Source organism: Dama dama, chromosome 7 (assembly GCF_033118175.1).
Source record: "Dama dama isolate Ldn47 chromosome 7, ASM3311817v1, whole genome shotgun sequence".
NCBI lineage: Eukaryota > Metazoa > Chordata > Mammalia > Artiodactyla > Cervidae > Dama > Dama dama.
In genome coordinates, this window is record NC_083687.1 from 19550539 (window position 1) to 19692319 (window position 141781).

At 51.5% G+C, this 141781-nt stretch overlaps 2 protein-coding genes across 2 annotated transcripts; both read left to right on the forward strand.

Annotated features, from left to right (window-relative positions):
* Window positions 1–2368: 2368 nt before the first annotated feature.
* Window positions 2369–70053, forward strand: VEGFA (vascular endothelial growth factor A). Its single transcript, XM_061146241.1, has 12 exons — window positions 2369–2381; window positions 3470–3735; window positions 3944–4087; window positions 53847–53997; window positions 54301–54983; window positions 57978–58026; window positions 61201–61397; window positions 62216–62292; window positions 62647–62676; window positions 64559–64630; window positions 65738–65869; window positions 68081–70053. The coding sequence occupies exons 1-12, from the start codon at window positions 2369–2371 to the stop codon at window positions 68100–68102; spliced, it is 1836 nt and encodes a 611-aa protein (XP_061002224.1). The 3' UTR covers window positions 68103–70053.
* Window positions 70054–132351: 62298 nt separating this feature from the next.
* On the forward strand, window positions 132352–132888 carry LOC133059055 (ribosomal protein eL22-like). The gene has a single exon (XM_061146090.1). It carries the CDS (start codon window positions 132358–132360, stop codon window positions 132724–132726), a length of 369 nt encoding a protein of 122 aa, XP_061002073.1. The 5' UTR covers window positions 132352–132357; the 3' UTR covers window positions 132727–132888.
* Window positions 132889–141781: the final 8893 nt, after the last annotated feature.

Consider the following 141781-nt stretch of genomic DNA (forward strand, 5'->3'; position numbering starts at 1 on the left):
ACTCAACCCCAACTAACCCCGAGGGCAGGCAGACTGTCTGCACGATTGAGGGAGGAGGAGACCAACTCTTCTGGGTGACGCACACGCACCCTTTGCAGCCTGCCCACCTCCCTCCCTCCCCACCCACACGGTGGGGAGGACCCCCTCCCCCACCGCCCCCTCTGCAGGCATCCACGGCTGAGGGGTCTTTCCCAGAATTAGCCACCAAGAACAGCTGGAGCAGGGAGGGGGAGGGGGGAGAAGGGATGGAGGCTAACAGCTTCCAGATGTGCCAGGGCACGAGAGAGCCGAAGGAGCCTTCAGTTCAGTGGTCTCCTGCAGCGACTGGGAGGCTGGGAGGAGCTGGCCTCTGTGTCCCAGACTTCAGGACTGCCAAGGCAGCTGGGCAGATCCCTACTCAAGAGCTTCATGCAAATCCATGTGAGCAGGGCAAGGAAGACTTCTGTACTGCACCTGCAGGGAAAACCCCTGTGGCCAGGCTGCTTACTATACCTTTAAACATTTTGTAAAATTACCCAACTGTTACTTTGTTTTGTTTTCAGGCTGCACCATGTGGCACTAAGGATCTTAGTTCTCTGACCAGGATCGAACCCATGGCTCCTGCATTGTGAGCTCGGAGGCTTAACCACTGAGCCACCAGGGAAGTCCCTGATTATTATTTTATGTATATCACTAAGCTTAAATGACATGGAAGAGACAAATGAGCGGTTCTATCCTATTTCGGGAAAAGTTTCCAATCAACGCAGGTTATGTGGTGACAGGTAACTAGGAATGGTGACATCTTTGGGTCAAGACTGACCATGAAGCATGGGCTCTGGTGCTATGGTTCATCTCCAGCAAGACTCTGGAGATGACGACCAACGCCAGCCACACTGACATGGAGCCTCTAGGGCTGGTCCCAAATTTGCATCTCTTCCCAACAGCTAACAAACCCATAAAATAACTGAGGCTTTAAAAAAAGTTTTTAAAATGAAGCCCAAATAAGATTAAAACTATACTCTTGATACACTTTCCCTTCCAAAATTTACATAAGCACACTTTTTCTCTAATAATATTAATCCTGATACCATCGACCTTGGCTACACTGCCAGTGGTGGAGGCAGAGATTAGGGGCTGAATTCCAAGCACCTGGAATTGAATCCCAATCCAGCCACTTACCAGCTAGGGAACCCAAGGCACACTGCTCAGCTCTCTTGGCCATGCAATGCTTTCTGTTTCATGAAGCTATTATTAGAGTTGTATAAGTTAGCCTATGCAAAACACTTAACATGGTGCCTGGCATGTAGTACATTTTTACCATTCAGAAAATACCTACCTTGTTTCAGAAGCTGTGCCATTTTACCCTTGCAACCTAGAAATTAACTATGAGTACCCCCAATTTTATGAGCAGAAATTGAGGATCAGAGAGGCTGAATGACTTGTCCAGGGTCACATGGGTCAACGTGAACCTAGACCTATTTGACCCTAAAATCCAGGCTCATTATACTGGGCCCCTCCCTGGTTTTGTTGTTGTTGTTACTATTTTTCAATTAGTAGTGAAAGGGTCCAACTGTTAGGGGCTGGGGTGCATTCATTTTCAATCCGGCTCACCTAAAGAGAGGACCGTGTCAGAAAAATGGGCAACAGCTCAGGGGTTCAGAGGGGCCCTGGGAGGAGAAGCCAAGGGCCCTAGAGGGGCACTAAGAACGGGAGATTTCAGGGACGTGGGAGGAAAGGGTTGGGAAGGGGGCTGGGAGGCTGGGGACAGGGGATCCAGAGGTTGGAAGGAGTCCAGGGTGTCCTGAGGTGCCCTCAGAGTGCCCCCAGCCCCCTGAGCAAAGCCCCTGGGCCTGCTGACCGCTCTTTCTCCCGTTGTGTATGTTTCTTGCTTTGCCAGTGCTGCTCTGCTTCTGCACGTCTTCTCTTCGGCCGGGGCGGGGTGGTGGAGGGTCTCCAGAATTCCCCTTTGTGGGATGGAGGGGACAGGAGGAGGAGGACCAAGAGCGAGGGGGCTGGAGCCGTCCAGCAAGGAGGCCCGCCATTGGCCCGGCTCCCAGGGCCTGGGCCCGAAGAGGGAGCTGCCTGCCCCTCGCTATTCCCTCCCCCTGCCCCCCAGGGCTCCTTGGCTGCTGAGCCTGCCAGCTGGGCCCCCGCCAAGCCAAACAGCTGCCAGGGGGAGAGGAAGAAGCATTTCCGAGCAGAGAGGCCCCTGTGGGCTCCAACTCAAGCCTAGAATCCCCCTTTCTCACCGCCAACTGAAAAGGAGAGTCTGGGCACATGCACACAGGCATGCACGCATGGTACCAGGGAGCCCAGCCCAGGGCTGAGGGCTTGGCAGGCCACGGGATGGGGCGGGCGCTGGCCTGGGAGGTATAGGGGGACCGGGGCCATGATCCTGCCAAGTGGGAGGGGGGTTGGGGAGTTAGGTTTGGCAGAGGTTGGGGAGGGGTGCAGTGGTTTAATACCCCCCACGCCCCCAAATCTATATCTACCTGAGGCCTCACTGTGTAATCTTATTTGGAAATAGGGTCTTTGCAGATGTCATTAAGGTAAAGATTGAGATGAGATCACGCTGGATTAGGCTGGGCCCTAAATCCAATAAGAGTGTTCTTAGAAGCAGAAATGAACAAACAGAAACCCCTGTGAGGTTTGTATGCGAAGATGTGAGAGAGAAGGGAGAAGGCCATGAAAGGATGCATGTGAAGCCAGAAGCAGAGATGGGAGCCTGGAGCCAGGGAACGCCTTAAACCACTGGAACCTGGAGGAGACAAGCGAGGACTCCCTGCTAGAGCCTTCAGAGGGAGCCTGACCCTGCTGACACCTTGCCTTCAGACGTCTGGCCTCCAGACTTCTGGCCTCCAGAATGGCAATGTAACACATATCTGTTGTGTTAAGCCACCAAGTTTGTGGTAATTTGTGATGTCAGTTCTAGAAAACGGATAAAAGGAGGCATATGGCAAAGGGGTTGGTGGGGCCAGGGGTTGATAAGAAAGCTGTGTAAATTAGCGGAATGAAAAATGAAAAAGATCTGTTATTCATCATACTACTCTCCTGTGCCAGGCGCATTTAAAGATAGTTATCTCATTCTTCACAAGGACCCTGCCGGGAAGAATTGATTCCCATTCTATAGAGAGATTCAGACCTAAGTTTGTTCCATGAAGTTGGGATTCCAGCATCGGATCCTCCATCTCTGAAGCCTGGCCTCTTCCCACCTTCTCTCAAGGGAAGCTCAGCAGTTTCTGGGCCAGAGGATACGTGCTTCAAGTCAGAGGGAAGGCCTCCCAGGGACCGGGAGGGGAACACACCAGGCCTCACCGGGGAATTGGGCGAGGGGTCATTACCTCATTGCTCTGGGGCCCTCTCTGACTAAATGTCCTGGATAGTCTTCACTCACCACTGTCCCTGGAGTCCTCGGGGACACATCTGAGGGTCTAGTTGCATCCCCAGCGTTAGGGAGGGAAGGGAGACACCCCTATTCACCTCTTGCCAGCTGCTTCAGCCACCATTGCTACCTTCACTATCGCCACCTCCCAGCAACGCCACCACTTCTGCTGTCACTGCCAGCCCTCCATCACCACCACCATCACCTCTGCCTCCATGAGCACCATCACCATGACCACCATCAACACCAGCTCCATCACCACCACCACCACTGAGACTGCTAGGACGACTGCAACAGCCACGTCCACATCCTCACCTCCATCACCTCCCCTCTACCCCTTCCGCCATCACCACCACGATGGCCGTCACTGTTACGTAACGGAGAGGTCAGGGGCAGGGAGGGGACTCAGGGGAGACGTTCTGTGCCGGGACAGCTGAGCCGAACCTAGCAGGGGAGGACTTGGGTACACTTGGTATGTATCTGGCTGACAGATGGGATCGGTAGTGGAGGGCGCCCAAAATTCAACCTTGTAGGGAGGGGAGGTGAGCCTGCCTGGCGGCTGTAAATCCTGGAGTGGGACAGGCTGCCTTCACGGGCGTGGGTTCAGGCGGGTGGAGGTTATTTGAGCGACACGTCCTGGCCCTGCCTGGCTCGGGCTCGTCTCGAGGGGATGCGGATTTTGGCGGGTCCCTGGCTCCCGGCCACCTGCCTGGCCTGGCCGTGACAGTGAGGTCATGAGAGTGGCGGTACCCAGAGCCCTGGGGGGTGGGGTGGGAAGGAGGGCCCGCCCTGGCTGGGAGAGAAAGGCCTCTCTCCTCAGGCTGACCCTACCAGAAATGATGAGGTAAGCCCTCTTTCTAATTTTTTAAACATAGATTTAAAAAAAAATTTTTTAATAAAAAAAATTATTTTTAATTGTTGTTTGATTTTTGGCCGTGCTGTTTCTTCGGTGTTGCAGGTAGGCTTTCTCTAGTTGTGGCGACCGGAGACTACTCTCTAGTTGCATGGCGTGGGCTTCTCATTACAGTGGCTTCACTTGTTGTGGCTCCCAGACTCTAGAGCTCGGGTTCAGTATTGTGGTATGTAGGCTTAGTTGCCTCACAGCGTGTGGAGTCTTCCCAGACCAAGGATTGAACCTGCATCCCCCACACTGGCAGGTGGACTCTTAACCACTGGACCACCAGGGGAGTCTGATGTAAGCAGTCTTGACACTTCCTTCCTCCAGACTCCCCTCCCCTCTGCCTGCCCCTCAGAGGCTCTGGGTGCTGTGGGTGCTCTCTGCCATGGGCTCAGAGTTTCTCTGCCCCAGGAGACACCTGGCTAGTCACCTGGTTCAGTCACCTGGGGAGATAGAGGGACCAGAAGGCTCTGTTCTGGGGGCAAGGAGAGAACCGACTATTGGAGAGAGTTATCTCATTTTCCCACTCCTGCCATCTTAGGCTAAATGTGTATGGGCTGTTGGGGAGGACAGCAGAATGTTCCAGAAGTTCAGGTCACAGCTGCTCCCCTAATCTCTGGTCTGCAGGCCCAGCCAACCTCAACTGCCTTTAAGGTTGGGGCTGGCCAGTTCTGGGAACAGCCTCTCAATCCTTCCAAGCCCCTAAACTGCCCAAATGCCTGGCTAATCCCACCATCTAGGATCACACTTGAGAGCTTCTGGAAGTGGGAAACAATACTATCGCGGGATGTGTTTATCTCTGCATCAGGCGTGAGAGCCGGGCAGACAGGCTGGCGACTGGAGAGGCTGAGGGGCCACTGAATCCCAGAGACCGAGGAGTGGAGGGCGGGGTGGGTGAGAGCATCGGGAAAGGCCCAGGCTCTCCCCACACCCTGGGAAGTGGGTGTGATTGGAGCTGCCTGTGGCTTGCTCCTGCAAATCACTCCTCAGGGGAAGGCCTTTTGCTGGGTTGGGAAAGACTGGCAAGACAAGGAGACCTTTTGATGATGATTCAGTAGCGATAGCCAGTGTTCACTGAGCGCCTGCTACGTATCCTTTCCAAACAGGCCCTTTCCAAACACCTGATATGTGTCCTGATTGAGCTCCCCCACATCATCATAAGATGAGTACAATCACTGCTATATTCATATTTTACAGATAGCATCCTCTGTGACTGGGGACAAACCCTTGCTCTCTGGCCTCAGTTTCCTCATCTGCTCTCTGCAGGCGTCTGACTCAGCCTGCTGCTCCCTGAAGGTTTTTCCAGATGACATTTGGAGTCAAGCTACCTGTCTGGAATGTCTCCTGTTTCTGGAACCTCCCTGGGATCAGCCTGGTCCCTGGCAGTGGCTAAGGGTGGAGAGAAGACACTGGCCTGGAAGGCCCCTGTGTGGCTCTTATGTGGCCCTGTGGCAGTGGCCCTTTGATTGTGCTCTGTCAAGAGTACAGGGGCATCACAGATCAGAGACAACAGCCGAATGTGCTTGTTCACTCACAGACCCCATCTGGCTATGGGTGTAGGGGTGAGGAGGGTCTGCTGGGATCCAGTTCCCACCAACCCTGGATTCCCCCTGGCCTCCCCTGACTGTGTCCCCTTCCCTGTCAAAAGCAGTGGTGGGGACCAGGCAGACCCTTAGCTGTCATTCCCTTCCCATCTCATGCTCTCCCCCAACCCTCAGAGGACCCAGTGGGCAGCATCTCAAATTATCCTCACCCCACCCCACCACACACCCCAGATCCTTTCCATTTATCCTGTAGATGCTTACTAACTGCCCACTCTGTGCCAGGTACCCTTCCAGGTGTAGCAGGAAAGGGACAGATAAAGCTTGATCCTTGCCCTAAGGAGGTCACAGCCTAGCGGGGTTTAATGCCAAACCAGTCCCCCATCCCTTATCCTCCACACTTCACCTCTGGGGACACATCCTCATGTCTTTGGGAGATCACCGAAGGTGGAGGACAGAGGTGGACAGGGGGATTCTCTGGAGTCTGGAGGTCAGAGAAAACCTGGGACACCTGAGCAAGAACCAAGAACTGGAGACGGTAGACCCTGGTGGGGCACGCCTGGCCTGTGGAGCCCTTTTTTCTCATGGCCACCTGGGCTAATACCTGATGGGAAGATGCTGGGGAGTGCCATCTTTCTCCTTGCTGGAGGAGATTCCCAGCTAGATATGAGCCTGTTTGCTGAGCTGGAATTCTGAGACCCATTGAGGCTGACTTAGCAAGGTTGAGGAATCTTGTCTTTATGCTAGATGGCCATGGCCTTAGCAACAGATCAGCAGTTCTACTATTAATACTAAACAAGAAGAGATGGATAGAAGTCTATGACACAAGGTCTTAGCTGGGTGAGAGACGGGGGCAATGAAGACTGGGAAGAGTGCCAGAGAGAGGGACTGGCGTGTGTGGAGGCCCTCAGGCAGACAGGGCATTGAGAATGACTCAGTGACTCCCAGTTTCTAGTCTGATCAGCTGAGTGACTGATGCATTTGCTGAGCTGAGGGACCCTGAAGAAGGAGTAGGTTTTTTTTTTCCTTCCAAACATTTACCTTAAAACATTTATTTATTTATGGCTGCACTGGATCTTGGCTGCTGCTCACGGACTTTTTCTAGTTGTGGAGAGTGAGGGCTACTCTCTAGTTGTAGCATGCAGGCTTCTCGTTGTGTGGCGTCTCTTGTTGCAGAGCTCAGTAGTTGTGACGCATGGGCCTAGCTACCCCATGGCATGTGGGATTTTAGTTCCTTGACCAGGGATGGAACCCACATCCCCTGTGCTGGAAGGCAGATTGTTAACCACTGGACTTCCAGGGAAGTCCGGAGGAGCAGGTGTGGGGATCAGCACAAGTTCAGTGTTGGATCAGTTGAGCTAAAGGGCCTGTGAACCATCTACTTAGTGAGGTTCCTGGAGATACAGATCTGGCCTCAGGAGACGGGCCTGGGTTGTAGGTCTATATTGGAAATCGTAGGCTTGTCAGTTGGGGGCTTCCCAGGTGGCACTCATGGTAAAGAACCTGCCTGACGATGCAGGAGACACAAGAGACATGGGTTCGATCCCTGGGTTGGTCCCCTGGAGTAGGAAATGGCAACCCATTCCATATTCTTGTCTGGAAAATTCCATGGACAGAGGAAGCTGGTGGGCCACAGTCCATGGGGCTGCAGAAAGTGTCAGACATGAGTGAGCACACACACATACACAGGTATGTTACTGGCAACTGCAGCCATCATGGGAGGGAATGAGAAAGGCCAGGGAGCAGTTAAAAGTGAGAAGAGAAAACACCAAAGGCTCAACCCTGAGAACCCTGGGAAGACGTTCACCCTCATTTTGTGGCCTCCTGGTCCTTATTTTCCTTTGGGGATGGTCTCTCTACCATCTTGTAGGCTGATATATCAGATAATCTCCTCTCATTCTAGAGTTTTAGAAGGTTTCCTAGAGATCTGTCCTAGTGAGTAGCCCTCACTCTCCACAACTAGATCTGTCAGACCCTCCCTTGCACTTGCATGCGACAGCCTAGCGGTGGCCTTGTGAGCTGGGCTCAGCTGACCAGACTCTACCTTGGGATTGGGGGTATCTTGAGTGTCCTAACACTAGCATGAAAGAGGCCTTTGGAATCCAGCCAAGTAATTTATGTTTCATTTCCAGTCTCCCTGTCCAACCCTTGAGCTACTTCCTCAATATTTTTCTAATACACGCTATTGGCGGTGGAGGGGGGTGGGGAACCTTATAAATGCCAGAGTTGGTTTCTGTTACTCACAAATAAAGAGGAGCCAGCAAATGAAGATGATCTGGACGGGACTTCAGAGAGGCCAGAGGAAAACTAGGGGAGTGGAGTTTCATAAAAAATAAGCAAAAGAGTATATATATCTTGAAGGAAGGAGTAGCCAGTGGTGTCAATTTTTATTTAAAAAAATGTCCAGCATGTTTAAATAAGCATAGGAGGAACAGGCAAGAAGGAGACACAGCTGTTAACAATGATTAACAATAGGGGGGAGGTTCAGATGGATCTCTGTTTTAAAGGAAGGAACCTAACTCATACTTGCTCATGACAAGAACAACAAAGAAGTCACTTATTGGCTTATGGACACTGAAGAGTTCAAAGGTGGACCTGTCTTTGGCACAGCAGGAATAATGTCATCAGGACTGGTCTCTGCTCCCCTGCATTGGCTTCCTTCTCCGGCAGCTTCTGACAGATGCACATCCAGTTAGCAACTCCAGAGCAGACAACTATTAATATTCGCCTTCCCATGGGCTTCAGTAAAATCCCAGCATTGGCTTTATTGGCCTAGTTTGGTTCATATGTGACTTCCTGAACCAATTAGGACATGTTGGCACTTGAGTGGCCAAGCCAGAATCACATGTCTCCCCCTGGAGATGGGGGCGGAGGTGAGTCATCTCCATGTAAGTCATTTCTATCAAGGGCCTGGGTATTGCCCAGAAGAAATTTAGACACGATGATCAGAAGAAGGAGTGCGTCCTGGGAAGGGAAATCGAAATCTGTAGCCCAATTTATCAGGAGGAAGGGTATAAGAACTGGTTAGATTTGGGTTCCCTGGGCCATCCCTGGAGGCACATTTCCCTAAAGCAATGGGTACTGGGCAGACCTGGAACATGAAGGTGGTCCTGGTGGTGGGGAGACGTGAGAATAATAAAATAGCTTAATGGATAAGTGAAGTCAGAGACCTGGATTTGAATCCAGGCTCTGCAGTTTGCTACCCTTTTACTTGTCAGTTTCATTTCTGAAAACTGGGTTAATGCCAGAGGTAGAAATGGTGCCTACTTCTTAGGATTCTTATGAGACTCAAAGGGAATAATCTACATAAAGGTTTAGCTGTGTTCCAGGAAGATGGTGAGTGCTCAGTGAGTGTCTGCCATTATTACAGTGTTCTTAGGGGTGTCCTATGCCCCCGAGAGGGAGGCAGGCAGTCTTTGAGACCCCCTTCCTTGTGCCATCAGAGTCTCCCCAGTTCAGGCCCCAGAATACACTCCCCTACTCTATCACAGCCCAGCCAGAACCCAGCCCCAGGGATGGGGAAACGAGTGGAGTCCTGGTGGCAGGATGCAGTCAGAGTACACCCCGACAGGGCTGGGTGGAGCACTGGGGGAGATGCTGGAGGGTCAGAGACTGGGGAGGAGAAGGTGGGTGAGGAGGGTGAGGCAGACCAGGAAGGCGAGGAATAAGGGGAGGGGTGATTTTGGGCAGAACCAGCAGGGGTCACTGCAGATCTAAGTAACCTCAGGGAGGTGGCCGGGCCACCCAAGGGCCCTCTCACATTACTACCTGCCTTCATAACCATCATCGCCGGGATGCGGTGCTCTGGCCAGCTCTGGGCAGAGGGGTTGGGGTTTGACTCAAGCAGTTGCGTCCACCCTCGTCCCCTCCAGGGCCTGCCATCTCTCCTTCCGTGGCAGCCCTTCATGGTTGGGTGTGTGCCTGGCTTTCCACCTCGCTGGACCCTGAGTTCCCACAGTACCTAGAAAGTGGCTCTGGAGATGCTTCCCTATAGAGAGCTCTGCATCCAAATGTGTTTCCTCATCTCTCTCCTCCTCCCAGAAGGTCTCGGCCCATACTAGCACGTTAGAGGCTCAGAGAGGTCCCGCGGGCAGGAAAACGTGTCAGACTTTGTTCAGCCCAGGTTTCCGATGCTGATTCCAGCCCTTTCACCCCGTGGCACGCTTAGGGAAACACTGGTTTCAGGCACAGTTCTGCCAGGGAAGGTTAAGCCCGTCCCCCTTTTATAGCAAAGTATTAATAATATGCAACTGTATGTTTGTTATAGAGAAAGGAAAAAAAAAGTGCAAGGAAGAAAATAACCTCCCTCATCTTCTGATCCTAGAGTCACTTCAAAAAGCTTTGGCCACTGCCCTCCCTCTTCCCAGGGAGGATGTGACCATGGGGTTCCCCTCAAGGTACACCCACTTCTATTGAGGGGGAAGCCCTATCCGGAGAAGGGCCCTTTTAGCGGTCATCGCACCCAACCCTCTGTCTCCACCCTGCATAATTTTTGCCTCCCTTTCTCAGAGACCTTACTAGGGGGAAGGAGGATGGTGGTGGGGTTGCAGAGGGTGAGAGTGGCGTCGAGGGGAGGGAGTCTCAGGATCGTGAGGGTGGAAGGAGATCTTCCTTTCTAGGTGGGGAGACGGGCTCTGAGGGGACGTGGCTTACAGGGGTTTCGCCGTGAGCCGGCGGTGGTGCCCGCAGAGCCCTGGCTCCCGGCCGGGTGTCCTCCCCACCGCTCCCCCAACTGCTCTCCACGCCAGAGCTTGTAGAGGGGCCCGTGCCCTCCCTGCATAGCTGCGGTTTCCTCTGTGGAGCTGTCCGGCCACCCGGGGTGTGTGGGTGCCGGGGGCGCGCACCACGGTTGTGTAACAGGCTCTGCGCTGTGTGCACGCGCTCAGTAACCTGATGCAACAGGGAAGTTGCGGTCCCGTGAGCTGGGGTGTGGGCGCTTGGCTCCCGGCCCAAACCACAAGGAGTATTTGGCTTGCGGCTGCGGAGGCCGGGCTTGGGGGGTCGCAGACTTGTCTACGTCAGGGCTTGTCCGTCCCTGGGGTGCCCACATCCTGGTCCCTGTGGGCACAAGGCTTGAAATGGGGCTGCCGGGTCAGCTGATGCTACGGGTGTAGGGGTGGGGGGGGGGCGGTTGGTGCGGAGAGGAGGGTCTTGCTCCATCCTCATCCTGTTTGCCAGGATGCCTATTGTGGTGGGGGTGGGGCAGGTGGGGCTTTCTCCTGTGGTTCCATCCCTTCCTGGTTGTAATTACGCCCCCCACCTCCCCCAAATCCTGGAGCCCTCACCTCAGTTCGTGTCTCACTCCCTCCGCCCTCCTGAGTCTCCCAGCTCTACTGGCCACCCCCCCCCCAACCCCCCGCCCCCCATAGTCTTGTCTAAAGACTCCTCGATCCCTTTGAGAAGCAGAATGGCAGAGGATAAAAAGAACAGTCGCTTGCTGGGCAGGCCAGGTTTTAACAGCCACTGCCATTTCTGAACTGAGTGACCAAGAATGATCTGTATTCTCCCTCCACCCTTGTGTGCTCATCTGAAAGATGGGATGCTGGAAGGGAGCCTAGGATCTAGGGAGGGACTCCAGGGATGGAGCTTGACCTTTCATTCACTCTCCAGTGGATTGAGCATCTGGGTGGGTACCCTCGCCCCCTGCATCTCAATCAGCAGATGAAGCAATGGGCACTTTGGAGAGCCAAGGGCCTTGGAAGGGCTCTGGCCTTGAAAGCAGGCACTATGCCCCCTCCCCTGTGCCTCAGTGGACACCTGTGAGCCCTGCCTCCTCTCTTTTCTGAGGGGGCAGGCAGGCATGTGTGATTCTTCTGTCCCACCCCATCCATTCTAGCTCCTTAGAGAAGCAGCATCCTTAGGGGTGGCCTGTGGGCTGCAGGACTCAGGTGGGGGTGGGAGAGGAGGAAGAAGAGCTTCTGTGTTCAGTGTTCTCACCTCTGTCCCTGTCTGGGTCACACCTGGCCCCCTGGGGCTCCTCCCCTCCCCAGTGCTCTCAGAATGCATTACCTCTATATCACTCTTTCCTACACTGGCTGCCAGTGTTTTGGTAACCCATTTATGCATCTGTTTTTAAAAAATAGATAGCTTGCAGTGCTTATTGTGTGCTAGGCCTCACGTATGTTAATTCATTTCCTCCTCACAGCAGAGGTAGGTATAATTGTTATCTCAGAGAAGGCAAGTGCCCTGCTGAGATTCACATAGCTCGTGCTGTTCACCCTCAGTCACTACCATATCAATCTGTTTTACTTTCTTTAAACTTTGATCATGAGTCATTGCCTATCTATGTGTTGGTTGCCCATTGTCTGTCTCTCTGTCTAGTTGGTAAGCTCCATGAGGGCAGGGACTTCATCTTTCTTGTCCACAGTCCCAAAGTCTTAACTGGTGCTTGATGCATGGAAGATGTTCACTAAATATTCCTGTAAAGAAGGAGCCTCTGAGCGACTCAGTGGAGTTGCCTTGAGGGTGTATTCTTTGGTTATTAATTTCGGTTTTCTGTACTGATCAGTACAGGGCCTGGCCCAGACATGATGCTCAGTAAGCAGTTTGCTAAATAAATAAATGAATGAATGGATGAATGAATGAAAGGAAGAAAGTCCAAAGGATCCAGTTGTTGCTTCTCTCCCCTCCAGACTCCAAGAACTAGTGGAAGATCTTCAGCCACAGGAAATATGGGAGAAGAGTGTATTCTTCCTGGATTTCTGGTTTGGTTTCTTTCTGTGATTTTGTGTGTGGGCACAATCTGGGTACACAGAAGAAAAGTATGAGAAAAAGACTGGAAACCAAACAACCTCTGGGAAAAGACTCCTGGAATAATTGCTTTGTGTCCAGAGACAGGAGGAGATATAAACACAGTGTATGTGTGTGGCCCAGAGGATGCTCTTAGTAAGTGATGAATAAATGAGGGTGTGCGTGAGTGAGGGAGTGGGTAAGTTGAATCGACTACACGGTGAACTTCTTGAAGGCAGGCCCAGGCTGTAATTTTCTTTGTAGCCCTAGCCCTCAGTGTGGGCCCAGAGTTTGGTGCATGTTTGTTGAATGAATAAATAAATGTTAGCACCAAGAAGCATGGAAAGGAACAGAAATGGTGGGTGCTGCAAAGAGGCCCAGAGCCTCAGTGAAAGAGACCACAGATGCAGATTCCAACCTCTGGGTCTTTTTCATAGGAGTCAGGGTTTGAGAAGTAAGGAAGGGGCCTGGTGGATGCTAGGAGTCTGGCTCCACTCCCTCTCCCCCTCCATTCATTCTTTTTAGGTGATCTGCCTGGGATACTATGTAGATACTAGTGATAATTAGAAAAAGTAATCAGAGCACCTATTTACTGAGCATTCACTATGTGCCAGGCTCTAGGTTCTTTAAGTAATTGAATTCTTTCAGCAACCGTATGAGGAAGTGTGCTATTTCCCCCATTCTATAGATCAGGAGACTGAGGCATAGTAAATGTAATATTCGTACAAGTAGAAAGTGAACACACAGTCATTGCTCAGGCTCTGCTGGGGGATAGCAGAGCTTCCCTCTCTGTGGCTATAAATGAATGAATGAATAAATGTTAGCACCAAGGAGTATGGGTCTTGATCTGGTTGCATTACCTCTCTAGGCCTCAGTTTCTTCATCTGTAGAATGGGAATAACATTGTGATGTGTTAGGAGATGGAAGTCAGAGGACTTTCCCAGCTGTAAAGGGGCTACAGTGCTCCTTTAATGGGAATTTTCCTCCTTCTCCCTGTGAATCAGCATTATTTTCATTATGATTATGTTAGTGATTATGACTGTGATCATGATCACCCCTGGACCTGGCCTCTTGCCATTAATTAACATACCAGGCTAGGCTACAGCACTGGAGACCCTGGTGAAACAGACAAATCCACTTCCCATTTATGGGTAATTGTTGTCTGATTTGGCCTCCACTTATCTTGTATTTCCATTTTTATTCTCTACCCTCCAAGCTATGACTCACTTTCAGTCCCACCTTCTTTTTCCTTAATTACTGCAACACCTTCCCCAGTGGCCTTCCAGCCTCTGGGCTCTTCCCCATCTACATTAACTAATTTGCTTAACTTGTAAAATCAAAACCTGTTATCTCCTGTCCCCCAAGGCAAGAACTAACGCTGTATTCTTTTTTTAAAGATGTGAGAGGCCCTTGATAATGTGGCCACATTTCCCAGCCACCTACAGTGCCCGACAGTGATGCCTTATGGCTGGCAGTTCCTGGAATAGAGGATGATTTAATGACTGGTCGCTTCTTCTTTGCTGTTCTTCTGCCTTGCTAGGACCAAAGTCCTTCCCCACTTTGTCTCCACAGTGAATGCCTACTTATTCTTTTTACCCTTCAAAACAAAAAAGGCATCATTGCTTTTCCTGGTTGTAAAAATGATGCATTCTCACTATAAATAATTAAAACAATATAGAATGCACTAGAAAAAAAAAGAAAATGTTTACTCTTCCCATAGTTCCAACAATTGGAGAAAACCACCCTCAAAAATGGATAAAACAATTAGACAAAAGATCAATAAAGAAATAGGGTACCTGAACAATGGCATCACCAACTCGACAGACATGAGTTTGAGCAAGCTCCAGGAGTTAGTGATGGACAGGGAGGCCTGGTGTGCTGCATTCCATGGGGTCGCAAAGAGTCAGACACAACTGAACAACTGAAGTGACTGACTGAACAACACCATGAACCAATTAGACATAACAGATATATACAAAACACACTATCTAATAATAGCAGACTACACTTTCTTCTTAAGTGCACAGGGACCTTTCTCTAGGACAGACTGTATCTTAGCCACAAAATGTCTTAATAAATTTAAAAATACTGAAATCATACAAAGGGTCTTCTCTGATTACAGTGAGATTAAACTAGAAATCAATAACAGAAGGAAAACTGAAAAATTCACAAATATGTAGAAATCAAACAATATACTTGTAACCATTGAATCAAAGAAGAAATCATAAGGAAAATTAAAAAATACATTGAGATGAGTGAAAATGAAAACCCAACATGCCAAAACTTGTGGGGTGCAGAGAAAACAGTCCTCAGAGAGAAATTTGTAGCTGTAAGTCCCTACATTAAAAAGGAAAGATATCAAATCAATAACCTAAGTGTATACCTTAAAGAACTAGAAAAAGAAGGGCAAAGTAACCTCAAATCTAACAGAAGAAGGCAAGTCTAATAAATATGAGTATAGATAAATGAAGTAGATAATAGAAAAGCAATACAGGAAATAAACAAAACCAAAAATTCTTTGTGACGATCCACAAAATTGACAATCTTTAGCTAGACTGACTGAAAAAAAAAAAGATAAAGCTCAAATTACTAAAATCAGAAATAAAAGAGGGTACATTACTACCAATCTTACAGAAATAAAAAAAAGATCATACGTGAATACTACAACAAATAATATGCCAACAAATTGGATGGCTTACATAAAATGAATCAATGCTTAGAAACATCCAAAATTCTAAAACTGACTTAAATAGAAATAGAAAATCTGAACAGATCTATAACAATGGAAAAGGTTGAATCAGTAATGAAACTCCTACAGAAGGGAATTTTGTCAACATGACAGAGATGGCTTCACTGATGAATTCTACCAGAGATGTAAAGAATTAATATCAGTCCTTCTCAAAACCTTCTGAACACTGAAAAGGAGGGAATATTTCTGACTCATTCTATGAGTCCAACATTACCCTGATATCAAAACCAAACAAAAGCACTATAAGAAAAGAAAATTACAGGCTAATATCCTTTAAATGCATAAGTGCAAAAAATCCTCGACAAAATACTAGCAAACCAAATTAAACAGTATTTAAAAAGAATTATACACCATGACCAACTGGGACTTACCTCTGAATGCAAGAATGGTTCAATATATGAAAATTAGTCAATGTAATATACCACATTAAAAGAGTGAAGTAAAAAAAGACATATAATCATCACAATTGATGTGGAAAAAGCATTTGACAAAATACAAAAACTTTCATAATAAAAACTCTCAAGCTAGGCATAGAGGGGACCTTCCTCAATGTGACAAAGTCCTATATGAAAAGTACACAGCTAACATCATATTTAATGGTGAAAGACAGAAAGATTTCCCTCTACAATCAGAAACAAGATTCCACACAGTAATGGAAATCCTAGCTGGAACAAGTAGGCAAGAAAAAGAAATAAAAGACATCCAACGAGAATGGAAGAGCTAAAACTATCTGTTTGCAGATTTCATAATGTTACCCTACCTTGCACTACATATTAAAGTTACCACGAAATGGATTAGTGATCTAAATTTAAGAGCCGAAACTTTAAAACTCTTAGAAGAAAACAAGAAGAAATCTTCAAGACTTTGGATTTGGCAATGATTTCTTTAAAAGAAGAGATTAATTGAACTTCATCAAAGTTAAAAACTTCCACTGGAAAAAAACTGTTTGCTTCAGATGGTTAAAATGGTAAATTTCATATTATGTGTATTTTACCATAATAAAAAAACCTAAAAGGCAAAAAAAGAAACAACTCCCCCCCAAAAAAAACCTAAAGTAGAAAAAACCCCTTAAATTTCAATTAATATGTTTATTGTATGGTTCTCCCTCTTCCCCCCTACCCCCACCCACAGTGCCCTTCATTGTACCTTGTACACCTTTATTTGCCACTTATAAGGTCATTATTTATTTACAAATTGGTTACAATCTGGCAGGGTCTCCACCGTGAATTCCCTGCAGGCAGTAGTACAGTGTTTAGGACCTCAGTCCCTGGAGACTAAGTTCACGTAAGTCTGCCTCTGACCACTGTGTGACCACTGGCAAGTTCTTAAACTCTCTGGGCTTCTACATCCTTTCTGTAAGGGTGATGATAGCATCTGCCTCATAGGGCTGTGGTGAGGAGTCAATGAGCTCATAGCCCGTAAGGTCTTAAAAAGATGCCCTGCACACAGGAGGACGTGCTCAATAAACATTAGCTCTCATCATCTGGGCCCGGCGAAAGGCAGATGGCTAGATAGTTTGTAAAACGAGTGTTCAGCAACAATCCCTGCTCTCCTCCCTGCCATCCCTGCAGGCTACAGAGATAAAATCTATTTCTGTGTGTATATATTTGAATGATCAAACATGTGTGTGTTCACCCCAGGATGCGGAGAGGAGGCAGAACCCCCTTGCTCCTCTTCCCTTGCCTGTCCTCTTGGGCTGGGGCAGGAAGATTAGACAAGCTTCCCTCTCGCGTTTCTTGGAGTACTGTCCCCGGTGGCGGCCCTTATCCCTGGCTTTCGCCTATCCTTAAAGCGGGGCCCTGGGTGTGCCCAGGTTGAGGACGGGAAGGGCTCAGATTTGGGGGTTAGAGTCAGTCACTGCTGCCATATCAGTCAGGGCCCTTTCATCAGCCGGAAACAGCGGCACCCAGCCGCCCCAACAAGTCCGGACCGGGGTTCCCTGCCCCTCCCCAGCCTGCCCCTCTCGCCCCCTCCTTCCCCAGCTGACAGTCACTCTCACTCTCCCCCGGATGCAGGGGACAGGCTGGGGCAAGCCAGGGACATACTCAGTTTCCCATCCCTGCTGCCCCTCCCTGGGGTGATACCCTCCTCCTCCCCTCCCTCCAGCCCGTCTGCCCTAAGTCTCCAGGACCCAGCTGGGGTAGGGGCTAGAGGGGTAGACAGGAGAGGTGTCCACAGGAGGCTGACTGTGGTCAGACCTGAACTCCTTGGGCAAGATGCTTTAACTAGAACCCTGGAACAGCAAAGGTGGAGGGGACCCCAGAGCACAGGGTGGGGAGGGCACTAGCCCAGGGTCATACAGTGGCTAAGCCAGTACTAGAACCCAGAGTTTTGTTTTTTCTTTTTAAAAAAATTTTTGGCCCCACCGCAGGGCACGTGGGCTCTTAGTTCCCTGACCAGGGTTGGAACCCATGTCCCCTGCAGTGTAAGCACAGAGTGTTAACCACTGGACCGCCAGCATAGTCCCTTAGAACACAGAGCTTTGGAAGCCCATTTTTCTCTCCCTTATCCTGCAGCCTCAGTTTCCCTGTCTGTGTATTGAGGGACCACCTAGAGGTCTCCTGATTCAACATTGTGGGCCTCTCAGGATCTTTCCTCTTTCCCCCCCGCCCCCCTTGTTTCTCCATGTTGAGGGTCCTCAGGTTTGCTGGTGGAGGTGGCTGGGGTGGGGTGAGGGAAGGGGGCCCTTCTTGAAGATTCAGCCTCTGTTTTTGACAAAACCCTCTCTACTGGCTACGAGACCAGAGGCTGTTGTGTGGGAAGTGTCTGGTTTGGGTGGTGGGCAGATCGCTTCTGCTGGGTTCATGGCTCTGCGTTCTGCCTGTTGCGCTCTTTAGTCTGGGGACTGACCGAGGCCTGATGGCTGATTACTGCCAGGATGTGATTGTCCAAGGCAAGCCCCAGAGGTGGGGAGGGTGTGCATGAATATGGAGGTAACAACCTGGGCAGGACCTGTGGGGTTCGGGAGTCAGGATCCTAGAGGAGGTGGGAGGGAAAGACTGAGCCAGTTCAGAACCATGCATCTGAGGATCCAGTTCTTCTGAGGGTCAGGACCTCAGCTGGACTGTGCAGGGGTCCCACAGGTCAGAGAAATACTTCTCTTCTCCCTCTGACTTCTGCTTCCTCTGCCTGAAGGAGTGAGAGGGCCTCACTAGGATGACAGCCAGTGTCTTCCCTTTTGGCCAACATCGCCAGACAAAGTTGCGGGTGGGTGGAAGCAGGGAGGTGGTGGGTGCCCTGTAGTGTCCTCTGGGACCCCCAGGCTCTTCTCCCAGCTCCACCCTTCTTCCTCGGGCTGCATGACTTTAGGTGAGTCACTGGGACTTGGCCTCTCCATGTGGACAAAGCGTCCCTGCCCTGCTCTCTCTCTACTGCAGGTGGGCGTGGGAGTCTCCAGGAAAAAGATGGTGTGTCTGTGGGACAAGATGGTCCTTCAGCAGCTACCCATCCCTCACCCCATGGCCTGAGGCAGCTGCAGCCAAAAAAAAAAAAACAAAAAAACAAAAAAACAACTGTATTGTCAACTCATCCTGAGTCAAAACACTCCATCTCCAGAGTACATCTGACACAGCTTGGGGGCCCTGCCCTCAGGGAACTTACTGTCAGAGCCAGTCAGCCCAACAGGCCCGGGCAGAAGCCCAATTTAAACCTGAGGAGGAGGGGGAAGGGAGGAGGACCCTTCACAGCCGCAATCTAGATGCAGTGGCTGCTCAAGTTCATCTGCCTTATGAAACTTACAAGTCCTTCCTGATGTCCCCAAAGGTAGCCAGATCCTCTGTCCTTCTCTCCTCTCTCTCTGCCCCTCCCTCACTGCCTGGTGAATGTCCTCCGTCTTCCAGCAAGCTGAGAGCAGCTCGAGGCCCTTGGCCACCGCTGTCCTGAGGCCTAGCACAGTGTCTGCACATAGGAGGTGCTTATTCCAGGCAGGCAGGGAGTCTGGTGAAATCCAACCCCGCCCCCCTGCATCCTCCCCCCCCCCCCCGCCCCCACCTCCCCCACTGCTCTGTTCCCTGGACAAAGCCCCCTGGCCTGGGCCTGAATACTGCAGTGACGGGAACTATAACAAGGTCATGGGCAAATGTGTTTGGGGAAGGGTGTGGGGTCCAGAAGAAGAGAGGGAACGAGCAAGACTGTTTCAACCAGACCCTGGGTGCAGGGGAGAAACTCAGAGGAGAGAGAGGCCCCCTGGAGTAGCTGACCTCTCTTCCCCACAGTCCTCCTAGCTTGAAGCTGAATGCCGCAGAGGTGAAAAGTCCTCAGACATAGTCATGCTGGAAAACTACCCCCTACATCCTTGCCAGCTCCCTGTCTGGCATGGGGGTTGAGGTCCCAGGACTCTCTGGGAAAAAAAAGGCCTGATGCCTGGGGACTTAGAAGATCTGAGAGAGGCCTTGTGGCCGAAAGGGGAGCAGTGAGTTACGGTGGGGGGCTAAGGGGGTCTTAGCAGGGGCACGTGATGAGGGGGGCGGGGCAGAGAAGATCTTGCGCCTGAGTGGTGGGGGTGCCTTGGGTATTCTCTGTCCTCACCCCTGCCTTTCACCAGGTAAAATTCAGGATTCCCGGTTAAATTTGAATTTCAGAGTGCTTGGCTCCAGGATTCCCTTTGGCACAAAGAAGAGAGAAGAAATAACAAATAATTTTTTAGTATATTGCACGGGACAGTGAATATCCAGTCTTTCTATTTGCTAAACCTGCGAGTCTACCCCCCACAACCACCATGGGGACACCCATCTCCCCCGAGGCTGCCCGGAAGTGGGCTTGGCTCAAGTTCCGGTGGACTGGTCACCCTGCTCCCAGCCAGGCTGGGAAGCCTTGGGATGTGCTGGCTCTGTGTCTGTGGCCGCAGGTACAGACAGCGACTGTGGTGAGCAGCAAGGCTGGGTGTGTGTGTGGAATGGAGGAGGGGAACTGAGCCATGGCCGAGCCAGAGACAAGAGAAATTTTTTCTGTGGGTTCCTGTCTCGTCCCCTCCCCAGACTCACCACCACCCAGGGCCTGAGTCACTGGGGGAAGGGGCCGGGACAGACCAAACTTTTCCACTCAGCCCCCAGCCCTGTAACACAGCTCACCTGATCAGCCCCGCCCACCCAGAGGGAAATTCCAGTTCTAAATCCTGTCCGGAATTCTCACTCTGGCCAGCCAACTCTGCACTGGGGGTTGGGGAGCTTCTGGGGTTAGGAGACACCTCTGGGACACCCTTCTGCATAAAGAAACTTGCTGAGGGCACAGCTGGGACAACTTTGGAGCTGGCCATGCGACAGGAGTTCCCTGTCTGAGACTGAGGCCAGGACAACATGTGTAAAGATTTCTCTTGGGGTTTCCCAAATACAGTGAGCATCAGTTTAGACTGTCCCCAGCCTCCGTGTGTGTGTGTGTGTGTGTGTGTGTGTGTGTGTGTGTATGTGTGCATGCTCTTCTCACCCAACTGCTGGTGGCGGAGGGGCTGTAACTACACAGCTTTTGCCGACATAAAGCCCGTATTCTTCAGCCCAGGGTTCAAGGCCCTTTGTGTCTAGACCTCAAGGTATCTTTCCATGGTTATCCTCTGCTGCTCTCTTTGGTGCCCTGGGCTCTCATCCAGGTCCTCAAACTCAAGTGCCTACAGGGGCCAGACAGGTAACTGGGGACAAGGGAAGTGGACTGGACTGCGGGGGGAGGTGTGCTACTCAGCTTCTCAATGGTTGTTGCATTTCTGGAATTTAAGACTACAAAGCCCGCCTTCCTCCACCCCCAATTTCATTGTTTACCTTCTGGCTCTGGCGATGGACTGCACCTTTTTCAAGGACGCTGTGGAGGCCAGTGCAGGTGGGCCAGACAGAACATGTTTGAGGTTCAGATGTGGCCCACGGGTGCCAGTTTGCAATCTATCTGGTCGAATTGCACCGTTCGCCGTTTCTTGTATGGGTCCCTCCCACCCCTGCCTTAACACCTTTGCTTAAGCTGTTCCTCTGGCCTAAAATGCCCCCTGCCATCTCTGGGTGTCCAAATTCTATCCATCCCTTAGAGTCCAGCCCACAGGCCCCCTCCCCCATGAAGCTTCTGTCACCCTTGCCTTGCACTTTCTCCATCCTCTGTATGTCTTTTATGAACCAAATCACTTCCTGTTTTATGTTAAGTTTATTTATAGTCCTGCTGAATCACCTGTAGAAGTCAGTTCTGTGGTCACTTAGCCTCTGACTGTCTGGTACAGAGCAGTAGTTCAATAAATAATTGTTGAATGAATGTCAAATGGACGAAGAGAGAAACCCAAACATCCTTTTGAGTCAGAATTGGGCTCAAACTGTGGTTCTGCTCATTTATAAGAACTGTGTGCCTTAATGGCATGTTACTTTGTGTGAGCCTCGGTTTCATCATCTGTGAAATGAATATATTAATAGTATCTATATCTGATGGTAGTATGAAGAATAAATACAGTAATGTGTAACAAGCACTGACAAGTGTGCTGAACAAATCCAATAAGTCTAAGCCATTATCATCTTTACTATTATTGTTCTTATTATGTAGCTCAAATGCCACCTCCTCCATGAAGTCTTCCCTAGTCTTGCAGTTGGAATTAACCTTTCCCTCCATTGAGTTTCTACGGTATTTTGTTTGCCTATGTTATAATTAGTAGCCTGCATAACTGATTCCTCCATCAGGTTGTCACATCTTGGGGGGCAGGTCCACGCCTCATTGATCTCTGTATTTCTCAGCCTTTCATACAACAGTTACTGAGTATTTTCAAAAGCCAACACTATGCTAGGGGGTTGGAGATATTTCTAGTGAAAGATGTGTCCCATATAGCACCTGGCACCGTGCTTAGGTTAATGTTCATGTTCTCAGAGTCCGCCCTTCACACTATGGTAGGGGGCTGGAGATATTTCTGGTGAAAGATGTGTCCCGTATAGCACCTGGCACCGTGCTTAGGTTAATGTTCATGTTCTCAGAGTCCCCCCTTCTTTTCGATACTCAGTATCTCCCAGCATCACTGCAGGGTGAGCTGGAGTTGGGTGAGGGGTGGGGGTCCAGCAGAACCCAGGCTCAGCTGACCACAGAGGGGCAGCTCTCCCCACCGTGTGCTGGGAGGGCAGGGCTGAGCTGCCACTAAACAGTGAGCAGGTAGGCATGGGGGTGCCTGGTCTCCCTTCCTGCCTGGCGCCCTCCTCTGTGGACAGGGCAGGGACCAGCTCTATGCCCCAGCCAAGTAGAGATCCCCTACCTTTTGGGTCAGACCCCAGTTCCTACACCCCTGTGTCCCCCGAGATATTCCCGTTTAACCACTCAGTGACCTAAAGACAGACGCCTGGTGTGACTTTGAGCAATTTGGCTTCTCTGAGTCTCAGTTTCTTCATAAGAGGAATTAGGTGACTTAATACCTTTCTAGGTCTCAGTATTAACGTGGGTTGGTTGCACTAGGCTGGTGGGTGTGAGTACTGGGCACCAGGTTGATTCCTGGCTCATCCCTAATTTCTGTGGGACCCTGGACCAGCCTTTGGCCCTTTCTGGGTCTGAGGCTCCCAGGTTGTAAGAAAAGATGATCTTACTGGTCTCCAAGTTCCTCCCATCCTTAAGAGTCTTTGAGATTCTTTCCCAGGAGACCAGTCCCTGTAAGTGGGCCTTGCCTTCTCCATTCCTGGAGCGTGGGGTAATCTGTCCCCGAAAAATGGGGTCCTGATGCACTCAGGTCCCAGAGATCCCAGCCCCAGTTCCCCAGGCTTCGGTCTTGGTACCCAGGTACTCAGCCCCTGCCCCAAACCCTCCTTGCTCCCCTTTCACCATCTCCCCTTGCACACGTGGCTGAGGCAGTGGTCATAGTTGGGTCCCTGTGTCTGTGCACCTAACACCCCCACTCTTTCGCCAGAGGTCATTTACTGTGTCCACAGCCCACAGCCAGGAGGCACAGAGAGAGGGAAGGAGCCTCTGAAATCCACCTGCAAGGGTGCGTGGTAGAAGACAGGCAGGAGGCATGCATGGGCTTTGTCCTTAAGCCCCAGCTGTGAGTGGGGATTCTGGGCGTGTATGGCTCTGGCTGTAGAGTCCTGGTGGGCCGTGGACAGGAGGGGTGGCCATGATTTGGCCTCCCCCGGCACCCCAGCAGGGTCCATCACTGAGCCTCCAAGGGCAGGGGTGCGGGGAGGAGGTGCTGAAAGAGGGGGCTTGGGAAGCCCAGCACAGAACCCTGGGCTCCCCTCCCCCACCTAGGCCAGGATGAAAGCCCCCCCACCCCCCCAACCCCGGCAGTCCCTCGTCCTCATTAAAGACTCTAATCCTCCAGCCCTGCTGCAGATTCAGAGGCCTCCATCCCCAGGTCTGGAGGGAAGGGAACAAGTAGTGGTTTCTCTTCCCTCCACCCTCCCCCACCAACCAGGCTGGGCTTGGGCACCTGACCCAGCAGTCAGTGGGCATCTGAGGGCCACCAGCATCCCGGGGATGGAGCTTCTGGGAAGTGGAGGACGGAGAAGATGGGCCTCTGAGGGGAGGAGTCCTGGGAAGAGAGGGATAGGGGAGGAGGTGGTGGCACTGCTCTGACAATGTGGGAGAGTCCCTGGCAAGAGACACTTCTCCCTTCCCCTCTCCCCTCGCCTCCCGGAGATCCCCCACTGAGGAGAGTCTGGAGGGCGGGCATGGGCACCCCGTCGGCACCTTTGCTGGTGTAGAGCCAGGTTGGGGTCCCCGGGGCCTCGGTTTCCTCGGCTCTCCAACGGGGCTGGTCCCTTCCTCTTTTGCTTTTCCTCTGATCCGGCCTCAGGGCAGAGGGGAAGGCCAAGGAACACACTTTGGCAGGTAAGCAGACCAAGGCCTGGAGGAGGCCGGGGCCAGCCTTGGCAATTGGCTCCTGGTTTGGATGGCCTAGTGCCGGCCTGCGTGGTTTCCAATGGCCCAGAGCTTCCTGGAGATGTGTGGGGCAATCTTGTTCCTTCCCTTTCACCTCCATTCCTTCAGGGATCTGCTGAGATCAGCTTCCCGGGGCTCTTCTTTCTATGCTGCCTAAAAAGGGCTTGGTTGGAAAGTCCAGGATGTGCCCACTCATCACGTTCTCCCCCGCCATGTCTGAGGGGCCTCCACAGCTAGGGGTGCCCACTATCACGCTCTGCCCTGCCATGTCTGAGGGGCCTCCCCAGCTGGGGGTGCTGGGCCGAGGGCTGCTGGGAGATCTGGGGAGAGAAGTCAGCCTGTTCTCAGGCAGCCCCCAGGCTGATGAGTCGAGACGAAACCCCAGAAAGTAGACCTGGAAACCGAGAAACAGGCACTGACTCTCATTCGCTATTGACTGCAAAGGGCAGGTGGTCAGTTATGTAGACCATGGACGTAATTAACTATATTTCATCAAAAGCAAGACAAACAAATTACGCACCGCTAAGAAGAAAAGAACACTGCTAATTAAACTCTGACACAGTGCCTTCTTGTTATTGATTGCAGGGCACATCCTGATTTCAGAGATGTTAAAATGTGAAAAATGTGTGTCAGAGAACCAAAAGAAATTTAAAAACATTTCTCTTGGACGCACATTTTTTCCTGCATTTAGTTGTGTTTACTTGCGAGGGTTGTTCCGAGGTTTACGAGGTCAGACACATAAAGCAACTGGCATGCAGTAAATGATCACTAAATGTTAATTATTATTGCTGTTATATGTACTCAAATTTTATGTGTACATGGAAATCCTTTTTGCTAATTTTGTATTGTTGTAGAGGCTGATGTCTCTGAGTAGAGGAGCCAGGAGAGTTGAGGAGGCCGCCTGGAGGAGGCAGTAACCCATGGGTGGAATTTGTAGTGTATTTATATAATCTCCACTGAGGCATTAGAAGGGGGCACTTGCCAGTCTCCCAGAAAAGCGCCACCCCTGACTCATTACCCCTATCAGTCAATCAGTGAATCAGTCAGTGAATCAATGCCTTCATTAAGACGTTTGTTGAGCACCTGCGCAATGACAGTCACGCTGCTAAGTCCCCCTCCTCCAGCAGCCCACAGGAGGCCGGCCTGGCCCCTGCCTCTTAGAAGCATCCAGGCCTCAGTTATTCGAGCTGGCACATCAAAGGCAGATTGGCCCTGATCCTTCATCAGGGGCTTTTTTTCCATGGATCAGCCCAGCTCCGCCCCCTCTCCCACCCGAAGCGGGTGGGGTGGGGGAATCTTCATTTCCCAGGCACTTCTGGGCCTTTGTAAAGGCTCTTCTCTCTGCCAGGACAGCCTCAGCCCTATTCTATGTAAAGCCTCACTCTCCTTTGTCACAAAGAGGTTTGTTTCAAGCCTCTTCTCCGGGAAGCCTTCTCTGAGAATGCTTGCCCCCTGGCTCAGCTTCCTCGCCCTGTTTCTTACTAGACTCAGGACAGAGTCTGCACCCTGCGAATCGAACCCTCCTGGGGTCCCGGCTTCTCTTTTGCTTCGATTTCCCAGCTCATGTGGTTTGATACCAGCTGTGCAAGGGCAGGGCACCTACTGCCCAAGTCCTCATCTCCCAAAGCCCTGCGGAGTGCTCACTGGTCCGTTCAGCCCACTGGGCTATGACAGCCTCCCTGGCCACCCTCTACGTGTTGCCCACATCCTCAGTTCCAGCCTCTTTCCTTGCCCCGCATCTGATTGGAGTATCCCCCTTGAGCAGGAACGGCTGTGTGATGAGCTCTTGCGGGGGGACCCTTGTCTTCCCCCAGCCACAGAACACTGGCTAAGCTCTGTCCCCACCCACCCTCCTACCCAAGCTGGCCCTCGGTTGTTTATCATGCAAGTGCGGACCCCAGGGGCTGAGGCCTTTCCCACACCCAGGAGTGAGCTGTCCCGTCCCCAGCTTTCCAAGAACAGACTCTGTAGAGCGCACACATTGTGAAATGATCCTGCTGGGCCCTCCGAGGGATGAGGCCATTTATGGGCTGAGTGGGCTGCTGCTGGCTGCCAAGGGTCAGGCCTGGGACCTGCATGTGCCGGGAGCCAGGACTCAGGCCGTGCAGCCTTGGGGTGGGGGGGCGGGGGGCCACCTCCTCCCTGCCTGCAGCCTTTAGGAGCTGAGAAGCAAGCCTCCAGGCGGCCATGCTAGGCTTCTCTCCCCGACCGGGGCTTCACCAGAGGAGAAGACGGAGGCAAGGAAACAGACCTTCCAGGCTGAGGGGCAAGACCGGAAATATAATCTGTGGATCCAGTGAAAAGGAAAACACAGGTCCTTTGTTAGACATCAGAGCGCTGAGCTGAGCAGGAGGGCCCGACACACATCCTGCTGGAGGTGGGCCGAGCCCCACCTCGTGCTGAGGAGGTGTCGGGGGCCCGAGAGGGGCAGAGCCTTGGCCGCTGCCCCCTGGTACGGAGCCCGTTCTCAGGACCTCGGAAAGTCTTCTCTCTGTGTCCTGGGCCCTCCCGCTCCTCTTGTCATCCTTGCTCGTTTCTGAGCCTCCGGAAATATTTTCTGTCCCCTAGAATCTCTTCCTCCAGGAAGTCTTCCTTTCCTATCTAGACCAGTTTTTACCTGCTGATCTTTTCCGTGCTTCTTACCCTTCCCAGGCTCACTCACAGAGCTTTGCCCTTGAACTTCCAAGTCTTTATTTGTATGTTGGTATATGTTAGTGAGAGCACAGCCTCCTCCCTAGAGTCTTTGCGGGGAGTCTCCCTCATTAAACTCTGGGCTTCCTGAGGACAAGCATGGCCTCCCTTCAGACTGGGGGGCTCCCCGGAGTTGGAAGACTCTCTTGCGGCTTCCCTCAGGCTTGCTTCTGCACACCAGAGGCTTTCCAGACATTGCTCTCAAGAGGGGACCGTTCCCCTCTAGATGCCCTGTTGTGATGCCTTGCGGGGGTCTTCCTCTCATCCTCCACCACCTTCGCTGTCCTTCCCTGACCAGGGGCAGCAGATTCTGTGAGTGGGGCCGGGTCGGGGAGATGGAGTCGGGGTGAAGGAGGGACTCCTTCCCCCTCCACCCTCCTCCTAGCAGGGCCCCGGAGGACAGTAGGCAGTACAACGTCCTTCCTGTGGCCTCCCGCTTGGGTGTGCGGGAGGAGAGCTGGTCTTGAGTTGGGGTCAGTGTCGGGAGCAGCCGCTCAGCTGAGGCCGGTCGCTTGGAGGCAGGGTTTGTGGCACTCGGCCTCAGCAGAAGGGAGGGAATGTGAGGAATATCCTGACTCAGCACTCGCCCCCTTTGTCCGCCTCCCCCCACCCGGCCCCCCCAGCCCGGGATAGGCGTTGGGGGAGGACTGATTTGATTGCTGAGAACATGCAGATGGTGGAGGCCTATCTTCCCCTCCCACCCTCATTCCCATTCTGAGTCCCCCTGAGCTGTGTTTGGAGAGGTGGCTGGGGACACAGTAAAGTCAGGAACACTGCCGCCCCCCCCCCCCCCCCCCAGATACTGGGGAGGTGAGGAGGGCAGCTGAGGGAGGGGGACGTGGAGAGGGGTGCCTTTTGACATTGTCATTGCTGTGAATATCAGTGACATGCCAAGGAATGTCCCATACGTGGAGAGGTTTACTCCTCTGTGGGGACAAGCTGGGGGACAGGATGAGGGGAGGGCTTGGCTAGGGAATAATGTGGGGGAGGGGTATTAAGAGTGAGCAGACAGTGGCCAGAGCCCAGGGGGCCAGCCAAGTGGGAGATGGAAGCCGCTTTAGTGGATTCTAGATCTTTCCATAACTTGATTATAGTCTTCATTAAGGCAGGGACCATCTCATAACATCTCTTAATCATCTGACAACCCCTCCGCAGGGCTGGACGCATAGTAGGCGTTCTGCCCAAGCTTCATCTTGAGCATGCGTACATGATTTTTAAAGTGGTCTCGTAATATCGGGTCCCCCAACTTAAACTCACACCCATAATCCTGGCTATTTACATTTCTCCCCGTGCCTTCCAGTGTCTTTATAAGTAAAAACTTACGTAAGGCTGACTTATGTAAACTTAGCCTGAGTCAAGCTTTTCCAGCAGCCTTGGCAAGAGAGCGCTGGCTGATGGGGTGTAAATGCATGTGTCACGCTCTCTGCTCTTTCGTTCTGAAATAACCCTGTTCACAGGCAAGGGGAGCTGTGACACCCTCACTGGGCAGGTTTCCGTCCTCCCCTGTGTTTACATTGCTGCCAGGCAGATACCTGCTTCGTTTATCTCCTGACTTGACGGGATTCTGACTTATATAAAAACGGACTTATGTAAGATTTGCCAGAATACTAATGTGATGGAATACTAATGTGATTGGGGAGTGCATGTGTTGGTTGACTTTGTGTGCAGATCCCCAGCCATCTTGAGCTGGGAAACCCAAATTTAACACCAAAAAATCCAAAACACCCCAGCACTCTCAAGGACAGTTGTTGTAAGATGGGTATCCGTTATTTGAGGAAATCTGTGAAGGCAACAATCTATGATGAAGTTAGGAACCATTTGAAATGAAGTCGCCTATCATTAATCTCCACAGTGGGCTTCCCTGGTGGCTCAGAAGTAAAGAATCTGTCTGCCAATGCAGGAGATGTGGGTTCGATCCCTGGGTCAGGAAGATCCCTTGGAGCAGGAAATGGCAACCCACTCCAGTATTCTTGCCTGGGAAATCCCATGGACAGAGAAGCCTAGCAGGCTACAATCCATGGGGTCGCGAGAGTCAGACACAACTTCGCCACTAAACCACCACTGCCATCTCCGTAGTATCTACACGAGTTGGAAAGAACAATAGCAAATGTATTCAGGAATCGTATTCACTTGACCAAGTGAGCGGAGATGTTCATTGCAGTGTTACTTTTTAAAGTGAAAGAACTAGGATCCACTGGGGGGCATTGTCTATAATCTGGGTAGACGATGCCACTATTTAACTGCACTGTGCAGAACAGTGGGGGCAGTGTGGGTGAAAAATGGGAAGGGAAGACATTAGAACATTAGAATATTCGCTTGTGAAAATCCAGTGGTCCTTGACAGGAAGAGGGGGAAGGGTGGGTGGCAGGAAGGAGCCACACTGATGGTCTCGTATCTAGGTGCTGGAATTCCATTCTGAGAGCAAATAAGTTAGTGTCTGGCCTTGAGATCTGCGTGGGGATGGTGGGGAGAGGAGGCAGGCAGCAGGCAGAGCAGGCAGACTCCCATGGGTGATGCTAAGCAGAGGCTTCTTATTCTTAGAGAGAAGAATGCTTCTCTGGGTGAGATGTGAGGTTCTTCCCTTGTGCTAGTTGAAATCCTTCTTGCAGTGGTTTCTGACCCATCCTTTCTCTCCAGTTTAATTGTTCACTGAGCCCAGGGCAGCTGAGCCTAGATCTTCAAACTGCAGTTCCAGGGACCCTAATTCCCAACCCTCAAATCTGGACCTGAGGTCTGACAAGTCCCAGAAGAGCTGTGGGGATTATGAAGCAGGAGATACAATAATCAGGACCTCCAGGAAACCAGAGCCTGAGTGGAGAAGCTGGGGGCCCACTCTCACCTCCCTTCCTCACTCTGCCCTCCTGCCTCCCCCGCCTCGGGGAGCAGAGAGCCATCAGTCCAAGGCGTCCCTGGGTCTTCGTAGCATCCTCCAGCCGGGTGCTTCTCCCAGAGCAACATGCTGAGAAAGCACTTGTGAGGATGGGGGCAGGGGTGGGGGCAGAGGTCAGGGTGCTTTTTAATTTCTCGTTAGCAGTGACAGCTGTAGAACTCAAGCAATTAAGGAGGAAGACTCCTCCAGGATGCCAGAGGCCACCCCACCCCCCAAGCTGCGCACATCTTCCTCCCTTCCTCCTTTTCCATTACACCCCTCATACTCCCCGGTCCCTCATCCTTCTGGGTCACCCTCACCCACCCCCACCCCCACCCTGCACATGCGCACATACATAGAGGCTTCCCCGCTCTAGGTCCAGGAAGCTGTGGACTGCAGCTATGGGAAGGCAAGGATTGCACAGGGAACCATTTCTCTGGGCTTTAGTAATGGGAACAGGACAGATGGAGCGGGGAGATTCTGATGGGTCAGAAAATGGCTTCTCCATCACTCACTCCTGGGGTGCGTTGGACTTAAACTGTCTTTGGAGTTGGTAATGAGGTTGGGGGCATGAAAATGACCAAGGTCATAACAGCCTTCCCTGCACCTCTTGACTGAGTGACCACCCCTCCAACCCAGTGTGACAGTTGGGGGTGTTGGAGAAGGGTCTCAGGTGGAGAGGATGGGAGGAGCTTTTCTTTTATTCGGTTAAGATCTCTGGACACTTGACATCTTACAGATTTCTTCTCCATCTTCTCACTGGGAATTTCTCCCAGCAGCCTGCTCTGGATCCTGCTCATTTCCTAGACTCTTGTTCTGTTCCCAGCTGTGGGGGGAGGGTATGCGTGTTCAATACTATTCTTTTATTAACATCAGTCCTGCTGCAAGGGTGAGGCTATGTTTTTGGATGTGGTAGCAAAGCTCTATATCCCAGTCCAAACATCTCACTCCACCCACCAGCTGATAGTTGAACCCCCACCATTAACAGTTGCTTCCTTTAAGGCTATCTCTACGTCAAATTGCATACTTCCTTGGGAAGGGAACCCCTTTATTGTGAACAAAAAATCTGACAGCAGATAATAGATAAAGGAACAACTAGGGTGGGAGTTGCATGCTAGCCAGGATTCCAAGGCTCAGGGAGGGGTTGGGGACAATAGGTTTATAGAGAAGATAGACACACTTCATAGCTTTCCTCTGCTTCTGATTAAGTCTTTAGACCATGGGAGAATGATAACCCAAAATGATCTTCTCTGATCTAGAAGAAAAGGAAGCTTCCAAATTCTCATGGTCATGACCATTATCATCAATAGCCTCATACAGACATGGCCTATCAATGATGCTACAAAGAAACTTGACACATGGCTCTTGCCCTTAAGATGCTCACAGCCTGGTGTGGGGCACCCAGCTTACCCGAGTGACTAACGAAGAGCCTCTGAAAGTCTTATAGAAAGGGCTTACACGGCCAAGTGTTATCTTAGGGGTATTAGCCAGGTGGCTGACCAAGGAGGATTTGAGGCAGGGAAGAGGGAATGGTTAAGATCTTAGGGAGCCCTCACCCTTATGCAGTTGAGAGCAGGAGAGGCCTCAGTTATGCAGACAGTGGTGAGAACATGAAGTCTGGGACTTACAGAGGGGCATTTTGGAAAATGACTCTCCAGGACTCAGCTATGGGGTGGATGGGAGTCGCAGGAATTGAGTGTGAGTCCAAGGTTCAGAGCCTGGGTACCTGGGTGATAGTGGTATTACTGGCGGTGGAAGGGAAGGTCTGGAGGAGCTGTGTTTGGACGGAAGGTGAGTTCTGTTTTAGCATGTTGCATTTGAGGACACCATTTCCCACAGGGGAGGACAAAACATACATATATAAAGTGCAACTTCTTCTTAAAGACCTTGCACATATATCAGTCCTTCACCGTGGTAAATACAAGAAGCTAGACATTTTTCCCCAAAACTTGCCTTTGATCAAAATGTTTTAGCTATTTGTGGAATAGTTCCTGGGTGTCCACATAGCACCTGGCCCAGTCTTGTGAAGGGGCATTGGGTTTATGTAGACTGTTGGGTTTATGCCTTCGGGGAGCTTACTATCTAATTCTGGTGACATAAAACTCATAAAAAGACTACCTGTACCTAAGGCTTCTCCTCATACTGAGTGTATGAGTTGTCTATTGCTCTCTAACAAGCAATCACTGATTTAGTGTTAATACCTTAAAGCAACATCCAATTATTAGCTCATAGCTCTGTAAGTCAAGAGTCTGGCATGGCTGGCTGGGTTCTTTGCTTAGGGTACTGCAAGGTTGAAATCAAGGTGTTGGCTGGACTGAGATTTTATCTGGAGGCTCTGGGGGAAAATCTACATTCAGTCTCATTCTTATTGTTGGCAGAATTTGGTTCTTTGTCACTGTAGGACTGTGATGCCATTTCCTTGTTGGCAGTCAGCCAGGGATGGTGTTTTGAGCTCCTAAAGGCTGCCTGTATTCCTTGCCATGTGGGCCCCTCCATATTGAAGCCAGCAATGGAACATTAATGCCTCATGCCTTAAATCTCTGACTTCTTTGACCAGCCAAAGAAAGCTCTGCTTTTTCCCCCCACTTTTTTTTTTTATTGTGGTAGATTACACATAAAATTTACCATGTTAAGCATGTATAATTGTACAGTTCAGCTGTATTAAATACATTCACAATGTTGTGTAAACATCCTCACTGTATGCTTCCAGAATTCTTTCATCTTGTTAAACTGAAACTGTATCCCCATTAAACAATAATTCTTCATCCTCCCCTCCCCCTGGCCCTTGGCCACTACCATTCTACTTTTTGGTTTTATGATTTAAAAATTCGCCATACCCCATGGCGTGTGGGACCTTAGTTCCCCAACCAGGGATCGAACCTGCACCCCCTGCATTGGAAGGCAGAGTCTTAACCCCTGGGCCCTCAGGGAAGTCCCTTGCCTGTATGATTTTGACTACTCTAAGTACTACATATACGTGGAGTCATATAGTACTTGCCTTTTTGTGACTGGCTTATTTTACTAAGCATAATGTCCTCAAGGTTCATCCATGTTGTAGCATATTAAAGGATTTTGATATCCTGAAGGATAGTGCATTATATGTTTATACCACATTTTGCTTATCCATTCATCTACTGATGGACACATTGGTTACTTCCATGTTTTTTAGCTATTGTGAATAATGCTGCTATAAACACAGTATACAAATATTTCTTTGAGACCCTGCTTTCAATTCTTTTGGGTATATGCCCAGACATAGAATTTCTGGATCATATAATAATTCTGTTTTTAATCTCTTGAGGAATCTCCATACTGTGTTCCACAGTGGCTGTTATCGTTTTACATTCCCCCCAACTGTGCATAAGGTTCCAATTTCTCTATGTCCTCATGAGCACTTATTATTTTCTGTTTTTTAAAAAAATTTATTTATTTTTTTAATTGAAGGATAATCGCTTTACAGAATTGTGTTCGTTTCTGCCAAACATCAACATGAATCGGCTGTAGATATACAAATGTCCCTTCCCTCTTGAACCTCCTTCCCACCTTTTTATGAAATAGCCATCCTGATGGATGTATAGTGGTATCTCACTGTAGTTTTGATTTACATTTCCCTAATGAATAGTGATGTTGAACACCTTTTCATATGCTCCTAGGCCATTTGTGTATCTTTGGAGAAATGTCTCTTCAAGTTTTTGCCCATTTTTGAATTGGGCTCTTGGTTTTTCATTGTTGAGAAAACTACTTTTAAAAGGTTCGTGTTCAAATTGAGTGAAGTAAGTCAAAGACAAATATCATATGATAGCACTTATACATGGAATCTTAAAAAAAATAGGTGCAAATGAACCTATTTACAAGTCAGAAACAGGGTCACAGATGTAGAAAAAATACTTATGGTTACCAAGGGGTGGGGGAGGGAGACATGAATTGGGAGATTGGGACTGACATATAACGTATGTGTGTGCTAAGTTGCTGCAGCTGTGTCTGACTCTTTGCAACATTATGGAGCTCACCAGCCTCCTCTGTCCACGGGATTCTCCAGGCAAGAATACAGGAGTGGGTTGCCGTACCCTCCTCCAGGAGGATCCTGACCCAGGGATCGAATCCATATCTCTTATGTCTCCTGCATTGACAGATGGGTTCTTTACCACTAATGCCACTTGGGGAAGCCTGACTTACATACACTGTGTGTGCATGCTTATTTGCTCAGTCATGTCCTACTCTTTGCGACCCCATGGACTGTACTCCACCAGGCTCCTCTGTCTATGGGATTCTCCAGGCAAGAATACTGGAGTTGGTCGCCATGTCTTCCTCTAGGCATATACACGCTATGGATATATAAAATAGATAACTAATAAGAACCTACTGTATAGCACATGGAACTCTACTCAATACTTTGTAATGACCTGTGTGGGAAAGGATCTAAAAAATGAGTAGATATATGTATATGTATACCTGATTCACTTTGCTGTAGAGCAGAAACTAACAACATTGTAAATCAACCATACTCCAATAAAAATAAAATTTAGAAAAAGATTCATGTGACTAGGTCCAGCTCACTGGGACAGCCTCTCATTTCAAGAGTCAACCATGCCATGTAATAGCATCTAATGGAGTGAGAGCTGTCCGGGGATTGCTGTGTGCACAGCAGCTGAGGAACCCTGGGAGGCCATCCCAGAGTTCTCCCTACCACACTCGGAATTAAATACTAAGTTTTTACAGCACCAGTTAGACTTCACATGCTCCGACCCCCTAGCTTCCTCTCTTGCCAGCCATTTAGGCATTCTCACTTTCCCTCAAAAAGAAGCAAGTTCCAACTTCAGGTACTTCAGGCTTGCTGCTCTCTCAGACATTTTGTGGCTTCCCATATTTCTTCCATGCCTCTGTTCAAAGCTGGCTGTCTGCTGAGCCCGTTTGAAATAGAAATTGTCCCATTCAGCCTGTTCAGTTTCTGTCCCCTCATCTTATTATATTTTTCTGCTTAACGTTTGTTACTACCTGACATCTGATACATGTATCTGCCTACTTATGCATCGCCTTGTGTCTTTCAATTAGAAGTCTGCTCACTGAGGGCGTTAACTTTGTTTTATTTGCTGTTCTATCTCCAGCGCCTAGAATAGTGTTCAACACTTTCAGGGACTCAATATTTGCTGTATGAATGATTGGATGTGTTTTTGTACCTCTTGAGAGCTTTTGAAATGGAAATTTTATTCCAGAGCACAAAACAGATGAAAATTTGTTCTTGTATTATTTTTGTTTTAAATTTTTAAAAACTTAATTAGTTAGTTAATTTGGCAGTGCTGGCTCCTACTTGCAGGACATGGGCACTTGCATCTACATTGCAGCATGTGGGACCTTTCAGTTGCAGCATGCAAACTCTTAGTTGCGGTGTGTGAGATCTAGTTTCCTGAACAGGGAATCCAACCTGGGCTCCATGCGTTGGGAATGTGGAGGCTTAGCCACTGGATTACCAAAGAAGTCCTTGTTTTACAGTTTAAAAATTTTAATGACTTTAAAAACTTTTATTTTACTTTTTTTCTGCACGTGCTTCACAGTTTCAGGATCTTAGTTCCCTGATCAGGGACTGAACTTTGGGTGACAGCAGTGAAAGCATTAAGTCTAACCCTCTGGACGACCAGGGAATTCCCGAACTTAAAAAATTTTAACTAGAGCAAATTAAGCACAAAGTAGCAGAAGAAAGGAAATAATAAAGATCAGAGAAAAATTAATGAAGCAGAAAACATATAGAAGATTGGAGATCAATGAAACCAAAAACCATTTTTTAAGATCAAATGAAATGAATAAACATCTAGTCAGATTGAGCAGAAAAAAAGAGAAAAGACACAGATTACCAGTATTAAGAATTAAAGGGGTGACTTCACTATAGATTTTACAGACACTTAAAAGATAATAAGAAAATATTATAAATAGTTTTCCTCTGATAATTTCCATAATTTAGGTAAAGTAAACAAATTCCTTGAAGACACAAACTATAGAAGTTTACTCAAGAAGAAACAGATAATCTGAATAGACCTACATCAATTTTTTAAAAAATTGGATTTGTTGTTGAAACCTCTCCCACAAAAAAAACTCCAGGCCCAGATGACTTTACTGATGAAGTTTGCCAAACATTTAAGGAAGAAAAAAATATCAATTCTACACAGGTTTTCTAGAAAAGTATAAAGGAGGGAAATCTCAACTCATTCTATGAGGTCAACACTACTCTGATATCAAAACCAGACAAAGATATTACAAGAATGCAGTTATAGACCAGTACCCCTCATGAGTGTTGATGCAGAAATTATTAACAAAACCTTTGTAAATCGAATTTAACTCTATCTTTATAGATACGATAACACATCATGGCCAAGTGAGATTTATCCTAGGAATGAAGCTTGGTAACATTTTTAAAAAATCAATGTAATTCATTGTACTACCTAGTTAAAAAAGAAAAAAAAAATGACCATCTTAATATATGTAGAAGAAGCATTTGACAAGATTCAATAACCATTACTGATAAAAGAATTTCAACAAACCAGGAATAGAAAAGAACTTCCACAACCTGATAAAGAGCCTGTACAAAAAAAACCTATGATGGTAAAAGATTGAATGTTTTTTTCCTCTAAGATCAGGAATAAGACAAGTATGTCTACTCTTACTGCTTCTATTCCACATTGTACCAGAGGTTCTAACAGTACAATAAGCCAATAAAAATAGATACAAGGCATTCAGATGGGAAAGGAAGAAGTAAAATTGTCATTATTTGCTGACAACATGATTATCCATGTAGAAACTCTGATGGAATATACAAAGAAGCTGCTAGAACTAATAAATGGATTTAGTAAGGTTGCAAGATACAAGCTAGATATACAAAAATCACTTGTATTTCTATATATTAGTAATGAACAATTGGAAATTGAAATTTAAAATAATACTTAAAAAATGATTATGCATTGCACTGGAATCTCAGAAGTTCTTCAGTTCTTTTTTAGAGTATGTCATTGATGATGTCTTTCCTTTAGTTTCTCTGTTTCTCCAACTATTTGGATGTTCTCTTGTTATTTGGTTAATATTGCCTGATCTGGTCCCCCAATTTTATTGCACAGTCATTCAAAATTTTCCATCCTTTTGTTATAGTCCCTCCACTTTATAGACATTTTCTTAGCTTTGTTTTCTAAACTTCTACTGAGTTTGTTTTTTATTTCTGCTATGACATGTTTGATTTTTAAGATCTCATGTTCTCTTTTTAGAAAACACTATTCTATTTTTGTTTCATTTTTGCAAGATGTTTTCTTTATCATGCTCAGGATATAACGATAATGTTATTTTTAAGCATTCTTCTTGCTACATAGGCTCAGCTTCCTCCAAGTCATAGCTTTCCTCAGATGTGCCGTAAGCCTTGCTTGTCTGCTTATTGTTAAATATAAGGGTCTGAAAAGCTGGTTGGAAGTTCTTCTGTGTGTATGTGTGCGTGGCCTGTTGTCTGTGAGCCTCACACTAGGGTGATCTGGTTGGAATATTTCATTTTGAAGCCTCTGATGTTAATATCCTTGGTCTTTTCTTCCTTTCAGGTTGTTCAGATTTCCCAGAGGTACACCCTCCAGCTTCCATCCTGGAGGACAATGGCCAGTGTTCTGGGAATTCCAGTGGATAAGAGGACCCAGGTCTCAGCATCCACTACATGAACATTTTCAGTGAGATACTTCTTCCTTCAGTGTTTCCTGGAATTTCCTTGTCAGAGACCTGTTTTCCCCTCACCAGGGAACCGCTTCAATCCTTTGGCTATATTCGGTAGGGGAAGAATCTGAGGATCTGATTGCTTTTAATTAATTAATTAATTATTTCATTTATTATTTAAAAAAATATTTATTTGACTGTCCTGGGTCAGGTCTTAATTGTGGCATGTAAATTCCTTAGTTGTGGCATTCTGGGTGCAGTTCCTACCAGGGATCAAACCTAGGTCCTCCGCATTGGGAGCTTGGAGTCTTAACCACTAGAGCACCAGGGAAGTCCCTCTGACTGCTTTTAAAAAACACATTCCCAGTCCTCTTTATTTATTCAATCTACTTCATGCTCACTTCCCCAGGGAAGTGGTGTCAGCACTTCCTGAGCGCTTGGGGGATTCCGGGGTATAGGTTAGGTGGTAATGGTTTTCATCACCACCTGTTTCATATGCTTTACTCTTCTTCCACCTGCTTTATAGCTTCCAAAATTTTGTTGGTGTTCTCTCCCATTCTTCCTGTCCTTGTGGGTATATGCCTTAAGAAGCAAAATCATGAAAGAAAAGTTTAGAAAGCCTTTCACTTTGATTTAGTAGGGTTTCAGGAAAGAGCAAAAGTGGATGCAGGTGTTCAGGCTGGCATCTTTTCCTAGAAGTTCCTTTAATCCATTATTAGAGGGTTTTATTATTACCAGTTCCACATAATCATAGGCCATGTATGTTCTGCTCAGGAGTTAACTTGTACATTCCAAGAAGACAGAAATTGTGTCAGTCTGTTTTACCATAGTATTTCATCCAGGGGTTGGTATGTAAGAAAGTATCAAGAAATATTTACTAAATTTATGAATCAGCAAATGAACAAATGAAGTGCCTTCAGAACCTTTATTCCATTCAAAATTTTCCTCAGTGATATCAGGATTTCATCCTTGGGAACTGAGTAGTATGTGGAAATAGCCAAAAGTTATTTAATGCCAAGATGTGTGACCCAGAAGAGTGAACAAACTGAACAGGTAATAACAACACCTTTTTTTTTTTTTTTTTGGCTCAAGACAAGGTGTGGCACCAAATTATGAGATTGGTTTCCTTGTTTGGTGTACAATGAAGTCTGAGGTCAATTCACAAAAAGAAATAGAGTCCACAGGGTTTTGAGCAAACTTGATTTTGTTGGCCAAGGTGTGTAAAGCTCCATTTTGAGGATATATAGGATTTTGCAGGTCGTCTGGAAGCAAACGGTATATGATTTGGGGCAAGCTGTGTATGTGGCAGAAGGTTTTGCCTTCCAAGTCAGAAAAAACAAAGTTGGACAGAAAGAAAAGGTCTTATTACCTCTTGGCCGTGCAGTTCAAAGATGATTCTAAGTCTTTGGGGGCCTGAGGTGTGATCGGCCAGGCAAGAGAGTGCAGAAGGCAGCTTTCCGGGAACACACATCCTAGTAGACAGGAGGGAAGGGGCGCTGGGAGAAGCTGCTTCCCTGTGGCCAGAGTGGGGTCAGCAACCGAGAACCTCTACCCTGCTCAAAATGACACCACCATGGCCTGACATGTTTATAAGCACTCACTCCATGCCAACCCCTGTGCTTTATTTTTAAAAATATTTCTTTATTTATTTGGCTGTATCAGGGCTTAGTTGTGGTGTGCAGGCTCAGTAGTTGTGGAGCGAGGGCACAGTTGCTCCGTGGCATGTGCGATCTTAGTCTCCTGCATTGACAGGTGGATTCTTAACCACTGGACCACCAGGCAAGTCCCCCCTGTGCTTTATGTATACACGTCACCTCATTAGGTTCTTGCCATAGTTCTGTGGTAGTGTTATTAGCTCCATTTTCTTGTTTAAAATAGTTTCTTTCTTTCTTTTTTTTTATTTTTGGCTGTGCTGGGTCTTCGTTGCTGCGAGGGCTTTTCTCTAGTTTTGGAGAGCAGGGGCTACTTGCTAGTTGCTAGTCTTGGGCTTCTCTTGCTGCCCAGCACAGGCTCCAGGGTGCACAGGCTTCAGTAGTTGCAGCTCTCAGGCCCTAGAACACAGGCTCAGTAATTGTGGCACATGAGCATGGGCCCAGCTCCTCCGTGGCTTGTGGAATCTCCCTTAACCAGGGACTGAACGCATGTCTCCCACATTGCCAGGCAGACTCTCCACCACTCTGCCGCCAGGAAAGCCCTATCCCCATTTTCTAGGTAAGAAAGCAGAGTCAGAAGGAGAGGAATGTAGTGTAGACATTCCAAGGTGATCCAGTCCTGGAACGACAAAAGGAAGATGGCAAAAGAGAACAGAGCCACATGACCAAATTTTACTGTAACAGCTGGGGATCCATGGGGATATGTGTGAAAACCAGTCAGTGAAAGGTTTTCTGGTGATTACTCCATGTGTAATGGAGTAATTTGCTGACTGGCCAATGTTGCCCATTTAATTATCAAAAAGTTGCTAAATTGATGATCAACAAAGGGAAAGTTAAGTTTCTCCTACAGACAAAATAGAACTAGGATCAACTTGAACATTCTGGTGATCAAGGTCAGTGATTTTTCTGGGATGAATATTTTTTCAACTTCATTTGCTATTTTTTTTCCTAGAACCATAGTGAGTAAGGCAACACCTGAGATCTTTGGCCTCACTCTGAACGGTGTGGGATCAGGAGCCCCCACTGGACTCTGGTTTGAAACCCTGAAAGCATTTGACTGAAGTTCTGATATCATTGTCAGTTCAGTTCAGTTCAGTCGCTCAGTCGTGTCCGACTCTTTGCGACCACATGAACCGCAGCATGCCAGGCCTCCCTGTCCATCACCAACTCCCGGAGTTCACCCAAACCCATGTCCATCAAGTCGGTGATGCCATCCTACCATCTCATCCTCTGTTGTCCCCTTCTCCTCCTGCCCTCAATCTTTCCCAGCATCAGGGTCTTTTCAAATGAGTCAGCTCTTCGCATCAGGCGGCCAAAGTATTGGAGTTTCAGCTTCAACATCAGTCCTTCCAATGAACACCCAGGACTGATCTCCTTTAGGATGGACTGGCTGGATCTCCTTGCAGTCCAAGGGACTCTCAAGAATCTTCTCCAACACCACAGTTCAAAAGCATCAGTTCTCCGGCGCTCAGCTATCTTTATCATTTTGCTTTCCTGTTATTTCCTTCTTAGAGTATGAAAAGGAAATTCTGGTTTTCAGTTCATTCTTTTATTCAAACCATAGTGGTTTGCACTCTTAAGAGTGCAGGTTTTGGGGCCAGACAGTTTAAATCCCAGCCCTGTTGTTTATTTGCGGTTTGACCTTGGGCAAGTTACTTAAACTCTCCAAACTGTAGTTTTACAGTGATAATTTACAGGGATTAATTAGCTCATGTAAGGCACGCAGTAGGAATGCCATCAAAGGCCGTATTTACCATTATCATCGTCTTCATTCACAAAGAGCCTACGCGTGGCTCCCTACACCTACAGGCTTGTATTAGTCCTTGGGCTGGGGTCGGGGAGATACAGACCACTGAAAAGTGCAGCCGCTCCTGTATAAGTGTGCTTGGAGAGAGTTCATCCTTACACACACACCCCAGAGAGTTAAATGCATTCAACAGCACACTGAGGCTGGCGTGAGAGGTATAGACAGTTTATGCTGTAAGGGCTTTGGGGAGACCACTGAACAAAAGTGGTTCTGAAAGTCTTGTTTTAAGAGATGCATTTTCATGACCGATGGAGCAGAGACCAGGAGGAAGAAACAAGCAATGTGCGTGTTTGGGGCTATCAGAAGACTTGTTTGGCTGGAATGGGACCTATACATAGGGCAACAGTCGGAAATAAGGCTGCAACATAAGCTGAAGCCACATACATAATAATATTATTGACAATGGGAATAGCAATCAACATTCATTTAGTTTCTACTGTGTGCAGGCCAGGTGCTTATGCTTCATCCTTTGCATATATTTTCTCATTCAATTCTTGCTATAACCCTGGGGTATGGGTATTATTATTACAAGTTTTCAAGGAAACAGAACTTTAGAGAGGTTGGGTAACTTGCCCAAGGACTCACAGCTAAAAATCAGCAGACCCACAATCTGGATGCACAAATATACATGCAGACAGTGATATAGACAGACAGACACAGGGACCTACACTCAGTTAACAAACAGCTGTGTCCATCCTCATCCCCGCCCCTCTCGCTGAGTTGGGGGTTAGCTCTTTCCTTTGAGGGATCCAGTGTGAAAAAGGGACCCTTCTGCTTCCCCACCCCACTTCTGCCTCCCATATGCCTGTGGCTTTAGTCCCCAGGACAGGCAGCCCAGAGGGCAGGGCTGGGACTAAGATGAGGGGAACGAGGGTGCAGAATTTACGGAGGCACTCACGCTCAGGGCCAGCCCTGCACTTGACAATGAGCCCCTCCTTAAACTGTGCCCTTGTTGCCTCACCCTATTTCTGATCCTGGGGAGGGTCGGGGGAGCTTTGCAGCTTTGCTCTGTGGGCCAAGAAGCCCCTTGTTATTCCCAGATCAGGGAATAACCAGAAATTTCCAGGGCTCAGGGCACAGCTCTCCTTTCTGTTACCAGAGGAATAGCAGAATAATCTCGGATTGGTCCCAGATAATCTTTCCTCTGATTATACTCATCCTTCTTCAGCATCCCCCACAGCCTGCTTGTGCCTGCCTCCTCCGAGCAGCGCCCCTCCCAGACCTGGCCCACACTCTCCTGCCCCTAGATGGTGAGTTTGGCTGCCCAGCCTTCAGCGTGGGCCCCTTTCCCCCAGGGGCAGGGGAGTGGGGACGGCTGGTTGGTCCCAGGGGCCTGTGCGGAGGGCCACCGGGGTATGCCCCAAGGGCGGCAAGTCCAGCACTGCTCTCCCTCGCCCTCTAGAGGCTCAGGGTGGGTGAGGCACGCAGGAGGGGTCCTGGTTGAGGAGGGGGTCCTGGGTTTCCAAGGATGTCCGGAAGGTGTCCGCAATCAGACCACAGCTTCATCTGAAGCCTGCTGCTGGAAGTGCCCAGTGGGGTTGCACTGTCGGCTCAGGCAGAAGGGGGTTCAGGGCCCCCCACCTCTGTCTGGGTCAGAGACAGCCAGAGATGGGGCTCCCTCGTCAGCACCCAGCCAGCTCATCGGGATAACCCTGCTTCTCACCTTCCCCGTGGGCAGCTTCTAGGAGGCTGGAGGCTGCCTCTGCCAGCCCTGGGCTGCATGGCTGCATGGGGGACACCTGTGTCCCTGTCCTCTGACAACCAGGAATCCCCAGAAGAGCCTTAGGCCAGGAGCGGAGGTGGGGTGAGGGGTGTGTCCCCAGGTAATTTTGTAGGGAGAGACCTGGGAAGGTGGTGGTGGTGGGGGGAAAATCTTCAATTCCTCCTGCTTTGGTAGAAGAGACAGAGAAGAAGGAGGATGGTGATGTGGAGAAGGCCTGGGAGGGTAGGGGTGGGCTGGACAGAGGTATGGAGTTACTTTAATAAATCTTTCTAGGCCGGAAGATTGGCTGCTGGGGACCTGGGCCTCCAGAGGGGGCTGGATGACTGACCAGCCTCCTTGAAACACACATGCACCACATCTGTGCTCATCGGCTCACCTGGACGCCATCCACATACCCCGGCCTCACCTCAGATTGTTCATTGTTTGGCTGAGGTATTTGCAGGGCCCGGCCGCACAGTCTTGCTCAGACTTCTCCTTACCCGGTCCTCACTGCAGCAAAAAAAGATGGATAGAGGTAAAAAAGGGACTTCATGGGTGGTTTTTCAGCCTCCATCCCTTCAGGAGACCAGAGATGCCAGGTTTGGGACACAGGTGGAGGGGCTTTGGAATGAGTCTCAAAATTTCCCCACCTGCCCGAGGGCCGGGCCAGGAGGAGAGTGAGGGCAGACCTTCTCCTAGAGTCTGGCCAGCTGCCCCCAGGGGAGGGGTGGGCATGACACCCAGAGGAAAGGCAGAGCTGGCCTGAAGTCCTGCAGTCTCGGGGGAAGGAAGGGCCACTTGTGCTCAATCTGCCCTGTGGACACCCCCAGCCTTCCCCTCCCTAGTACCTGGGCCCGGGCTGGGCAGGCGTCACTCTACTTCTCAAACAGTGGCTCTGGGCTCCCCTGCCCAAGCCGCAGTCACAGCGGAGGGGCAGGCTCTGCCCCAGTGAGGTTCTGTTGAGCCTGGAATAAGGCTGGGGTGCCTGGGCAGGGAGCCCTGGGCTGAGGCTCCCTCTCACCCCCTCCCACCAGAGAAGGGTCTTTCTCTCTGTTTCCCACAAACACTTGCTTCGCCACTTGACAGCTTTGTCATTCCATTCCCTGCTGCCCTGCGCTCGGCTCTACCACACCCCTGACAAATTCCTTCCTCCACTTCAGCTCCAAGATTGGACGGCACGGGCACCCCACCTAGCTCCTCTCCTAAAAGGTTGGAGGTGGGGATGGGAGCTAACACCTTGTCTTCCTCTCCTCTTGTCTCTCCTCTTCTCTCCTACTCCCTGGCATTTCACCCAGGCTACCAATCAGCGGGAAGTCTCAAGATAAACCTCCCGTGGCTCTCATCCTGTAATTCCCTCTGGAGAAGATGAGTTTGGTGGGCCCCGGCATGTCTAACTCAGATCCTCTTGCTGCAGTCCCAGCTGTTCTGGTCAATGGCAACAGGAAAACCCAGGCTGTTGTTTAGATCGCAGACTACAGAGCTGGTCCTTCACTGTCTCCCACACTTTATGCTCTTGTGATCTTCATGCATGCGTGCATGCTTGGTTGTGTCCGACTCTTTGTGACCCCAGGGACTGTAGCCCACCAGGATCCTCTGTCCATGGGATTTCTCAGGCAGGAATACTGGAGCAGGTTGCCATTTCCTATTCCAGGGGATCTTCCTGACCCAGGAATTGAACCTGCGTCTCTTGAGTCTCCTTCATTGGCAGGCGGGTTTCTTTCCCACTGCGCCACCTGGGAAGCCCTCCTGTGACCTCTAAGAGGTGGTGCCGGAGTGCAGCTCCCTGGTTCTCCCTGCTTCTCCTCCAGTCTGCCAGGCCATAGGCCTGAGTATCCACAGCTCTCACCATGACCCCTTCCTCTGCCTCCCCTACACCCCTGGACTGGGAGCCCTAACAGGGCATCAGAAACCAGTCTGTGCCTTCACTCCACAGAGAAGACGTTGAGGTCAGAGGTCATACAGCCTGGCTGTGACAGTTTCTGGTTGTGAACTCAGGGGTCCAGACCCCCAGTCGCGGCCCCACACAGGCGTCTCTGAGGAGCTCTGCTGAGAATGCAGCAGTGCTAATGGTAGGGCCTCAGAGACACTCTGTGTGAGGGACTTTCAAGGTAACTCCTGCGGCGGCGGTACTGAGGGGCCGCTCGGGGGACGCCCGGCCTCCCCGCAGCCCCTGTGGGAAGGGCGCCGTGACCCAGATCGGCTTGGCTCTGGAGCAGCTGCATTTCTGGGAACACTCCTCTCTTCTCTGTGGGGCCTTGTCATGGGCGGTGGTGGCAGCGGTGGGGTGTGTGTGTGTGTGTGTGTGCGCGCGTGTGTGTTGGAGTGCAAACGTGGTTTTTTAGTCCCTGCAGCCTTCAGTCTGGAGATCTGAGGAGCAATGGAGAGGAAGAGACTGGCAGGACGCGCAGTGGGGAGAGGGTCACGGAGTGGGGGGTGGGTCAGCTCCCCCAGGGCAATGGTGTGGGGCTGGGGCAGGGCAGACTCACAGTGCCTACCTCTGTCCTCTCTGAAGGCACAGGTCACACGGGCGCCTGGCGGAGGGGGTTTGGCCACCCTCTCTGCGTTCGTTCCTCTCTCTAAGGTTGCCAGCCCAACACCCCTGCTGCCTGGTGGACAAGGGCATGTCCCATCTCCTCCGAGCTGTCCCTTCTATAGGTTGTCCCCTAGCCCCTGGAGGGCAGGGGGGGCTGGGGACATGTGAAGACCATCTTTTCCCCCTAGCTAGTCCCCTACTGCCCTGCCTGACCCCCACCCCCAGCAGTGAGTGGGAAGTGGGGAGTGGTCACTTCCCGGGGTGGGGTCTCAGGGAAGCTGAGGTTTCTGACAGGCTGGACGAGCACTCGGCCAACAGGACTGGTCAGGAGGTCCCCTGGGATGATGGGAGCCGGTGGAAAGGGGTGGGAGAGAAAGAGATGAGGAGGGATGAGATAGTCAAGGGAAGAGAGACCAGAAGGGAAGGAAAATGCTGACTACTCGTAACCGTAGTTACATGTTCTGGGCACTTGGGAATCCTGACTGGGGTACCTGCCCATTTTTCAACCATCGCTGGAACCCGTGAGCGGTGGGGTCTCTGCTACGTGGACTACACTTGTGGATGGAGCGTGTGGGGAGTCATGCCCTGGTGTTCCCAGGAGCGGAGGAGATATGGAGGCATTCTGACCAGGGCCCCAGACAGGCCTCCTTCTCGGCTGGGAACTACACATTCCAGCCTAGGGTTGAGAGGGGACTGGGGCAGGGCAGACGCTCAGCTGGTACAGGCCGGCACGGCCACCTGATTGGTAAACAGCTGCTGTTCCAGCCCCTGAGTTCCCCGTATGCCTCTCTGGCCACCCCAGTCCCTTCCTCGGTCCTCTGGACCTCCCCACCATCCAGAAGCTGAGGGATTTACACTTGGCTCAGCACCTGCCCCCAGCTCCATGTAAGCTGTGTCTGGGCTGTTATGGGTGTTAACTACTTTGGCTGTAACCCTCAGCGGGGGCGGGGGAGCAGGGGGTGGGGGGCTGGTGCCCCAAAGCTGGAGCTGACCAGGGCCAGGTCTTGGGACTCGGGGAAGCTGCAGCGGGCACAGCAGCCTGCAGTGTGCCGTACGTCACTTTTCCTGATGCTTCCAGCTGTGTTCTGGAAGGAGCTGAGTCTGAACGAGGGGGCTGGCAGATGGGGACATGTGCAAAGAGCCATCTCTCCAGGGGACCCCAGTGGGGCATGGTTTACACGAGCAGCGCCCTCTAGAGGGCAGTACCTGGAATGAGGGCGTGCTCAGCCCCTCTCTGTGGGAAGGGGGAGCCGGCAATGAGCCCTGGGCCCAGAAGCTGAGCTGCTCCAGATGCACAAGGCACCTAGGGCCAGCACCCTTCCCAGGCATTGCCTGGCTCTCCAGAGGGCAGGAATCTCATGTACCCCAAAGGTGCCTGGCTCAGTGCTGGGTCCTGATTAAGTGTTCAAGTGGCCTGTGGAGAGGCGGCTGGGAGGCTGCTCTGTGAGTCAAGACATGTGGATGACTTCAGATGGCCCTGGGCCTCTTTTGGGTCCTCTGGCCAGTGGAGGGATTTTCATATTCTTTAGCAGTGGAGCCTTTTTCAAAGGGAATCCCAAGTGAAATTCCAATCAACGGGGCAGATGAAACTGAGTGCGCTGTGTCTGCCCACTCCCACACCCGCCCCCAGCCCCCCCACCCCCACCCCAGGCTTCCAGGAATCGGTCCCATGTCCTCCTGACACAGATACCCCTTGACTAATTGGCTGCTTCACTAATTATCTCGAGGATGTTAGGCCAGGCTGCTCCTGGAAGCTGAGGGGAAGTCTCCTCCACTCCCCATGGCCCGCCCTGCACTTCTGGGTCTGGGAAGGCAGGCAGGATGGTGGGGCGACTCCTCTCAGGGGGCCAATCATTCACTGGCTTTATCTTTGTGAACCGTCCTGGGGGGCCTGGGTCATGGGCCAGACTTCCGGTCCAGGACCAGGGGATTACTGGACGAGGAGAGAAGGGACCCTTCTTGCTAAGAGGTGGGGGGCACTTGCTTCTTCTTCTTTTTTCCCCCCCTAGGATTTCCCTGAAGGAAACACCATTACTGCCAACTCAGTGAGTACCTGGTGACACAGTTGCTCCAAAGAGGCTAAAGCAGGAACTAAGCCCTAGTCATCCTTGGCAGGCGTTATGTGATTTCTTCCTTTTCTTTCTTTCTTTCTTTCTTTCCTTTCTTTGCCCCCTCCCCCAACAGAAGGATGGGATAAATCCATTTCCCTATTCCTTTCTGTTTGACTTTAGCCAAAACATAGTATGTTTGCATTCTCTGAGGGTTTGCTCACACATGGCAGTAGGGACAGGAGAAAGGGCAGAGAAGCAACATTACATGAGACCTACTCTAGGCCGAGAGCTCTGCTCACATTCGCTGTCTCCGTACATCTCCCCATAACCCTGGAAGGTAAGCACGAGGACTCCCATTTTACAGATGAGGAAACTGCGGCTCAGACCGATGCAGTTGCGTGTCCTAAGTCTCATGGCTTGGACGTGGAGAATGAAGACTGAGCCCAGCCTCTCTGGCTTTTTCCACTGCATGTTACACGCGAGGAGGGTGTGGTTAGGGAGCCAGGGCCGGGGTGTTTCACAGTGAGGGTTCTCCAAGCTGGTGTGTTGTTTCAAAAAGGACAGAGGTCTTGGCCTGCCAGGTAAGAGCAGAAGCAGTTCTCTATCTGCTGGGATTCGAGGGGTTTCTTGGAATCACATCTGCCCTCTACCACTCAGTGCTGTGCTCCAGATGTCATCATTCGTGTCAAATTTCTTGGAGTTAAGCCTTGCCCTCCCCAGGAACCTTTAGAAACACACAGATCCCTGGAATATGTGACGTTTTGGTATTTTTTTTTTGGCTGCGCTGGGTCTTCATTGCTGCATGCAGGCTTTTCTCTAGTTGCGGCGAATGGGGACTACTCTCTAGGTGCAGCACCTAGACCACCCTCTCATCGCAGTGGCTTCTCTTGTTGCAGAGCACAGGCTCTACGGCACAGGCTCAGTAGCTGTGGGGCATGGACTTAGTTGCTCCGCAGCAGGTGGAATCTTCCTGGAGGGACTGAACCCAGGTCCCCTGCACTGACAGGCGGATTCTTAACCCCTGCACCACCGGGGAAGTCCAAGATATGACGTTTTATATCAGTGATCTCAGTTGGAGTGTTTGATGGAGCTGTTACAGAGCCTCAGGGAGAGGCTTTCACCTAGAAGAAGCCTGAGGTCCAGAAGAGGGGCCTGACTTGGTGGAGGTCACACACCATGCGGCCTATTCGAGTTTTCTGCCCAGTGCTGTTTCCAGTCTCCACATGTCTGTGCCAGGCAGATGGGAAGGCTCTAGGCACCAGGTGGGGATAGGAAGGGGGGCAGAACTGGAGGAAAGGTCTTTGTGCTTTTGAGCTCCACGCCAGCTGAGTGACCCTGTGCTTGTCACAGGCTGGTGTCCTCTGCCCGCCTCCCGTTGCCCCTGGGCAAACGATGGCAGTGCTCGATGTGCAGGCTGGACCTACCTCTAGTGTCTGCTTATTTGGTTAAACACTGTGGCAGAGACATACTGTCTCAGAGGGCTGGGGGAAACCAGTGTGGGGCTCACTTCCCCACCCCTCCAGGGAGTGACACTGTCCCCACGGGCTTTGGTTGGAAATGTTTCTGAAGAAGCCCTAATCCCCTGCTCTGCAAAGTCTCTGTCACCCAGGGGAGAGCTGGGAGAGCTGAGGGAGCTGGCAGCGTCTTCCAGATGTCACTTTCCTGCCTGCTCCCTATCCCCACTCCGCTCAACTGGCTAGACTCCTGTTCTTCGGGCAAGACTCTAGTGTCACCTCTTCCAGGAAGCCTTCCCCCACTCCCAGAGTGCCCCTTTGGAGAGTTTCTATTTTTGGTGTACTCTGGTTCTCCTCCACACAGGAAGCCTCTTCTACATTGTTGTAGCCCCTGGGTCGGGACCGAAACAGGGCTCACGGACTGAATTTAATATTTGAAAGTGAAAGTGTTAGTTTGTTCAGTCTTTGTGATCACCAGGCTCTGTCCATAGCATTTTCTAAGCAAGAATACTGCAGTGGGTTGCCATGTCCTCCTATAGGGGATCTTCCCAACCCAGGGATCGAACCCAGGTCTCCTGCATTGCAGGTAGATTCTTTACCATCTGGGTCACCAGGGAAGCCCCAATAATTCTTGTGGAATAAACGTTCTGAGCTTCTTCCTGCCCAAAGCCCTTTTTGATGCCCATTTTGGCCCTTCTGACCACGCTGCTTCAGCACCTTTCTAACTCTCTGTGCCTCTCTCAGGCTCTCTTTCCCATCCTACCTTCTTGGGTAGCTGTGGGCAGCTGTCGGCGTGCAGCAACTCCCCAAAGCAGGTGTTTTACTCTTGTTTTACAGATGAGGATCAGAGAGGTTGAGTAACTTGCCTGAGGAAAAACAGTTAAAGAGTGGCAGTGTCACTTGGCTGCATCTGGATCCAGAGACCCTGCGCTTTCCACTGCCCTACTTAGGTGGCCCTGTGTCTCCTATAATATCAGCACAGCCTGGTGCCCCCCAGGCTTTGGGAAGGTCCTGCAGACTGGAACCCAGCTCGGCTCCCAGGCAACCCCCAGGTCGGGAGGGAGAATACAGCTTTAGAATCTTAGCCGTCACCTCTGCCACCACCTTCTTCCCAGCAGGGGGACTCCCTCCAAGACTGGGTGAGGGTGTGAAAAGGGGCAGCAGTGGGCAGGATGGGGGTCAGATCCCGAGGGGTGGCAAAGATTGGAGTATCAGGTAGCGAACATGCCTGGGACTGTTGGGGAGCAGCGATCCAGGGAGAGAGCCTGGTGTTTGGGGATTAGACTGAGGCCTGTGAAGGAGAGGCAGATGCGGCCTGGGGCTATGTGGGTGGACCCCAGAGTGTGACCCTAACCTGTCCCTTCTGCTCCCTCTCCATCTTTTAAAAATTTTATTTTTATTATTACTAGTTTTGGTTGTGCTGGGTCTCTGCTGTGGCACAGGGGCTCTTGGTTGCTGTGTGCAGGTTTTCCCTAGTTAAGGCGAGAGGCTCTTTGTGGTGGTGCATGGGCTTCTCACTGCGGTGGTTTCTCTTGTCGTGAAGCACAGGATCTAGGGTGCAGGGGCTCAGTAGCTGGGGCACAGGGGTTTGGTTGCCCTGCAGCACGTGGGATCTTAGTTCCCAGAGCAGGGATCGAATCCGTGCCCCCTGCATCACAAGGCAGATTCTTAACCACGGGACCCCCAGAGAAGTCCCAGCTGCCTCTGCCTCTTGCCTCCCCTTTTCCTCACTGGCTCCTCTTCTTGGGCTTTCTCTGCTCTAATCTTTTTTCCTAAGTGGCATCATTACCCCAAGTCAGACCTCCAGATCCAGATGAGAATATGACATTGGCACTGGGAAAAGAGTGCTCTCGTCCTTGCTTTTATCATAAAGACAGAGAAAGAGAGAGGAGAGACAGACAGTCAGGGAATTGAGGCAGAGCAATCCAGTTCTCTCTCCTTTAGTTCAACATATTCTGTTCCTGCCCTTGCGTTGGATCAGCTCTGTGTCCTGCTAGGCTCCTGGGGCTTGGGGGTTGGAGCGAGGGAGAAACCTTTCTTCCATCACAGAGGAACCACACTGAGAAATGTTTAGACAACAGCAAGGCTTAGCGACTCTCTCCCCCACCTCCCTTTGGAGGGGCTTCGGAGGGGCTCTACCTCTTCATCCCTGCAGGGAAGCGCCCCCACCCACACAGGGAGAATGACCCTGAACCTCAGAGGTGTCAGGATCAGCAGGACAAAGTACAACCATTGTGCCCTGGGCCTGATCACTACTGCCTTTGTCTGGGGCTACTGCTGGCTCCTGGCCACCTTTCACACTCTTCTCCACCCACCCCTGCTTTTCTTTCCCTCTCCCCTGGAACACCTTCCCTTTCCACTTTGGCTTCTTCTGAACTGCTTCCCAGCAGAGGCTGTCCTGGCCATGAGGTGGGGTCCTCCTAGTGGGGCTGAGGTTGCCCCTCGAGAGGGTCAGCCCTCTGTCTGGGCTGCTCTTTGCTCCACGCAGCCCCCTCCCCACCCTCCTCCTTGCCATGTTTCTGGGTGACCTTGGGTCCCTCTGGGGCCACAGTCTGCCCTGATATTCCTGGGATTGAAGCGGCCTGCCGAGGGAGGATAAGTGGAATCAAGGTTGTTGGAGGGAGTTAGGTCCATGGGAGGAGAAGAGGCGATGTGGTAGAGATGCGATGTGGTCTTATGGTTGTTGACTTGTGTTCTTGTTCTGTGTGTTTCTGGTCCCTGTTCTTGAAGATCCAGGTACATAGGACTCTCAGTTTGATGATAACCCATGGGGTTGAGTCCATGGCAGTGTATTATTGTGAAAGCTGGTGACACCACACTGGGGGTGGTGTCAATCCCCCTCCCCTGAGTCACCTCCAGGCTGTGGCTCTGAAATGAAGGATGGAAACAGGAAATCCCTCTTCACCCCAGTGAAGGGTGCTCAGAACCCTTCAGGCAAGGCTGCAGTTCTGCTGCCTCATTCCTCTGGTTTCCTGGGCAGAGCCCACAGAGGTTGCTGTAACACACTTTGCTGAATGGGGAATGGTTGACTCAGGTAGGGGAGAGGCCTGTGGCTATTAAATGATAACTGATGGCCCTCCCTCCTCGGAACCCCGCCATCTTCCTCCCAACTTCAGGGTCCTTTATTAAGCCCTCTTTAGGCCTCTCCAGGGGCCAAGGGAAGCTGGGATGAGAAGAAATGCAGAGGAGGGGGCCAGGGTCATCCCTGGTGGTAAAGCTGGGAGCCACTGTCCTGGGCTCTGCTGGCCCCAGGGCAAGAATAAGGCCGGAGATCCTTGGTAAGGTGTCCGCATCTTTTGCTCTAGGGTTGCTAGACATGGACCAGGTTGGGCAAGGAGGAAGTTTAGTGACTTCGCTTCCATGACCCACGTGGCTTCTTGGAGCGTGGAGCTTTGGTGAGGAGGCCTGCCTGGGAGGGGCCTGAGCCAGCAAATAAACATTTGCTAACTGTAAAAAGACCTTGTCCCTGCTGCTGGGGAGCCTGCCAGGTGGTGGAGACGGGACTGGAGGCATGAATGATGGAGAGGGTAGGATGGGGTAGAGGCTGAGCCAACCCTTCTGCCCATAAGGGCCTCAGGACACCACTCTGGGGAACTGCGGCTCTAAGTGGTAACCTGGCACCCCCACCAAAGCACAGCACCATGTACTGAGACCAGGGGCTGGTGAGGAACCTCCTTGTATCGTTTGGGTCAACTTGAGGGAAATTGTGCGTTCTAGTCTCAGCCTAGTTCCCATTCTCAGCCCAGGCCTTCACAGAGGCTGCATCAGCCCCAGGCAGGCCCTGGCCAGATCTAGATGAATAATGAGACTGGTTATTCCCTGTCTTCTCACAGGTATCACCCCCACACAACCCCCTCCTCCCTGGGGGAGACTGGGAGCTGCTGGGTCCAAGCCCAACCAGGACTTTTTCCAGGCTGGTTCCTATATGCAAGGGTGGGGTGGGGGGTCTTGGGGGGCACTTAGGGAAGACATGGGGAGTTGGGGAAGAGGCAGGCTTTGAAGAAACAGAGGGGACTTGGGGGAAAGGGAGGAGAGGCTGCTAGCTGCAAGAAGTAGGCAGTGGGTCCTGAAGGTCTGGGGGCTGCTGAGGAGAATGCCCCAGTTCTGTTCAGAAGATGAGCTGTGAGCCTGGACTGGGACTGATAGAAGCCTTGGCCTCCGGCCTGGTGGGGAGCTCTGGGCAGCAGGCCTGCAGACGTTCCTTAGTGCTGGTGAGTAGGTTTGAATCATCACTTAGGCCCTGGCCTCCATCCGCCCCCACCAGCCCCCTGGCCTCAGTTCCCTGGCAACATCTGGGGGAGGGGGGGTGGAGAAGCAGAAACAAGGGCCTCTGTCTGCCCAGCTGCCTCTCCCTTTGGGCTCTGCCAGACTCCACAGTGCATACGTGGGCTCCAACAGGTCCTCTTCTCTCTGGGCCACTGACTAACCCCAGAACCACCCGGCTTCTTGTTCTCGGCCCCACAAACATGGTGCCAAATACTTCTCCCCAGGGAGCCTCCCTGAACACTTCCCAAAGGACCCCAGTCACCCCGGCCTGTTGGCTGCAGTTAACTCTGATGTCAGCGGGCCAGATGAGGCCCGGAGATGAGCACAGAGTCCAGATGGACACATCATGCCCTCTGTGCCCAGCACTGGGCTTTGTGCACGTGGGACCATTCGAGTCCCAGACGTGCCACTGTTTGAGAGGTCAGAAACGGGGGGCGGGGCGGAGGGGGTTTCAGGGGTAATCTCCCTCAACCCTCTTCTTGAGGCCTCTTGAACCTGAGATGGGGTGTGCATGCGATAGTCACTAGGGGGCGCTCAGCCACCACAGGGAAGCTGGGTGAACTTGGGATGCAGCGTCTGCGCGAGAGTGAGCCTGTGACTGTGTGTTGGGGGGGCGGGTAGTTGAGAGTGTTTGGGGTGGGGGTGGAGAAGGCAGGGGTCACCCCAGGATTCCAACGGATCTGTGTGTCTCTATTTCTTCCCGTCCCTGTCCGACTCCCTCAAACCCCTGCCCCCTCCAATATTCCCAGCATAGAGGAGGGAATAGCTCTAGAGCCCTGACCGCACATAACCTCACTTTCCTGTACCCTCCCCGCAAATACCGCGCGGGCGTGTGTGTTTCCCGGCAAAGGGGGGCCGATAGGTAATGTTCAGGCTGTGCGCCTTGGTGGGGGTCGAGCATTCCCTTCGCTGGGGTGGGTGGGGGCCCGGGCTTAGGTCGGTGTCCCCAGGGGAAGGCAGTGGCCAGAGGCGCGGAGGGGACGGACCCAGGAGCTGAGGCTGGGCCTGGCCCCGCCCCCTGGGCGTGTCGGGGCGGGGCCAGGGCTTCTTTTTAGTCGGCTCGTAGCGGAGAGGAGCGCAGAGGCTTGGGGCAGCCGGGCTGCGACGAGGCCGCGGCGTTGGGGGGCGAGTGGAGCCGGCGGCAGCGGCGCTCGGTCGGCAGACGCATCGAAGAGGCGGACGGACCGGCGGGGTCACCGGCCAGGGGTCTCCGCACTGGAAATTGATATTCATTTATCCAGGGTTTACCCTCCTTTTTTCTGAAACATTTTTTTTTTTAAACCGTATTCTTTCCCGTTTTAATTTATTTTTGCTTCCCATTCCCCGCTAAATCGGGCCGACCGTTGGGGAGACTGCTCTTTTACTCTCCCCCAAAATCACTTCGGATTCTGGAAACGAGCAGAGAAGAAAGAGGGTAGCAAGAGCTCCAAAGAGAAGTGAAGGAAGAGAGACCGGGTCAGAGAGCGCGCGCTGGCGAGCGAGACACGAGAGGGACAGGGGCAAAGTGAGTGACCTGTTTTTTGGGGGTGACCGCCAGAGCGCAGCGTGAGCCCTCCCCCTCAGGATCCCGCGTCGGACCAGCAGCGCTGACGGACAGACAGACAGACACCGCCCCCTGCCCCAGCGCCCACCTCCTCCCCGGCCGGCGGCCGACGGTGGACGCGGCGGCGAGCCGCGGGCAGGAGCCGGAGCCCGCGCCCGGAGGCGGGGTGGAGGGGGTCGGGGCTCGCGACGTTGCCCTGAAACTTTTCGTCCAACTTCTGGGCTGTTCTCGTTCCGGAGGAGCCGTGGTCCGCGCCGGGGCAGCCGAGCCGAGCGGCACCGGGAGAAGTGCTCGCTCGGGCCGGGAGGAGCCGCAGTCGGAGGAGGGGGAGGAGGAAGAAGAGAAGGAAGAGGAGAAGGGGCCGCGGTGGCGACTCGGCTCTCGGAAGCCGGGCTCATGGACGGGTGAGGCGGCTGTGTGCACAGACAGTGCTCCAGACGCGCGCGCGCCCCAGGCCCCGGCCCGGGCCTCGGCTCCAGGAGGAAGAGGAGCCCGCCTGGGCGCGGAGGAGAGCGGGCCGCCCCGCAGCCCGAGCCGGAGAGGGAGCGCGAGCCGCGCCGGCCCCGGCCGGGCCTCCGAAACCATGAACTTTCTGCTCTCTTGGGTGCATTGGAGCCTTGCCTTGCTGCTCTACCTTCACCATGCCAAGGTAAGGGCTGGGGACGTGCGTGCGAGCGCGCGCGTGGGGGACTCCGTGCCCCACGCGGGTCCTTGGGCACCGGGCGCGCGGCTTCCCCTCTATCTTCGTAGGTGTAGGGGGAGGGGGCGCGCGCTAGGTGGGAGGGCACCGGGATAGAATCTCACCGCCCACGCGGGCCCTGCCCACCCACCAGAGTCACCGCACGTACGATCTGGGCCGACCAGCGGAGGGCGGGAGCCGAAGGAGGCGGCTGAGGGGGCTGGGCTTGCGCTGCCGCCGGCGGCTGAAGTTTGCTCCCGGCCGCTGGTCCCCGACGTACTGGAAGTCCGGGCAGCTGGGGCGGGAGCCGGAGCCCTGGCGGGCGGGGGTGGGGGTGCTCGGACCTTGGACCAGGGGAGGGCAGAGAGCGTGGAGGGGGCAGGGGGCAGGCGAGAGATGGGGCTTGCTGTCACTGCCGCTCGATCTCTGCGGCCCTCGCCGCGAGTTGGGGAAAAGTTTTGGGGTGGATTGCTGCTTGGGACCCCCCTCCCTCTCCGCCGGGCCACCTGCGCCGCACCAACCCCCGCCCGTCCCAGCTCGCGTCCCGCTCGGTGCCCGCCCTCCCCCGCCCGGCCGGGCGCGCGCGGCGCGGAGCCGATTACATCAGCCCGGGCCTGGCCGGCCGCGTGTTCCCGGAGCCGCGGCGGCCCGAGCGGGGAACCCGGGGCGGCGAGCCGCGCCCCTCCCCCCGCCGGCCCTCCGCGGGAAGGTGACCTCCCGAGGTAGCCCCATGCCGAGGACCCGGAGAACCACCCCTGTTCCGTCCCGCTGTCCCTAGCCCTTAAACCCCTCCTAGGAGGCATTTCCTCACGCCCCTTCCCCTTTTCCTCCCCTGCTCGAATAGAAGCCTCCGCCACCCCTTTATTTTTAACTCCCCTCTGCTGAGAAGACCCACGTAAGCTCTCTCCAGCCCCAGACTCCGAGGAAAGAAGGATCACTGTCAGGAGTCCGGCTACCCGGGCCCAGCCCGGTGCTTTGTCGAGACTCTACCTAAAGTCCCGACACGGTGACAGTCTGCTTCCCTCCCCTCCCCCATGCTTCCGAGTGAGCTGTGCTTTAGCTTTTTAGGGGGCGACCGCAGGGAGGGTTTAAAGGGTGTCCTTATTCCACTTGGCACTTTTTGGGAAAATGGTTTGGAATTTGCTGTGACATGGTCAGTGTGGGACTAGCCCTCCCCGAACCTTTGGAGGGAGCTCCTGCCAGCCTTGCAAACACACTTTGTTCTGGTGAAATGGGCGTTGGAGTAGGAGCAGGTGGTTTTTGGGAACTCTAAACTTGCCCACCCAGCTTGCTTTTCCCAAACCACCTGAGGGGTCCTTTTCTGCTCAGAGCACTCTTGGAGAGAGGCAGAAGGAAGGAAACGGGCTGGGGTCCCTGCTGCCACCAGGAGCTCCTCAGACCCTGGCACAAAGGCCTTGGCTCCAGGCCTCCAAGGGGGGGGGGGGGGGGGGGGGGAGGGGGAGGAGAGGCTGCCTGGCCACAGTGTGACCTTCAGAGGCCCCCAGGGAAGGGCACCTGGCCCCTCCCCGCCCAGAACTGCCCCTCCCAGTGCCCCCTAGCCTTGGAGGGGGTATGAAGTTTCTGACCCCTTTGCTCTTTGGGGCCCGGGAGTGGAGGGCATAGGGGGAATGTTGGCAGAGGGAAACAGGGGTGCCATGGAGATGGTAAGGGGTCTGAGGCAGAGGCCCCTGGGCATGAGGGTCCCTGAGGGAGCTGCAGTGGCAGGCTGTCCAGCTGGGATCCTGGGAGCTGTTATCTGACCTTGGCCCTGGAGGCAAGGCTGGGGGTCTGGGGTGTATTGCAGCGGGGTGTGGGGAGAGAGACAGGCAGTCAGACTCTCTCTCTGCAGAGTCTGCAGTTCTGTGCACTAGAGTGCCGCTCTGCTGCTCTGGATCTGCCCCAAAGAGGGGCAGGTGGGGTGGGCAGGTGGCCACGACTGGAGACTCTCTGGAAGGGCTGGGGGAAGCCTTAGCCTGCCGGGTGCTGTCAGGTCCACATGGTTGGGCTAGTTGACCTTCACAGCTTCTGGGGAGGGGAGGAATGATCTAGTGGGGGTGGGGAGCAACCAGAAGCCTCAGGCTTAGGGAGTGTAGGGGGCCCCCTAGGGGCTGGGCAGTGCTAAGGCGTTAAAGGCTTCCCTGGTCGCCTTTGAGGAAGGTGCCCAGCAGGTGAGAGGGACTCCGGGACCCCCTCAGTCTGGGAGGGAGAAGAAGCCAGAGAATGAGATGGGAGTGTGAGCCTCGGGGCTTTGGAGATACATTCAGGTTCTGGGGAGACTGGTTCACAGGGAAAAATGGGGCCCTCCCCTCCCCCAGGGTTTCCTCCCAGGTTTTACTCTTTAGGCAACCTGTGGCTTTACTAAGTATTCCTGAGAACAGAAGCGTTTGGATGGGGGAGGGTGCTAGGTGCCCTTCGGTCCTCTGCACTACCCCCCCACCCCCCCAGCACCAGCTCACCCTGGTATTTGTCATGTCAGCAGGAGAAGGTCACCATGTTGTTTTTCTCACCCCCAGCCCTTCCTTCCAGCCCCAGTCCACATTTGTCCTCCTATTTGACCTTAATACTTGCCCATGGCTTTGGACCAGGGAGTCAGGGGGGCTGAGAGACTTCGCTTGTCCTAGCTCAGCAAGGGGCCGGTGAGAGTGGGAAAGGGGGATGTGGGGGAGGGGCGGGGGCCTGAACAGCACTGCTTTCTGGCGGTTTCCTCCTGTGTTCTGAGCCCCGCTCACCCCCAGTATCTGCTCAGTCATTACCTTCCCCAACTTCAGAATTGGAGCAGCTCTGAGACGGGCTGCTTTGTGCTGTAGGGAGCCCCTGGAGGTGCCCTGCTCGGTTCAGAAGCCCGGGAGAAGCCAGAGGCTGCAGGCTGGGAGGGGTTCCAGGAGGGGGCAGGGGTGGGCTGGCTGGGCCTGCGCATCCTTGCCCCTGCCCCTGCCCATTCTTCGCTCTTTGCTTTGTCCTCAGTGGTCCCAGGCTGCACCCATGGCAGAAGGAGGGCAGAAACCCCACGAAGGTAAGCGGCCCCCCCACCCCAGCCCCTACCCCTGCTGCACATGGATGGGGTTCCCTGATCCCCCAGGGGATGGGTGGGAAGGTCTGTTGGGGTGGGGTTGTGGGGGTAAAGGGGCATAGGAAACTGGGGCCGGTGATCTAGAAAGGATCTAGAAAGGGGATCTAGAAAGGAAAAGGGTGAGTGCCGAGAGGTTAACCCTTCAGTTCCGGGGGACTCTGACCTACTCAGACCGCTGCTAGAAATAGAACTCGTGGTCTTTTTCTTCTGCTCTTTCCAGTAAAATTTTATTTGAAGAGGGAGCCATGAGCACAGCCAGGAAGGTAAATAGTATCCAAGGATCCCAGATGACAAGGGTGGTGTCCCTTGCTCCCCCCTGCTCCCAGGGGAGGATGAATAGTCCATGTCCCTTCCAACCCAGTCAGGTCCCACCTGTGGGGTCTGTGTGGTGGCGGCCGTGACCCTCGCTGTCTCGATTGCTGGCCGTGCGTGAGCTGGAGGTGCAGAGGGTGCAGCCTCGTGGAACCCCCTCCCCGCCGGTGTGCATTCCTCTGGGAGTAGAGAGGGAAAGCCCGACAGCCTCTCCATGCCCTCCTGAGGAGCAGGTTTGGGTGCTTGTGAACTTCCCTCTGGGTCCAGCAGAGGGCTGGCTGTAGCTCCCAGGAGCCCCGCCCCTCTGCCCAGCCCGAGTCCGCCTGCCTTTTGTTCGCTGTGGTTTGGAGTACGGATCCTCCCATTTCTCCAGGGACGCCCTGGCTCTCCCCAGTACTGAATGTAGCCTCTACTCCTGTGTTCTGCCTCTGAGAAGGAAAGGCCCTGGGGGTCTTTCTCCAAGCGAGTTTCCCAGACCCAAATCAGGTGGCCCAGGTGGTGGCCAGGGCCAGTGTTTACACTCCCCAGGCTGTTGGTAATGCCTGGCTGGTTTTGCCTCCTTCCTCACCTGGGAGGGAGGGGGTCCTTTCCTGGACCCAGGACCTGGCTTCCCTGCTGTGCCACTGACAGTCCCCGCTCGCAGGGTGCACCCAGCCCCCTCAGCTTCCAGTGGTCTCTCTCTGTGGTCTGGGAGAGGCGAGACAAATGGTCTTTGTCTGCTGGGGAAAAAAGGTTGTCTTCAAGAAAGAAGGAAAGCCACGAGCCTGAAGTTAGAGTGTTTGTGTACCCATGCCTGAGAAAAAAGCAGGACAGCTTTCCTTGGAGACAGTGGCTGGGGTGTGATGGGTGCGATGAGGTTTTCCTCTCCACCTCCTGGGGGTCCTCAGGGATCCCAGGGAGCTTTTTCAAGAAACTCCCACCTTGGATCTTTTTATCCTCAGCTACCAACTCATGACCCAGGCCAGACCATTCTGCTGTTCTGTCCTTGTGGCCCCAAAGTCTTGGCCACCCTGTTCCCAAGCAGGGTGAAGTGTCAGGTCAAGAATTCTTGATTAGTCATCTTCTTCAATATAGACTTGGCTTAGAAAAGGACTTATTCAGGTCCCTGCTCTGGTTTATACTCTTTTTGATGACGCTTGATCCTAACCCTTTTGGCAGTGGAGAGTTCTGTGCCCATTGTCTGGATGGGGAAAGCAGAAACCTCAGACTAGTCTAGGAGCCTCTTTTGTTCTCTTTCCTGTTTTCACACTTGTAGCCTCCCCCTCTTCCCCTCACATTATCCTTAATCTACTGTATACCCCCACCACCCCCAGGCTCATCTTCCTTTACACCTCTGGCTAGAGTAGTGAGGGGAGACTTAGCTATGGCCTCTGACAGGGAGGCAGCTGGGGGTATGCACTTCAGATGCCATGGTGGGGTTCCAACCTTGTGTCTTCTGGGCTGAGAAAAGGGCACTTGTTCTTGGGGCTGGAGTTGGAAGGCAAAACCCTCTACTTCAGCCTCTTGTTCTGGTGTCTTTAGCGATCAGCCCAACCCACTTACACAGATGTGCAGAGCCTCAGGCCCAAAGAGGGAGGAACTGGCCCAAGGTCACACCGAGTCCTGGCCAGGGCCCAGGCTTCCTTGCTAGCTGGGTGCTGCTTCCCTTCTGTATAGGGAAAATTTCAGGGACAGGATTGCTCTGTGGTGGTGGTGATGGAGGGGTGATTGGGAGCAGCAGACCAGGCCGCAGTTTGAAGCAGCCATTTGGAGTCCTGACTTCATGTGTTCTCAAGGGCCCCGCCCCTGTGGCCCAGAATCACCCCTTCATGCTCCGGTGCACCCCAGGCTCCACGGCCAGCCTGGGAAGTTGTCTTTACCCTGGTCTCCCTCCAGATCAGCTTCTAGAAGCGCTCTGTGACTGCAGTGGCAGCACCGTTTTTTCCATGATGCAAGCAGTTTGCCCTCCTGGGTGGGGTTATCGGTGGCTGGCAGGGACAGCGCAGTGTGTCCGCCCACAGCCACCTGCTGATTCCAGGCGGACCCAGCCCCTGGGCCGATGCCCACTGCCTCCTCAGCCCGTATCTGGGGAGGGGGTCTGGCAGGTGGCAGAGTGCCCCCCAAGGCTCCCCTTCTGTTTCACAGGACATTGGCTTGGGGAGGCTTTGATGTTCAGAGCCAGCTTTAACTATGTGACTTAATGGCAATGTGGCCTTGGAGCCAGTTACTCAGCCTCTCTAAGCCTCTAGTTCCCCATTTGTAAAGCCAGGGGGAGGGTGGGTCCTACCAGAAGCTCGCAGTACCATGGGGGGAGAATTGTCTGGGGTAACATCACGGACTCCGGTACACAGCGCCAGAGCACAGAAGAAGTGCTCTTTAGGTAGCTGTCGGGGGCTAATGGTGCAGCAGTTGCTGTGGGGAGGTGGAAGGGAAGTGGAGAGCAGGTTTGCCAAGCTGGCTGTTCCTCCTCTCATGGGAAGCTTAGAGACCCCCAGCATGCTCAGACTGCCCTCTGGCCTCACAGTTGACCTAGGGATCGGCTTGACTGTCATGGTGTGAGGCAAGGGGACCAGATATGGCAGGCTGACTCCCTTGGGACCTGACAACACCATTTAATCTTTAGAATAAACACAGGTCTTCATCATTGTTGGCGGTGGAAAGCTAGGGAAGGACTTGCAGCCATGGCCTGAGACACTTAAGTTAGACATTTTCCCATGGCAGTTACCTCTCACAGAAAGGAGAGGCCTTACAGAGCTGGGTGGAGAGAAGGGCCGGCCATCTCTTATGTGACCTGCTGGGCTCATGTGTCACCCTTTTTCCATGCAGTGGTGAAGTTCATGGATGTCTACCAGCGCAGCTACTGCCGTCCCATTGAGACCCTGGTGGACATCTTCCAGGAGTATCCAGATGAGATTGAATTCATCTTCAAGCCGTCCTGTGTGCCCCTGATGCGGTGCGGGGGCTGCTGTAACGATGAAAGTCTGGAGTGTGTGCCCACCGAGGAGTTCAACATCACCATGCAGGTGGGCACCAGCAGGGAGCCGGGGTGGGGGCAGTGGGGGGTGCCCTCAGGCTTTGGCCCCAGGTGTTCCCCGGCCCTTTCCTGGGCAGCTCTTAAAGGGAGGAGCTAGGCTTGCCTTGCCCAGCTCCTGCCATGGAGTCAGTCAAGGGGAGATGCGGGCGTCTCACCCTCTTTGGAGAAAAAGATGCTTGCGTTTCTGAGCCCAGGTTTCCAGCAATCCCTGATTACCTCCTCCTCCTTCCTGACCTCTGCCCCCTGGGCTCAGGAGGGGGCTGACACCTGTGACAGGAGCCCCTCCTCCCTTCCTCTCTTGGAGGAAGACAGCCCTACCTCCTTGGGGGCTCTGTTTGGGAAGCTGGATGAGTCTGGTCTGTGGGGAGTTTAAAAAGTCAGTCCGTTGGTGCTGCCTGGTGATGGGGCATGTCTCAGCCTGGATGGGGCTGGAGGGAACTCTTGAGACCCCAGGGAGGAGTGGGTGGCTCTTGGGTGGCTACTGGGGGTAGGGTGAGGCCTAGAGGGGATAACAGGAGGGGAGGGAGGGGAGAGGCAAGAACCCAGGACCTGAATTCCCAGCCTGGCCAACCCTGCAGACATGTCTGCCCTCAAGAGAAGCAGGGGCTCCTTGAGGTCAGCAGGGTCGGGGGGGAGTTGGGGTGGGCCTGAGGCTCTTTCATAGAGCCCTTGGTCCCCTCATACTTCCACCACTCTTTCCTGCTCTGTAGAACCCCTGGGTGCTGAGTGGCAAGAGCCATGGGGTTTCCCACCTGGGTATGGCTGGCTGGGTCACTAACCTCTGTGATCTGCTTCCCTTCCCTTCAGATTATGCGGATCAAACCTCACCAAGGCCAGCACATAGGAGAGATGAGCTTCCTACAGCATAACAAATGTGAATGCAGGTAAGGCTAGAGTCTTGGAGTCATTCATTCAATGAACAGCAGCAGGGGGCTTGTTCTGGGCCAGAGTTAAACATGTTCCAGAGTGAAGCATGTTAACCCATTTTCACCCTCCAGCTGTATAACTGTGGCCATTTCGGTTTTATTTTAATGTGCCTCAGTTTCCACATCTGTGAAATGGGCACAATAAGAGTATTACATACTGCCTAGCGTTGTTATAAGGATTAAGTGAGTTGTTATATGTCAAGAGATTAAAACTGTACTGATGTATCATAAATACTATGTTACTGTTATTGTTACTATTACCATCTGAACTCCTGTCTGTTTTATTCTTTTCTTTTTCTCTACCCACTGCAGACCAAAGAAAGATAAAGCAAGGCAAGAAAAGTAAGTGGCCACAATTTTCGCCCTTCTCCGTCTCCTTGACTAATTGTCTTGGTTTGGGGCTCTTGGTTTCCTCTCTCAGGGAGTTGGGGTCTGATGGCGGGGGGGTCACCTGAGTCTGAGAGTTGGTTTCATGGGGACTCGTGGTGGCAGCAGCGGGATGGAGCAAGTCCTAGGATGACAGCTCTAGAATGACTGACAAAACCCAGCCTGGTGCCTGGAGCTTCCTTTGGAAGAGATGATGCGTCTCCGGGCCATTCCTGGCCGGGATTTGCGGTCTTGGTGCGTGTGGGGCCAGCATGGACGCTGGCTCCTGGGCCTGCTCTAGCCTCCCATCACCCATGGCAGAGAGAGGGAGTGGGTGGCAGAGAGGCCAGCTTTTGTGTGTTAGAGGAAGTGGCCTCTTTCAGTGGCTGCAGTGGTGGTGCAGTTGGACTGGGGGGCCAGCTGTGGTGTTTTCTTGATGCGTGCCCTCCTGTGGGAGTGAGACAGGCCAGAGCCGCTCAGCCCCCGTGGCCAGGGAGAAAGAGCTGAATGTTGGCCATCTTCTGAGGCTTCTAGTTGCTCAGTGTGGAGGGCCAGGTCAGGATAGAGCAGTGGGGGAGAGGTCTGGGGGCCGTGAGCCTTCAGGACAGGGTGAGCAGGTGGCATAGGAGAGAGCCTGCAGGGGAAGAGACTGAGAGAGAGTACCTCCCGCACCCCCCACCGTCCCATCTGCCCCCCAACGCTCTGGTGACACAAGCCCCCGAGGCCTCGACCCCTTGCCTCTTCCCTAAGCCCCCAGCTCCCAGTATTGCTGTGGCTGAGTGGGGAGAGCAGGCGCAGAGAGAATGTGCGAGTGAGTGCAGACCCTCCTCCTTCCAGTATTTTCTCCCTCTCCTCCATCCCTTCCCCCCTCTCTTCTCTCCTGTGGTCCCCTGTGGCTGTCCTCCTGAGGGATATTCTCGGTGGGGGTGTGGGGGGGGTGTGGGCAGGTGTGGAGAGTGCTGGTTCCCTTGAGGGGGCAGGCTTCAGCCTGCCCCCCCCACCTGCCCGTTCCCCAAATCCCTGCCTTGCCCACAGGGAGAGTGGGGGGCTCGCCTGGGCTCGGAAGAGAGTCTGGTGAGATGGTGTAGCAGGCTTTGACAGGCTGGGGAGAGGACCTGCTGCCAAGGGCCGCCCAGGCCCCTCCTCCCCACGCCTCCCTAACTCCCACCCCACCCTGCTGCCTGCCTGGGGCTCCCAGGACACCCAGCCCCGCCTCTAGGCCCAGGTTATGGCTGGGCTAGCTTGCGCCTTTCATGTGCCGCCCTTGGTTTTGTGCCAGCTCCAAGATAGCTGCTCCCCCACAACCGGGGTTCACGGAGGCAGGGCCCCTGGAGGGACCCCCTTGCCATTGTACTTGGACGTGAAGAAGGCAGAAGGTGCCTGGAGCACACGCCTACACACGGCCCCCCCTTACCCCTCAGCCAGTCAGGTCTCTGACTTCCTCCCCAAATCCTGGCCTTCCTTCCAAAGGCCCTGACCTTCAGGGTCAGACCTGTTCAGGGCTGCCGGGCACAGAGCCGGCCCTCTACGCTTTGCCCCCCTGCCTGGGACCAGGAGACACCACAAGTGTGGAGGCCTGCAGGTCCAGGGTCCTCCACCCAGCCTCTGGTCCCCCCTCACAGCCTTGCTAGGGTGTGGCTAAAGTGGGTGAAGCCCCCCCACCCCAAGGGTGGCTAAAGTGAGACGAGGGTGCCTTCAAAGTGCCCGCCACCCCGTCCCCATCCCGCCTGTGTACCTGTGTGCAAGCTCTCCCACGTGCCCCGGAGCGTGTCCTGCGTCCTGCGCCCCTCACTGCTTCCTTTCCTCTCCCCTTCCCCCTCGCTTTCTCTCTGTCTGTCTCTGTTTTTTTATTTTCCAGAAAATCAGTTCGAGGAAAGGGCAAAGGGCAAAAAAGAAAGCGCAAGAAATCCCGGTATAAATCCTGGAGCGCGTACGTGGTGCCGCTGCCGTCTCATTCCCCCCGCCCGGAGCCTCCCCGGCCCCCAGTCAAACTCCCACCTGCAGGACCCCAGAGCTCCCCCTCCTCCCCGTCCCCTCCCCGGCTCCCGGCCTCCCTCCTCCGGCGTCTCTCTCTCACTCTCACTCCACTAATCGGCACAGGGGGTAGACATGGTGGTGGCATTACCAGTCCAGGGGGGGAGGCGGGAGGGTGGGCAGACTGGGCCTGCAGGATTCAGGGAGGGGGTCTCTGGCTTGGCTGGGGCACCGCCTTTTCCCTCACCCACTGGGCACTGGTGGCGGGCCCATGTTGGCGCGGGTGCCCGGCACGGATGCCTGCTCACCCAACTGGTTTCCACCGCTCTAGGCTTCCACACTTCTCTGGAAGCTGGGGGGCGGTGTGGGGAGGGCAGATGTGGCGTAAGGAAGGGGCGCAGATGACAGGAGGCAGCTTGTTGTTGGCTGAAGGAGGACGTGGGGGCAAACACCCCTGTGGCCCCTCCTCGCAGACTTGGGGCCTCCAGAGGGGAGCCCCGTATTCCAGCCCAACCCATGGCACTGCCAGGAGCCTTCCCCAAGAGTGGCCTCTTCCTCTGGGTTTGAGGCGGTGGGGAGCCCTCTGGCCACCAGCGGCCTGGCCCGTGGACCCTGCCTCTGGGCCTAGCCTGCTGTCACTCCCTGCCTCAGCCCTTTGGCAGAGCGGCCGGGGCGTGAGCCCTCACGCAGGGAGAAGCTGGCCCCGATTGGCACCCCTAGCAGGTTGGAGAGTCAAGGCGCTTTCTCAGGGGTGGTAGCCGTTGGGGCCCCGTGGCCTGAGACTTGCACTTGTGCCCGTGGGATAGCCCAGCCCGCTCCTCGCACTCTGCCCAGCCGCGTCCGCCGCTTCCTGCGGGCCGGCTTCTAGTTATTGCTGCCTCTTTCCGCCGCTCTCTCTTGTCTTCCGCTGTGGCATCGGAGCCTTCCAGGGCGTGGAAGGGTGTGGGGGCCCGCGAGCTGGGTGGGGGTGCAGCTACGGACGTGGTAGGGGTGTTGCATGGATTTTTTTTCTCTCTCTCTGCTGACGCTCTAGCTTAGATGTCTTTCCTTTTGCCTTTTGCAGTCCCTGTGGGCCTTGCTCAGAGCGGAGAAAGCATTTGTTTGTACAAGATCCGCAGACGTGTAAATGTTCCTGCAAAAACACAGACTCGCGTTGCAAGGCGAGGCAGCTTGAGTTAAACGAACGTACTTGCAGGTTGGTTCCCAGAGGGCGAGCAAGTCAGAGAGGGGCTTTGCACAGAGATGGGGAGAGAGAGAGAGAGAGAGAGAGAGAGAGAAAGAGAGAGAGAGAGAGAGAGAGAGTGAGCGAGCGCGCACTTGAGAGTTGCCAGCTGCTTGCTCTGCTTCTAGCTGTCCGCCTGGTGACTGCCGCCTTCTCTGCTCCTGGGGGGCCCCTGTGCTGGGCGGCAGGCGCTGGCCAGCCTGGCGGGGCCTGTTCAGAGCTTGCCCTGATTGCCTGAGTGGGCAGGCCAGCGTGGCTTCCTGTGATGGTGTGGACGCAAGCTGAGTGTTGTGTCCTGTGGTCCTGCTCCTGGTGGGCTGTTGGTCCTGATGTTGTGATGACTACCTTTGCTACTAATAGGGAGGGCCCGTCTGGCCATTGGGGGCATGCTGCCTCTACAAAGTGCAGACAGCCGGGGGGCTTCGGCACCGCCTCTGAGGTCCACACTGCTCGGTTTCTCATCCCCTCAGTGTCTCTCCGTGGGGACAGGGGTTGAGTGCATCCTCAGACTGGGGGCCTGGAGGGCATGGGCCCTGGCTGTTGGTTTAGGGCAGATAGGAGATTACTGTCAGGGCACAACTGATACTGTAATACTCCGGTCATCATGGCAGCAACCCAGAACAGCCCACCTGTTATTTTCAAATGTCCTCAGGATGGGTGGCTGGAAGGAGCCACACCCATTCTCCTGATACTAGATTGTGAGTTCCTCACGCCTGGGTTTTATTCATCTGTGTGACCCCCGGGTATCTGTACCTCTGTCCCTTGTGCACACCGGGAGCCAGGGAAGTGTCAGGTGGGTGAGTGAGTACATGAGTGATTTTCAGGGGTAAGGAAAGGAACAGGAGCCCATGACTGGTGGTTGGCAGTCTTTTGATACCTTTGATGGCGTTTTAATCATCTGGCCTGTGCTCAAAGGCAGGGAGCCCTCTGGGCCAGCGCAAGCTTCACCCTGGGATGAGAGGCTTTTATGGGGATTCCCAGGCAGGGCCAGGGCCAGGGCTGCCCCCCCCAACCCCCCCAGCTAGTCCAGATGCCTCTTTAATTAACAAAGTCCTTCGAATGTGGCTGTCTCCTGCATCCTCCGTGTTCCTGTGGCTTGTGAGTGTCGGGAGAGGCTGGGGACCAGGCTGCGGGGTGTTGCTGTGGGTTCTGTCTGTCTTGGCAGTACGTGAAGACCGAAAGTGTACACTCTGCTGGGGGGGTGGGGGCTCTGGCTCACCCCAGGGCTGGATGAGGGGGTCTCTGCATCTCCCAGGGCCTCAAGGAAGATAAAGGACTTGCCATCCTGGGGTTACCATGGTGATGATTCTGTAGAGGTAGACTGGGGGATGTCTGCAGTGACCTGGGGACCAAGTGAAGTTACCCAAACCCCTCCTTTGATCTGGCTGTATGGGGGAATGTCCGTCCTCAGATTGGAAGCTTAGGTCCCCATTTCTAGGCTTTCAGAAGGGAGAGTCTGCTCTGGTCCTTCCTCACATGGGGAGGGTAAAAGGTGAGCCGCCCAGGGCCTGATGCATGATGGGAGAGCTCCAGGAGTCCCCTTTGCTTCCCCCACCCTAAGTTAAATAGCACATTGAAAAGGAAAGGCAGTCTGGTGCCCGGGGCCTGACGCGGAGGCCTGGACAGTGGGCACAGACGGAGAGAGGAGGTGTGTCCCTCACCTTCCCGAGGGCCCCAAGCCCTGCTGGATCCCCGTCCCTCAGGAGCCTCCCTTCCCCAGCTGGCTGGCCCGCTTGGCCCCTGCACAGGCCCATCCTTTGCTCTCCCCCACGCGCTCCCCCAGGCCAGCCCCATAGGGACTGCCCTGAAACATCTCCAGCAGGGACGCTTTGCTGATTAACTCGGTCCAACTTTGCTCACCCGTCAGCTCTTAAATGTCAAGCAGGGACCGTTCTCGGGGGCATGTTCATCTGTTGCTTGTGATGAGATGTCATCCTGTCTTTGTCCTGTCGCAGCTGGGCTGTAAAGTCCAGAGGACAGCCTGGGAGCCCTGGGCTTAGCTCCTGCTCAGGCAGTGGTGGTGGGGGGGGAGCCCTTGGGCAGGGGCTCCCGGAGGCTAGGACTGTGCTTCCTCTGTCTTCTCCACTGCCACCTCGAGCTGCAGAAAGGAGGGGGCTGCAGCCTCCCCACCAGAGCCCCTCCCCTGGCCCTGACCCCCAGCCTTTGTCTCCCCTGTCCCCGCAGATGTGACAAGCCAAGGCGGTGAGCCGGGCTGGAGGAAGGAGCCTCCCTCAGGGTTTCGGGAACCAGACGTCTCACCGGGAAAGATTGACACAGAACGACCCATAGCCGCCGCCACCATACCACCACCACCACCACCATCATCGACAGAACAATCCTGAATCCAGAAACCTGACATGAAGGAAGAGGAGGCTGTGCGCAGAGCACTTTGGGTCCGGAGCGTGAGGCTCCGGCAGAAGCATTCATGGGCGGGTGACCCAGCACGGTTCCTCTTGGAATTGGATCGCCATTTTATTTCTCTTGCTGCTAAATCACCGAGCCCGGAAGATTAGAGAGTTTTATTTCTGGGATTCCTGTAGACACACCCACCCACATACATACATTTATATATATATATATATTATATATATAAAAATAAATATATATATTTTATATATATATAAAATATATATATTCTTTTTAAAAAATTAACATTGCTAATGTTATTGGTGTCTTCACTGGATGTATTTGACTGCTGTGGACTTGAGTTGGGAGGAGAATGTCCCCGCCCAGATCCCGACAGGGAGGAGGACAGAAGGAGAGAGTCTGGCATCGTCTTTTTGTCCCTCTTAAGGCAGCCAGGGTCCCCTCCCCTGTCTGGGAATGCGCAAGGCCAGGGCACGGGGGCAAACTTGGCCTGCTTTTGGGAAGACCGACAAACCCAGCCCTGGCCCCGAGCCTCTCTCCCGAGTCAAACGGACAGAAAGACAGCTGACAGGTACAGAGGACGAGGACGCTGGCTCTGACCAGGAGTTTGGGGGAGACTCGGGACACTGCTGTGCTTTGGAGACCCCCTCCGCGCGCATCTTGCCCCCTCCCAGGGGCACTGCCTGGAAGACTCAGGAGCCTGGGCAGCCTTCACCTCCTCTCACCCGCTTCCGAGATGCCCAGGAGGCCACCGACATGTCTCAGCGAAGAGAAGAGACGTTGGTGGAGGAAGGGCCACCCCGGTGACAGCTGGTCCTCCGAGGGAAGGGCCTCTGCCTTGGCCCTCTCCCAGTCTTGCTCCCCGGGTGCAGCCCAGGAGGGCGCGATGTCCTCAGACCATTGAAACCACTAGTTCTGTCCCCTCCAGGAGACCTGGCTGTGTGTGTGTGAGTGGTTAACCCACCTCCGTCCCTCCATCCCACCCTACCCAACCCGACCCAACCCTTCCCGCGGCGTAGAGAGACAGGGCAGGATCCCCGTGCCCACCCTGGAGGCAGAGAAAAGAGAAGTGTTTTATATACGGTACTTATTTAATATCCCTTTTAAATTAGAAATTAAAACAGTTAATTTAATTAAAGAGTAGGGTTTTTTTCAGTATTCTTGGTTAATATTTAATTTCAACTATTTATGAGATGTATTTCTTGCTCTCTCACTCTCTCTTGTTTGTACTGGTCTTTGTGTATAAAACTCCTGTTTCCAATCTCTCTCTCTGATCGGTGACAGTCACTAGCTTGTCCTGAACAGATATTTAATTTTGCTAACACTCAACTCTGCCCTCCCCCTTCCCCTGGCTCCCCACCACACATTCCTTTGAAATAAGGTTTCAATATACATCTACATACTATATATATATTTGGCAACTTGTGTTTGTATATATATATATATATATATATATATATATATGTTTATGTATATATGTGATTCTGATAAAATAGACATTGCTATTCTGTTTTTTATATGTAAAAACAAAACAAGAAAAAATAGAGAATTCTACATACTAAATCTCTCTCCTTTTTTAATTTTAATATTTGTTATCATTTATTTATTGGTGCTACTGTTTATCCGTAATAATTGTGGGGAAAAAGATATTAACATCACATCTTTGTCTCTAGTGCAGTTTTTCGAGATATTCCGTAGTACATATTTATTTTTAAACAACAACGAAGAAATACAGATATATCTTAAAGAAAAAAACATTTTGTATTAAAGAATTTAATTCTGATCTCAAAGCTCCTCCTGGTTTCTCCTTCTCCATTGAATCTTTGTTCCAGACTTTCTCCTGCACCCCCCTTCCCTCCTTCCATGGGAAACATGGCTTTTGCCTGAGGTCTGGGAAAGGGGTTCCAGGTGTATAGGCTATGGGGTGACCCTCTTCATTGTGCTGGGGCCAGAGTCCTTCCATTCTGGCTGGGCTGGTCCTGGGGGAGCTCATCCATTCTTTGCCATCTGTGGAAACTGGGGAGAGAGAGACAGCTCCTTTGGAGCCAAGGTCCCTGCAGTGAGTAGGGCTGCCTTCAGGTACTGTGTGATTCAGGTGCTGGCCCGTGTCAGGGAAGAAACTAGCTATGTGTCTGGGCTTGCTTCCCACAGGACATTAAGGGTCTGGGTTTGGTGCTGGAGCCTTGGCTGCAACAAGCTGGGAGTAGGAAGAAGTACTCATGTGGGGCCTGTAACCCCAGGGTGTGATTGAGTTTTACATGGTGGTTCTCCAGTTCCTTGAGCCTCTGGAAGGTGGGCCCAAGTTCTGCTTGCCCCTATGTGGACTCCCTGGCTTGCCTTGCTGCTCAGGGCTGTCTCACATGCAGTCCCGGGGAAGGTGGAAGCTGTCTGGGACTTTGGCATTTATGAACAATGCTTCCAAATCCACTTCTCTAGCTTCTTTTATTTATTGGGCCACCAGCCATGGTGCCAGAGCTTGGGATGCTGTTATGAATGAGACACAATTCCAACCCTCATACGTCTGGTGAGGGTGGGTGAAAAGACAGAGAAGCGCAATTTCACAAATAGAAGAATACATAAAAGATGATGGGATCTTTTTTTTTTTTTTTTTATGGCCATGGGGCAGGGGGAATCTTAGTTCCCTGACCAGACCAGGGATCAAAGCTGTGCCACCTGTAGTGGAAGCACAGAGTCCTAATCACTGGACCTCTAGCGAACATTTAGGGTTTGGGGGACATTTGATCCAGCTTGGAGTGGGGAAGGATTGAGGATGGTGGAGTCTAGGGGGTCTGCTTATGACATTACCCTTAGGTAATGGTGGGTGGGAAGGAGATGACAGAACAGGGAGGGGAGGGTGGAAGGGTTGAAGCGGACGTCGCAGGCAGATGTGGGGGTGTGAGCAAAGGCATGGAGTAGGGGCTCAGACAGGGAGTGGGTAAGGGGTCGAAGGTGAGAGAGAGAGGCAGGAATAGCCCCTGCCTGCAGTGCCCATGGTGCCAGGAGCCTAGACCTGGGGATGAGCAGCAGTTGAGGGGTTTTAAAGAGGGAGCGTACCGGCAGGGAGGCCATAGGAGGCTGTTGTAATCCTCCCAGGGGAGAGGCCCTGAGAGTGGTAGAAGTGACTTCTGAGGCTGATCAGGGAGGGCATTCCCTGCCTCTTCTGGCCACGCTGGGGGCAGAGGGGGCGGGGGAACAGGAGGTGAGGTCCCTGCCCTCAGGCAGTTTTAGATCTAGTTAAGTGCTCATTTTCCAAGCACTTGCCACCAGCAGCTCTTCTGCTGGTTAACAATCCACACAATGGCCCTGTGAGGTCAGGTTCTTGTCATCCTGAGTGGATACTTGCCTGAGCCTCTACCTGGCCTCCCAGGTTCTTCTCTCGCCTGCACTTTAGTTGGCCAGAGTGAGCCTGTTAAAATGTGAGCTGAATCATATCACCTTTTGGCTCAAAACCCTGCAGACTCTGTTTTATTTGGAGAAAAAAGCCAAAGTCCATGCAATGGCCTTAAAAGGCCCTGCATTATCCATGTTGCCTCCATCTCCCTGACTCAATGACCTCTGACCCCACTTTGGCCACTGGGCTCCAGCCACACTGGTTTCTCTGTTCCCGGGACTGTGGGAGTGCTCCCACCTCGGGGCCTTTGCACATGCTGTCCCCTCTTCCTGGAGTTCTCTTCCTGCAGACATGACACGCAGGGCTCTCTCACTTCTCAAGTTTTGTTACCTTCTCAGCAAGGCCATCTTAACCAATGCATTTATAGTCAACATCCCTTCTTCCCTCTGCACTTGGGGTCCTTTTTTCATCATCTCTCTTTTTTTTCCCATGGCACATGTGACCACCTAACGTACTCCAGAACAGGACTGTTCAACAAAACTATGATGTGAACTACATATGTAATTTAAACTGTTCTTTGAGCCAGATTTTAAAAGGTAAGAAGAAACAGGTGACATTTCATTTAATCATACATTTAACTTAACCCCCACATATCTAAAATATCATCCCAACATCGAATCAATGTAAGAATGATTAATGAGAGATTTTACATTTTTCACTACTACATCTTTGAATCTAACATGTATTTTGCTTTCATCAAACATCTCAGTTGGGTGTAGCTACATTTCAAGTGCTCAATATACACGTGAGGCTGTGACCATTTTGGAGAGTGTAGCTTTAAAATTTACCCTCCCCCTGTCTCTCCAACTACTAGAATGCAAGCAATGTGAGCACCAAGATTTTTATCTGTTTTGTTAAAAGTTGTATCTCCATCTCCTAGAACGGGCCTGGGATGTAGAACATGCTCAATAAACATTTGTAATCTGACTGACATTGTTGACATTGAGGCTGGGTGACAGAGGGTTTATTTCATCCCAGGACTGTGGATGGTAGGTGATGGCTGGCCCTGGCTGGGGTGGTGGGTAGAGGGGCTTGTTAACAGGTGGAGACTTGAGCAGGGCTGGGTGAGGGGATTAGAAGCCTTCTTCTCTGTGCCAGGCCCTGGCTCCTCTTTTTAGCCACCCTGGAAATGGGGCTCATTATTTTTCCTTGGCAGATGAGGCTCAGAGAGATGAAAAAACTTGCCTGAATTGACGCCCAGCCAGTAAATGGCCAAACCAGAATTTAAACCAGCTTTTCTGACTCCAACTCCAGTGCTCTTCCCACCTCACCACAGCTGCCCCAGGCTAGGGCAGAGCATCCACAAATAAAAACGAATTGTCTAGACCGAATACAAACAGGCACAAGAAAAGTGGGACAGGGGGAGGATGTGGTGGTGGCCAACCCCACGGCTGAAAGCCAAATTCCCCCAAGTGTGGTAAGGCAAGGCAAGAGATTTCTCTAGGGGCTGGACCTCATCAGTAGAAGATCGGAAACCTAAGCACGAAAGGGATTGCAACATGCGGCCTCGGAAAAGAGAAACAGTCTTTAAATAGACTTGGAAGGAAAGAAGGATAAAATGTACACATTGCATCCCCCAATTGTAGCAGACCTCCTCATGCACCCCCAGCAGCCTTCCCCAAGGACCTTCCAAGGCCTAGCACCAAGCTGCCCCAGCTTTTCTCCCTACTGTGGGACTCACACACTCCCCTCTGGTCTGGTACTGTCTCCCCAGAGATCCAGAGCTCCTTCTCATCTCTGCTCTGCCCACCCTGAGCCCTTTGCCCTTTTCCCCTAAGGGGCAACCTACCCAACTCACAGCTCCAAAGGCCCCAGGAACACTTGCTTTTCTCAGGAACCTGCCAGCCTACTCTCTTCCCTCCTGCAAGGAAGCTGGATAGATCCACACAGAACTTGGTGATTCTGGATTGGTTTCATGTATTAGGACTGCTGTGGTGGCTTGGATCCAAATATGGCTGCCAGCAGCTCTTCCTAGGCCTGCATGTTGCAAGAAGAAGCATCTACTTCTCCTCTGTTGTACCTGGGGCTGGCTGTGACTAAGAGGATGTGGCAGAATAGATGTTCTGGACTTTCACGCCTCAGCTTTAAGGGGCACTGCAGTTTCCATCCCTCCCCCTGCCTTAGAAGGCAGCTGCCATGCTGTAAGGAAGTTCAACTACCCTGCTGGAGAGAGGGGCAACGTAGAGAGAAAGAGAGGGACTCAGGCAGCCCCCAGCTGTTCCAACCACTCCAAGCTGAAGCCCCAGACAAGTGACAGAGGTCATTTTGGATTCTCTAGCCCCAGGTGAGCCACTTTTGCAATGACACATAAAGGAGAGAAGCCATCTTCTTCCCAAATGTACAAAGTTGTGAGTAAATATATAGCTATTGTTTCAAACTGTGATGTGTTGGTGTAGTTGTTACCCACTGAGCCTATCTGAACTACCTAAAGGATCATTTCTTTGGATCTAGGACTTTTGTTCCTTCCCATCCATGAGGCTTTAGTATATGCATGATGGTCTCAGGGGATAGAAGGAGGTTCAAGGAAGGAAGGATATTTATTTATTTAAAATATTTATTTGGCTGCGTTGGGTTTAAAATATTTATTTGGCTGTGTCAGGCAGGATCTTTTAGTTTCACATGAACTCTCCAGTTGTGGTGTGCCGGCTTTAGTAGTTGTGGCTCATGGGCTCTGGAACAAGCGGGCTCAGTAGTTGCTCTACAACATGTGGGATCTTAGTTCCCCAACCAGGGATCGAATCCACATCTTCTGCATTGCAAGGTGGATTCTTAACCACTGGACCACCAGGGAAGTCCCAGGAAGGATATTTATAAACGAATCAGAGTCCAGCAGCAGTCTGCCCTGGTGGGAAGACTCAGGGCAAGGGCTGACCCAGGAAGGACAAAGTATTGTCCAGATCTCTAGAATGAGGAGAGTGACTCAGTTTTATTGAAGTCTCACTAAGAGAGAGTGGACCTCACTTACAGCATGAGGGAGAGAGGCTAGAGGCTGAGAAGAACTGGCAGAGAGAGAAGTGCAAGAGATTTGGGGGAAAAGGCTATGGAGTCTTCTCTTTCCTTTCCTTCCTTTTATCCATATGGACTAGCAACCATATATTTTATGCCCTGTTGCAGGATGGACTCTCACTTACCAGGACCATCTTTAGCGTGTACCAGCCTAAAGATGGGGCCAGATGAAATGACCTTTGGGAGTCTCCATCACATTGGCCTCAGGGTTCTTGGGAGGAAGATAATTCAGCTACATGCACAGGACATTATCCATCAGGACATGGGGAAAAGGGGGAGCGCAAGGAAGGAATCAGTAAATATGTATAATCTGCTTGGAAAGGGAAAATGCAAGGCAAAGATAGGGCCTCGCTGGGCATCTGCAGAGGAAGGGATGGGAGTCATTCAGAACGGGGATGAGCTAGAACCAAGGGGAGCAGGGAGTCAAAGGAAAAGGCCCCACTGGGCATAGGTGCCTATGGGAGGAATACTACACCTGGTCTATTCAGGATCATGAGATCTGAAACAGGTTTTAAAAAGTTGAATTTGCCTTTTGGTGATCAGTCTGTTAGTAAAGAAAGTATAAGTACTCCCCAGGGAGCTCCCAGTCTGGGGCGGGGGGTGACATGGTCCTTGCCTTCAGGTTGCTCCCTGCCCTCCTAGAGTTTCTAGTCTCAGGAAGAAGACAAAACCCCTGCTGTCAGACATTTATTTATTTAACTTAAAAAATTATTTATTTATTTTTGACTGTACTGGGTCTTTGTTGATGGGGGCAGGTTTTCTCTGCTTGCAGCAAGCTGGGGCTACTCTCTAGTTGCGATGCATGGACTTCTCACTGCAGTGGCTCCTCCTGTTGCGGAGCACAGGCTCTAGAGTGAGCGAGCTTAAGCAGTTGTGGCATGCGGGCTTTGTTGCCCCCATGCATGTGGAATCTTCCCGGACTAGGGACTGAATCCGTGTCCCCCACACTGGCCGGCTGATTCTCAACCACTGGACCACCAGGGAAGTCCGGACATTTCTTTATTGATAAAGATGGAAAGCATTCTTAGGAAGGCACCCCTCACCTTCATTTGGCTGCAATAGATATTCGGAATCATGGGATATTGGTGCCTAAGTAGCCCTTTCAGGGCCTGCAACCTTCTCCGCCTCCCGGCACTTGTGTACAGTCCCCACAGGACTTCTCTCTGTACCGTTTTCAAGCCAACAATGGCTGGGCCCTAATGTTTCCCCACACATCTCCTGATGTTCTCTAGATCTGGCTCCAAGTCGGGCAGATGCCAACATATACCTCCCTCCTGGGGCCCTGCCTGACCCCTCTGAAAACCCCATTTTGTTACCTCCTAGGACTCCATGTAGGGAGACTGTGTCCCCACTTTCCACCCCATTTGCAGCTGATGCAGTCATCCTGAGGCCAGAAGTCCTCCGGAGGTGCAGTGATGGCCTTTGAGGCCAGCCCGAAGCGACCTCTCCTCACATGCCCTGCCTACTGCCTCTTTAGAGCCCAATCCAGGCTGCTTGAAGCCCCGCCAGGACTTCTGACGGACCTAGATGGGAATCCTGGGTTGGCCACTGGCTGAATTAACTCCCTGGGCCTCAACTTTCTCATCTCCAAAATGGGAACAATCATGCCTGCACGTAACTTGAGGGGAAGAAGTGATGTTGACGTGCAAAAATACCCAAACATCTCCCGGTATGTAGGGCGTGCTCACAATGGTCTTTATAATTATGCTGTTGTTTCTAGTGCCCACGTCAACGCTTTTTTCTTCTCCTACTTTAATATAATTTGGTTGTTTTTTCCCGCCTCATTTTTTAATTTTTAAACCGAAATACCATGGCTGGGTTTTATACCCATCTTTGCAAGTGTTCATCCCTTCTCCCCTGCTGAGGAGTGAGGCAAGCCAGGCCCACAGGAGTGTACATCTCAGAAGCCCTCCCAGGAGGACTCCAGGATCTTTGGGGGAAAGGTGTGTGGTACCGGTAGGGGTGGGGCTCGGTATAGGGGGGAGATGTATGCTTTCCTGGGGAGTTGGCAAGCTAGGAGCTGGCGTCTCCTGGGGCAGCAGCAGGAAGATGACTTCTGGGGAAATAATTCCTAGAGGGTGTTGGCATACCTGTTTGTTTTTGCCTTCTAGAAGAATCTCCACCTCCCCACCCCACCCCAGGTCTCTTTGCTTCATTCCCCAGGGTTTCCTTCCCAGCTGCTCCATCCTTGCTCTTCTCTGTCCAGCTGGAGAAAGAGATAGGTTGGCTGGGACTGGATTTGGGGCCTGCTGGGCCCTGCGGCTGGGAAACGTGGGGCAGATGGCCCCTGGCAGTTGCTACATCCTCTTACCCGGAGCAAGACGCCGGGTCACAGGTCTCCTTCCGCACAGCTCACACACTCACAAGTGTGACAGGGGTCACCACTCCCAGTCACAGGGCGATGGCCTGGTTGGGTAAGGGTTCTTAGGGCGGGGGCTGTGGGGCCCAGCTTAGGGATCTGGCTCCTCAGGACGATCTCCCATGGGGCTAGGGGGCGGGGGGGCTGACCTGGCTGGAGTCCCATGACCCTGCACTCCCCTCTGGGAGCTGCTGACTGTTCAGCAATAATAAACACCTCGCAGCTATTAATAACCTGCTATCTGGGAGCTGCAGAAATGTTAGCACTGGGTCCCTTCTGGCCCAGCCTGGCCTGATAGCCTGGGTTCAAATCCCGATGGCGAGTTCTGGGCCCATGATGTCCAAAACCCAAGCCCTCAACATAGGCCCAATCCTGACAGCTTCTAAACGTGTCTTTGGACAAAACTACCTTTTTGCAACTCAGCTGTCTCTTTAACAGGTACTTGAGACCTGGGGAAACCTGGATGGACCGAGGGTATTGACTGGCATGTAGTAAATGCCCCAAAGGGTCAGGTATTGTTGCTGTTGTGACTGGGCGTGGAGTAGTAGGAAAAGAGGGTTTTTTAAAAAAAATTATTTTTGGCTGTGTTGGGTCTTCGTTGCTGCATGGGCTTTCTCTAGTTGGGGCCAGTGGGGGCTACTCTTTGTAGTGGTGCACCGGCTTCTCAGTGAAGTGACTCTCCTTGTTGTGGAACACAGTCTCTAGGCACACGGGCTCAGTAGTTGTGGGACATGCGTTTAGTTGCTCTGCGGCATGTGGGATCTTCCCAGACCAGGAGTGGAACTTATGTCACCTTCACTGACAGGCAGAGTCCCACCCACTGGACCACCAGGGAAGTCTGGAAAAGACGATTTGGAATTATACAGAGTTAGGGGCTGTACTTCTGACATCATTAGTATTTTCTGGCTTTGTGACCCTGGGTAAGTTGCTTGACCTGTCTGGGCCTCATCGTCATGATTTTTCATATGGGCTTGAGGACACCTATCACCCAGGTGTTAATGTGGATTAAATCAGGTAATGAATATAAAGTGATTTCCTCTTAAGAGGGCTCAATGAAGAGAGTACTTGTTGGATGAATGAATGAGTGGACATTAGTCACATCACTTTGCCAGGGTCCCCAAGGGCCAATACGGATTCTCTCTTATCAGCCTGGGTACTCCCTGAGGATGAGGGTGTAACTCTGAGCTTCCTCGTCGAGGCTGATCTATAGTACTCAAAGAAGGCTCAGCAGTTTAGGTGGTTTATTCCCTTGGTTGGTGTGGAATGTGGAAACAGCCAGTGTAGAAACCCACAGGGAAAAAGAAACTACTTTCTTTTCCTCTGAGTCATGAGGTGCAGGCAGGGCCTGGGACCCAGCACTGAGCTCTCCTCCCGGGTCTGGGGAAGGGGACATCTCTGGCCACAAAGGCTATGAGAGCTCAGGCCAGTGGGATCACCCCCTTTCCTTCTGGCTGTGGCCACCGTAGCCACACCCTTGGCACTGCCTGGCTTCAGCAGCCACACTAAAAGCCATAACTGTGGGTGTGTGTGTTGGGGGCTGCAGGCAGGAAGGCGGGCAGAAGAGACGTGAGGGTGGGGGAAAGCTTGACTCAATGCTGGTAAAACCCTCCCCCCACCCCCGGCCCCATGATTTCAGAGAAACGGCCTCCAGATGCCGGTGGTGTGCCAGGCCCAGCCGTTGGCGTTTGCCTAACAGGAAGTTTCCCTGAAGACCATCTTATCTCGACTGGCCCGGTGGGGCTGCCGAGAAGGGGCAAAGGAAGTTGTTGGCCCCCCCTGCCTACCACCACATGCCCACTCCAGAGGCTGTCCCTGGCCTTCCCCATCCTAGCTACATTTGTGGGGTTGGGTGGGGTGGAGGCAGCCGCTCAAGCTGGGAGTGGCTGTGGGTCTGAGGACTGCCTCCTGAGGGCTGACAGGGTCCCTGTCAGCCTGACCTGTTGGGTCTGAGGAGGACCCGTCCTGGAGGCATTTTGCCAGATATAGCAGATGAAAATACAGGATGCCCAGTTAAAATTTCATTTTCATAGTGAATCTGAAATTCACAGTAACTGAGTATCCTGTAGTTAGGCAGTCCTGCCTGAAGGGAATGGCTGGTCCTTCCACTCAGGAGATTCCTTCAGGTGCTTCAATGCTTCTCTCCTCGCCACCCTTCTCATTGCTCGGCCAGTGAGGTTCCCAATGCAGATGTGGAATTCGGGCCCTCCTTCTGGATGTGTTTTCCATTTCTGCCCACAGCAGAGATAGAGTCTCCCTCCTCAGATATGGGCTCCCTGAGGGAGGGGCTTTGTGTCTCCCCCTCAGACTGGGAGCCTCCCTGTCACCTCTCTCTCATCACTGGGTGCTTTCTGGAGGCTGAGCCACCCCCCCCCCCCCCACACCCTCCCCAGTCATCAGGTACAATACGGCTGACCTCACCACAGGTTCAATATGGCCTTGAGCACTGTGACCTGGGGGAGGCCTAAGAGAGCCTGCTTTTTAACAACCTCCATCTCATCTCTTCTGATCATCTGCCAGCGGGAATCCTCATCCCCAGCCTTGTTTTTGCAGGCAGCTATCTCAAGAAGTCCCTCAGGCTCTGGAAACTTACAGTGGAAAATTTTCCCTGGGAGTCACCTGAGCTCTGGCTGGGATTCTGTCACTGATCAGCCCAGTGACCTTGGGAAGGCTTCGGTCCCCACTCTGGGACTCAGTGTCCTCATCTGTGCAATGGTGATGGATCTAGCTTGGTGAGCTTGCAGAAGTGTTTTCCAAACTGCAAGTTGTCATTTGTCAATGGGTCATGAGGTCAGATGAGTGGTTGGCCACCAATCAGATGCTTTTTCTAAAATATGGAGAACAGGGTCAAAAATATTCAGAGAAGCTCGAACGTAGTAGGGTTAAGTATTGTTTCTTGAAACCTTTGGGTTATGTGTGTGTGCATGGATGTTTAGGGAGTCCTGTGAAGGGTGTATGTTTTTTCACATGGGTTATGGTAAAGCATAAATGTCAGGAAGGGCTTACCATGGTGGCTCGGTGGTAAAGAATCCCCTTGCCAATGCATGATCCCTGGTGCAGGAAAATCCCATATATGCCTCAGGACAACTAAGCCAGTGAGCAGCAACTACTGAGCCCATACGCTGCAACTTTTGAAGCCTGAGCGCTCTAGAACCCAAGGTCTGCAACAAGAGGAACCACTGCAATGAGAAGCCTGCCCACCGCAACTAGAGAGTAGCCCCTGTGCATAGCAACAAAGAGCCAGGACAGCCAAAAAGAAATCAAGAAGTCTTTAAAAAAAAAAAGTCAGGAAGGTGATATCTTAGAAGCTGAGACAGAAAGGTGGTAGTCAGAGACCCAGAAGAAGGTGTCTGCTCCTTTTCTACCTCGTGGGTGCCAGGCCCCCATGCTGGCAAACTCCTCTCTAGGGCTCTTTTTAAAAAAATTATATTTATTTATTTATTTTTAATCGGAGGATAATTCCTTGACAATATTGTGTTGGTTCCTGCCTTACATCAACATGAATAAGTTCTCTCTAAGTACTAGCCTCACCTGGGCCTGGGCCCATATCCCCAGAGGCCAGGCCCCTCCAGGCCAAGCGCCTTCAGGGGCTAGTCATGTTCCATGGCCTCTCAAACAGGAGAGAGTGCCGGGATCTGTAACTGGTAGTGCCCAGCCTGCCCGGCTCTGGTCTCGGCCCCCCAGTAACACTGGATTGGGAAACCGACGTGCCCGCCAAGTGGAGAAACGCTGACCCTCCCTAGCTTTCCCAACCACCTTCCACCCTGCGAGGAGGCCTCGTGTTCATTAACCCTTCCTGGGGGTGGGGGAGGTGGCCCTCAGCAGGAGTGGTGGGGTCTGGGGGGCGGTGCACACAACAGATAGAGGGTGGAGAGCTAGGGACCCCCCTGCTGTGTGATCTGGCAAATACCTGGCTTTCTGAAACCCTGCCCTGTCTCTCCTCTAGGGAATGCGATCTAGGTGCGACCCACATTCCTGGGATGATTTGAGGTAAAACAGGTGGAAGATGCGAATAGCATCTCAGGTCTGCTCATCTCTGTCCCTGTGGGTGTCAGCACCCTGGCATCCAAGTCACTTGTCATGAAACAGGCAGAAAGGGGAGAGGGGTCAGACGCATGCAGGAAGGGAGGAGATTTGATTTGAAATAAAAAGAAGGAACTGAAAACTCTTGACCCGTGGGGCTTTCAAACTGAAGGTTACACAGCTTTGCTTGCTTCAGAGAGCACCAGTCTGAGGGGAGACACAGCCTTGCCCTCAGGGAGCCCCAGCCTGAGGGGAGACACAGCCCTGCCTCAGGGAACCCCAGTCTGAGAGCAGACCAGCCTTCCTCTAGGAAACCCCAGTCTGAGGGGAGACACAGTCCTGTCCTCAGGGAGCCCCAGTCTGAGGGGAGACACAGTCCTGCCTCAGGGAGCCCCAGTCTGAGGGGAGACACAGTCCTGCCCTCAGGGAGCCCCAGTCTGAGGGGAGACACAGTCCTGTCCTCAGGGAGCCCCAGTCTGAGGGGAGACACAGACCAGCCTCAGGGAGCCCCAGTCTGAGGGGAGACACAGCCCTGCCTCAGGGAGCCCCAGTCTGAGGGGAGACACAGCCCTGCCTCAGGGAGCCCCAGTCTGAGGGGAGACACAGCCCTGCCTCAGGGAGCCCCAGTCTGAGGGGAGACACAGCCCTGCCCTCAGGGAGCCCAGTCTGAGGGGAGACACAGCCCTGCCCTCAGGGAGCCCCAGTCTGAGGGGAGACACAGCCCCGCCTCAGGGAGCCCCAGTCTGAGGGGAGACACAGCCCTGCCTCAGGGAGCCCCAGTCTGAGGGGAGACACAGCCCTGCCTCAGGGAGCCCCAGTCTGAGGGGAGACACAGTCCCGCCTCAGGGAGCCCCAGTCTGAGGGGAGACACAGCCCTGCCCTCAGGGAGCCCCAGTCTGAGGGGAGACACAGTCCTGCCCTCGGGAGCCCCAGTCTGAGGGGAGACACAGCCCTGCCCTCAGGGATCCCCAGTCTGAGGGGAGACACAGCCCTGCCTCAGGGAGCCCCAGTCTGAGGGGAGACACAGCCCTGCCTCAGGGAGCCCCAGTCTGAGGGGAGACACAGACCAGCCCTCAGGGAGCCCCAGTCTGAGGGGAGACACAGACCAGCCCTCAGGGAGCCCCAGTCTGAGGGGAGACACAGTCCTGCCCTCAGGGAGCCCCAGTCTGAGGGGAGACACAGTCCTGCCTCAGGGAGCCCCAGTCTGAGGGGAGACACAGCCCCGCCTCAGGGAGCCCCAGTCTGAGGGGAGACACAGCCCCGCCTCAGGGAGCCCCAGTCTGAGGGGAGACACAGCCCTGCCCTCAGGGAGCCCCAGTCTGAGGGGAGACACAGCCCTGCCTCAGGGAGCCCCAGTCTGAGGGGAGACACAGTCCCGCCTCAGGGAGCCCCAGTCTGAGGGGAGACACAGCCCTGCCCTCAGGGAGCCCCAGTCTGAGGGGAGACACAGTCCTGCCCTCGGGAGCCCCAGTCTGAGGGGAGACACAGCCCTGCCCTCAGGGATCCCCAGTCTGAGGGGAGACACAGCCCTGCCTCAGGGAGCCCCAGTCTGAGGGGAGACACAGCCCTGCCTCAGGGAGCCCCAGTCTGAGGGGAGACACAGACCAGCCCTCAGGGAGCCCCAGTCTGAGGGGAGACACAGACCAGCCCTCAGGGAGCCCCAGTCTGAGGGGAGACACAGTCCTGCCCTCAGGGAGCCCCAGTCTGAGGGGAGACACAGTCCTGCCTCAGGGAGCCCCAGTCTGAGGGGAGACACAGCCCCGCCTCAGGGAGCCCCAGTCTGAGGGGAGACACAGCCCCGCCTCAGGGAGCCCCAGTCTGAGGGGAGACACAGCCCTGCCCTCAGGGAGCCCCAGTCTGAGGGGAGACACAGCCTCGCCTCAGGGAGCCCCAGTCTGAGGGGAGACACAGCCCTGCCCTCAGGGAGCCCCAGTCTGAGGGGAGACACAGTCCTGCCTCAGGGAGCCCCAGTCTGAGGGGAGACACAGCCCCGCCTCAGGGAGCCCCAGTCTGAGGGAAGACACAGCCCCGCCTCAGGGAGCCCCAGTCTGAGGGGAGACACAGCCCTGCCCTCAGGGAGCCCCAGTCTGAGGGGAGACACAGCCCCGCCTCAGGGAGCCCCAGTCTGAGGGAAGACACAGCCCCGCCTCAGGGAGCCCCAGTCTGAGGGGAGACACAGCCCTGCCCTCAGGGAGCCCCAGTCTGAGGGAAGACACAGCCCCGCCTCAGGGAGCCCCAGTCTGAGGGGAGACACAGCCCTGCCCTCAGGGAGCCCCAGTCTGAGGGGAGACACAGACCAGCCCTCAGGGAGCCCCAGTCTGAGGGGAGACACAGTCCTGCCCTCAGGGAGCCCCAGTCTGAGGGGAGACACAGTCCTGCCTCAGGGAGCCCCAGTCTGAGGGGAGACACAGCCCCGCCTCAGGGAGCCCCAGTCTGAGGGGAGACACAGCCCCGCCTCAGGGAGCCCCAGTCTGAGGGGAGACACAGCCCTGCCCTCAGGGAGCCCCAGTCTGAGGGGAGACACAGCCCCGCCTCAGGGAGCCCCAGTCTGAGGGGAGACACAGCCCCACCTCAGGGAGCCCCAGTCTGAGGGGAGACACAGCCCCGCCTCAGGGAGCCCCAGTCTGAGGGGAGACACAGCCCTGCCCTCAGGGAGCCCCAGTCTGAGGGGAGACACAGCCCTGCCTCAGGGAGCCCCAGTCTGAGGGGAGACACAGACCAGCCCTCAGGGAGCCCCAGTCTGAGGGGAGACACAGACCAGCCCTCAGGGAGCCCCAGTCTGAGGGGAGACACAGTCCTGCCCTCAGGGAGCCCCAGTCTGAGGGGAGACACAGTCCTGCCTCAGGGAGCCCCAGTCTGAGGGGAGACACAGCCCCCCCTCAGGGAGCCCCAGTCTGAGGGGAGACACAGCCCCGCCTCAGGGAGCCCCAGTCTGAGGGGAGACACAGCCCTGCCCTCAGGGAGCCCCAGTCTGAGGGGAGACACAGCCTCGCCCTCAGGGAGCCCCAGTCTGAGGGGAGACACAGCCCCGCCTCAGGGAGCCCCAGTCTGAGGGGAGACACAGACCAGCCCTCAGGGAGCCCCAGTCTGAGGGGAGACACAGACCAGCCCTCAGGGAGCCCCAGTCTGAGGGGAGACACAGCCTTGCTCTCAGGGAGCCCCAGTCTGAGGGGAGACACAGCCTTGCCCTCAGGGAGCCCCAGTCTGAGGGGAGACACAGCCCTGCCTCAGGGAGACACAGTCTGAGGGGAGACACAGCCTCGCCCTCAGGGAGCCCCAGTCTGAGGGGAGACACAGCCCTGCCTCAGGGAGCCCAGCCTAAGGGAAGCCCTGTGGAAGTCCACTTCCTGGGCCTTTCCCCTAGGGATGGTGGCTTCAGAGGGGCCCTGGAGGTTCTCATTCAGCTGGTTTGGGAAGAGCCCGCCAGGGTATTATCACCTCTTCCGCTACTAGCCTGTAGCCTTAGGTGGGATCAGGAAGGTACCAGGAAGGAGTCCCCACCTGTGCCGTGGCCCCCATCACCCTCTCGGCTCCTGCTTTGCTGACTGACCACGGGTCTGAAATCACTTCATGAAACTCACCTCTTAGATTATGGACTAGAAGGGGTCTTGGAGATCGGAGAGTCCCAGAATCAGAGAAGGCAACTGAGGCCCAGCAAGGGGAGGAATACTTCCCGTGGTCACACAGGGAGTAACATCAGAGCCCAACTCCCATACCCTGGCTCTGAGCCCGAGGGAGACTTTGGAGGATGTGGGGCCAACCTGCATGTGCGTGCGTGTGCGTGTGTGTGTGCGTGTGTGTGTGTGTGTGAAAGAGAGAGATGAGCCATTGTGGGTCCTCTGTGAGCAGATGTGTGTTCACACAATATCCTCTGCGCATGGTCTGGTTCTTCCTGTGTCTGTATAGGGTGGAGGCAAGGGGAGGGACAGGCTGGACCAGGGATACCAGACAGGTCTCACCATCCCTATGCCAAGTCCACCTGGCCCAGCCCTCTCGAGACCAAGGGCAGAGGGCAATGAGTCACAGATGACTCAGGTGCTGGAGGCTGCTGCCACGCGTGGCACGTGACAACCAAGAAGAGCCGGACCTGTTCTGGGACAGACAGATGACCCAGGAGGCTGACCTTGGGAGTCTCCTTCCCTGGAGAACAGGGGCCTGTCATTTGGGCCTCGAGCCTGGGCCCCTGGAGTGGGGCTGACAAGAGGACCGTTGGTTTCTCCATCCTCCCAAGCCTTGAACTCACTGGCTGGCTGAGTGGGGTGGGAGCAGGCTGGAACGAGCCTTCGCTGACCTCCCAGAGCTGTGGGGTTAGGGCCAGTATCCAAGGGAGAGAGTTTTCCTGGCCGTGTGGAACTGGTGTCTTGCAGTGCGCCCCCACCTTCCCCGCCCTTAGAGCCCAATGTCTGCCCATGATAGCCCTGCCTTCTTTGACTGAGACTAGGAACGCCAAAGCCTAGACCAGCTCCTTGAGACCAAGGCCTGGGCCACAGGGTGAGACAGTCTGGGCTGTGGACAGCATCCTGGGGTCGGCTCTGATTACGTGACCTGGAGCTGCACAATTTTTTTCTTGAGGCTTCCGCCCCACCCTCTGTACTATGAGGGGCTGTGTTTGAAAGCTTGGCGGTTCCTCTTAGCTTATCCCTTGTCAGGGCTTGAAGGCTGGGCTGAGGCCAGGACCCAAAAGATGCCCCCTCCCACCTCCCCTGTGCTTAAGGTGGGGGCCTGGGGAGGGCCTGGCTGCGGCAGGGGCGTCCTGGCCCAGCAGGCCCACGCCCCAGGGGCTCTGTCCACCCGACACACACTGATGATTACAGGGTGAGCGACCAGCACCAGACACTGTAATCTGCTGCCCTCCCTCCTGCCAAGGGCCTGCTGTGGGGTTTCTTTCTGCTCTTTACAACTGTTTTCTAAGAATCCTGGGAAGGGAGAGGTCCTTATCTCCATGGGGTGAAGCTAAAAACAAAAATAGGTGAAGGGAAGGAGGGAGACGGGGAGAGAGGGAGGGTCAGCAAAGGGGTGGGAGAGGAGAGGGAGGGAGGGAAAGAGGATGAGGGGGCGGGAAGCAGATAGAAGGGTAGCTGGACAGCAGAAGGCTTTTCCCTGGTTGACAGACTGAGAAAGAGGAGGGATGCAAGGGTAGGCCTGTCCATACTCTACCCCTCAGTCCCTAGCCAAGACGTGCCTCCTCAGAGAAACCTTCCTGACTTCATTAGCCAATGAATAAAGCACCCCTCCCCATCACTTTCCATCAATCACACCATTTCATGTGGAGTGTGTGTGTGCTCAATTAAGTCCGACTCTTTGCGACCCCATGGACTGTAGCCTCTGTCCATGGAATTCTCCAGGCAAGAATACTGGAGTGGGTTGCCATTTCCTTCTCCAGAGAATCTTCTCCACCCAGAGACTGAATCTGCATCTCCTGCATTGCAGGCAGATTTTTTACCGCTTGAGCCACCTGGTAAGCCCCAGGTGGAAATGTGGAAAGGGAGAGTCAAATTCCTGCAATGGTTCCCCATTTTCTTTCTTTCTTTCTTTTTTTTTTTTTTAAAAAACCTCTATGATTCCCACACAAAAACCTGCCCAGAGATACCAGCTTTATTCATAACTGCCAAAACCTGGAAACAACTAGGATGTCCTTCAGTAGGTGAATAAACTGTGGTACATCTAGAATGGCTCCCCATTTTCCTCAGAGTAAAAACCAAGGTCCTCACAATGGCCTTCAAGGTCCCACATGATCCTTTTCAAATTTGGTTGCCTCCCCCAATCCACCTTCAGCTCCTCTCCTCCTAACTGTGTTAACCCCACCAGCCTCCTTGCTGTTCTTCAAACATATCAGGCCTGCTCCTGCCCCAGGGCCTTTGCACAGCCTTTCTCCTCTGCCTTGAATATTCTTTCTCTAGATATCTGCAGGACTCCCTACATCACTTTCTTCAAGTTTTTGTTCAAAAATCACCTTCTCAAGAAAGCCTCCCCTGAGTTTAAAACGGCAACATGCTTCCCACACCCTGTCTCTCTTACCCTACTCTTTTTTTCTAAGCACTGACCACTAACAGTCTTGCTTTATAAAATGCAGTTATTTGTTATGTGTGTTGTGTACTGTCTCTCTCCCCAACAAGGACTTAAGTGCCATAAAGACAGGTATCTTTGTTTTGTTTGGCTGTGTCTTGTGGCCTGTGGGATTTTAGTTCTCCGACCAGGGATCGAACCTGGGCCCTCATCAGTTAGAGTATGGAATCCTAACCACTGGACTGCCAGGGAATTCTCTCTTTGTTTTGTTTTGTGGCTATACCACACAACATGCAGGATCTACAACCAGGGATCGAACGCCTGTCCCCTGCAATGAAAGAATTGAATCTTAACCACTGGACTACCAGTGAGGTCCCTCTCTTTGTCTTATTGCTGCTGTATCTTCAGTCCCTGGAAGAGCACCCAACACATCATAGGTATTCAATGTGTCGAGTAAGTGAACAGCCTGTATCCCTGTTAGAGAGATCTTGACTCTGTCCGTCTCTACTCTTACCTTCTCTCCACTCCCCTATCCACCTCCTTTTTTATAATCTGACTCCCCACCTGGAATGCCAGTTTCATGGGAGCTGGGGCTTACATCTAGCTGGATGTTGGTGGTGTCAGACTTAACCCCTGGGGGCCTTCTGGAGGAGGTGGCCTGGTGATAGACCAGCCAGGAGGGAAAACATCTGATGCTTCCAGTCAGAAGGAAAAGACCATGTTTGGGGTGCTAGCATGGGGGAGAAAGAGGAAGGATGTGGCTGAGGTCAGCAGAAGCCCAGGAGAGAGACCAGGCTGAGCCTGTGCCTGAGGCCGTGGCTGGTTTGGACTGTGGGTTTGGGGCACAGGGGGGCCTTGCAGGATACACATTTGGAGGAAGAGACTGAGTTTCTCAACTAGAATCCCTGGAGGAAGGAATTTGCTGGGTCTTCCTCTGGGGTTTGCAGTGACAGGCACAGGGGTGGTGTCACCCTGTAATCCAGGAGGCTTCCAGTGGGAGCTCTGGCTGCAGGATCCATACCCACATTTCCTGCAGAACATGGCACCTAGAGTGTGATTTTTTTAAGTTTTAAAAAATACATATATTTATTTATTTGGCTGTGTTGGGTCTTAGTTGCAGCACCTGGGATGTTCGTTGCATCATGTGGAATCTTTTGTTTTAGGGCATGGATTCTTTAGTTGGGGCATGTGGGCCTCGTTGCCCCGAGGCATGTGGGATCTTAGCTCCCCGACTAGGGATCAAACCCACGTTCCCTGCATTGCAAGGTGGATTATTAACCAGTGGACCACTAGGGAAGTCCCAGAGTGCTGGCTTTGTATTTGATTCCAGCTTTTATATATATATATATATATATATTTTTTTTTTTTTCCAATAGAACGTGAACGTGAAGTAGCTCCGTCATGTCCGACTCTTTGCAACCCCATGGGCGGTACCTACCAGGCTCCTCCATCCTTGGGATTTTCTAGGCAAGAACACTGGAGTGGCTTGCCGTTTCCTTCTCCAGGAGATCTTCCTGACCCAGGGATCGAAGCTGGGTCTCCCGCATTGTAGGCAGACGCTTTACCGTGTAAGCCAATAGAAAGGAACTCTTATTTTTTAAAAAAATCAAAATCTAATAACTATTATTGCCATAATACAGAGATGGAATGAGAGAGTGAGCAAGAGTTAAAGAACCACACACAGTAGGCACAAGGTCTCCCTGCCAGCCCGCTGTCCCTGACCGCTCTCCTTTGGCCCCGGGGGAGAGGCCTGGCCGTCTGCCTTACAGTGTGGAAAACCCAGAAGGAAAGCGGTTTTGAAATTCTACTCATGACTGATACCTTTCTGGACATTTTTGGCCATTGTCAGAGCCTGGCCTCTGCTTCCCCCATCTGTCACAACCTCCTTTGAATTCTTTAAAAGGCTCTATCTTTTGTTGTCATATGGATGCACTATTGTATAGCACATTCAAACGGGACAGGTTTTGTGAGCAAAGAACGTTGAGCTTTTCCCCTGATCTACAACTCGTAACCCTTGGTTCCCTAGGAACCGCTTACTCTCCTGAACCTGTGAATGGTGCCTCCATCACCACTGTGGCTCGGGCCTGAAGCCTGGCGTTCACATTTGATCAGAGCTTTTGCTTTATCTCCCACATCCAACTCTATCAGCAACCCTGGGGCCTGTTCTGTCTCAAAAATATTTCCATCTCTTGCTCCCCCTTTCCCACTCTCTGGCCTGGGCTCTGTGGCTTTCTTGGTTGCCCCCTCCAGCCCCTCCAATTCTTGCCCCTCCCAGCAGCCAGGATGAGCTTTGACAGCACACACACAGAGACCTGCCGTCTGCTTAAACCCTCCCTGTGTACCGTAAAGCCGGCCCTCCTCATCTGCCTCCTGGCAACCCCTTCCATCTCCCCGAGGGGGCCCCTCACCCCCTGCACACACCGACCTCTCCATTCCTGGACGGATCAGTTTCATGTCTGCCTTGGGGACTTTGCTCTCCTTCCTTCTGGGAGGAACACTCTGGCTCCACACCTTTGCATGTATGCCTTCTCCTCACCTTTCGGGACTCAGATCAATGTCACCTCCTCCAAGAGGCCTTCCTTGAACACCCCTCCCCCCCAATGTAAATTAGATCACTGAGCTGTTCAATGATTACCCTATTGACTTTCTTTATAGCATTTATCCCTAGTTGAATTAATCTGATGTGTTTACTTGTTTATTGTCTTTGTCTCTCTCTCTCTCTCTAGGATTCCAGGAAAGCAGGGAACTTGTCCGGGTGAGTTATCACTGTATGCCCGTGTCCAGTGTTTGGGGTTCAATACATATTTGTCGAATGGATGAAGGCTCCAATTCTGCCTTTGCTGAACTTCTAGTGATTTTGCAAGCTCTCTTACACAATCAGAAGCTTGGTAACCTGTTTGCACTCTCATTCCAAGGATTTTAGGCCTGCTTGGCCAATCAAGTTACAGCTCATCAATTCTTGGCGGCCCCACCCCTGCCAGCAGGACACAGAACCCATAGTAGGTCCTTGGCGCCTGCTTGTGGGATTGAGTTGGTTAATGCCTGGCCCCTGTACTGATTATCTGGGCAACTTCAAGCGAGTCAGTATATGTTTTGTTGTCTCCATTCCTCACCTGGAAAGATAAAGAGCTTTGTACAGATGGTCTCACATTTCACAAGGGTTGCACACATTAAGACCTCTGGGGTTCCCACTGGCCAGTCCAGGTGAGGAGAGTGAAGAGAAGGGAGAACAGGTGGAGGTGGTCAGGCCTAGCGGGAATCTTCAGGTCCCTCCAATGAACCCAGAAGGCCTCCTGGAGGAGGAGGAACTGAGCTGTGGAGTGGGGAAGGGGAGGAATGCCGAGGCAGCCAAAAGCACCCCTTCTGGTGGGTTCTCAGGTATTTCTGACCCTTTCGGCTAGTTGGAATGCAGGTGTGGGTTTGCTCTCGGACTTCGGGCTCTGCTGCAGGCCTCAGGCTGGGGAGACTTTTAGGAATGTGCCCCTTGCCTTCCAGAGCCACCTTTGGCCTTACCTGCTGTTTACCATCCTCTTCCTCCCCCTCTGTCCTGCTTGGCAGCCTGAGCCAGTGCCAGGAAATTGTTGGTCAAAGGTGAGGTCACCAAGGACCTGGAGAAATAGCAGGTCCTCATTAACCTTGTTTACCTGCCAGGTACCTGTGGCCTTACAAGGTTCTTCCTGCCCCTTCTCATTACCCGTGTCTCTTGCTCCTTTAGAAGTTCAGATTCACTGAGCAGATTTTGGTGGGGATTTCTTCATAACTGATCTTCCCAAGAGGCTCCCCATTTCTCCAGTTTCTGGTAAATAGTGTATATATCTCAGGTCACATCTCAGACCATGTGGTTATCTGGGTTTAGATGCTGGCTTCTCAGTAAGGCTGTAAGATCCTGAGGTAAGGACTATGCTCATTTGCCATTGTACCCCCAGAACCTGGCTTTTAACAATATCTTTTCAACAGTCGGATGAATGAGACTAATGTCATGGGTCTACACTGTAGTGCAAATCTCACCTCCTCTGGGCAGCCTCCTGGGATTACTTCCATCCTGGTCTATTACCCTCCCATTCCTAACTTTGGTCTATCTCATCCTGATTTCTCCTTGCAGTTGCTCTCATATTATTTCAGAGGGCTGCATTTGACCGCCTGTGAGCTCTGCAAAGGCAGAGACTAGTCTTCTGATTCTCCCTTCTTGCCCCTAATGGGTGCTCACCAACTAACTGGCCTGTAGGATCTGGGCCAAAGTGGGACCAGGAAGGTCAGATTATTAATCAAGTTCACCTATCTTTTTTTGGGGACTGTGCTTGGTCCCTGCTGCTGTGTGTGGGCTTTCTCTAACTGCAGCAAGCGGAGGCTACTCTCTAGTTGTGGGGCTTGGGCTTTTCAATGTGGTGGCCTCCCTTGTTGCATAGCACAGGCTCCAGAGCACATGGGCTTCAGTACTTGTGGCAGGCAGGCTCGGTTGCTCTGTGGCACGTGGAATTTTCCTGGACTAGGGATTGAATTCGTGTCCCCTGCATTGGCAGGCAGATTCTTAAACCACTCTACTACGCAAGTTCTCATCTGTCTTTTTGATGAAAGAGCTTGGTCTTGTCCTGGCCCAACCTGCGCATCATCACTCAGATCTGGGGTTCCCCTCTATGCGCAGTGCTGTTTTAAAACCACTGACATTTATTCATTTATTCACTCCAAAAACATTTGCCTGGGGCCTTGCATGTGCCAGGCACTAGGCTTGCTCTGACTCTGAGTCGGAGGTGATTCAGTTCCCAGTCCCCAGGAGTACAAAGCATTCAGAGAGGCGAGATATTTACCAGTGCAGTGCCTCAGCTTTGGGGCCAAACGCTGAGGCTGTCAGAGAAATCTTCCTTGAGGAAGTCTCAAAGATTCTTACTCAGCCATTCATCTGGTGCAAGCAGTTTAAGAGAGCTTTTGCCCATCTTGGTCAGCCCAAGAGATGCTTGTAACCCATCTGTGATCCTGGTTCACAGGGAGGAGGAGGAAGATAGAGGTCATGCCCTGCATCAGCACCCCGTACCCAATCATTGCCCCCCGAGGGATGAGAGCCACAGACACTGGCTGGCAGGCAGACACGCTGGGCTCAGACAGGCTGGGCTCAGAGATTCCGAGGCCCTGGATGACTCCAGGCCAAGCTGGGTTCGGAACCCAAGTGTCCTGACTCCCACCCACTAGTTGCCCACCTGCCCTTGTCTTCACTAGGCCAGTGCTTTCGCTGGGTCAGCCCCTTGAGCTCTGGGCTGGGTGCTGGGCATAGATGGGCGGACCCTCCAGGGCTCCCCTTCTTGCACAGAGAAAGATGGACACTGAAAGTGTGGTCCAGGCTGAGACACCTGTTGGAAGGAGGCGGGTATGAGCTGAGCCTCACAGTTCGGGTAGAAGGATGCCCATCTTCGAGAATACGACTCCTGGAGACCTGAGTGCACAGCCTGGCTCCATTTTTCACGGGCAGAGCAAGTTTATCAGAGGGAGAGAGGGGGAAAGGGAAAGGGGCCAGGAGAAGCCGTACTCCAGGCTGGACTGCCCGGCTGTGGGCCTGCCTGGGCAGGCTGCACGTAGCTCCCAGACCTTGTTTTCCATAGCTGCCTCAGGGCACAAAGTCCAGTGGGGTGATTTTGTCATCTCTTCCCAGGGCGGCCTTAAAGGGCCAGCACTTCCCTGGGGCTAATGATTACCTATTGGGTCACCAACAGCCCCAGATGTCAATGTGTGTAAGAATAGCTGGAAGGTGGGAACAGAGGGGTGGCCCAGGACAGGGCAGGGCAGCCCAAAAAGGAGGACGATGTCTCCTGTGAATGCCTCATGTTGGGTCTGGCTCCTCTGCATGCGTGGGCCATAAGGAGGGACCTGGGTCTTTAAGGGCAAACAGCCCATGGAACTTGTGAGCCCCAAAGGGAGGGTAAAGTCCAGGGTGCTGCCCCCCCACCCCACTGACAGGAGAGCAATTTTTGGGGAGAGGAAAAAACATTCCAGGCTTGGGATTCCCATAGGTGGGAGGGGCTCCTAGCCACAGCGAAAGAAGGAGCACTTCTGGGACTTCAGGGGGTCAGACCTTGGCTGGGCAGGCCCCTCACCCTCAGACACTGGGAGGTACCCCAGACAGTGTCACTCCAGCCTTGGGAAACAGAGCACAAGTGATAATAATGAGAACTTTGTGGGACCCCGGGGACACTATATAGAGCCACCTGTACTCCTTACAACAACCCTCCGTTTGGGAGAAGGGTACAGACATCACCCTCATTTTTACCCACATGAAGAATGAAGCCCGGAGAGCTTATGTAATGGCTCAGGATCACACGGAGAGCAAGGAGCAGCGCAGGACTTGACCCCTAGCCTGGGTTGTGTCAAAGTTCAGAGCTTTTTGCCACTGTGGGTGATGAGCTGCGGCCTGCTATTTCCTCGCTGGTCTGGCTCAACCAGTCCTCTGGAGAGCTTTTCAGATTTATCCATCCAGCCTCTGTCTCTCCTCCTCGTCCTCCCTGGGTGAGAACCTAGGTGCCCTGTGCTCAGCTGGGCTGGATCCACCCATCACCGCCTTGAGATCCGTGGCTGCAAGTGGTTGTGGCCTCCCTGCTGCCCTGGGGGCTCGGCGGGGACAGAGGCTCTGGGGGGCTTGTCAAGCAGGACAGGCCTGGAGGATGCAGAGGGATGGACAAGATGACCCTCACAGGAAACCCCCCAGGAGAAAGGCCTGTCCCTACCTCTGAGAAGGTGCGGCCTCAAACTCACGCTCCTGTCCTACCTCTGGTTCACAGAGCTCTTCAGGAAAGCTTTCTCTAGGTGTGTAAACCTAACGCCTTCCACGCCCGGCTGTGGCCTTCAACGGGTCTCACCTGTGTTTGAGTAAACTCTGGGAGTTGGTGATGGACAGGGAGGCCTGGCATGCTGCAGTCCATGGGGTCGCAAAGAGTCGGACACGACTGAGAGACTGAACTGAACTGAATTGAACACCTGTCTCAAATACAAGCTGTCGGTTTATCCTTTCCCAAGCCCTTTGCACAGGCAATTTCCTATGGGTTTGGCAGAGCAGTTTTTTTTTTTCCATCCCATTAGACAGAAGAGGAAACTGAGACTTTGCATGAGGAAGTAACTGGACACAGCAAGGTCTGGCGGCCGAGGCCAGCTCTTCCCTCACCTCCACTCAGCTGATCCTCCTGCTGCTTCCCTCATGGACTCGGTTGTGTCCCTGCCTCAGGGAAACTTTCCCATCACATTCTGGCTGGCTTAGCAGTTGTGTTTTGCCTCCAGTTCTTTGACTTATTTTACTGTGTTAAGGCACACATAACATAACACTTACTGTCTTTACCATGTAAGATATAGTCCAGTTCAGTGGTATTAAGAACATTCATCTTGGTGTGCAGTGGTCAACACAGTCCGTCTCTGGAACTTTTATCTTTTCTGACTGAAACTCAGGACCCACTACACAACTTTCCATTATCTCTCGCTCAGCCCCTGAAAATACCATTCCATGTTCTGTCTCTATGATCTTTACTACTCTAAATTCCTTGCATGAATGAAACAGTACTTAATAAAATATCCTCCAGGTGTTCCCCTGCTGTAGCCTATTTTAGAAATCTCTTTCCTTTTAAGGCTGAATAATATTCCATAGTATGCATAGACCACACTTTGTTTATCTGTTCATCCATCAGTGTGCACCTGGGTTGCTTCCATATTTTAGCTGTTCTGAACAATGTTGCTGTGGGTTGCATGGGTATACAAGTATCTCTTGCAGACCCTGCTTTCAATGCTTTTAGGTATATACCCAGAAATGTGATCACCGGGTCATATGGCAATTCTCTTTTTAGTATCTTCCATAGCGGCTACACCATTTTATGTTCTTCCCAGTGGAGCACAAAATTTCTAGTTTCTCCACATCCTCCCAAAACATGTGATTTGGGGTGTTTTGGATAGCAGTCATTCTAACGGGTGTGAGGTGGTATCTTATTGTAGTTTTAATCTGTGTTTCCCTAATGAACTGTGACGTTGAGCACTTTCTCATGGGCTTATTGGCCATTTGTACATCTTCTTTGGAGGTATATCTATTCCAGTCCTTTGCCCATTAAAACTCTTTTCCTTTTTTGGCCACACCACATGACATATAGGATCTTAGTTCCCCAACCAGGGATTAAACCTGCACCCCCCCGGAGTGGAAGCAAAGAGTCTTAGCCACTGGATCACCAGGGATCCATTTTTGAATTGGGTTGTTTGATTTTGTTGTTATTGTTGAGTTTGGGGAGTTCTGTTGTTGGGGAGTATATTAAATATATACTCTGTTTTTTTCTATATATATATTCTGTATATTAATCGCTTCTTGGATATATAACTTGCAGATATTTTCTCTCATTCTATGGGTTACCTTTTTACTCTGTTGATAGTATCTTTTGATACACAAAGTGTTTTAAAATTCCATGAATTCCAGTAGTTCTTGGTGATGTTGATGGGCTCCTTCATATGGCATTCCAGAGTAGCCCATATCCAAGCTTCCTCTAGACCTGTCTCCCTGAGTTGATGGCCTGTTTACCTGGCTGACCTCACCCATGGATGGAGAGCTCCCTGGAGCCAAGCTCCAGCCTGACTGAGGTCTGCATTTGCAGCATCAGCACAGGGCCTGGCATGTAGCAGGTGCTCAGTGTATGTTTGGTGAATGGGTGAAAATGACCTACGTGTGATGACAAATCACTCAGGCTGGGGTTTGGCGGAGGGCACAGGAGAGATGAGGGGCCCCAGCATTATGGAGAAATGGATACAAGAGGACTTCCCTGGTGGCACACTGGGTGAGAATCTGCCTGCCAATGTAGGGGACACGGGTTCGATCCCTGGTCCAGGAAGATTCCACATGCCGTGGAGTCACTGAGCCCATGCGCCACAACTACTGAGCCCTCGCTCTAGAGTCTGTGAGACACAGTTACTGAGCCTGTGTCCTCCAACTACTGAGGCTCATGTCCCTAGAGCCTGTGCCCCACAACAGGAGCGGCCACTGTGATGAGAAACCGCATACCACAAGGAAGAGTGGCCCCAGCTCGCCCCAAAGCGGGAAAGCCAGCCCAAAGCCATGAAGACCCAACGCGGCCAAAAATAAAAATAAAAAAAATAGAAATTAAAAAAAGAAAGAAAGAAAGAAATGGGCACGAGACAGCCTGCTTCTGCCAACAGAAGGAGGAGAGCAAGACGGTGAGGAGCACGGACTTTGGAGTTGGGTGCCCAGTTCGAATCCTCTCTTATTGGTTGCACAGCCTTGGGTGAGTTACTTAACCCTTCTAGGCCTCAATCTCTTGGCCATCTTTGAAATGGGAGTAAAAATAGTATCTAGTTTAGAAGATTGGTTATGAGAATCAAATGGCTTGTAAAACCCGGAGAATAGGGCTTAGCATATCATAAACATTATACAGGCTCTGGATGTTATTATTACTTTACCACAGTCTGAGCAATTTGAGGGCAGAGAACACATTCCCTATCTCACTGTGTCCCCAGCACCTCTCACAGTGCCCGACGCAGAGCTGGTGCTTGTGGAGTATTTATTAACGGAATTAAATTGTCTTTTGTCCACCAGGCAGTCCTTCTTAACTTCGACCTTAGTTTCTCCTACTACATCTTCCTGACATTCTTAGTCCTGTTATTCATGGTCCTGCTGCTCAGCTTAGTCTTGGCCTCTTTTTACCTGGAAAGGACCTCTAGGAAGGAAAACTGGTTCTCAGTCCTTCATACGGGGAGCCTGGGGCCAAGTGGGCTGGGTGGTCAGTCCCGAGAGTAGAGGCTGGGGAAGGGCTGCCTCTCTGCATTTGTCCTTTGTATCCCCTGCCCCAAGTCCTAGAATCACAGAACCTCAGGGCTGTTCTATCCCCGTGGAGGGACCTGAACTACTCTGTGCCTGTTCTCTGTGTGGCTTGCCAGCTGCCTGGTTTCCCTCTTGGAACTAGGGGATCAGAGAGAAGAGAAGATGTTCTGAAAGATGTCTTGTCTCCTTCCAGAGGTTCTAGGATGTGACTCTTTTAATACATCATTTACTTGTTTATTTTTGGCTACACTGGGTTTTTGTTGCTGCGGCAGCTTTTCTCTAGTTGTGGTGAGCAGGGGCTCCTCTCTTATTGTGGAGCCTGAGCTCTAGGTACGTGGGTTCAGTAGTTGTGGCTCCCGGGCTCCAGAGCACAGGCTCAGTAGTTGAGGTGTATGAACTTAGCTGCTCTGCAGCAAGTGGAATCTTCCTGGATCTGGGATCCAACGCGTGTCTCCTGCACTGGCAGGCAGATTCTTTACCACTGAGCCACCAGGGAAGCCCAGGATGTGATTCTTTGGATCATCTCCTTGGCACTGTTGTTACTTCCAGAGGCAGCTGGGAGCCAAGCCCTAAAGTAAGGGTGGAGGGACAGCCCTGATGCTTCCCCAGGTCTGGTGACAGTGGGACTGACTTCTCTGCAGGCTGCCCCACTGCCCTCCATTCACTGGGCCTTGCTGCCACAGTCAGCTGTGGCAGCTGGGAGCCAGGCCCACGTGGACCTGGGCAGTCGGCTGTGCCCTCTGCCCAGGGGTCAGCCCTCCCTGGGCTCCTGAGGTCCCGAGTCCCCTGACGTCACTCAGATCCTGTGACTCGCCCCTCCCCACTCAGGAGGAACCTTGTGCCTGAAGACTTTGGTCTTTCCTCTGATGCTCGTGGGCAGAGTGGCTGGGGGGTCAGGTGCCAGTGGGTGATGGGGAGGCTTGGAGGCTGGCATGGGCCCTGCTTGGGTGGCTCTGTGTGTGAGAGCCATGAGTCACAACTTTCAGGCAGCAAGCAGGAGAGAGGGCAGGTCATGGGCACTGGATATGTGGGGTGTGGAAGGGGTGTGGAACCCAGGTTCACACCCCAGATGTTCCCATCGCCTGAGAAGCCCGGTAGCTGACCTGCATCTTCATGAGAGTGGGGCGGGCTTGTGCACGAGTGTGTGGTCTAAGTGTAAGTGCGGGGATGTGAGGAGGGAGGTGATGTGGAGGATGGGCAGAGTGTGTGCTCCTGGTGCCTGTACCGTGAGTGGGGTGGTCTGTGTTGGGAATGGGGTTGGTACTGGTTCTGAACTTGGGGGGCTAAGCAGAGGTCACTGGAGAGAGTGACCACAAAATTACAAGGTGCCTCGATCTCTATTTTAATTTAACCTCAGCCTCTGCTGGGGTCAGGTTGCTGGGTAACTGTTGGGAATGGGGGTAGAATTTAGGGCCTCCTATTGCCACCAACCACCACCTCCCCCAGCTGCTGATTATCATCTGAACGATGATGACATAGGAGGGGAGAGACTTGTTACCCTCGGTCATCACACCTCCAGCCAGCAGGGCTGGCTTTTGGGGAGTGGTTTCTGTGTGTTTACGACTGTCAGTGTGTGTGTATGTGTTGTTTCAAGTCTGATTTATCTTTGTGTATATAAACATGTGTGAGCCTGTGGCCTGTGATGGGCTCTGTGTGTCTGTCACTTTTGAGGTGTGTGTGTTCCCATGTGTATATCCATGAGCTGTGCCACTGTATTTTATTTTCTTTTTTGACTGAGGGAGCATGCTGGAGTCACATTTTCCAAATTACACAAACAGAAACAGCATTCTAGAACTAAATGCTAACAGTCCCCATTATATATATACACACACACACGTATATACACGTGTCTTACTTTATATCATGTATATATTTGCTGTATATCAAAATAAGTGCCTTTGATATATTATTGAAACAATTTTCTTAAGCAATTAAAAATGTAAAACATTTCTTCTAATAAGTTACATCTTCTGATAAGAAGATGAATCATGTTTTGATTGTTGTTGTTCAATCAGTAAGTTGTGTCCAACTCTCTGTGACCCCATGGACTGCAGCCCTCCAGGCTTCCCTGTCCTTCACCATCTCCCGGAGTCTGTTCAAATTCAAGTCCTTGAGTCAGTGATGCTATCTAACCATCTCATCCTTTGCCACTCCCTTCTCCTTTTGCCTTTAGTCTAGTTATTTGTTATCTTTCTTTCCCACTAGAATATAATGTTGAGGAGGGCAGGCATTTATTTGGTCTTCCTTGCTTACTGTTGTATTCCCAGTTCCTAGAACTGTGCCTGGCATGTAGAAGGTGCTGAAGAAATACATTTTAAGTGAAAGGGAAAGCATTTCTGAGAAAAGCATTTAAGAGGCCTGAAGGGTGAGGAGGCATTTACTGGGCCAACAAAGGGTAAGGACTGTTTAGATGGCAGGCACAGTATGTACAAAGGTCCTGAGGCAGGTGGGGCAGAATGCATTCTAGGAGCTGTCAGGTGGCTGGTGCAGCTGAATTTCTCTGTGCATGTGTGTGTATGTGTGTGTGTGTGTGTGTATGTAGGGCTTTCTCAGTCATTTGAAGGAGTTCACAAAGTCATTGAAGAGTTTCAAGCAAAGGAGTGACATAATTGGATTTGTGTTTTAAAAATATTCCCCATTGCTGGAGGAGGCTGGACTCTGGTGTTGGGTTGAGAGGGTAAACAGCAGGACTGGGTATGGACCTGGTACCTTCCTCCAGCGAGGAGGTGGCTCAGCCTGGGGTGGTGGCCATGAGGATGGAGCTCCTAGGACAGAGTCAGGAGCTTTTTCAGCAATGGACTTGGCTGAGTCACCATGATAGGCTGAGCTGAAGGGGTTTGGGAGCCGGGGGAGAGGGTGGTGCTGGGAGAGACTCCAAAATTTCTGAGTTGCTTAATTGGTTGGCTGGTGAATAGAGTGTTTCCCATGTGCTGAGCGATTTGCTAACTATTTCGCTCTCCCAATTAATCTTCACAGCCCTCTGAGGCGGGTCAGATGATAATCCATGAGGAAACGGAGGCGTAGAGTGATAAGCCCTCTGCTGTAGGATTTAGACTTGGCGCTGTGAAGCCCTCCTATCTAATAACATCAAGGCTTACACTTGGCTGGTTAGGATGGGGATCATAAAATAATTAGATGAATGCAGGGTAAATATTTCATTTTGATTGGAGACTCATGGATGCGCTAACACTGGCCTGCATTTAGATGTGTGACTGGGTCCCTCCCCTGGGCCCAGGCCCTCCTGAGCCTTGAATGGTCTTTCTTGCATAAACCTCCCCGTGACTCTCTGTCTTCTCTGGGTTCCAGTTCTGGTTTATTTAAAGTAGAGCTAGAACATCATACCTCTTAAGAACCACTCAAGGTCAAGATTCCTATAGATGTTTAGACCCTCCTGCTCTCCCAATAGCCCTCTCCCCCACAAAAGCCTGCCAGCTCCCCTCTTTACCATCTGCCTGTTTTCCACTTGACTCAATGGCAATTTTTTTCAGTGGTTTGCTGTTACCAAACCTTCCAAAGCATTCAACTTGTATTTTTTTAATTAAAAAAGAAATCTTTTTCTTTTCACAGTCATATTGCATTGCTTTGTGTCATATTTAATTAAATTACGTAATTACAATAACGAGTGCAACTGGCAGACAGATTTGGAGACAAACACAATGGCTCTTGGAACACAAGTGGCTTGACTGGTGGGAGTAGAGACGGACAGGCATGTTGGAGAGCTTCCCCAGGGTTGGGGAGGGGGGCTGGCCCAAGCCCTCCCTGCAGAGGGCATCGGTCTTCAGGCTTCTCAGCGGCAGTGCAGAGCTATCAGATGAGGCCTCAGGCAAGGAGGGCCACCAGGTGAGAATGTGGGCAAGTGGGAGGACTGTCCCTAGGGTGACACCCCGTTACATTTAACCAGAAGATGAATTCTGTGTTCAGTATTAAGTACACATATTCGGAGCCCTTGGGAATCAATATGAAATGCTATGAGTGGTTTAAATGCTCAGTTTGATTAGGTTTAAAGACTATGCTTTGTATCTCTATTAATAATGAGTGGACAGGGCTGGCAGTTCACTCTGGAACTTCTCATTTTCCCAGGTCAAGCCCTGGGAAAGACAGTAGTAGGTAGCACCTTTGGGAGTGGCTGAGGAGTGCCCTGTTTGTTATTGAGGTGTCTGCTCTACCTGGCGAGGCTGGACTCCATCCTGAAGGCCAAGTTTCTGCCTTTGAGGAACGTCTATTCCTAAAGAGAGTGAAGGCGGTGAGATTCCCTGAAACCGTAAGGATCTGGATCCAGGTGCTGGGAAGGGGGGACCTTCCGGTTGGGCTGACAGGTTGTGTCTTGCTCTCAGGGCCACTGGGGCAACAGAAGAGCAGGGACAGGATGGTGCTTTTTTGATTCACATTGCCCACCTGGCCCAGGGTGGGACTCAACGGATGGGGACCTCATCTGAGAGCACTCGCCGCACGTTCTAAACGAGCGCTGGGGATCGTTCCATCTCTCAGAGGGTTGGGGAGGTGGATGGAGGCAGGATCGGTGGACAGAGTGGCATTGATGTGGGAAATGTGGGATAAAGGTGAGCTTGTTCCGTATTCTTAATAGTCAGGGAAGGGAAATTGGTTTAGTTCAGTCGAACCATCATTTTTTTTCTTTCTCTCTTTCTTTTTTAAAAGTGTATTTATTTATTTTGGCTGTGCTGGGTCTTAGTTGCAACACGTGGGATCTTTAGTTGCAGCATGTGGGATCTAGTTCCCTGACCAGGAATTGAACCCGAGCCACCTGTACTGGGAGCATGGAGTCTTAGCTACTGGACCACCAGGTCTGAACCATCATTTCTGTGTTAGGTTCTGGTAACATCAAGAGAAATATGACACCATTCCTGCCCTCAAAAGCATACCACCTAGTCATGGAGACAGAGTCCAACAAGAATTTTTTCATGTACCATGCTATGGCAGTTTAGAATGGATTTAGTCTCAAGTAACAGAATACAGAGTAGACAGCATCTTGAGCAATGAAGATATTTTTCAGTCTCACACAACAAGACGTCTGGAGGCAGGTGGCTTCAGGCTTGGTGGCAGGACTCAACCAGGTTATAAAAAACTCCAGCTTTTTCTTTTTGCTCTGCCATCGACAATATGTCAGCTTTTTTCCAAATGCTTGTTGCTTCATGGTTGCAAGTTGGCAGCTATGGTGCCTCCTACATTTATATTCAAGGAAGAAAAGAAAAAGACCAAGAAGAAAATGGAACTGTACTTAAAAATTTGTTTTATTGGAATATAGTTGATTTTCAATGTTGTGTTAGTTTCTGGTGTATAGCAAAGTTAATCAGTTATACACATACATGTATTCATGAACTCTTTAACTTTTTATTAATTTTTTTAATTTTTGGCTGCCCTGGCTCTTTGTTGGTACGTGAGGGCTTTCTCTGGTTGCAGTGACTGGGGGCTACTCACTAGTTCCAGTATACGAGCCTCTCATTGCAGTGACTTCTCTTGTTGGGGAGCAGGGACTCTAGAGCACATGGGCCCAGTAGATGTGGCACACGAATTTTGCTGCCTTGCTGCTTGTGGGATCTTCTCAGACCAGGAACTGAACCCATGTCCTCTGCATTGGCAGGCAGAATATCCACTCTTTTTAAGATTCTTTCCCCATATAGGTCATCACAGAGCATTGAGCAGAGTTCCCTGTGCTAAGTAGGTCCTTATTAATGATCCACTTTATGTATAGTAGTATGTGTCTGTCAATCCCAATTTCCCAATTTACCCCTCTCCTCCACCCCCGCTTCTCCACTGACCTGGCTTCCCCTCCTGGTTAACTATAAGTTTGTTTTCTACATCTGAGACTCTATTTCTATTTTGTGAAGTTCATTTGAACCATTTTTTTTAAATTCCACCTATAAGCAATATCACGTATTTGTTTTTCTCCGGTTTACTTCACTCACTATGACAATCTCTAGGTAATGGGACTGTATTCTCATTGGGGAAGAAACATGTTCCCCAGAAGCACTCTTAGAAAGCGACCTCTTGTATCTCACTGGCTGAGTAACAGAGGATGTTGCAAGGTAGGTAGGGAAAGTAAGGGTCAGGTGGCTGGCAACAGGATGTTCATGATGGTTTGGATGAAGCTTTATTCATCCTCTGGGCCTGGATACATCACCACCTGGAATGATATGGGCTCTGGTGGCAAGGAGGAAGGGGTAGGGGGCATAGTGGCTAGGAGAATGTGCAGGGTCTTCCACGTGTAATAAGATCCAAGTTCAGGCCCAGGAAGCAAAGAGAAACCAGAGGAAGAGAATTAGTCTTACCAGGGAAGGAAGGGGTCAGGGAAACGGGAAGTTTTCCTGGAAAAGGTGGGCCCTGAGCAAGGCCCAGAGTACCCTTATCAAGAGCAGTTGGAAGGTTGTCCTAATTTGAAGGAACAGCTAGAGAAGAAGCGTAAAGATGGGAAATAATGTACTGTATCTAGGAAAGTGTGCACAATTAGAGATTTAATTAAAGAATGGAGTTAGTTACAAAACAGAAACAGACTCACAGATTTTGAGAACGAGCTAATGGTTGCCAGGGGGAAGGATGCAGGGAAGAAATAGTTAGGGAGTTTGGGATGGACAGTACACACTGCTATATTTAAAATGGATAGCCAGCAAGGACCTACTGTATAGCACAGGGAACTCAGCTCAGTGCTATGTGGCAGCCTGGATGGGAGCGGAGTTTGGGGGAGAATGGATACATGTATATGTACGGCTGAGTCCTTTTTCTATTCACCTGAAACTATCACAACATTTTTTGTTAATTGGCTAGGTACCCCAATACAATAAAAGAAAAATAAAGTTAGAAAGAGAGAGGTGGGAGGTGCAGGTGGAGAGGTGTTGTGGAAACCAGACCATAGTGGGCTTTGTAAGTTATGTGACAACCTTGGATTTTATCCTGTAGGGTCGTGGATGGCTTTCCATGGTGGAAGGGCTTGGCTAGTTGTGCATTTTATCTTACTTTGAATATTTATTAATTTGGCTGCACCAGATCTTAGTTATGGCACTTGGGATCTTTGATCTTTGTTGCAGTACTTAGAATCTTTACTTGCTGCCTCTTTTTTTTTTTTTTTTAATTGAGACCTATGGAATCTTCATTTGCAGCATGTGAACTCTTAGTTGCAGCATGTGGGATCTAGTTCCCTGAGCACTGATTGAACCCAGGCCCCCTGCATTGAGAGCATGGAATCTTAGCCACTGGACCACAAGGAAAGTCGCTATTCATGCATCTTAGAAAGATCATTCAGTGCTGGTGCAGAGAATGGATGAGAGAGGTCAAGGAGCTCAGACTGAAACAGGAATGTTCTTGCAAATATCCTGACGAGTACTTCCGAGGGCCTGGAGTAAGAATTTGCATAGTCAGCCTGAGAATATTTCAGTGACGATAGGCATGATTCCATGGAAAGAATCTCTGGGAGGGAAAGATGTCTCAAGCAGGCTTGGAAGCTCCCAAAAACGTCCATTAGACTGTGCAATCACACACAGGCTGGTTTATGTTTCAAGGATGAGGAAAGAGGGGGAGGTGGCCAAAGAAACAGTGGGCAGCGCAGGCTTTGCCAGATTGCTGATTTGAGAGGGCTCAAGCAGCAATGGGAAGGGCACATATGAGACAGGGCCACAGACCTGGGAAGCTGGTGCCTCGAAGACAAGAACAAGCAGAACTTTGTGAAAGACACTAGTGGCTACTCAAGCTTTTTTGGCCAGGATCAGAGCCCCAGGGGAGACCAAGGGAGGAAGAGGCTGCCGCTGGGCCTGGTGGCATAATGCGGATGTGGAGTGGAGAGAGGGAGACCTCCTGGGGGTTGCCCCTCTTCCAGAGGCCAGGAGACCTGCCTTCAGACCCAGAGGCCAGGACCCCATGAGGAGAGGAAAGAGAAGCCCTCTTGGGAGGTAGCAGGGCCTCCTCACATAATATGTCACTTCAGGCAAAAAGAAAGCCTGTGAACAAGTCTGTTGGGTCCACTCAGCCCCTTCAGCGGGAATTTAAAGCATGGGTATGCGGTAAAGAGGAAATGTGGTTCTGAGTACCAAAAAGAGGAGGAGGTTGGAACCTGCAACTACGTAGCTGAGGGCAGTCCTGGGCCAGGGTACTTGCAGACTAGGAAAGAAATGGTCTGTGGATACTTAGAAAAGGAAGAGCTCGCCAGGAAGGGCTCACTGTGACTAGTGTGTCAGGCCAATTAAAAACAAGTGTGTGTGAGTATGTGTGTATGTGCATACTCAGTTGTGTCTGACTCTATTTGATCCAATGAACTGTAGCCTGCCAGGCTCCTCTGTCATGGAATGTTCAGGCAAGAATATTGGAGTGGGTTGCCATTTCCCAATTAAAAACAGGAGTATTGAGAAATAGAAAAGGATAAAATGGAATAAAATTCAAAAAGATCAAAGAGTATACAGTGAAAAGTCTCTCACCCCTGCCTCCTGGCCTCCCAGTTTCCATCCTCAAAAGCAATTGGTGTTATCATCGGTGATGCATATCACCTATGGTGATATCTATCTATCTATCCATAGATGATATCTATAGGTGACATCACGTATCTATCTATCTATCCATCCATCTATCCATGCATTTACCTACCTACTCACATACCCTTTAAAAAGGCAAAGTGTATTTCACTTGTCATTTAAAAATCTTTCTCTGCCTTTAACGATACATCTTGGAGATTTCTACATAGCCATGCATGTGGAACTGCCTCACTTTGTAATGCCCTGGGCGTAGCCATGATCCAAATGCTCCATTGTTTATTCAGCCAGCCCTCCACAGTCCCCAGACTTTCTCTGTCATCAGCATCTCTACAACGAATAACCTTGTATATATGTCACTTTCTGTATGTTTGATACCTGTGATATGTGTGTATTTTTATAGAATACTCAGGGGTAGAATCATTGAGCTGAAGAATATGTGCATGTTTGATTCTTTTGTTGTTGTTGTTTTTATTTTTGGCTGTTGCTGGGTCTTCGTTGCTGTGCATGGGTTTTCTCTAGTTGTGGTGAGCAGGCACTACTGTTTGTTGGGGTGTGCAGGTTCAGTGCAGTGGCTTCTCTTGTTTTGGAGCATGAATTGTAGGGGGCACCAACTTCAGTAGTTGTTGCCCCTTGGCATGTGGCAGGCAAATTCTTAACCACTGGACCACCAGAGAAGTCCTTGTGCATATTTACTTTTGATAGAATATCATCCAATTGTCAACTTCCACAGGAGTTGTGCCAATTTTTGTCCCCATCTGGAATATACGAGTGGGTCTGTCTCCCTATATTTTGGCTAACACTGTGTTTTCAAACTTAGGTGTTACTGATGTTGGGTAATCAGACAGAAGAAAACTCCAGTTTTCATATGTTTTTCTTGTATTAAGATTTCTGACTAATGGACTTTCTGACTCTCAGGAGGATTGGAGACTGGAAGATGTGGAAATTGTGGGAAGTATGGGAATTCCACAGAATTCTTGATACAGTCTCTTAGGCACTTTGATGGTCAAGATGGAGAAATGTAGCTGGATCCTAAAGTGGTTTTATGAATCAGTAGCTGGATAAATGGCCATCTGCTCATTCAGCAGATTCTTGGATGGCCTACCAATTTGACTGATATATCCCTAGTCACTGGGATATATCAATGAAGGAAATAGTGCTCCCCCCGCCCCAAAATTCCTTCATGGAGCTTATGTTCTACAGGAAAAGACAAACAATAAATGAAAACCAGGAACAATTAAGTAAATTATGTAGTGTATTAGAAGACCATATTCCAAGGGTATTGCTAGGTCTAAAAGAGGACAGTTTCTAATTTCCAATGGATGCCATGGGGGCCAAGGATTGTCACTAGTCCTGTCCTGTTCATGCAACAAATATTGATTGTCTTCTACTGCATTCCAGGTGCTGGTTTAGGAGCCAGGGACACAGCTGTGAACAAAACAGACAAAAACCCTTGCCCCACTGGAGCTTATACTCTAGTGGCAGGAGACTGACAGTAACAAAATAAGAAATGTATACAGTATATTGCGTGTTAGTCATTCAGTCACGTCCAGCTCTTTGTGACCCCATGGACTATAGCCCACCAGGTTCCTCTGTCCATGGGATTCTCCAGGCAAGAATACTGGAGTGGGTTGCTGTGCCTTCCTCCAGGAGTTCTTTCTGACCCAGGGATTGAACCTGGGTCTCCCTACATTGCAGGCAGATTCTTTACTGTGGAAACACCAGGGAAGCCCCATATAGTGTATTAGAAGTGAAAAAAAAAAAAAGTGCTAGGGAGAAAAATTAAGTGGGAAGGAATGATAAGCAGTGCCAGAAGGTGGGCTGGCAGTTCCAGACACGGTGGTCAGGGAAGGCCTTAGAAGGTGACTTGAGTGAAGACCGGAAGGAGGGAGGGAGCATGTAGCTATCTGCAGAGGGAGGGCAGTTGCAAAATCTTGGAGGCAGAAGCAAGCTGAGTGTTGGAGGAGCAGCAAGTAAGTCAGTGTGGCTGGAGCAGAGAGAATGAGGGGGAGCGAGTGGGGATGAAGTAGAGAAGGAAAGAGAAACAAGAGAAACTGGGTCATGAAGGGCCTGTGAAGACCTTCAGCTTCTGCTCTGAGTGAGGGTAGAAGGGTCACTGAAGGGCCTGAGCAGAGGAGGGCTAGGATCTGAATTCGATTTTAATAGGGTGCTTCTGGCTGCTGTGTTGGGAATAGACTCTAGTGGGAGAGGGCAAAGCAGGGAACCGTAGTAATCCAAAGAGTGAGAGCAAAAGTCATGAGGCTCTTGCAAAAATCTGAGCGAGAAATGATAGTGGGTTGAACTGGATTGGAAGTGACCAAGAAATGGTTGGATCTGGATATGTTTTCAGTGGCGAACCAACAGGGTTTGCTTGCCAAATTTGATATGGGTATGGAATGGGACAGAAAGAGAGGAGTTGACTGTAACTGCAAGGTTTTTGGTATGAGCCACTGGAAGGATATTTATAGATTTCTAGAAATCAAGATTCCCGGGAGAATATTGATAACCTCAGATATGCAGATGACACCACCCTTATGGCAGAAAGCAAAGAACTAAAGAGCCTCTTGATTAAAGTGAAAGAGAAGTATGGAGAAAGTTGGCTTAAAACTCAACATTCAGAAAACTAAGATCATGGCATCTGGTCCCATCACTTCATGGCAAATAGATGGGGAAACAATGGAAACAGTGAGAGACTTTATTTTGGGGGGCTCCAACATCATTGCAGATGGTGACTGCAGCCATGAAATTAAAAGACGGTTGCTCCTTGGAAGAAAAGCTATGACCAACCCAGACAGCATATTAAAAAGCAGAGACATTACTTTACCAACAAGGATCTGTCTAGTCAAAGCTATAGTTTTTCCAGTAGTCATGTATGGATGTGAAAGATGGACTATAAAGAAAGCTGAGTGCTGAAGAATTGATGCTTTTGAACTGTGGTGTTGGAGAAGACTCTTGAGATTCCCTTGGATTGCAAGGAGATCCAACCAGTTCATCCTAAAGGAAATCAGTCTGAATATTCATTGGAAGGACTGATGCTGAAGCTGAAACTCCAATACTTTGGCCACCTGATGTGAAGAACTGACTCATTTGAAAAGACCCTGATGCTGGGAATGATTGAAGCGGGAGGAGAAGGGGATGACAGAGGATGAGATGGTTGGATGGTATCACTGACACAATGGACATGAGTTTGAGCTGGCTCTGGGAGTTGGTGATGGACAGGGAGGCCTGGTTTGCTGCAGTCCATGTGGTCACAAAGAGTCAGACACGACTGAACGACTGAATTGAACTGGAAGGATGGAGTTGAGGTGACCGAGATCCTGAGATATGTGCTGCCTGTGGGTGGACATGTCAGTTGGGAGTGGGAAGATCATGTCAGGGTGTGAAATGCTAAGTCTGAGATGCCCCTTAGACATCTGGGTGGAGATGACAATGTACAAATGGACATGTGGGTCTGGGATTCAGAGGAGAGGTCTGGGCTGGAGATTTAAATTTGGGGGGCATCTGTTTATAAATAATATTTAAAGCCTCTGGTCTGGATGAGATCACCAGGGGAGTGAGTGAAGATAAGGATGAAAAGGGGTTCAAAGACTAGCTGTGGGGAATTCCAACATTACAGAGTTGGGGAGCTGGGAAACAACCAGTGACGGAGGCCAAGAAGGAGCGGCCAGGGGAGTAGAAGGAAAAACAGGAGAGTGTGACGGCTTGAAAATCAGGTGACAAAAAGGTTTTGATAAGAAGGTGACCAACTGTGCCAAATGGTACTGAGAAGTTGGCTGGGATGAAGTCTGAGGACTGACCTTAGGACTGACAAGAGCAGTGAAGTACCAGTGAGGGAATCAGGACCCAGAAGGGCCACAACAGGTGGCTGTGAGGGATCAGTGACACAAGATGGCATCTGCCAGGTCCTGCTTTGGGGGTCCCCAAGGCCAACTGTCTAAGCTGGGAGGTGACAGAGGGACTTAGAACAAAAGACTTGGAGGCTTGTTGACAACTCATGATGTGTCAGTGGTAACGTGTAATGATCTGACGAGAAAGGCAGTTACAGGCTGGCTTAATAGACGTATCATATCCAGAATGAGAGAGGTGACTGACCTGCTGAGCGCAGCACACAAGAGGAACTGGGTTCAGCCGGGGGAGGGGAAGGTGGAGCTAGACAGTGAGTGTGTGTGGAGTGTGCACAGAGGGTGAGGACCTGGAGAGGAGACTTGGTGAGAAATGAATAAAGGGCTAGGGTACGAGTTTGGGAAAGAGTGGATGTGGGGGCGTCTTTCATTCCAAGAACAGCCCTTCTAGGAAGGGCTCTAAAATGAGCATCTAAAAATGGTGGAATGAGGCTGCAAGGAGACAGACCGTGTGCCATGACCTCTCTTACATTTATTTGTGGGTTCCCCATGACACTTTGCCATTTGTGAACATTCCAAGCCATTTCTAAGCCGGGTGTGTTCCACAATTTGCTGAATGACTGCATCTGAAGTCTTGGGAAAATGATGCCTCCTCTTAAGACCGACTGAATGAAATGAGCAACTTGTGATTATGGCAGGCCACAAGACTGGGGGCGTGGCCTTCCCTGGGCCACGCCCTCACTGACTTGGCAGAGGGCGTGAATTCCCGGCTCCCACGTTGCCACCTCCCCACCACACTCCCCCCTCTCCCGCCTCCGTCCCAGCCCGATAGGCAGCTAGGCTCTGGGGTGAAATTTGGAGAGAGCAGAGACCTGGATGCAGTCCTCAGAGCACCCCCAGTCTGATGGCAGGAGGCAGGGCAGGCACTGAGGACCGGAAGAGGTGGTGGGACCCTATCCCAGGTCTGACAGGAGGGAAAGGGTACAGCTTCCAAGATATATTTCCAGTAACACTCTCATCAGTGCTGTTTAATAGAATTATGTTAGTCACATCTGTATTTTAAAATTTGCTAGTAGCCACATTAAAAAAGTAAAGTGAAGAGGCAAGATGAATTTTAATAATAGATTTTATAAACTTATATGTTCTGATTGAGGGCTTCCCACGTGGTACTAGTGGTGAAGAACCCATCTGCCAAAGCAGGAGGCCTTAAGAGATGTGAGTTCGACCCCTGGGTCAGGAAGATCCCCTGGAGAAGGGCATGGAAACCCATTCCAGTATTCTTGCCTGGAGAATCCTATGGACAGAGGAGCCTGGCTGGCTACAGTCCATAGGGTTACAAAGAGTTGGACATGACTGAAGTGATTTAGCACGTGCTGATTGACCCAAATATATCCTCAAATATTATCGTTCCAACCAGTAATCAATAGATGAAAATTCACTGAGATAGTGTTAGTTTTTCAGGCTAAGTCTTCGCAATCCAGATGTATCCTACACTTCCAGCACATCTTGATTTGTACCCGCCATGTTTGGGTTGGACAGTGAGGTCTGGGTGATCCATCTCACTGTCCCCCACTGTGCTTGAAGGCTCCAGGGCTGCGAGCCGGGGGTGTGGGGACTTGAGGCTGGTGCCCGCCTGGTTTTGTGAGGGGCTCGCGGGGACCCTCGGAGGCAATCTGCTGCGTGTGGCATTTGCAAGTCCCCGTGTGCATTTCTGGGTGGGAAGGCGGCCCGTGCTGTGTGTGCCCACTGTTTTCCAGCGATGGTAAACATTAACGAAGCAGTGGGAGCCAGGCCCTCTGGGAGGCCTGGGCTCCCTGGGGTGGGGGGTGGGGCGGATGCAGATAATGCTGTGTACCTTAGATAGGGCTTTAGAGCTGGCCTCTGCCGCTGCCCGGCCCGAGCTGCCAGGGAAACACCGGCTCGACTTCTGTTCAGGACCAGGATGTCTGGCGGGGAGATTCCCAGAACCCACAGACCTCAGAAGTGCCACTTGCTCTACATTCGTGTTGGCCTCACCCCACTCCTCGGTGCCCTCTGCTCACCTGCCCTCTTCACTTAGAGAGCTCTTCTCTCCAACCCACTTGCCCACAAGCCTGGCTGGGCCCAATTTAAGGGCATAGAGAGCAGCCTGACCTCAGATCATTTCTCCTTTAAGCACTCGCTTATTGAGCACTTGTTGTATGCTGGCCATTACCTAGGCTGCCTCCTTCCTCACAGCACGCGGGGTGACAGGTGGTCACCCCATCCAGGTGAGGGGCCTGAAAGTCAGTCAGGTGAGTCATACCTGAGATACAGACCTCACTTTTTGACTAAACTAGTTCTAGATGCCAGAAAGTTCTCTCTGGGGAGGGGAAAGCAAGAGTATTCACTTGTATTATATCTACATTAACGAACACTGGAAGGACACATGTTCATGGAGGCTGCTGTAGGTGATTACATACGGTGGCTGGAATGGGGAGGAATGGAGATATTGGGGGGCTTCCCAGGCAGTGCTAGTGGTAAAGAACCTGCTTGCCAATGCAAGAGATGTAAGAGACTCAGGTTTGATTCCTGGGTCAGGAAGATCTCCTGGAGGAGGAAATGGCAACCCACTCCAGTATTCTTGCCTGGAGAATCCCATGGAATGAGGAGCCTGGCAGGCTACATTCTATAGGGTCGCACAGAGTCGGACATGACTGAAGCAACTTAGCGAGCGAACGGAGATACTGGGGTGAGAATTCTCTAGGTGTATCCTGGTGTATTGGGCTTCCCTGGTGGCTCAGTGGTAAAGAATCCTGTGGTAAAGAGACCTGGGTTTAATTCCTGGGTCGGGAAGATCCCCTGGAGAAGGGAATGGCAACCCACTCCAGTATTCTTGTCTGGGAAATCCCATGGACAGAGAAGCCTGGTGGGCGACAGTCCCTGGGGTTGCAAAAGAGTCAGATACGACAGAGCAACTAAATAACAACAACATCCTGGTGTATTATCTTGATATTAGAACCATCTGGAGGTATTGTATTGTCTCATTTAAAAGCAAGTGAGATGAAATTAGAACTGTTCCTTTTTTCCTGAGGGTACATAGAGATAGGTTTCTCAGAGTAGGTGAGATTGATGATCAAAGTGAAAAATTTTTGATATCCAGAATGTGTGTGGGCTTTATTTTCCATAAAGATCATTTATTAATAAATGATTAAAAAAAAAGTGAGTTCTTTCTGGTCATGGCTTGGAATTGGCCTTCTTTCACTTCTATCCTTGGCTCCTAGTCCCTGTTCTAGAAACTTCTGGTATGATGAGGAAGAAAAACTCAGACAACCCCAATCCGAGGGGAAGACACAGCCCTGTCCTCAGGGGACCCCAGTCTGACCGGGGAGACACAGCTCCACCCTCAGGGAGTTCTCAAGCCCAGTTCATCTGCATGGGGTGGAAGAAGCAGAGGGATTCCTCTGTGCTCTGAAGCACCCACTTATGCTCTGGTCCTGGCTTGCCCTCCCCGTCCGAAGGCACCTCCTTGGTTCCCAGCCCCCTCATTGTATCAACATTGGATTGCATTGCTCTGAGTGCTTGTCCCTGGTCCCCAGAAGGTGTCTGGGCATCATCCTCTCTCACCTTGTCTCTCCTGGACCCTGGGAATGCATGTCCTGGCAGCCCGGGGCAGCCCAGTGCCTCTTTTGAGAGCTTCCCCTATGAGACGCAGATTCTACACCAGCTCACACACAGCCCTGGGTGGACCTGGGGTGAGGGTGGGATGCCTGCCGGTCTGTGTGGGGCCCTGGGGGGGTGCTTCCCTGCCCTTTTCGCACTGGAAAAGGGGCTTGTGGGCAGTGAGAGCTGAGTGGAGGGCCTAGGAGTCTTCTCCCTGCTTGGGGATCTCGGTCAGTGATTTTGACCTGGAGATAGACAGAGAAGTGGGAGGCTTCCTGAGGGTTCTTGAAGTTCCAGAGGTCACTGAACTGGGAGGCAAGGGTCAGCCTGGGGCGAGGCAGGCCAGGGCACACATACGCACAGGCTGTGTTTCCTTCTGAGCAGAAGGCGCTGCCCGTCTGGAGAGCTAGAGGATCCCATCCTCATCCCCAGCCAGGTTTCCTTGGCATCCTTGAGGGGAGACCAGGCTCAGAAGCCAGGGAGCTGCAGACTGCACCCCGCCCCCCCATCCCAGTTTGCCTTCTCTTTTTCTCCACCAGCAGAGCGGTCCTAGGGGGTCCAGCCCAGGCCTTGGAGGCTGGCTTGCCCTGTGCGGATGGAATGATGAAATCTGATTGGGAGACTGGGTGAATTCCTTCTTGAATATCCCTCTCCTAGCTCCCCACCCTTCCTGTCTTCCTGTCTCCATTCTTTTTTTTTTTTTTTTAATTTAAAAAATTGTATTAACTTGTTTCCTTTCATTAGAAAAGCAAAACATGTTAAGAAATTTATCTTCACACTATTCATAGGGGAATAAAATGGAAACAGTCCTGTCTTCACCATCCCCTGACCCTCAGAGGCACTCATCCATCTCCCAGGGGTAATCTCTGTGAAGCTGGGCATGCAGCCTGCCAGGAATTGAGGCACTTGTGCACACGTATGCATGATTTAATACACTTGGATTTTAACTAAAATTGCAGATTTATGTGCAGTTACACTTCATGGCAAATAGGTGGGGAAACAATGGAAACAGTGACAGACTTTATTTTCTTGGGCTCCAAAATCACTGCAGACAGTGACTATGGCCATGAAATTAAAGGATGCTTGCTCCTTGGAAGAAAAGGTATGACAAACCTAGACAATGGATTAAAAAGCAGATATCACTTTGCAAACAAATAGTCAAAGCTATGGTTTTTCCAATAGTCATGTATGAATATGAGAGTTGGATCATAAAGGAGGCTGAGTGCTGAAGAATAGATACTTTCGAACTGTGGTCCTGGAGAAGACTCTTGAGAGTCCCTTGGACAGCAAGGAGATCAGACCAGTCAATCCTAAAGGATATTAACCCTGAATATTCATTGGAAGGACTGATGCTGAGGTTGAAACTCCAATACTTTGGCCACCTGATGCAAAGAGCCAACTCATTGGAAAAGACCTGACTCATTGGAAGAGACACTGGGATGCTGGGAAAGATTGAGGGCAGGAGGAGAAGGAGGTGACTGAGATGGTTGGATAACATCATTGACTCAATGGACATGAGTTTGAGCAAACTCCGGGAGATGCTGAAGGACAGTGAAGCCCGGCATGCTGCAGTCCATCGGGTCCCAGAGTCAGACACAGCTGAGTGACTGAACCACAACAGGAAGTAATACTGAGAGATCCTATGTACCCTTTATCCAGTTTTCCCCGATGGTAACATCTTGCAAACCTATACTACAGTATCACAACCAGAATGCTGGTATTCATTTCCTGTCCGTATTTTTTACCTTCTCCCAACCTGGTTCTGAAACTGAGAGCAGATCCCAGCTCCCTGCAGGGTCCAATCAGGGTCCAAGTGAAGACAGAAGCCACTCTGTCAAACACAGAAGTAAAGTTTGAGATTCATCTCAAAGGTAGAGAGGGGTGTGATCCTGCAATTCAGGCAGCCCAATGCCCTCATAGAGGGCAGTAGAGGTTTTTCCAAAACATACGGGAGAAGCCACAGAATAGAGGGCCCAGAGACTGGAACCTGGAAAGATATTTGCTGGGGCGATGTGAGAAAGCATCAGGGTGAGGATGAATGAGGTGGGAGAGGGGAAAGAGATCCAGTGGGGACCAGGGCTGGGGGTGGGGTGGGGTGTTTATGCAGAGTATCAGGCCTGCAGGAAAAGAAAATAAAGCATTTGGGATTCTTGGAAGACGAGACCTCCGGTAACCCTAGTGCTCAGTGGTTGGCTTCCTAGGAATGTCGGCCAGTCAGCAGCAGCTTTCATTAGGTGCCTTTGCTCTATAGCCTCGAGTAACTTTGTGCAAGTCATTCCCCCTTCCAGGTCTCAGTCTCCACATCTATAAAAGGAAGCAGATACCCAGCCTTCTCAAAGTACCTTCCGTCTCCACATTTCTGCATTCACAGACCAACCGGCCTGATGAAGCTCTGACGGACCTTTCTCCATGTGGCATTCCTCATTCTCCCTGTGCCTTGGTGCTTCCGTAAAATGGGGATAAGAAAAAAAATACCCATTTCTTAAAGTTGTTGTGAAGAATAGATGAATTAATACATGTAAAGTATTTAGTGCCTGGTACACAGGAGGCTCTTAATAAATGTTACTTAGTAGTAGTAATTAGGAAGGCAGTTGACTGCTACACAATGGTCCGTGTGCCTGTAGTGGGTTTCTTTTTTAATGATCGCCTTGGGACAAGGGTCTCCATGGGGCATTTGAAGGGCAGCCCAGCTCCAGGGAAGCCACATCCTGCTCCAGGTGCCATCCACATCCAGGCTGGAGAGCCCAGAGGACCGGGAGACCCAGGCCTGGAAGCTCCTGGAACCTCATGCCAAGACCAGCGAGGCCCACACGGTGTGCCTGTCCAGGATCTCTGGGCCTTGGGTCCCAAAAGGAGAGCGGTACTCTCCCCTTTATTCCCTTCCCCCGCAGCTGGAGGCACTGGGTGAGGGTGGCTGGAGATAGGAGAACAGCGAGAGGCATCCCATAGAGGGCTTTCAAGAGGCCGCCCTGCTTAGCGTCAATATTTGTTCAGCTCTTGGGCTGGCGTGGTCCATCACTGCCTCTGGCCCCTCACATTCCTGCCATCGCATCCCTATCTCAGGAACGTGCTCCAATCGACTCGGGGGGACCACGCCCCTTGTTGTCATCGCTTTGCCCTGGTCTGCACCTCCAGAGATCAGGCTGAAAACTGGAGACCCCAGGCAGGTGCATGGAAGATGCAGGCCAGGTGTGGGCACCTGCTTCTCCTTGATGAAGGCCTACCTTCCTCACCAACTGGGACCAGTGTGTGTGTTTGTGTGAGGGCGGGGGGGAGGGGTTGGTTGGCAGGAACTTCTGGCTTGCATCTGAGATTCCTACTTAAGTTAGATAATTATTTCAGCAAACATTTTCTAAACATCTACTGTGTTCCCAAGAGGATAACCCCCCAACTAGGACTTCACTTCAAGGGGAAAATATCCTTAGGGGACCCCAATATCAACTCCAATCAGGTTTGCTTAGATATATGTAGACATACAACTACATATAAAGCAGCTTTCACTAGCAGCTTTTGTTGTTTAGTCACTAAGTCACGTCCGACTCTTTGTGACCCCATGGACTGTAGCCCGCCCGGCTCCTCTGTCCGTGGGATTTCCCAGGCAAGAATACAGGTGTGAGTTTCCTTCTCCAGCGGATCTTCCTCACCCAGGGATGGAATCCGAGTCTCCAGCATTGGCAGGCAGATTCTTTACCGCTGAGCCCCTTGTAGGGGACTCAAAAACGGAAATCAATTTGCAGTTCAAATACAAAGTAAAGAATACAAGTGATCAATTTCAAAGGGAGGATATACACCTTACTGCTGAAACCAAATCATCATTCGCAATGTGAGGAGTGACAGCACCAGAATGTTTGTTCTGTTGAAGGGGTTCCTAGGGGCGGTAGGGTTTGCTTGTACTAGACACAATGACTTATTAACATACTAAGCCCCGCCTCTGCTCTTTCCTCATTGGCCCAGGACAATTGACCCTAATGAGGCCATGGGCAGTGTGCAGCAAATTCATTTCCTGAGGTTAGCTTGTAGGTGAGAAGGCTCTGGGGGGTGTCAGGGAGGACCCAGGACAGGACTAATTCCAGTTAGGGTCTAGCAGTGCCATCCCCTGACCAGTGACAGCCAACATCCAGAGCTCTTGACTTTCTCCTACTATCTCCGTTACTCTTCAATCCAAGGTGAAGATCTGAACAGGCCAAGCTGGTTCTAACCCTCTTGAGTTGTTATGCTCTTTCCAGGAGGGAAGGCATGAATTTTAAAGTTTTATTCATATTTCCCCCTCTTTCCTCCACAAAATGTAGTCCACATTACCTATGGTTCCGTGTCTGGTCTCTTCAGTTTAATTCGTCTCAGACAACTTCAAGATAAAGCTACCTAAAGAATACCTTAATGCCCCCCACTTCTGCTTTGCAGCTGCATAGTATTCTATTGAGTAGCTGATCTGTCATTTATTCAACCAGTCTTTTGTTGAGTTAGATCATTTCCATCTTTAGCCTTCACAAACAATGAGGCGGCGAATAATCTTGTACATGCGTCATTTCACACGTATTAGGTATATCTGTAGCATCAATTCCCAGATCTGGAATTATTGGTCAAAGGATATGTGCTTTTGTAACCTTGATACATATTGTCAAATTGTTCTCCGGAGATTGTAACAATTAAGCCTACTGCACCAAAGGATGATTGTCAGGATTTCCCCACAGCCCACCTAACAAAGTATGCTATCAGATTCTTTTTCTTGAATTTTTGCCAATCTGATAGGTGAAAAATTGTATCTTACTATAGTCCTGACTTGGATTTGCTCTTGTTCATATTTATTAATACAAAGTCAGTCTGGGGTGAGACAGATGCAGTGTTCTGTCCAGAGTGGAGGATGTCCCAGGGCTAAGCTGTTGGGGCAGGACCTGTGCTCTTGATCTTGTCTGCTTTAACCTGTGGACAACTGGCTCCAAGGAGAGACTCTAACCAGGGCAGGACCCACCCAAGTCATCTTCAAAGCCGAAGGCACCTGGAAAAGCCACGTTGGCTTGCTCGTGGATGGGTGGGATGGGGCCTTGGTGTATTAATTTAGAGCTCTCCCCTGGACATGGCCACGTCCTTGGAACCTCACACCAGTGGGGAAGTTTCCCTGAGGTTGAACCTCCTCCACTGAAGACCATGCATGGGAGAATCACAAGATGGGAGGCTCCAAAGAATGACTGGGTGTTAAGCCCCCTTTGGTTTCCCTGGAACCACAGTACCCATGGTGTCTCTTGGGACCAGAGACCCTGTAAAAAGAAAGAACAAGATTAATTTCATGATTTGTTCTATGCGACCCCATTCTTGCTCCAGATGATAACTACTCTTTCCTGAGAAAAGAGAGGAGAGGAGAGAAACCAGAGGCAACCTGACCCTAAATATGTGTGCCCAGCTTTGCTGGGATCTTGTTGGCTCAGAGAATGTCCAGTGAGGATCCTGTCCCCCTGGAACCTGCCTGGATGTTCAGATGCTGGTCCTCCCTGCTTCCAAACTGTCGTGGCCTTTACTGCAGTGCCCTGGCCCTCAGCCTGAAACCCCAGAGCAGGTTAGTTTAAGATGTGTGGGTCAGTCCTCTAGAATGTCTGGGCTGAAGAACCTTGGGCAGAAAGCAGCTCAGACTTAGAACATAAAACCTGAGTGGAAGGGACTCTGTATCCAGTTCCTTTATTGTACGACTAGGGATACGGAGTCACAGTTAGGGTGGAGGAGCTTATCCAAGGTCACCCAACTAGCAGGTGGCAGAGTCAGGTCAAGAAGTAAGCAGACTCCTCGGCCGGCCCTCTCTGAGCTCCATTCTAAGGAGTGGGGGCTTAGCCCCAGGACAAGCCCACACGCCCTTTTCTGGCTGAGTGTGGCTGTTCAGGATAGATGTCACTGCTGCTGCTATAGCCACCACTGCCTGGGTGACCACCAGCTCATGCAGGACCCCCCAGACGCCAGGGTGGACCAGGGAGCTTACAGGGCCCACTCTTGGCATGCCCAGATTTGTTTCCTGCCTACTTTTAACTGCATTTCATGATCAGCGGAGAAACAGAGAGCACCCTTGGCTCCCTCCTTCTGCCTCCCTCCCTTCTCCACACGTGAGGAGAGGGGGCAGGTGTAGGCATCGACCATCACAGAAGTCAGCCTAATCCCTTTGCCTGTCTTGGGAAAGCTCTTAATGAGGAGTGCTCCAAAGAGTGGGGGCAGGGAGGGGGACTTGCTCCTCTGCCAGTGCGTGGAATTTCTGAAAAGCCCCTCTCCTAAGATGCCAAGCTCCAAGCCTATTTGCTAAGACTCTGGACTCAAGGAAAGAGGAACCCAGAAACTAGGCATGGGACAGGGAAAACCCCTTCAGGCTAGGGTGAGATGCGTCACTCAGCCCTTCCTCATTGCCCTCTGGATTGGTCGCCTTCTTTCCAGATCCCCACCTTTGCTCATGTTCTTCCTTCCCCTGGGAATTCCATCTCCTTTGCTGTCTGCCTGCTCCACCCTGCTCATCCTGGATGGCCAGTTCTATCTACCTCCTCAGGAGCTTTCTACTACCTCTCCAGCCCAGTGAGATTTTCCTGCTTGGAACCATCCATTGCTTGGACATAGATGTGGCTCAGTAGACCCTCATTAATTGGAATTTATTAAGCACCTAATATATGTCAGCGCCTTGGTCTGTTCTCCGCCCCCTTCCCCCACCCCGGGGAAGGATTTGAGTGCTAGTAGCTGATTTGGGAGGGGATCCCATGACAGTCAAGGGCTTCCCAGTTGGTGATAGTGGTAAAGAACCCACCTACTAAGGCAGGAAACCCTGGTTTGATTCCTGGGTCAGGAGGATTCCCCTGGAGGAGGGCATGGCAACCCACTTCCGTATTCTTGCCTGGAGAATCCCATGGATAGAGGAGCCTACAGGAGCCTGGTGGGCTACAGTTCATAGGGTCGCAAAGATTCAGCCAGGACTCAAGCAACTTGAGCAACTCACACCCATGCCAGTCAAGGAGTGACTATGAATGGGAATGCCTGTGTCTGTGTATCCTGGTGGCCGGGGATACAAAAAAGAATATGGTGCCCTCCTGCCCTGTTGGAGTTCACAATCTAGGGAGAGAGCAGAGGATTAAACACCTCATTCTAGTGCAACATCATGAATGCCAGAATGGTGGTATCCACACTGGGCTGTGGGACACCTGACTAGTCTGAGATTCAGGGAAGACATCCTAGAAAAGAGCAGAGATTTGGAGTTTGGAAAGATGAGTCATTGCCAAGGTGGAGAAGGGTGACAGGGCCTTCCACATAGAACAAGTGGGCAAAATTTATGATTGGCAGGGGTGGGAGGGTGAGATGTGGAGAAGGGGAGTCTCAGCTTGTTGTCAGATGACACCACCAGCTCTGCCACCACCCTGATAAGGGTCTGCTCAAGTTCAAACTCGTGTCAAGATAGCAACTAAGCTTAACACTCCCTTGGGTGGACTGGCTGACGTCAAACTTGCAAACACAAGGAGATTTGCTCATTTAATGGGCTTCGCAATGTGTCACCCACACTCTAAGTAAATCAGTGGTCTCCAAAAATCAGGTGTGACAAGACTGGTCCATCCATGTTTGCGAAAGAATTGGAACCCTACTTCTATTTTATTTTTTCTTTCATTTTTTTAAAATGTCTATTTTTTGGGGTGTATTTTTCAATAATGTACATAACTTTGTACGAGAATACATGTAAATTATAAAGAAATACACATTTGTTAGAGCACACATCACAAATTTTTAAAAATAATTCTATTTATTTTTGGCTGCGCTGGGTCTTCCTTGCTAGGAGGGCTTTTCTCCAGTTGTGGTGAGCGGGCTTCACATTGTGGTGGTTTCTTTTGAAGCAGGGCACAGGCTTTAGGGCACACGGGCTTCAGTAGCTGCAGTTCCCCGGGCTCTAGAGCACAGGCTCAATAGATGTGGCTCACAGGCTAAGCTGCTCTGTGGTACTGGGATCCTCTCGGATCGGGGATTGAACCTGTGTCTGCTGCATTGGCAGGCAGATTCTTTACCACTGAGCTACCAGGAGAGCCCCCACAGATTTTTTTTTTTTTTAATTAATAGAGATATATTATATAATCGAAAGAACCGGAAACCTACTGAAATGGATGATGGCTGGGAGCCTGCTTGGGATCCACCACAGGTTAAAGGTTCTAAAACCTCACTCCTCACGCCGTCCTTTCCACCTACCAGCAAAAGGTCCAGGTGGGGCTCTGTGGTGGCACCCCCAGGCCATGTTCAATATCTGTGAACATGGGTCCTTTGAGGACCGGGCTTGGGCTGGGTGGCCATTTGTGGCTGCAGAATAGACCTCTTCCTTCTCAGGCCCACTGACCCACCCAGGGGCTTGCGCCTTCTTGCCAGATGTTTCCACGGTAACAAGGCTGAAGACATCCCTTGCTTTCCTCTGTTCCCAGGCCTCCTCCTCTTAGGCCTGAGGTTCCCAGACTGGCTCAGGCCCCGGGCGCTCACACTTTCTGGCTGACTCACAGCCTCTCCAGCCACACTCCAGCCCCTGCCACCCTATCCTGGCCTGGCCCTCCTGTCCCGGCTATAGTCAGTCACTAATTGCCTTAGTCATCTTTCCATCCATGCTTGTCAGGCTAATGGGGAAGGCAAACAGAAATCTCAGCAAATGTGGAAAATTCCTGCTGACGAGGCTGGAGGCTGGGCCTAGGTTTTGGGGGATTGGGCCTTCCCACATGAGGCTAAGGGATGGACCCCCCAGTGTGGAACAGTTTCTTTTGTTTAATCAGGAGGTGGTCGGCAGCTTTCCTGGTCCGTGCCCTGTCCCTGGATGGAGGTTCATCTTATCAAATGCGAAGCAAGGCTTGGCTCAGAGTGGGGGCTGGGGGTTTACTCAGCCTGAGTCTGTCTCCAGGTGGGACTCTCAACTCTGGGCCCCCCAGGATGCCCAGCTGGCCTGGTTGGCTGGAGGGGAGGGTAGGGGCCCAGGCCGCAGGCTCTCTCACACCTGAGGCCTGTTAATAATTACCCCTGGGGACGGCAAGGCCCCAGAAGACATCACTAATGAGCCTGCCAAGTGACAGCTGGGCCCTTTCCTCCTCACCTGCTCGGGGAAAACAAGATCTGGCCAAGGAATTATTTAACCCTCTTTGGGCTGGGAGCCCCCTGAGGACAGGGGCTGTGTCTCCCCCTCAGATGGGGCTCCCTCAGCCCTTGAAGCCTTCGCTATTGTCAGTACCAGATTTCTGTTCCTGGTGGTTGATGTTGGAGTTTCTGCCCTGAATGGCTCCATCGTCACCTCCAGAAGGCCGCTCTGCCTAGTTACCAGTTATCAGCAGAAATGTCCGATAAAATAGATGGGAAGAAGGTTCTAGATGGTCACGTGTGGCTTCTGAGCACTTATTTTGTGCACTTAAATTCTGAGTTACTGAATTTGTAAAATTGAATGTTTATTAATTTAAAATTAGATAGCCATGGGGCTTCCCTGGTGGTCCAGTGGTTAAGAATCCACATTGCAATGCAAGGGACACAGGTTTGATCCCCGGTCCAGGAACTAAGATCCCCCATGCCACAGAACAACTAAGCCCATACATCACAACTACTGAGTCAGCACTCTAGAGCCCTCCAGCTGCAAATGCTGAGTCCACGTGCCACTATTACTGAAGCACTTGTGCCCAGAATCTGTGCTCCATAACAAGAGAAGCCACTGCAATGAGAAGACTGCAAACCACAATGAAGAGTAGTCACAATTTGCCACAGCCAGAGAAAGCCCGCGTGCAGCAATGAAGACCCAGTGTGATCAAAAAGTATAAATAAATAATAAAATATGTCTTAAAAAAAAAATAAAATAGCCACAAGTAGTCACCATACTCCATAAGGCAGGTCTGTAAAGTTTCACAAGGTGGGGACTGAATGTGCCGTGTGTGCTTAGTCACTTCAGTCGTGACTGACACTTTTTGACCCTATAGAAAGTAGCCTGCCAGGCTCCTCTGTCCATGGGATTCTCCAGGCAGGAATACTGGAGTGGGTTCCCATGCCCTCCAGGGGATCTTCCTGACCCAGGGATCGAACCTGCATCTCTTACGTCTTGCATTGGCAGGCGGATTCTTTACCACTAGCGCCACATGGGAAGCCCTCGGGACCTGAATGGAAAGTGAAATCGCTCAGTCGTGTCTGACTCTTTGTGACCCCATGGACTGTAGGCCACCAGGCTTCTCCGTCCATGGATTTCCCAGGCAAGAATACTGGAGTGGGTTGCCATTTCCTTCTCCAGGGGATCTTCCCAACCCAGGGGTCGAACCCGGATCTTCCACATTGCAGGCAGACACTTTAACCTCTGAGCCACCAGGGACCTGAATGGGTGGCTAGCAAATATATGCCAAATGACCCTCCAAACTGCCATGCCATTGGTAGGTTAGAGCCCACGTCCTCGCTCCCGCAGGCCCAAAGCAGCCCAAAGTAATTTTCCTTGGAGATGGCTCTGGGGAGGCTGGGTGGGTTTCCTCCCCTACCCCTATGCAGTCAAAGGCCCCAGAGGTACAAGGAGCTGGCCAGAAAGCACCTGTCCTTAACGAGGGTCCCCAGGAACCAGCCAGGGCACAGGGCTGTCACCACTTAAATGAGGGAGACTTATGGAAATCCTCTCACACAACAGGCGGATTTCCCAAGACTCATTGGCTGTTCTGGGTTGAGCCTTCATTAAGTGGAATGGGGGACAATGGAGGAAGTGGGGGTGAGGCCCTGGACCATTCAGCTCTCTATCATTTGGCACTGGGAACTCTATCAAGGCCTCCCCCCACCCCCTTGCTCAGGGAGAGATCATGCTCTCCTTTTAATAATAATATAGTAATAAATGGCCTAGTAAATTCAAACTCAGAATTTGAGGGACGCCTTTCTTGCATTTTAAAATTTCCAGAAGATACATTCTGTGGTTTTTCTTTACCATTCCCTAAGCCTTGTAATGCATGGCCTCCCTTATAACTGACACTTTTGTCCTGCCTTAGGTCTGACTCAGTAGGATTTCTCTTCCCCTTTGAAGTTATGGCGACATTTCAAAGTGGGAAGGTCAAGTGTGTGATTTCCCAATAAAAAGCCTTGATTGGAAAGAGAAACCACTGTCTACTGGAGCTGAGGGATCCGAGAGATTTTCTGGCCCATCCCCCTCACTCTGCATTCACAGGGCCATGATGCCCTCAAGCAGGTAGTGATAGAGTTAGAACCAGAATGCATGTTCTAGTGTAGGGTCCCCTGTGTAATGATGACCTCTATAGGGCACTTTCACTTTCACTATAGGGCACATCTGCATAAATACCCAAGGACCCTTCCTGAGGGGAGAGTGATGTTCAAGCCAAAGGAATGAATTTCTAATAGTGAAACATTAGGTTTTATTGCACAGATTTTTTTTTTTTTTGGTCCTAAAGGCTCTTCTAGAATGAACTCCCTGTATGTGGCAGAGATCAGTGGAAGCATCTTAGAGGAGGTGAGACTTAACATGGGCCTTCCAGGGTGGTGAGTTTGGAAGGAATAAGAGAGGGGTGAGGAATGCCCAGGGGTAGGTACAGCTGGGGCAAAGTCTCAGGAGAAGCATGAGCAGGACCCTGGGAGTGAGCCCTCCAGCTGTACTGGGGGCAGGAGGTTAGGTGTTGTTCACCGAGGAGAAAGTAGATGAGTACAGCCAGTCCCTGCGATGATGAGGTGTCCGAGTCCCTGGAGGTGACCTGCCTTGTTGGGGGGAGCTGACCAGAGCAGGAGGTGTTTATGGTTTCCCCTCTCCTGGGGGCAGCTGGAGCGAGCCAAGTTTACAGTTGCTCAGAACTCTATAAACACACTTGGTGAACGTGTGTGTGTGAGTGCCTGTGTAAAGACAAGTAACCTCTGCCATGTGACCTTCGCTCCCAAAGATGTGCTGGCCTTGACCTCCCTCACCTGGTGAAGATGGCACCTGGGGGGTTGTTATCTCTCTTGGGCCTGGTGATGGCTTTTGGAGGGGATCAGTAGCAGGACCAACGTGGGACTCTATGGACCCCATAGACTTCCTGAGGAGGCAAGGTCTTGGGCGGGATCCTGGGTCATGGGTCTTGAGGTGAGAGCAAGGGCATTCCAGCCCAGGAGACATGTGAGTGTGATGGTGCGTGTGTGTTTGATCATACAGTGGGGCAGGGCAAGCCTTGGGTACATGGAGGAAAGCAGGTAGGAAGTGACAGGACTGGTTGGAGGTTTTCTTTTTAAAAAAAACAAACAAAACTTAAAAATTTTTTTTGGCTGTGATAGGTCTTCATTGCTACTCAGGCTATTTTTTTCTAGCTGCGGTGAGCAGGGGCTCCTCTTTAGGACCGTGCACAGGTTTCTTATCGGGGTGGCTTCTCTTGCTGCGGAGGGCAGGCTCTAGACGTGCAGGCTTCGTTAGCTGCAGCTCGCAGGCTCTAGAGCACAGGCTCAGTAGTTGTGGCTCATGGGCTTAGTTGTTCCCTGGCATGTGGGATCTTCCCGGATCAGGGGTCAAACCCGTGTCTCCTGCTGATAGTTAACAGAGCATGGGAGAGCCTTTGAAGAAATCATGGACATGAAAATGCTAACCTCCTGGCTGACACACGGGCCCCACGTGTTTATTTTATTATTGTTAGTAAATGTGATACGACACAGAGTTGTTTACCAGTGTTGAGATCAGGCTGCCTGAAACCCTCCACACTCTGACCAGCGCTGAACATGTGTGTGAGACAGTGACCAGCGTTAGGGACAGCCTGGCCCTCAAGAAGGACTCAGGAAAGGACTTAGACTTCTCCAAGCTCTTTTTCTTCATCTGTAAAATGGGGATCTCAGTTAGGGGTCAGTCTTGGTCAGGGTTAGGGGTCAAGCTGTGGTCAGGGTGGAGTGAGCTGGTGGTGGAGATAAAGGGTCAGTCATGGTTGTGATGACGGGCGTCGGTCAGGGACCAGGGTGAGGGGTCAGATACTGACTGGGTCCTGTTTTCTTTGTGTTAAGCCAACAGCTCTGAAGAAGCTGACCTTGTCTCAGAGGCCAGAGCATTTATTTGAGAACTTCAAAGACAGGGATTTTAGTCCTGATTTTGCTAATTTAGGAGCTGGGTGTCTGGATGAGTTGCCTCACTTCTTTATAGAAAAGTTAAGGATACACATGTGCCTAGGTGTGAAGCCTTTGTTTCTAAGTATCCTATCATGAAATACGAGCTACAGAATCAACAGCACGCAGCCTATAGGCCTATAGGTAAACCCTCAGTGGTTGGTTGGCGGGGGCCGAGGTGGTGAGAGCGGTGGTCCTCAAACTTGACTGCTTATTGGAACCACCTGGACATCTTGAAAAACACAAACACCCAGCTCTCACTCCAGCCCTCCCACATTTTGATTTAATTGGTAGAGTGGGGTGGGGGTGGGGGGGTGACCTAGGCAGCAGGAGTTTTAAAAGCTCCCCAGGTGATTCTAATGTGCAACCAAGTTTGGAAACCACTGTACTAATTAATGAGCTCAAAAGAATGAGTCTTTAAGTGGCCACCTGAGCTGCAGATAAAACCAAGCAGCTGGCTCCAGGCTCCCCCTCTGTGGGGGCCTAGCTAAGGGAGATGAAGTGGGAGCAGTGAGACACTCAAGGAAATTTCTCACTGGCCCCTCTCCACACTTCTGTTTCTTCAACTGTAAAATGGGGTAAAGTTCTACTTACATCATGGAGGTTGTGGAAGGGCTCAAGTGGAATAAATCTCATTGTAAATGGTGATCATTGGCACCAGTCAACCAAGAGATGCTGACTGAACACTGGGATGCGGAGGAAGAAGAGCAGAGCCCTGGAAACTCCTTTCACATCTCCCCTCGCTGGAAGTTCCCGATGATGGTCTGAAGCCAGGGCATGGACTGCATGGGCTCTGGTGAATCTGGAAGCTTTTGGCCCCGCGTAGGGTCTCTGGGGGTATGTGTTCCCTGTTCCAAGTATTGTCCCCCTAAATACAATCACATTTGCTGGACCACGTGTTTCATTTTTGGTTTCAGAAAATACCATCCCTGTAAGAATCTGGAGGGTGGTGGGGAATGGCAAAATGAGGGTTCTGCCCCTTCTGGCTCTTTGCAGGGGTGGAATGGGAGGGTGATGGGGGTCCCGGAAACTTCAACTCAGGCTTGGAGGCAGCTCTTGGTCAGGTTTCCAATAGCTTGGTCCTCAGAGGAGAGTGGAGTCTGCCTCTGTGGCCTGTGTCTTTAAGACTTGGAGAAGGATGAGGTTGGGGGGGGGGACCTGACTGGGGAAAATTCCAACCAGTGGGTTCCTTTGAAATGGAAGTGACATCTAGTGGTTTGAAAAAGAACTGCCAACCAGCCCCCCAGCTGGGCTGGCCCTTGGGGTCCCATCATGCCACCAGTCCCCTCTCCCCGCCACCCTCCGAGGTCCACAACTCTGCTTCAGGGGTCAATAGCCCCAACAGTGAGCTCTGCATGGCAAGGGGGGGCTCTCCTGGCCCAACACCGGGCTGGAACCTCTACCCAGGCCCAGGCATGGGTACTCAGGCCCAGGGGCTCTGGGAGGCCAGGCCTGGGGCCACCAGAAGAGGCCCAGAAAGTGTGTCTCCTTTCCAGTGTATCTGGGCGACAATGCAGGGTCCCCAGGTGAGCTGGGCTCTTTAGGCCTCCTGTCTCCTGATTCCGAGGAGCCTTGTCCTGGGTCCAGCCCCACAGAAGTCCTGTGCAGGCCACAGTGCTGAATCATCGGAAACCTGCGGCTGGCCGCTGTTATGCAATGACCCCATCACTGGTGCCTGGTATCAGCTACAGGCCTTCAGCCTCTCTTCCAGGCAGGACCTCGAGGGGTGCGTGCACCCAGACTTGGGGTGTGTGATATGTGTGCCCACACAGAGCCTTGGCCTTGGAACCAAAAGAGGCCGTGGGAGGAGGGGGACAGCCCAGTCGGTTGTTCTGCAAGGTCCTTGACTTGAGGAGCCCAAGTCTGAGTGGGGAGAACAGAACTGCCCTCGGGGAGCCCCAGTCTGAGGAGGCATAGCCTTGTTATCACAAAAATCCCAGGTGACGATAGGAGTAGGAAAGAATGACGCATAGATGAAACACTGATGACCATTGTAAGCTCTAGAAAAATTAGGGCAGATGGTTATAGGACCACAGAGGTGCAGGTCTGGGCTCCCAGGGGGCAAGTGACAGACTGTGGGATTCAGTAGCAAGTGCTCAGGGGAGGCAATGCCTTTAAAAGTGGCAGGGAGTCCGTCCTCTGCCTTCTGTCTAGTATTTATTTTTATTTACTTATTTGGCTGCACCAAGTCTTAGTTTTGGAATGCAGAATCTTTAGTTGTGGCATGTAGGCTCTAGTTCCCCGACCAGGGATTGAACCTGGGCCCCCTGCACTGGGAGCGTGGAGGCTTAAGCACTGGACCACCAGGGAAGTCCCCCTCAGTCTGTGTAGACCATATGTTTGGACATGAGTTCTTCCCCCAAGTGTCTGGCTCACAGGTGGGAGACCCTCAGCCTGTCTCAGGCACTGAGTCTGCTGGCACCACGGTCTGAGCAAGTAATGAAAGGGACCAGGCAGGACTGGGAGGGTGACTGGCATTTCCAGGACACCTGGCACCCCTCTGCATTGTCCCCGCATGTTGCGGCCCTGTGCAGGGCACCATCCCTGGGGGCAGCAGCTCTGTGGCCTGTGTCAGCCCTGCCCCATCCCTGAGTGAGCTCGACTGCTTCTGACCTCAGTCTGATGGTTCTGGAAGCTCCCTTAGCCCCCTTCTCCAAAACTCTAGGCTCGGTCACATCCTTCTGGGTGAGGAAGCATCTGTTCCAGAGGATAGAGTGTTTCAGGATCAACTTCCTAAAAAAGCGTATGCAGTCGACTCACTTCTGAGAGATTTGAATACCCAGCGTTTTAGAGTCTCCAGAATTTCTGCAGGAGAAAATGCTTGTTTAACTTTATCTTGTTAATTTTATTTCATACTGAAGGGAAGTGGTAGAAAAAAAAATCAAGCACAATAACAGTGAGTGAATCTAGGGTATTGGGAATTCTTCTTGCAACTTTTCCACAAGTTTGTTGTGCAGGCGATAAGTCATGTCCAACTCTTTGCAATCCCACGGACTGCAGCATGCTGGGCTTCCCTGTCCTTCACTATCTCTCAGAGTTTGCTCAAACTCATGTCCACTGAGTTGGTGATGCCATCCAATCATCTCATCCTTTGTCGCCCCCTTTTCCTCCTGCCTCAATCTTTCCCAGAATCAGGGTCTTTCCCAACGAGTTGACTCTTTGCTTAAGATTGAAATCCCTTCAAAATAAAATGATAAGTTAAAACAAATTCAAACAGAAATGTCTGTCTTCCATCTTTTCCTCCAGCCACTTCTTAGTTCCCTTTCTTGGAGGCCCCCGAGTTGCTGGTTTCCTGTGCATCCTTCTAAAGATAGTCTGAAATATATGCACTTATAAACTTTTTTCTCCCATCGCCCCACACTGCTCAGCATTTTGCCTCTTTCGCTTAACAATATTTCTGGAAACCATTTGGTATGAGCACACAGAGATCTGTCTTGGCCTTTTTTATGGTTCCTGTGCATTCCATCGAACAGGTGATTCAAATTTTCATTTGGAAGGTGTGATGAGGTGGTGAAGACCATTGACTTTGGAAGCAGAATGTTGGAGTATAGATCACTGCTGCTGCTGCTGCTGCTGCTAGGTCACTTCAGTCGTGTCCGACTCTGTGCGACCCCATAGACGGCAGCCCACCAGGCTCCCCCATCCCTGGAATTCTCCAGGCAAGAACACTGGAGTGGGTTGCCATTTCCTTCTCCAATGCATGAAAGTGAAAAGTGAAAGTGAAGTCGCTCAGTCGTGTCCGACTCTTAGCGACCCCATGGACCACAGCCTACCAGGCTCCTCCACCCATGGGATTTTCCAGGCAAGAGTACTGGAGTATAGATCACTACTACAAAAGAGTTATTTCATGTCAAGCCAGTTGCTCAATATCTTAGTTCCTCAGTTTCCTCATTGTGGGCCAGGATGAAGAGTGAAGTCTATCCCAGGGTGTTTTGTGTGGATTAAATGAGGCGATACTTGTAAAGGGCTTAGGATCCCTTTTGATGTGCAGCACGCACTCCATAACCGTGAACCATCATTCCCAAGATGATTGTGCCAGACCCCCTTTGAGAGAGTGAGGCTGTTTCCAGGCTTTTATTATTATAAACAATGCTGCAAAACAAATATCCTTGTCCACACGTCACTCGGTACTTGTGGGAGTGTATCTGTAAGAAAAATGCCAGAGGAGTAGAATTGTTGGGTCAAAGGCCACGTGCAATTTTAATTTCAAAAGATACTGCCAGGTTGCCCTCCATAAGAGTGGTCCTAGTTGCATCGCCACCAGCTGTATTTGAGCCTGTTACCCTACCCCATAGCCTTGCCAACACAGTCATGTTTTTGCTTGAACACAGCATTTCTCAACTTGTTTGGATGCAGAAGCCTATTATGAGGCTTCTTGGGGATCACCTGGCCTTAGAGCCCCTCCCCCAACACCCAGCATTACTGTCAGGTTATTTTCTGGGAAAAACCAGCCCATGACGAGGGCTAGAATGGTCCTGAGCCAGCAGAGTCTCCAAAAGTTGGCTCTGCCCATGTTTCTGCACGTTCATTCATTCTCCACATTTTTCTTAAATATTATGGTGCTTATGACGAGTTTATACATTGTTGATGTCTTTTTTTTCTGGGCCTGTTAACACATCAAAACGGTTGGTGAAATCAGATAATACTGTGGATCGTGCGTGCTGTCACTGTTTCGGTTCTGTGCCAGGGACTTGGGATTTCCAGTTGCATTTTTAGAATTTTATCTCACATCTGGTGGCACACGGACAATGCCCGTTCACAATGAGCTGTGATGATGGGGAAGCCTGACTGTTCTCCCTGGAATTAGGCTTCCTGTTATGGATAACCTATTAACCAACCTCATACCCTTCCCTTCATGGAAAATTAGAGTTGGTTATAAAGAAAAAGAAAGTCAGATCTTGCACTGAGAGACCTGTCACCTGAATATGGAAATCTCACAAATACAAAATATATCTAAAGGGTGAGTATTCCTTCACAAAAGGAGTTCTGACTGAGTACATTTTGCATGCATACTCATTAAACAAGTCAGTCCGACTCTGTGACCTCATGGACTATAGTCCGTCAGGCTGCTCTGTTCATGGGATTATCCAGGCAAGAGTACTGGAGTTGGTTGCCATTTCCTCCTCCAGGGGATGTGAGTATATTTTAGAAGACTTTTATTAAAGCCCTTTGAGATCATCATGGCAAGACAGAGGATTGTTTGAGATGACGACTTTGGGAAGGAAAGAGCAGGCCTACTATGTCTCTCCCCAATTCTTCACTTTCTTCTCACCCACAGCTTACATGTTCCCTGATCTCACACAGGCCTGGACTGGAATGCTCCTTTATGATTCACTCTGACTTAGAGTGGCATGCCAAACTTTCTAGGACTTTTGCGGGCTCCCTGGGTTAGCCTGGCATAAAAACCTCTGACGCCTCTTTCCCCTCCAGTGACCTTGCAGATCTAACAAATGCCAAGGACTGGGCCTCTGTGATCTGGTGTGGGGACTGTCCCAGGCCACTCAAAGAGGCTGGAAACAAACTGGCTGCATCTCCAAGAGACCCTCAGGGGTCGTTCAAGATGAAACTGTCCTTGAGTGAAGTCAAATTGGTTCTTTTTTCCCCCATTTAATAAACTTGATTTTAATCTAATTAAAACACACTTGCAGAAAAGTGCACAAATCCCATTCCTAGCTTGATCATTTTTTTTTTCACATGCAGCTTATGAGTTTTACATGCAACTAATAATCCAGTTCAAGAAACAGAGCACTGCCAGCTTCCCACAGCCCTTGCCCACAGCCCCTGCCCACAGCCGCTCCAGTTGCTGCCCCACTGAAGGCAGGCACTCTTTCGCCTTCTATTCCTGACAGTGTTACCTGACTTTGAAATTTATATACATGGAATCACTTCATCTGTACTTGGTTGTGTGTGATCTTGTTTGCTCAACACTGTGAAATTCACATGCTGTGAATTCATCATGTTGCGTGTTTGTGGTTCTTTCATGCCTGTTACTGCGTGGTGTCCCATAGTATGAATACACAACTTCTCATCCATTCCACTGATAATCATTGTGTCGTTTCCAGTTTAGTCCCTAAATGTTCTTATCTGTGGCCTGTGGTGTACACGCGTACACGTTTTTGTCATGTGCCTAGGAGAAGAATTACTGTGTCATAGGGTAGACACTGCCCATTGTCCAAAGTGACTATTCATTTCTGCTCTCAGCATCAGTGAGTGAGAATTTCAGTTTCTCCGCATCGTCACACCAGCACTATCAGTGTTGTTCATGTCACCGTTCTGGTAATCCGAAGGACCTTTCTGAACCATAGAAGCTTTGATCACCTTCCTGTTTCCAGCTTTTAGAGATGTCCCCAACATTTAATAGTGAAAACTTTCAAACATACACAGAAAAGCTGAAGAAATTATACAGGGAGCACCCATGTGACACAATCAACATTTTATAACAATCGTTTTTTCCACATGTCTAAGCATTCATCAACTGCCTTCTTTTTTACTTGCCATCTTTCTTTAAGAAGGTAAAACTTGCTCTCTCATCGTGTGGCAAGCCTTCAAGATGGCACCGAAGAAAGACAGGAACCCTAAGAAGTCAACCTGGAAGTTTAATTTGGATCTTACTCATCCAGTAGAGGATGGAATTTTTGATCCTGGAAATTTTGAACAGTTTCTGCGGGAGAAGGTTAAAGTGAATGGAAAAACTGGAAATCTTGGGAATGTTGTTCACATTGAACTCTTCAAGAATAAAATCATAGTCGTTTCTGAGAAACAGTTCTCTAAAAGGTATTTGAAGTACCTTACCAAGAAATACCTTAAAAAGAACAATCTTCATGATTGGCTTTGTGTGGTTGCATCTGACAAGGAGATTTATGAGCTTCGTTACTTCCAGATTAGTCAAGATGAAGATGAATCTGAGTCTGAGGACTAGATGATGCCATCCTTTATAGGGCTTTGCTTGCTAATAAAACACATTAAGCATACGAAAGAAAGAAACATCTTGAAATGGGCCTTTAGCTTATCAGTGAATAAAAAACATTACTCTGTATGTTAAACATTCATCTTTTATTTAAGTGTATGCTGTTTATATGGTGCTGGCTTTCCGTTAGTACTTTTTAATATTTTTATTGGAGTGTAGTTGATTTACAACGTTGTGTTAGTTTCAGTTATATAGCAAAGTGAATGTGTAAATAAGCTTTTGTCCACCCACCCCTCCCCAAATACTTTGTATAAACAGTATTTAAATAGCTTATAGCTAGTGGAATTTCAGGTTTTCTATAATGTACTGATTTTACAGATGTCTTCAAGTTAAAAGTATATAGCAAAAATACAATTTGGGGTGTAACTAATAAAATATTTAGATTTGGGGGAAAAAAAAGGTAAAACTTATCACCACACTGACCCATTTTAAGCATACATTCAATGATTTAAGTAAATTTACATAGTTTTACAATCACCAGCACCATCCAATTGTAGAACATTTCTGTCACCCGGCAAAGTTCCCTGTGCTCTTTGCTTCAGCAACTTCCTAAGACACCTCCCAGCCTCAGGCAACTGCTGATCCATCTATTTTCTCTCTATGTAGTTTTACCATTCCCAGAAGTTTCATATAAAGGGAATTATCTCATTAGCAGGCAGCCTTTTCTGTCCAATTTCTTTCATGTGGAGCTATGCCTCTGAGATTCACCCATGTTGTAGCATGGACCGATACTAGCTCCTTTTCCTGGCTGAGTAGTATTCAAGCATATGGCTCTACCATAGTTGGTTTACCCAGTCTTCAGTTAATTGTCCCAGCAGAGTTTTGATGACAGGACCACAGCCTGTCATAAAAAAGAGCTTGCTCATTTATAGAGGGGTCTATGCCTGGGAAAAAGAAAAGGTAGAGAGAGGTAGACAAAGGGAGTTAGACAGACAGTATTTTGTTCCCTCTGTATCCTCTTTCTCCAGATGGGTGTGGGGCCTCCTCCCTTTGGGGAGCCTCCCCTGCTGCCTGTTGGCTATCCTGCTCTCCCGATTGCCACACACCTGGCCAACCACACTTTTCTGGCACTTACAGCTCTCTGTCCTGGGTTCCACAATGAACTCAGCACAATCTGGCACATGGTTTACAACACAGGGGTCCACTTGATGGGCTCTCTGAGGGCAGAAGTCATGGCTTTTGTGTCCCTTCACTGTAGCTCCAAGGCTGGGTGCAGTGCGGGGCACGCAGGGAAGGAGAAGAGGGGACAGTGACTACAGGGGGCCGGGGGCCTTATACAGTTCGGGGGCCTGAGCACCCTGAACTCAGGTCCTCTGGTTGAGGTCCCTACTAGGGAAATGGCCCTGGGCTGGGTCCAGGGAATTGTCAGACCTTGGTGCCAAACCACAGCTGGGAATGCCAGCATCACTAATGAGTTCAGGATAAGCCTGCGGAAGAAGGAAATCTCCTGCCAACGGAGGCAACTGCCGGAAGCTGCTGGGACCCCCAGTCAGCAAGGGGCCAGAGGAGCAGCTGCCAGGCAGGCTACCCCTTTACCACTTCCCTCTTGGCCCCTTAATTCCCAAGATTTCTGGTGTCTCTCCAGACCGAGGCTGCCCTCCCTGCATGCTTCCAGGAGGGCTGAAGGGCTGGGCTCCCAGGCCTGTGCAATCCGTGATGCCCTCCTGTCTTTTCCATGTTAAGATGACTTCCTCAGACCTGGATGTGCCTTAATGGCTCCTATCGTCTGTGCATGCTGTGGTTGAGGGTCTCCGTTCTCAAATGTGATGGTTTGAAAACCTGGGTGAGGCACACTGAAGTGTAGAAGTTGGAGTCTTTGATTTAGCATATGTGAGGTGGAACCTGAGAATTTGGCACATCCAGTGAGCTCCTCAGTGAGGCTCATGCTGCTGGCCAGGGCTGGGTACCACTGTCTGAGAACCACTACTTTAAGGCTTTGGTCTGTCCTCCATGGTCTCTCAGCGTGAACCCTCCTCCTGCTTGGGGGAGAGGTGTCTGCTGCCTTCTCTGCACAAGTACTGAGAACCATTCAGATCCTAGTGACTGTGACAGTGACAGAAGTTCACACTCCAACTACCTTTGGCCAAAGGGCATGGCAAAACTTACACGGGGAAGAGGAGATGCAGCGTCTTGTCTCCAACGTATCATAAGGAGAAGATAAAAACAGATCAAAGCTGGAGAGAGTGTCTGTGTATAAAAATAAGTAAGTGGTTTCATGAAAGAAATGATTAGAACTCTCTGTCCTGTTTTAACTGCACTTAATTTTGATTTTGGAAGTGACCCATGTAAAAAAGACTTAAAATTATATGGGTCAGACAAGATAGTGAGTGCATTTTTTCTGCCAGTGTTCTAGAATGACTCTTCAGATTCAGCTCTTGCTTAATCCTGCAGTGCAGCTGGCCTTGGAAAAAGGTCCTTGAGGGTTCTTCAATACACTTAACCCTCAAACCAATCTTATGAGGCCTGATAGGAGGATGTTCTCATTCCCATTTTACAGATAAAGAAACCAAGGCATAGTAGTTAAATGGTAGATTCAGGATTCCAACACAAGTTTTTTTTTCTTTTTTTTTTTACTTCAATTCAGACTTTGCCTTCCAAAGTGAGCTTTTTTCTTTTCTTACACTGCAGCTGAATATTAAGATTCTCCAGAATAGGGACTTCCCTGGTGGTCTAGTGATTAAGAATCCGCCTGCCAATGCAGGGGACGTGGATTCGATCCCTAGTACAGGAAGATTCCACATGCCCTGTGGCAACTAAGCCCATGAGCCACAACTACTGAGCCAACCTGCCTAAAGCCTGTGCTCCGCCACTGGAGAAGCTACCTCAACGAAAAGCTCTTGAACCACGACTATGGAGTAGCTCTCACTTTCTGCAACTAGAGAAAGCCCACTTGCCACAACGAAGACTCAGTGCAGTCAAAAATGAAATAAATTAATGAAAAAAATTTCTCCGGAATAATTTCTAGCCAAGTTGCAGACCCATCAGACTGGATGAAGGCTCAGGCAAGCTCTTGGGCTATTACTCAGAGATATGAACTCCCTCAACCCCAGCTGGCTCTGCAAGGGGGAATTCAGCATATCTGCTGTCAGAAATGACACATTTGGAACCAGATTCCTCTGTAGGTTTATCTGAGCTTAATACAGGGAAGATTGATCAGGGAGGCTGATCCACTGTGATCACTTTTCATTGTTCTTTGGCACCTGGACTTTATGTGTTTAAACAAGCCAGGTAGATGGCTTTGTGCTGGCTCCCAGGGATTAGAGACACTGCTGCATCCTGCTCCCCCACCCCCCTCCCCCGTCCACTCCACCTCAGCCCACTGTGAGACAGTTGGTTTTTAAGAAAGGAAGTGTCCACATCTCCTGAGGATTTGTGGACAGCCATTTGAACTGTGGTGTTGGAGAAGACTCTTGAGAGTCCCTTGGACTGCAAGGAGATCCAACCAGTCCATCCTAAAGGAAACCAGTCCTGAACATTCATTGGAAGGACTGATGCTGAAGCTGAAACTCCAATACTTTGGCCAACTGATGCAAAGAACTGACTCATTTAAAAAGACCCTGATGCTGGGAAAGAGTGAAGGCGGGAGGAAAAGGGGGTAACAGAGGATGAGATGATTGGATGGCATCACCGACTCAATGGACACGAGTTTGAGCAAGCTCTGGGGGTTGGGATGGACAGGGAAGCCTGGTTTGCTGTAGTCCATGGGGTCACAAAGAGTCGGACATGACTGAGCAACTGAACTGAACAGAATATAAAGAGATCCTCCTGGAAGGGACAGCAATTATAGCAGACAGAAGGCTGTTGTCTCCTGGAACAGTTGCTGGTCTGGATATCATTCCGGGCATAGTTCATCACTCAGTAAAGAATGTAGACAAGGGGTAAGATTGATTATGGATTAGATAGTGACCTTTGGGTTGAGGTGGGGGAGCGCTGCTGGAGGTAGGCGTGAGGATGAAGATGGAAGAGGGACGTGGGGGGTGATGGGGTTTTGATGGCTGGAGATGACAGAGGGTGGAAACAGCCCAGGTAGGGGACGGATGGTGCAGGAGATGGGATGTCAGAGGAAGAATGATTGTTGCGATGATGGGCTGAGTAGCTCAGAGAACTAGCTGAAAGGTCCAAAGCCAGGGATGAAAATTTGATTGTGGCTTCGGGTGACTGGGGAGGGGACCAGTTGCCTAGGGGAGGCACTGCTTTGTGGTTGCCCACGCCTGATCCCAGAGGCACCAGCTGGAATGATACCCAGACCAACCAGGTTCCAGGAGACATCAGCATTCTGTCCGCTTCTTGACTGGTGTCCCGTCCAGCAGGGTGTGTTCACAGGGCCATCTACAAAAACCCTCAGGGTACTGACCAAACCTGTTTCAACAGCCCAGCCAGGAGGTCCTTCCTGGCTGAGATTTAGTCAACCTGTTTCCCTAGGAGGCCTCTTTTCCCACCACAAACAGATGGGTGCTGATGTCAGCAGCGGGCGAAGCCGTTAGTCAGCACCAGAGGGGCTCGTGCTGAGGGACCAACGGAAGAAAAGGCGCCGTCGGACATGGCCGCCTCTCACCCCCACCCCAGTGGGGGAGGCAAGGCAAGAGGCCACCTGGGAGGCCCTGCCAGGTTCATGTACAACCTTGGGTGGCCTGAGGCGCAAATTGAGACCCGGAGAACCCTGGGTGGAGGAAGTGGAAGGGTCCTTTAAGACCCATCTGGTTTAAGGCCATGCAGAGAAGAAAGAGGTGCTCTGATTCCCATTTCCCAGATGAGGACTCAGAGGCCTTGGGAGGGGGAGAGCTGCGCCCAGGGCCCTGTGGAGGGGCAGCAGTAGAACCCAGCTCAGCACCTCCAGCTCCGGACGGCTGCAACAGCAGCTCCATCTGTGCACGTGTGGGATCCTGTGTGGGGCAGTGGTCTCAGAGGGGCTGGTATCAGACAGAGCCGGGCTCCCCGCTGGGTCTGCCATTCCCTTGGGGGAGGGTGTGACTTGAAGCCTCTGGCTCTTCTTTGGTGACATTGGCAGGCGGGTTCTTCACCACTGAGCCAGCGGGGAAAGCCTTCTTCTGTGACATTTATCGTGCGCTTAGTCGCTCAGATGTGTCCGAATCTTTGTCACCCCATGGACTGTAGCCCGCCAGGCTCCTCTGTCCATGGCATTTCCCAGGCAAGAATGCTGGAGTGGGTTTCCATTTCCTTCTTCAGGGGATCTTCCCCACCCAGGGACTGAACCCACAACTCCTGTGTCTCCTGCATTGGAGGCGAATTCTTTACCACTGAGCCGCCTGGGAAGCCTACAGGAGTGTTCAAAAATTCCTTCTCTGGTGGGAGGAGAGTTAAATGGGATGGGCAAAAGTAAAGCTCCCCGTGAATGTTAGCCTTCTTCCCCCCACAAATCACTAGTCCCAGTGGGGGTTCTCTGTGTACTTCAGTGCAGGCTTGTATGTGAGAGCACGTGTGTGTATGTGTGTGTGTGTGTGTGTGTGTGTGTGTGTGTGTGTGTGCATGCATGTGATATCTGCAGATCTTGGCCAGACGGCCACAGCGAGGGGAAGTCACAGTGTTCAGGGGTCTGGGAAATCTTTAGGGGCTGAAGCCTCTAGGACTGGTGTGAGGGGGTGCGGCTGGCAGGAGGAGGTACTCCGGCACACCCGCTCCCCGAGCTGCTGCCAACCCCTAAGGCTCATGGGCCAGAGCAGGGGGCTCTCGGGTGGGGCAGCTCCTCTTAGGGAGCAGCTTCACTGTCAGGAGTCCGTCATGAGGAGGTCCCTGTGGGCGTTTGTAGCGCAGTCCAGCACAGAGTGTCTGACTAGGGGTTAGAGAATGGGCTTGAGGGCACCAGAAGAGGGGAGAAGAAGCAGGGCTGGCCCTCAGGCCTCCAGTGAATTCCACCTTCCTTGCAGCCCCAGGCAATCTTGCCTCCTAGCCTGAATCATCCTTACTCTAGTCTGAATGAGAGTCCTGTTATTTGTGCTAATTGTTGACATTTGCACAGCATGCATTCCCAGGAGCTTGGGGACCTAGAATGCAGAGCCACTCTTCCACATGCTGATTTTGTGACATCAGCAGAACTGGAGCCTGGGGAGTGGCTGGGGGCAGAGGACAGTGGCCTTCAGCACTGCTTCTAAGCTCCCTGTAATGTCCCCATCACATTCACAGAGGCATGATGTGTTGGAGTCCTGGAAGGTCAAAACTGAGGGCCAGACCTTGATGGCCTTCTAGTCCAACTGCCTCACTTTATGTAGAAGGAGACTGAGGCTCTGATTAGTGGCAGTGTAGGGTCACAACCTCACCCTCTTCCATATTCATCCTTTGACTTCATATGCATGAAGCACCCTTTTGGTGACCATCCTTCATACATATCCAGCCTCCCTCTCCTGAAGTACCTCCAGTTTTATTTTGCTTCCTGGCAGTACCTGACATCATATATGAATGCTCTTTCTCTTCTGTTCCCTTCCCCCATTAGAATGAAGCTCCAAAGGGGCAAGAATTCTTCCCCCATTTCATTAATGGCCATATTGTCAGCATCTAGAACACATAGTTGCTCAGAAAGGAATTGTGGGATTCATTCACTCATTTGTTCCTTTATTCATCTGTTGGCTACCTCTCAGGCGGGTCTTCTGCATTGCAGACAGTCATGGCACAGACAGGTGTCAGACCCAGCTTCTGTCCCACAGAGCAGGTGGCTTCAGACTCTTTTCTCCAGCCTCCAGCTGCCTGAAGATGGGAGGGAGCATGTTGCTTGGGTACCCTGGAAGGGACTCTGGAAGGTCCCCTCAAGCAGGGAGGGACTGGGGCTTGGGGGTAAGAATCCTTCTTAGGAAGTAGAGCAGGTCCCAGAGCAGCCTCCAAGTCACAGTGGGGAGCAGAGGTGCAGACACAGGTAGCCTGTGACCAGAGGGAGAGGGAAAGGAATGTAGTGACCCACGGGTGTTGGGGGGCCAGGAGCCGGGATGGGGATCCAGGGAAGACAGGGCAAAGAGGGTGCTGGGGAGGGGCTGGGCACTGGGTATCTAGGGCAGGGGTGTGTGTGGGGTGGGGTGGAGGAGAAGGACACGGACATTTGTTAACAGTTGTGTCAGTTGGAGAGTGGGCACCAGGATGGAGAGAGAGAAGACACGTGATCAGATGGGGAGACGGGGCACAGAGCCAAAGCTTTGGTTGGAGGCTCAATTTTCTCATCCATAAAATGGAGATGATGTCTGACCCTGGGGATGGCGGAAGGGGAGATGAGCCTTGTACTGAAAGATCATCTCTTTGAATACCCTGAGCCCCTGCTGGATCCCCAAACAATGCCGGCTTGTCCTCCTCACCACTCCTCCCTTACCCTGTCCCCAGCTCTGGGGCTCTGACCTGTGGAGTGGGCCAGACCCCACCCTCCCTGTTCCCTGACTCCTATGGTTGGTGGCCCCAAAGGCTAACCGGTTTCCTCCATCCAATTTGACCAGAACGATCTGGGCTCTGTGGGTGCTATGGGTTTCCTGATGGGGGCCCAGGCCTTGGCCTCGTTGGGGGCTGTGAGCAAGAGAGTAACCAGCCCAGATTTTGCAAGCCTGAAATAGTTTATGGCCGGGCTGAGGCAGGGAGGAAGGAGGGCATGGCCCGGGGAATGCAGGAGGAATGCCTGGGAGGCTTGTTTCTGCCCCCCACCCCTCCCCAGTTCCCCAGGGGAAAGCCAGCAAGGCTTTCAGCCAGCTGGGCACCGGGTTGCACAGAGAGAAATGGTTTGGGCGCTGAACATTCCTGGGGCTGGGGTGTTCTCAGGGCCCAGCGGTGGGTGTATGTGTGAGGGGAGACCTAGTCTTCCTTTTGATGTGGGGACCATCTCCAAGGAGGCTGCCTGGATAAGCCTGTCTCACTCCCCATCCTTTAGGCTCCCCACACCCCTGACTTTGGCTGGGAGTATCATGGACATACATCTTCCATGGTACTGGCAGGGGAGGGGGCTGTGTTTTGGCTTGAAGTGGGGCCTCTGTGTCTGCCTCTGAACTGGAGCTCCCTGAAGTCAGGTTATATGTTTTCCCTTAAGACTGGGGGCTTTCCTTAAAGTCTGAGGCTGTGATGCTGAGGGGAGGGCTGTGTTACCCGGCCTCATCCAAAAGTTTCCCATGGCTGGGATGGGGTGGCCACCAAAACTGCAACTGCAAAAGGGTCTTTATCCCCCTTCCTTTAGATCCAAGACTGCATTGTTAAGGACCCACTGAGTCTTCTGTGGACCAGACACCAGCCTTCCAACAGCCTTTGCCCCCCACACCTCCCTGTTTATGGGACATCTGAGGCCCTACTATGTGAGTTGGGGAGGAACCAGGCCGCAGTCGCCCACCTGGACAGTCCACTTAGCCCTCCTGGCACCACACTCTGGACTCCCCCCGACCATTCTGCTTGTGTTCTAGGGTCCCCCCAACCCCTGACCCCGGGAGGGGTTGGGAGTGGACAGGTCAAAGTGCGCCAGGCATCCATCCACTGATGATACCTGTGCATTCCTGGGCCCTGCATCGGGGCCAGTCGTCTTCCCTTTCATGTCTGGCTGTCTGATGGAGCTAGTGGATATGGTGGGGGTTGGGCAGGGGCCCTGGGGCAGCCAGGCAGCAACAATGGAAGGGAGAAGGCAGAAGCGTGACTCCCAGCTGAGGTCACAAGGTTCCAGCACCCTTAGGTCCCACCAAGTTCTGGCAGGGAAGACACAAGTGGTCAAAACTCTGCCTGGCCAGACTCCATCCCTCTGTTTTGGCCATGGCCTCTGGCTTCTGTTGGCAGCGCTTCCTTTTCCAATCTGCCCCCACCCCATGATACACACACTCCTAGAGCAGCTCCAGGGGCTCAGTCTGTGGTCAGAGTGATGGAGGATCTATGTAGAGTTGGGCCACTCTGTGGTGAGGATTATGGGGACGGAAATCGGGTTTAGGATCGGGCAGTGACTAGGGTTAGGAGGCAGCCTGTTTTCTGGGTTAGTGAGATTTGATTTTGGAGGTAGCGTTAAGGGTCGGGCTGTACTCAAGATTAATGGTCAGTCTATACCTAGGGT

Coding starts and splice junctions, on each gene's coding strand:
- VEGFA (XM_061146241.1), top strand. Junction 3,736..3,943: donor ACGATGGCCGTCACTGTTAC/GTAACGGAGAGG, acceptor GGAGTGGGACAG/GCTGCCTTCACGGGCGTGGG. Junction 61,398..62,215: donor AGTTCAACATCACCATGCAG/GTGGGCACCAGC, acceptor CCTTCCCTTCAG/ATTATGCGGATCAAACCTCA.
- LOC133059055 (XM_061146090.1), top strand. CDS start 132,358: ATGGCACCGAAGAAAGACAGGAACCCTAAGAAGTCAACCTGGAAGTTT.